The sequence below is a fragment of the Oncorhynchus gorbuscha genome, linkage group LG02 (genome assembly GCF_021184085.1).
Source record: "Oncorhynchus gorbuscha isolate QuinsamMale2020 ecotype Even-year linkage group LG02, OgorEven_v1.0, whole genome shotgun sequence".
Classification (NCBI taxonomy): domain Eukaryota; kingdom Metazoa; phylum Chordata; class Actinopteri; order Salmoniformes; family Salmonidae; genus Oncorhynchus; species Oncorhynchus gorbuscha.
In genome coordinates, this window is record NC_060174.1 from 26341954 (window position 1) to 26486132 (window position 144179).

At 43.4% G+C, this 144179-nt stretch overlaps 2 protein-coding genes across 3 annotated transcripts; both read left to right on the forward strand.

Moving 5' to 3' along the window:
* Nucleotides 1–9919: 9919 nt before the first annotated feature.
* LOC123992313 (beta-1,3-galactosyltransferase 2-like) lies at nucleotides 9920–11918 on the forward strand. The gene is made up of 2 exons (XM_046293472.1): nucleotides 9920–10018; nucleotides 10240–11918. Exons 1-2 carry the CDS (start codon nucleotides 9975–9977, stop codon nucleotides 11288–11290), a joined length of 1095 nt encoding a protein of 364 aa, XP_046149428.1. The 5' UTR covers nucleotides 9920–9974; the 3' UTR covers nucleotides 11291–11918.
* Nucleotides 11919–13429: 1511 nt separating this feature from the next.
* LOC124000130 (zinc finger protein ZFPM1-like) lies at nucleotides 13430–120032 on the forward strand. Of its 2 annotated transcripts, none has more exons than XM_046306298.1 (9): nucleotides 13430–13876; nucleotides 64721–64867; nucleotides 68442–68570; nucleotides 87101–87234; nucleotides 111332–111437; nucleotides 112159–112383; nucleotides 113258–113488; nucleotides 113674–113916; nucleotides 115032–120032. In XM_046306298.1, the coding sequence occupies exons 1-9, from the start codon at nucleotides 13837–13839 to the stop codon at nucleotides 117488–117490; spliced, it is 3714 nt and encodes a 1237-aa protein (XP_046162254.1). In that variant the 5' UTR covers nucleotides 13430–13836; the 3' UTR covers nucleotides 117491–120032. The 2 variants fall into 2 exon arrangements, with proteins under 2 accessions (XP_046162254.1, XP_046162263.1); XM_046306307.1 differs by having other exon boundaries at nucleotides 111335–111437.
* The last annotated feature ends 24147 nt before the right edge of the window (nucleotides 120033–144179 follow it).

Below are 144179 nucleotides of genomic sequence, written 5' to 3' on the forward strand. Positions count from 1 at the left end.
GACCTAGTAATATTTTACATCAATATTAATCGTCATCTTAATTCAGTCTCATCTGAAAGTTGTAAATTATTGGTTATCTTCACAAACCCTGGCTAACAAGTTGAATCAGCAATACAAAATTGGGTTTAATAATTTATTTACTAAATACCTAACTAATCACACAGAATTACACATACACATCATTAATCATAACTTAATTACAAATTACGTAATAAAGGAAAACGCCCTAGCGGGCGGAACAGATATGACAGCTTGTTACACAAAAGAAAAGGGTCTGGGTTTGAGTGAAAGAGCGGGAAGACGGAGTAACAAAGGAAGATGCTGTGCTATCGTAAATACAGTATCTTATGCATTCTAAATTACGGCCCATTTGGAAAAGGAAAATGCAATAAATATTTACTCTGAGCTGTGCTTCAGTAGGTTGGTGGTAGATGGAAGGCCGTGTTGTAACGTCGTTCGTCTGTTGTAAGAAGAGAGTCAGACCGAAATGCAGCGTGTAGGTTACTCATGACTTTAATGAACAGAATCGCGGTATATGAAATAACTGAAATAAATACAAAAACAACAAACGGAACGTGAAACCTATTACAGCCTATCTGGTGAACACTACACAGGGACAGGAACAAACACCCACAAAATACAACGCAAACTCAGGCTACCTAAATACGGTTCCCAATCCGAGACAACGAGAAACACCTGACTCCGAATGAGAATCGCCTCAGGCAGCCAAGCCTAACTAGACACACCCCTAATCATACACAATCCCAATTAATACAAACCCCAATACGAAACACAACATATAAACCCATGTCACACCCTGGCCTACCCAAACATATACCAAAAACACAAAATACAATGACCAAGGCGTGACAGAACCCCCCCCTAAGGTGCGGACTCCCGGACGCACCTCAAGAGCATAGGGAGGGTCCGGGTGGGCGTCTGTCCATGGTGGCGGTTCTGGCTTGGGACGTGGACCCCACTCCATAAATGTCCTAGTTCCTCCCCTTCGCGTCCTGGGATCATCCACCTTCTCCGCCGACCATGGCCTAATAGTCCTCACCCAGATCCCCACATAACTGAGGGGCAGCTCGGGACAGAGGGGCATCTCAGGACAGAGGGGCATCTCAGGACAGAGGGGCATCTCAGGACAGAGGGGCAGCCCGGGACAGAGGGGCAGCCCGGGACTGAGGGGCAGCTCGGGACAGAAGCAGCCTGGTACTGAGGGGAAGCCCGGTACTGAGGGGAAACCCGGTACTGAGGGGAAGCCCTGTACTGAGGGGAAGCCCAGTACTGAGAGGAAGCCCAGTACTGAGAGGAAGCTTAGTACTGAGAGGAAGCTCAGGCAGGTAGTAGGCTCCGGTAAATCCTGGCTGGCTGGTGGAACTGGATGATTCAGGTTGTCTGGCCGATCTAGAAGATCTTGGCAGACTGGCACTTCTGGCGGATCCAGGCAGACTGGCGACGCTGGACCGACTGGCGGCGCTGGGCAGACTGGTGGCACTGGGCAGACTGGCGGCGCTGGCGGCGCTGGGCAGACTGGCGGCGTTGGGCAGACTGGGAGCACTGGGCAGACTGGGAGCACTGGTGGCGCTGGGCAGACTGGGAGCACTGGCCGCGCTGGGCAGACTGGGAGCTCTGGCCGCGCTGGGCCGACTGGGAGCACTGGCCGCGCTGGGCAGACTGGGAGCACTGGCTGCGCTGGGCCGACTGGGAGCACTGGCGACGCTGGGCAGACTGGAGACTCCTGCAGCGCAGGAGAGGAGAAAGGCTCTGGCTGTGCTAAACAGGCGGGAGACTCCAACAGCGCAGGAGAGGAGAAAAGCGCTGGCTGCGCTGAACAGGCGAGGCGCACTGGAGGCCTGGTGCGTGGTGCTGGAACTGGTGGTATTGGATCGAGGACACGCACAGGAAGCCTGGTGCGGGGAGCTGCTACCGGAGGACTGGTGTGTAGAGGTGGCTCTGGATAAACCGGACCGTGCAGGCGCACTGGAGCTCTTGAGCACCGAGCCTGCCCAAGCTTACCTGGCTCGATGCCCAAGCTTACCTGGCTCGATGCCCACTCTAGCCCGGCCAATAGGAAGAGCTGGTATGTGCCGCACCGGGCTATGCTCCCGCACTGAAAACACCGTGCGCTCCATAGCATAACACGGTGCCTGCCCGGTCTCTCTAGCCCAACGGTGAGCACAGGGAGTATGCGCAGGTCTCCTACCTGGCATAACTATTCTCCCTTCTAGCCTCCCCCCCAATATTTTTTTTGGGCTGCTTTTCCGGTTTCCTTGCCAACCGTGTTTCCTCGTATCGTCGGCTCCTATCTCCCGCTGCCTCTGCTCTCCTTAGTGGCTCCACCTGTTCCCATGGGAGGCAATCTCTTCCGGCCAATATCTCCTCCCAAGTGTAACAACCTTTACCATCCAACACGTCTTCCCATGTCCATTCTCCAAATAATTCATCCTCCCTTTGCTGCTCCAGCTGTCACTGCCTGTTTAAACCAGCGCCTCTCCGTTTTTTTCCGGCGTGTCTTTTTCTTTGACTCGATTCGCCTGTAGCCCTCTTCGCACTGCTGAAGCGAATCCCAGGCGGGCTCCTGCACTCGCTCTGGGTCGGCCGCCCACCTGTCGATTTCTTCCCACGTAGTATACTCCATGCTTCTGCTGTCCATAACATCTTCCTTTAGCTCCTGCCAGTTCACACGCTGCTCAGTCTGTGAGTGGTGTTGGGTGTTTCTGTAACGTTGTTCGTCTGTTGTAAGAAGAGAGTCAGACCGAAATGCAGCGTGTAGGTTACTCATGACTTTAATGAACAGAATCGCGGTATATGAAATAACTGAAATAAATACAAAAACAACAAACGGAACGTGAAACCTATTACAGCCTATCTGGTGAACACTACACAGAGACAGGAACAAACACCCACAAAATACAAAGCGAACTCAGGCTACCTAAATACGGTTCCCAATCCGAGACAACGAGAAACACCTGATTCCAATTGAGAATTGCCTCAGGCAGCCAAGCCTAACTAGACACACCCCTAATCATACACAAACCCAATTAATACAAACCCCAATACGAAACACAACATATAAACCCATGTCACACCCTGGCCTACCCAAACATATACCAAAAACACAAAATACAATGACCAAGGCGTGACAGTGTTGCCAAACCGAGTCCTTTGAAGAATGTATCTGGTGGTCAATTGGATACGTTGTAGTAACGTCGTTGTGTGATAGACGGGATACTCTGTCTGTTCCTTCCTAACCCTCATTTGCAGCTTCTGTTGCTCACTCAACGTCTAGGAGGAATCACTTCTATAGTGAATAAGAGTTCAAAGTTCATACCATTCGCAACCAAAGCTCACGCTGATGTTGGCTTCGTTCTGTAGTTATTATCTGAACCATTCTGATATCGGACCGTCGTCCTCACATCCTCGGAACAGGAGGTTACATTGTCGTCAAGGCTTTATATAGGAAGGCGAGAAGGGTGTGTCTGAAAAGTTTTATAACCCATGTCTCTTCACAGGGGCGGGCCACTGATTGAGCAGAGCCCTAACCTTATGAAAACCCAATTCTCACATTTTAGAAGCTAAAATCACATTTAATTTAATCCCATCACAAATAATGTAATATTCAAACATTTAAATTGAACAACAATTCCATGTGAATCCGATAACTCTGATGTGTAGACTTTCCACTGTAGAGTTTATGTCATCTTATCATTGATGAGAATGTCTCAGATGACAACCGAACTGACATATATACATTAAGTACCACTGCATATGTTCAATTGGTCGGATTACCAGAATATAGTTCATTTCCCCCCACCTTCTGATGTTCCCAGAATCTCTATGTTAAACTAAGGGGTTTGCAAATGTAACATCAGTAGGGTAGAGAGAGGAAAAAGGGGGGAAGAGGTATTTATGACTGTCATAAACCTACCCCCAGGCCAACGTCATGACAGACCACATGACCTTCTCCCATTCCTCCTCTGGATCATCCAGATGGTCATTGGCAAACTTCAGACGGGCCTGGACATGCTCTGGCTTGAGCAGGGGGACCTTGCGTGTGCTGCAGGATTTTAATCCATGACGGCGTAGTGTGTTACTAATGGTTTTCTTTGAGACTGTGGTCCCAGCTCTCTTCAGGTCATTGACCAGGTCCTGCCGTGTAGTTCTGGGCTGATCCCTCTCCTTCCTCATGATCATTGATGCCCCACGAGGTGAGATCTTGCATGGAGCCCCAGACCGAGGGTGATTGACCGTCATCTTGAACCTCTTCCATTTTCTAATAATTGCGCCAACAGTTGTTGCCTTCTCACCAAGCTGTTTGCCTATTGTCCTGTAACCCAGCCTTGTGCAGGTCTACAATTTTATCCCTGATGTCCTAACACAGCTCTCTGGTCTTGGTCATTGTGGAGAGGTTGGAGTCTGTTTGATTGAGTGTGTGGACAGGTGTCTTTTATACAGGTAACAAGTTCAAACAGGTGCAGTTAATACATGTAATGAGTGGAGAACAGGAGGGTTCTTAAAGAAAAACTAACAGTTCTGTGAGAACCGGAATTCTTACTGGTTGGTAGGTGATCAAATACTTATGTCATGCAATAAAATGCTAATTAATTACTTAAAAATCATACAATGTGATTTTCTGGATTTTTGTTTTAGATTCCGTCTCTCACAGTTGAAGTGTACCTATGATAAAAATTACAGACCTGTACATGCTTTGTAAGTAGGAAAACCTGCAAAATCGGCAGTGTATCAAATACTTGTTCTCCCCACTGTATATTGAGCAGAAGTGTTTTTAATCAAGAAAAACTGACCTTGCCATTGGGAGGATCCATCCAAACTCATGGTTAGTCATTCCAAGGAGCACAGGAACCTTCTGGACCAGATTCACATCTACAATGCAATCGGCTCAATGGTTGAAAACAGGCCTAACCTGACCTCTTGTGGCTGTTATTGTTATAACTTTACAGTAATATCTAAGGGAGATGCCACTGTATGGTACTTTCGTCTGAGGTCTAACAATTTCAACCATAGGAAATTAATAATTTTAACCATCATAGGAAGAAATGCACATGCAACATATCTTCCGTATGTCTCAACTGGTAATCGCTAGTTGACCTTTTTTATGGCATTCACCAAATCCTCTTCACTTCTCATAAACTTGACAAGCTACTCATTAGTAGTGTAGAAACACTGCCAGGTTAGACATCATAATCATCACCTAGACATCACCTGGCCAGTTGTTCAAACATCACATAGCATTCCAAACTTTTATATAATTGATTGATAAACCAGTTAACAGTTTGAACTGATTCAAATGTGATTTGAATTAATGTTGGATGATTTGTGAGACAGGTACAATACCTTAGCTTGGACCAGAGGCTCTTTTGTAGTGTCACGAACCAGCTCGTAGCCCGTAACAAAGGAGACAACGTGGAGATAATATATTTAATATTTATTAACTAAAGTAAACTATATACAATTAACAATAGTGTCATTAATCAGTAGTGTAAGTGAGTGGTTACATGCATACATGGTCATAATGATGGGTGTTGCAAGGTGCCAAAACAAGGTTGCAAGGTGCCTCTTTTTAACAATATGGAGGCCCTGATGCCTCCTGCAAATTCCCCTGCGATGCTGACTGACTCTGGGTCCCCACCAAAGCTCTCAATGTTCTCCTGGACCCACTTCAGAGTTGCAGTGTTCTAGGAAACCCCAGTTGCCTGGTGCATGCTCATCTCCAGTGCTTTCAACAGATATGGAAAGAAATCCATGAGATACAGTGCATTCGGAAAGTATTCAGACTGCTTCGCTTTTTCCAAATTTTGTTACAGCTTATTCTAAAATTGATTTAAAAAATTTTTTCCCCTCGTCAATCTACACACAATACCCCATAATGAAAAAGCGAAAACAAGTTTATACATTTTTGCAAATGTATAAATAATAAAAAACAGAAATATCACATTTACATAAGTATTCAGACCCTTTACTCAGTACTTTGTTGAAGCATCTTTGGCAGTGATTACAGCCCCGAGTCTTCTTGAGTATGAAGCTACAAGCTTGGCACACCAGTATTTGGGGAGTTTCTCCCATTCTTTGCAAATCCTCTCAAACGCTCAGGTTTGATGAGGAGCGTCACTGCACAGTTATTTTCAGGTCTCTCCAGAGATGTTTGATTGGTTCAAGTCCAGGCTCTGGCTTGGCACGGGCTCGCTCAAGTGCAACTGCAGTTGAAGACAATTTCAAAGTTCTTGACATTTTCTGCATTGACTGACCTTCATGACTTAAAGTAATGATGAACTGTCGTTTCTCTTTGCTTATTTGAGCTGTTCTTGTCATAATACCAAATAGGGCTATCTTCCATATACCACCCCTACCTTGTCACAACTCAACCAATTGGCTCAAACGCATTAAGAAGGAAAGAAATTCCACAAATTAACTTTTAACAAGGCACACCCGTTAATTCAGATGCTTTCCAGGTGACTAATCCCATGAAGCTGGTTGAGAGAATGCCATGCGTGTACAAAGCTGTCATCAAGGCAAAGGGTGGCTACTTTGAAGAATCCCAAATATAAAATATATTTGCTTTTGGTTACTACATTATTCCATATGTGTTCTTTCAGAATATTGATTGTTGAAAGAAATAGTTTGCAAGTTGAAATATAGGTTTGTTAATAATCAAATACATGTATACCAGTTGGCATTAACTCATGTATTTGGTTTCAACAAATGTCCTTTATTTTCTGTATTTAAAGGAGTAAAACATCAGTACAAGATGTTTAACTTTTTAAAATAAAAACATGTAAGTGAAGTATGCTGCAACATATGATGTTCCTGTAGTAGTTTCCCCATTATTATTGTCTAGTTAAATAAAGGTTAAATTAAATAAAGAAATAATCTTGGTAGCTAAAGTAATCAAAATATGCATGTTATGTAATATACCAGTTTTTTGTATTTTTTCTTTAGTACAAATAAAGAAATAAGGATTTCTTACCCATTGTGCCCAGCTAAGCACCTAAAAATACTATAGTATGGTACACGCTAAGAAGTGTTGTTTACATCATGGCTGTGTCTTTTGAAAGCCAGACAGACACTCAGTTTTCATTCAAGCAAATACCACTCCCTACACCAAGTACTTGCCCCTGAATGGGTACACACACACACATTGATTTAACTTCTGTTTCACCAGACCCCGCCCTAACTGTCACATCCTGACCATAGAGAGCCCTTATTTTCTACGTTAGAGTAGGTCAGGGCGTGACTGGGGGGTTTTCTAGTTATTATTTTCTATGCAGGGTTCTAGTTTAGTTTTTCTACGTTGGTGTTTGGTATGATTCCCAATTAGAGGCAGCTGGCTATCGTTGTCTCTAATTGGGGATCATATTTAAGTAGCATTTTTTCGACCTGTGTTTTATGGGATATTGTTTGAGTTAGTGTATGTTACACCTGTTAGTTACGGTTTGTTGTTTGTTTCGTTCTGTCTTTGTTGTTTTGTGAGTTTCTAATAAATAATATGTGGAAACCATATCGCGCTGCAGCTTGGTCCGATAATTATTCCAACGAAAGTGCCAGAATATCCCATCAAACCAGGACCAAGCAGCGTGCCCAAAGAGGGAAGGATTTCTGGACATGGGAAGAAGTGATGGGTAGATGCTAAACCCTTCCTTGGTGACAGACGGAAGGAGATTATGGAGGACAGCAACGATGACAGGGCTCGCGGCTACAGAAAGCCCAAGGACAACCCCAAGTTTTTTGGGGGGCACATGGAGCTGGCGGCTGAGCAGAGGGAAGAGTCAGAGACTGTCAGGGAGGCAATGGCGAAGTTGGGAGAGAGTGAGATGAGAGAGATGTTGTATAAGTGTGTTCTGCTCAACATCCAACCAGAGGATCCGGTTAGCAGTCTGATGCAACCTGTTCCACGCTTCTGGCCTCCAGTGCACCTCTCCAGTCCGGTACGTCAAGTGCCTCTGCTCCTCGCTCTTGCCGTGCGAAGTGTGTTAAAGTTCCGATACAATTGATTCCGGCACAGCCCAGTACGTCCTGTGCCCCTCCTCGCACCCTCCCTCAAGTGCGCCTTCCCAGTCAGGTACGTCCAGTGCCTGCTCCGCGCACTCGCCCTGAAAAGCGTGTCACCAGTCTGGCACCACCTGTGCCGGCTCAACGCACTATGCCTCCAGTGCGCCTTCCCAGTCCAGTGCGTCCTGTGCCTGCTCCTCGCACTCTCCCTGAGGTGCGTGTCACCAGTTCGGTGCCACCTGTGCAGGCCCCACGCATCAGGCCCCAGTGCGCCTCCCCAGTCCCGGGCTTCCGGCGACGGTCCCCGGTCTGGAACCTCCTGCGAGAGTCAACGGTCCTTCCCCTGCGCCGTTGCCCAGTCTAAGCACAACATCCAGTCCAGCTCCAAGGCCAGAGTCTTCTTCTGCGTTGGTGCCCAGTCCAGGCACAGCGTCCAGTCCCGCTCCATGGCGGGAGCCTTCCCCTGCACCGATGCCCAGTCCAGCCACCGCGTCCGGTCCAGCTCCATGGCCGGAGCCTTCTCCTGCGCCGGTGCTCAGTCCAGATACGGCGTCCAGTCCTGCTTCATGGCAGGAGCCTTCCTCTGCACTGATGTCCAGTCCAGATCTGGTGTCCAGTCCCGTTCCATGGCAGGAGCCTTCCTTGATACCAAGGTCCAGTCCAGAGACAGTGTTCAGCCTGGGTCCATGGCTGGATCCACGGGATGAGCGGGTTCTTCGGCCCGCACCAGAGCCGCTCCTGATGCTGGCGGATCCGCAGGATGAGCGTGTACATCGCCCCGCACGAGAGCCGCCACTGACACTCGACACCCCCCTAACCCTCCCTTTTGGTTTCAGGTTTTGCGGCCGGAGTCCGCACCTGTTGGGGGGAGGGGGGGGGGTACTACTGTCACATCCTGACCATAGAGAGACCTTATTTTCTATGTTAGAGTAGGTCAGGGCGTGACCCTGGGGTTTTCTAGTTATTATTTTCTATGTGGGGTTCTAGTTTAGTTTTTCTATGTTTTTATGTTTGTGTTTGATATGATTCCCAATTGGGGATCATATTTAAGTAGCATTTTTTTGACCTGTGTTTTACGGGATATTGTTTTGAGTTAGTGTATGTTACACCTCTTAGTTACGGTTCGTTGTTTGTTTCGTTCTTTTTTTGATGTATTGTGCATTTCTAATAAATAATATGTGGAAATCATATCGCGCTGCAGCTTGGTCCGATAATTATTTCAACGAACGTGACACTAACAGCCTACAGCCCAACTCACAAAACAATGGTCTTTGAACAACACGCTTAGTAAGGCTATTCAGGGATACCTAAGTTGTCAAGGGCTTTAAAAGGGCTTTAAAAGAAGGATGTAAAAACAAATAAGAACATATGTTTGCTGGAGTGAGCTTGGTCAGAGTTGGCAACTGTATTTCAAGGTGATAATGTCCAGTGATACATGAAGGGACACATAAGTTACATTACAGTAGATTGTATTTAATTCTCCTTGACTCTTTTGACAATAATACACCTCTTTCCTTGGGTTTTGTCCTTTAGTGAAGCACTGACCTGTATCTCACTGCAGATTTGCAGTATAAGCCAGCTTTGTCCTTATAACCTTATGTCAGTTTTTTGACCAGCTGGTGTTCATAGCAATGCTCAATATCCTTTGGGGTAGTGTACTAATCCTGAATGACTTTGACTGTCTTTTTCTAGTGTTCTCTGTTGGAAATGTTACGAGACCAGATAGTGCTATTTTTAGTTGTATAGTTTATTGGCACCATGATTTAAGTATAAGGCTCTTAACTATACCCAGCGCCACTTCATGCATGCTGCCGTGCCACTATATATATAACATCACACGTAATGCTGTCTGGATTAGGATTTTGCCAGAGACTGCTGCAACATACTGTATGACCAGTATAAATCACAAGTTTGAAGGGCAGGCCGTGTCTGGCTGACCAGGTCAAAGAAAGCTGTTATCCATGGAACTTCAACACTTGAATATCAGTGGAACAAGTGGTAACAGGTAAATGCATTCTGACTAATATCACTGGCTTTGTGTTCTTAAAAGTCTTCACAAGACTGTCTTACAAGTAATGTATTTATAGTGGACTTAGTGATATATTGAACATGGTCTTCTATTAATATTATTATTTTTTATATGTTGTTCAAATAAATTAAACAAAAGTAAAATAATTTAGCACCTTGACTTGTTCCTCTCTTTTAAAATCTCCCCATTACTTTCAGTAAAAAAACAGAAGACAGTGGAACATGTCAATGCATGAGGTTTCTCCATCGGAGGTGTTTTGTGCTTCTCCTGGCTGTGGGGATCCTGGTGATCTTCTACGTAACCACCCTCTTCACTCTTCATATAAGCCAGACCCCACTCTGGCTGCTAGGAGGCCAAGATCTAACTCCTCTCTCTTATATCAATGGAAATGAGGGGGAGTTTTTTCCACCATACAATGTAGCATACCCACAGAAATATAAGTTTGTCCTGGATGAGCCTCATGAGTGCCAGGACCGCAGCCCCTTCCTGCTTCTGATGGTGCCAGTAGCTCCTGGTAATCTGGTAGCCCGGGAGGATATCCGGAAGACTTGGGGTAAGGAGAGCCTGGTTCTGGGACGGGCTGTGCGTCTGTTCTTCCTTTTGGGCCTGCCCAGTGGAGCGGAGGCAGAGAGGATGCAGGAGGAGGTGCTGCTTGAGAACCAGCAGTACCATGACATGCTGCAGAGTGACTTCCAAGACAGCTACTTCAACCTGACCATCAAGACCATGGTGATGCTGGAGTGGCTGGCCTCTCGCTGCCCCGGCGCCTCCTTCGCCATGAAGATCGACTCTGACATGTTCCTCAATGTGCACAACCTGGTCAACATGCTGATAGACCCAACTACACCAAAACACAACTACATCACTGGGAAGTTCAGCCAAAACACACAAGTGGTGAGAGACCGCACCTCAAAGTGGTACATTCCCAATAAGGTTTACCCCAGTACCAAATTCCCTCCCTACCTTTTGGGAAATGGTTATGTCTTTTCCATAGATCTTCCTGAGAAGATAGTGGAAGCATCCAAACAAGTCCGTGCCATATTTTTAGAGGATGCCTACCTGGGTATGTGTCTGAGCCATTTAGGGATTGCAGCCAGTTACCCACCTAAATCTTCCCTCTTCAAGCTTTCCATGCCCTACACTCATAATCGCTGTTACTACTCTACTGTCATCACTACCGAAATGGACCATGTGAGTGACCTGCTGCGAGTCTGGGAGGACTTACAGAGACCTGGCACGCCCTGCTAAGGACAATGAATACCTCTTAAAGATTTGAATCCTTACCCTGCTAAGGACAATGAATACCTCTTAAAGCTTTGAATCCTAATAAGTATTAAACACACTATGTAAGCACATGCATACAAGTACAAAACAAATAGGTAGGCACACGCACACACACGCACACACACAGGCATCATGGTATCATAGTATAATTCACTCACTCTCAAACAGCTTTTTCATGTCATTCTAAATTAGTAACATGTTATTACATAGTAATTACCACATGATATGACCAGATAATGTTGTTACAATAACAGCATTACTACACAAGTAGAGCTACGTATTGTGTAGTGTTACTGCTCGGTCTTGTAAGTATAATTTCCCATGACTATCTTAAATTCAAATGGCAACGTGGGATCTTGTGTGTATCTATGAAGTAAGTATCAAATGATGTTCTAAGATCTTCAAAGACAAGCATGATCTGTGTGTATCACATTATCCCATGTGACAGTTTAGTCTCAATTTCTGTACAGTGCTGTTCCACACCAGCCTTTTTCTACTGCATAAGATTTTCACTGTCACTAGATGGCAGCAGTGAATTTGACTTAAACATTTGTCTTGCGTTCTATTGTTTTGGTTGCTTGTGATTTGTACACTCAGTTGATGCCTACTTAAGATTGATATTGTTACAAATTCCTGGAATGTTTGTAAAAATGTTAAACTGAATAAAAAGGCTTAAACTATTTTTTAAGTATTGAGAATATACATTGCACACCAACAATCTATCACTTGGTTTCATTTTGGTAGTATAAATAGTGATGTGACTATTTTAAAGCCACACTCCTCAGTTTGTGCATAACTTAAAAGAGTGAGCTAACAACAAAATGCAAACAATGGAGCAAATGCATCCCATAACATTTTCCTATACAAATAGTAGACTACTTGATATATACAGTCGGATACATATGTTCTCAATTAATGATATACCAGGATAGAGCAACATACATTATTTGAAGCTATATTTTCTCATGACAACATAAATCTAATCAAATCAAATTGTATTTGTCACATGTGCTGAATACAACAGGTGTAGTTGTAGACCTTACAGTGAGATGCTTACTTACAAGCCCTTATCCAACAATGCAGTTTTAATAAAAAGAAGTGTTAAGTAAAGAATAGATAAGTAAAAAATCAGAGAGCAGCAGTAAAATAACATCAGTGAGACTATATACAGGGGGTACAGAGTTAATGTGTGTGGGGTACCGGTTAGTCGAGGTAATATGTACATGTAGGTAGAGTTAAAGTGACTATGCATAGATAATAAACAGAGAGTAGCAGCAGGGGGGGGGGGGTCAATGCAAAAGTCTTGGTAGCCATTGGATTAGCTGTTCAGGAGTCTTATGGCTTGGGGGTAGAAGCTGTTAAGAAGTCTTTTGGACCTAGACTTGGCGCTCCGGTACCGCTTGCCGTGCGGTAGCAGAGAGAACAGTCTATGACTAGGGTGGCTGGAGTCTGACCATTTTTAGGGCCATCCTCTGACACCACTTGGAATAGAGGTCCTCGATGGCAGGAAGCTTGAACAATGTTATAGGTTTTCCAGGTAAAACTTTTTATTTCCACTAAGAATTACAGGAAAACAACAGCATGCTTGGCACCCACCAGTGAGACCAATCCAATCACATTTGAATTTGTCTTGAATTGCATTGAATTGCATAAAATGAAAAATGTTGCACATTACCTATGATATTGCATTTACGTGCACCAAAGATTTCCTTATGCAAGATTTCAATGTCTTCATTTTCTCATCAACTTGTCTTTCTAATTATATCATAGCTGCCTGTCATCTTTAAATGTGATGTTTTCAAGAGTCAAGTAAGTGTGGGTTAATTCCAAAAGATGAACTATCAGGCTACCTTATAGTTTGCACATTATACAGATCTAATACAGCATACCAATACTGTATTATGCTGAATTTCGACCATTTTATAAAAGTTTCGAGTCTAAACAAACGTTATCAATTAATACAATTAAAGTAGGTTGATTGTAGAATTTTGGGGCCTACAATTCACAGAAAAACCCCACCCATAACGGACACGTTGGCCCTACGTCAGACGCAGGGGGCGTTAGAGGGGCGTGTCGGCTCTGCATATCAGCTGTAATGTTTAATGTAACGCTCGCGCTCCATTGAAAAGTGCCCGCCAGTACTTGAGTGTTGGGCGGACTAGGGAAAAACAAAGGGAAAACGACAACATTTATAGGCTACATTGACCTCTATAGCGGCAACATTTTATAGAATACTTATAGCGATACAACTGCAGTCACTGGCATCCCGTAGGTGACAGTTAAGACCTCACAAGGAAGAGGAGGAAGGGAAAAGAGAAGACCGCACATCTGGGAAGATATTGAGAAGTAACTAAAGCGTACTTGGCCACAGGTAGCCCTCGTGCGTCAAAGAATATCAAAGTGCAGGTCATGCGGATATCTCCGGCTGGAGATCGATCAGTGTTTCAGTGCTAGTTCTTCCTAGGAAGATAGATCACTTACCTTCAGCGGACCAAGAGCAGGAGAAAGACATGTCCCGAAGAAAGCAGAGCAAACCCCGGCAGATCAAACGTAAGGAAAATAATAAGTTCACATTGATCTTTATTAAAGGTGGTTCATTGCGAACATACTGTATATACTTTGACAGGTGGACTAGGTTTGTGACATTTAGCAGTGACCAAAATAATATTTATATAAATGACATGCCAAACTAATATAAAAATGCGATTAGGCTTTGCGACTACGTTTATAATAATTTTGTGGAAATGTGCATTCTTTTTAGCCTACATTTGATGTAGGGTAGCCAACATTTTCAATTTATAGCATACTGACTCAAATACATTAAAAATATAGGCTAGCCTAATATCGAGCACATGTTATAAATGCTACTGTTTTAAATGCTACTGTTATAAATGCTTAGCAGGCCTACTAGAGCACATGTATTCAAAATAATCTATAATTTTAAATGTGATGTAAAGTACATATCAGTGTAAGTAATGTTTTCGGCGATATCCTGCTCCACTGTCTACAGTGAGTGTGCAATCAAATATTGTTTTGAAGTAACAATGTGGACATCATGTTAGTCATGTTAGTTAGGGCCATGTAGCTTAACTTGCAGTCTCTACCCAACTTTATTTAGTTGCATTATAGGCCCCTAGGCTTAATAAAACGTTGAATGTGCTTGCTCTTTTAAAAACGTTTTGTCCATTGGCAACTGAACTGTAACAGTGGTTTCCTGTTTAATTATGTTGTGGAAACGTCACTGTTCTCTGAAAAAGGCGATGTGAACGCAGATAAACTGCGATCCGATCGCAACCGAGATAAAGATTAAAATTGGATCTTTTTTTATTTGTTTTCTGTCTGAAGCTGCACTGAGGCTGGCGTTGCATTTCCCCCGGCTTTTCAGTTCTCTTTCCAGAGATGGGGCGTCAGATAGCGCGCTTGCTGATCTCGCATTCTGATAGTGGGTTACAATTGGATATTTTTTCATCTATCCTTTTAACTCTTTAATGCATAGGCGTTTATTTAAAAGGTCTCTCTCAAACACACACTCACTCCCTGGCTGCCTACTGCGTTTTGCTCTGGTGCCAGGCCCTCTTTCAGTTCTTCATGCAGAAGAGATGCCTTGGTCCGATAAGCACAGTAGCAATATCTTGGAGGTTGAGTTTGAAAGGGTTGCTAAAAAATAAAGCAGAAAGTAACTCTTAAAACGAAAGAGAAATCACACGATAAGGTTATGCATAAAGTGCCCATAAAGATGCTTCTAGTAAAAGGCACACCATTGGGCGGTCATACTATCTACCCAAATGGACTCTCCAACTTCCCAAATGGACTCTCTGCAACATGCCATCTTCAAAGCAGCCACTTGAAAAGGCTACATGAGAGATATAGGGTTTTAAGTATGGAAAAAGTATTTGACTAGAGCATGGCGCTTGTAAGTCAGGGAGTGGGTTCGATCCCCGGGACCACCCATACGTAGAATGTTTTGTAGGCTAGCGTCTGCTAAATGGCATATATTATTATTATTATTATGTTATTATTATGAAAAATATAAATCCTCTTCACATGTTATGTTATTAATGAAGAGGATGATTGTTCTATTGGCTAGCAGTAAATAATAATATTATAAAAAAGTTATTTCCTTTACTTAATATTTTCCCATAGTGGTCTTCCAATTGATCACCCATCAGTCTCACATGGACTGTGGATATAGTCCAGACACTGGAGAGGATAAATCTAAGCTGTAAGCATATCAGGGGTGTCATGGCCTTTGTCTTTATCAGTGCTTACACCATCATGCTTCCTGGCTTCTTGATGTGACACAGAAGTCCCATGATTCTCTTGTGCCTTGGCAGACATTTTAATGTAGGAGGAGTAGTGATAAGGACTTGGCGTTTGATTACGTCTACCATATTGTTCCATAAGCGTCACAAGCTTGCTTCTCTGTACTAGCCCATATTTGAATTCATTACTGTGTTATGGTTATAGCACAGTTACTGGGCGGTGGTGGCATTTGGAATGCTGGACCAAAAACAGATGTGTCCAGCATTATGGAAGCCTCAACTCAGGGTAGATATTTGTCTACGTCTTTTGTGCGTAATTCTCCCGATGGTGAAGATCTCTCAAACTGATTGTCCATTCCTCCTCGATGGAAAGATATGAATGGGGCACTGGGTCCGGATATCAGGGCTTATATTTTGGCAGTTGAGATGGAGACAGGATAAGCAGGGCGGTGATCGCTCCCCCGATAGTGTGAGACAGATGGAGGCGATTGGGATTGAGCTTGCATTATAATTACATTTGGCTGCTGCATTCTCATCTTTGTCGTGTTTGTGTTGTTGTTTGGGACTAGCTGGGTGTATCTTTTGATAAAAAAAACAACAAAAAAACGGGAGAAGCAGATAAGGCCAGAAATAAGGATAGCAGGCCTGATAAGGCATAGTGGAAAAAATCCAGGAATACAGAAATGATAGATTGTAGGTTTGAAAGCAGACAGCTCGCCCTCTCTGAGATGTGCAGGGCTGATAAGGCTGCCTGCTGATCACTGATAGATAAGCTCAGGCAGATCCACAGATACAGCAGCATTCTCTGCAGCTCTGCCCTCATGACATCACTGATAAAGCTCAGAGGTCACCATGAATAATACATGGGCGCCTATAGAAACCACGAAGTCACGTCTGTAGGTTCAGACATCTCTGAATTAACATTGACCTCATCTCTTTAGACAATGGCAGTTGCTCTGAAACTGTATTTGTGCATCAGTTTGGATGTAACCCTGTTTGGATGTAACCCTGTTCTATTTTGAATGGAGGTCTTACATAAACTTTTACCTCTATAGGTCATATTACATTTTGTTGTACTATTGAAAGATGAATCCAATCTTCCCAGGCCAGTAAAACATTATAATAATACATGGATCACACACACACAGTCTCATACACACACTCGTAAACCCATACGCCCATTTATACACACACAGCGCCTTAGTGGCTTTCTCTTGTGTGTTTTTCCTTCTTTGTTCTGCTTTTAGCTCGATGTGAACTTTTGATAAGCCCTGGGGCCCGATCTCCAGTGCAGATAGAGATTGCCAAGTGCGATTAGAGTTGTTATCAGCACAGAGCAGGCAGGCTAAGACTCCACAGCAATAACAAAGCCACACGGAGGAGCAGCAAGGCCTGGACCCTAGCAATCAGTTCCACCGTTAATGTGATTAATGTTGTATAATTAGATGATAGGTGTGAATGCATTTCTCTCCCTCTTCTTCAACCTCACCCTTTTCCCCGCCCCCTGTTTTTTTTCCCTAACAAGCATTGTAGTTGATTAATTTAATTAAAACTAATACCACGTATTACTCAGTGTAGATTCCATGTAAGATATCATTGAAATGTTGTGTTCGTTGATGATTATCTTGAGTGCTTTTTTGGCAAAAAATGAAGAGCACGTCTATGCTGCTAAAAGGAAAAAAATCCAGCATCAGCATAACGCTAAAAGTTGTTGATTTTACTACGAGATATTAGATGATGACGGATTACGCCAGAATTGTGATGCTTTTAAATAGTCTGTTCAGTTTGCGAACATTTAATGACTACATTTACCTCTATAGGCCATATGACTGTTTTTTTGTGTTTTTTTTTACAATTGAAAGATGAATCCAATCTTCCCAAGTCAGTAATAATAATGAAAATACATGGCTCACGCACACAGAGTCTCAGACAGACACACACTCATAAACCCATACGCCCATATATACACACACAGCGCCTTGGTGGCTTTCTCTTGTGTGTTTTTCTTTCTTTGTTCTACTTTTAGCTTGATGTGAACTTTTGTTAAGCTCTGGGGCCCAATCTCCAGAATGACATCATGGGTCCCTGATCTGTACTACACAGAGATGCATAATTATGGATATATAGCAGAGCACAGTGGAGTACTGTGCAGTACAATACAGCCCAATATTAGATCATATTTTGGGGGATTTGCTCATTTTGTTGGTGGATTCCTGTGTGTATCGGTTTCTTTTGTCGTTAGGTTATAGCCTATAGATATGATGTTGAACAGTGTTAGTGGGTGAATGGGCTGCCTGTGGGGGGAAGTTGGTAGGGTTACAGAATAAACACTGCCTGTTTGGTGTGTGGATGAGTTATTACACCTTCCTGCTATTTACTCTGGGGACTGTAGTGTGAATTATGATGCTCTGCTCCTTGGCCCCCTGGAGCAGTTGTAAATGGTTTCACCTCTGACCTCTGAAGCAAGGGCTTGTTAAAAGGGAATACTTGCCACCTACTTACAGTAGCCTAATATTTGTCAAACTATTTACTTTTGCAGTAATTGATACTGGGCAATTCCACGGTAACATAATTATGCTTTGACTCATTTTTTTCACTTAAAAAAAAATATTCCAAACAAAAACCCTTGATTTCAAAGTTTTTCATCTGCTTATCAAGAAATCAAAGCCTTCACTTATGCCCAGGTTTTAAGATGGAAAATGGTTTCCTTCATTTCCACAAAACATAGACTCTTAGCTTTCATTTGACACCCAAATGGTTCTATGAACTTCACGTTGGTGCTCATTGGTTCTTTTACATGGAAATGCCCTGCTGTGTTTTGTCTTTGGTGTGGGGTTTGCACATACGGTCCTGTACTGTAGGTGGACTTTTACCCCAGCAATGTACATCAAAGAGCCTTTTCCTCAAGTACATAACAGCCGTGTCCCACCTTCCATTCTAATACTGCTGGTGCTGCTTTGTGATGTAGGGACTATGTGACAATGTGCACCTACACTGTAATTACACTGTACCTGCCTATGTAGCAGCCATATACATACAGTGCCTTGCGAAAGTATTCGGCCCCCTTGAACTTTGCGACCTTTGCCACATTTCAGGCTTCAAACATAAAGATATCAAACTGAAAAATTGGGCGTGCAAAATTATTCAGCCCCCTTAAGTTAATAATTTGTAGCGCAACCTTTTGCTGCGATTACAGCTGTAAGTCGCTTGGGGTATGTCTCTATCAGTTTTGCACATCGAGAGACTGAATTTTTTCCCCCATTCCTCCTTGCAAAACAGCTCGAGCTCAGTGAGGTTGGATGGAGAGCATTTGTGAACAGCAGTTTTCAGTTCTTTCCACAGATTCTCGATTGGATTCAGGTCTGGACTTTGTCTTGGCCATTCTAACACCGTGCTCCTTGGGATGTTTAAAGCTTGGGAAATCTTTTTTGTATCCAAATCCTGCTTTAAACTTCTTCACAACAGTATCTCGGACCTGCTTGGTATGTTCCTTGTTCTTCATGATGCTCTCTGCGCTTTTAACGGACCTCTGAGACTATCACAGTGCAGGTGCATTTATACGGAGACTTGATTACACACAGGTGGATTGTATTTATCATCATTAGTCATTTAGGTCAACACTGGATCATTCAGAGATCCTCACTGAACTTCTGGAGAGAGTTTGCTGCACTGAAAGTAAAGGGGCTGAATAATTTTGCACGCCCAATTTTTCAGTTTTTGATTTGTTAAAAAAGTTAGAAATATCCAATAAATGTCGTTCCACTTCATGATTCTGTCCCACTTGTTGTTGATTCTTCACAAAAAAATACAGTTTTATATCTTTATGTTTGAAGCCTGAAATGTGGCAAAAGGTCGCAAAGTTCAAGGGGGCCGAATACTTTCGCAAGGCACTGTATATAGGTATTAATAGGGACACATTGCACAATGCGACCAATGATTCTTTAGTGTCCACTGTGCAGTTGATGATGGATATTTATAGACTGTATAATTTGATTGATGGGCTGAGGTTGTGGGTGTTGTTGCAGTATGTTTACATTGGGGTCTTGATGTAGAGGTTTGTATAGAGCTGGTGTATCGATGTGTGTCCTGGATAGCCATGGGCCACGTGGCAGTGGTCAGGCAGTTGGCAGCCAAGCCGCTGGCCGGGGGACAGTGTGTTATGACAAGCCCCCCCCAGCGCTGCCGATAAGAGAGGCCATTTGCTCCTACTGTGTTCAGCGCTCTGTACTGTTCCGGGGTGTAAAAATGCCTTGGTAAACAATCCAGACGGACCTGGTTTTAAAGCTGGCAGGCGGAGGGAGCGGAGCACCACGGGAATGACTCTGCCCACAACCGTTACTGTGATATTGGACATGGAAGCATGTATTCTTGACCTGTAGAATATGATATCTGTATGTCACATGGAATTATGACTCTGCACCTCCACCTCTTATCCAGAGCGACTTACACTAGTGAGTGAATACATTTTCATACTTTTTTTCCGTACTGGTCCCCCGTGGGAACTTGGCGTTGCAAGCACCATGCTCTGTCAGCTGACACACAGACACACACACTGCTAGACAATGTGCTTTGTCCATAGTGCTTGATTGGGCTACATTAAGGAGCAGCATGAAATCTTTTCAGTGAGCAATGGGCAGGGTGTATGAGGAGCAAAAGTGGCGATAAGAACTACTGGGCATCAGGGACAAAAGCCCAGAAAGAGGAGATGTTAGACTGGCCCTGGGGAGCCACCTTAACAGAGGTTGTCGAGACCAGCGGCCTCTCCACTGTCTGCTGTCATACACTCTGGCCAGTTAGGATACAGTGGGGCAAAAGAGTATTTAGTCAGCCACCAATTGTGCAAGTTCTCCCACTTAAAAAGATGAGAGAGGACTGTAATTTTCATCATAGGTACACTTCAACTTTGACAGACAAAGTCTGTCCAGAAAATCACATTGTAGGATTTTTTATGAATTTATTTGCAAATTATGGTGGTAAATAAGTATTTGGTCACCTACAAACAAGCAAGATTTCTGGCTCTCACAGACCTGTAACTTCTTCTTTAAGAGGCTCCTCTGTCCTCCACTCGTTACCTGTATTAATAGCGTCTGTTTGAACTTGTTATCAATATAAAAGACACCTGTCCACAACCTCAAACAGTCACACTCCAAACTCCAACATGGCCAAGACCAAAGAGCTGTCAAAGGACACCAGAAACAAAATTGTAGACCTGCACCAGGCTGGGAAGACTGAATCTGCAATAGGTAAGCAGCTTGGTTTGAAGAAATCAACTGTGGGAGCAATTATTAGGAAACAGAAGACATACAAGACCACTGATAATCTCCCTCAATCTGGGGCTCCAAGCAAGATCTCACCCCATAGGGTCAAAATGATCACAAGAACGATGAGCAAAAATCCCAGAACCACACGGAGGGACCCAGTGAATGATCTGCAGAGAGCTGGGTCCAAAGTAACAAAGTCTACCATAAGTAACACACTACGCCGCCAGGGACTCAAATCCTGCAGTGCCAGACGTGTCCCCCTGCTTAAGCCAGTACATGTCCAGGCCGGTCTGAAATTTGCTAGAGAGCATTTGGATGATCCAGAAGAAGATTGGGAGAATGTCATATGGTCAGATGAAACCAAAATATAACTTTTTGGTAAAAACTCAACTCGTCGTGTTTGGAGGACAAAGAATGCTGAGTTGCATCCAAAGAACACCATACCTACTGTGAAGCATGGGGGTGGAAACATCATGCTTTGGGGCTGTTTTTCTGCAAAGGGACCAGGACGACTAATCCGTGTAAAGGAAAGAATGAATGGGGCCATGTATCGAGAGATTTTGAGTGAAAACATCCTTCCATCAGCAAGGACATTTACAATTTTTCATTTTACCAGGCAAATCAGTTAAGAACAAATTCTTATTTTCAATGACGGCCTGGGAAAAGTGGGTTAACCGCCTGTTCAGGGGCAAAATGACAGATTTGTACCTTGTCAGCTCGGGGCTTTGAACATGCAACCTTCCGGTTACTAGTCCAACACTCTAACCACTAGTCTACCCTGCCGCCCCATTGAAGATGAAACGTGGCTGGGTCTTTCAGCATGACAATGATCCCAAACACACCGCCCGGGCAATAAAGGAGTGGCTTCGTAAGAAGCATTTCAAGGTCCTGGAGTGGCCTAGCCAGTCTCCAGATCTCAACCCCATAGAACATTTTTGGAGGGAGTTGAAAGTCTGTGTTGCCCAGCAACAGTCCCAAAACATCACTGCTCTAGAGGAGATCTGCATGGAGGAATGGGCCAAAATACCAGCAACAGTGTGTGAAAACCTTGTGAAGACTTACAGAAAACGTTTGACCTCTGTCATTGCCAACAAAGGGTATATAACAAAGTATTGAGTTAAACTTTTGTTATTGACCAAATACTTATTTCCCACCATAATTTGCAAATAAATTCATAAAAAATCCTACAATGTGATTTTCTGGATTTTGTTTTCTAATTTTGTCTGTCATAGTTTAAGTGTACCTATAATGAAAATTACAGGCCTCTCTCATCTTTATAAGTGGGATAACTTGCACAATTGGTGGCTGACTAAATACTTTATTGCCCCACTGTACATCCCAAATGGCACCATGCACTCTTAGAAAAAAAAGGTTCCAAAAGTTGTTTTTGGCTGTCCCCTAGGGTTGCAAAGGGTCGGAAACTTTCCAGTAAATTTCCGGAATTTTTCAGGAAATTTTCAATGGGAAGTTAAGCCCGTGAATTTTGCTTAAATTCATCAAAAAAGTTAGCTTATAACAGTGAACCTTTTTTTGTGGGATACACATAAGGCAATTCTAGGTCTTGTGGCATATTGTGGTTAAACTATCCCCAATTCAATGGAATTGCAACCCTCTGCATGCACAGTGCATTCTTCCATCATTGTTTGAGCCAAGGACTACATGCTTTCTGGTAAGTTTTGATTACAATACTGAGTGGGGTGAATATATTTTATACGACATACATTATTTTTTGTTAACTAGTAAATAGTAGCCTACAGCAAAGTGAGTTTAAATAATTTCTAACTTGTTAACAATTTTTGCTAATTAGTTTTTGCTACCATGTGAGTTTTAGCTTGCGTGAGCCTGCTAACTGAGGTGTGTTAATTCCCCTGTTTCCATACATGTTTCATTTTAAAACATTTATCTTACAAAGGAGTTGTTTAATCTAACTGCTTAACTATTTATCTGTACATGGAATTGTATTAGGGTTTTTTTATTTAAAAAATCTAATATTTACAGGAAAATGCCACGGGCACCATCTGATGTGTGATACATTTCACTGCAGCTAATGTAGAATGAAAAGCTGTGTACATTTTTAAATAATGTGAAGAATGCAACAAAGATGCAGAATCATCTGGCCAAGTGCATAAAGTTCCCTTAGCGCTCACAACAAGCAACTTCTGACAAAAGTCCCTTCTATTTGAGCTGAAAATGAGGAATCAGACACCTTATTGATAGCAACAACTCATGGTCCTCCTGGAATCAATTTTTTGACTAAATAGAGGAACGCAGACAGAGAAATGCTGATGAATATCTTGCTTGAGCTGTACACAGTTGCTGTGTATGCAACTGGTTCACCGCTGATGCTCACAGGCAATGTGTATTGTAAGAGATTTCTGAATGTTCTTCGGCCAGCATACACCCCTCCAACCAGACATGCTTTATCTAGTCATTTGATGATTTGATGGATGCAGAGTTCAACAGAGTTCAAGTGAAGATCAAGCAAATCATAGAGAAAGCAGACTGTATTGCAATCATCAAGGGTTGAAAAATTGGTGGCCATCCGGGCAAATTTGAGGCTTTTTGACCATCCTCAACAAGGTTGGAAAGTGACAGTGAAGATGAGGCCTCAGAGTCTGATGTTCAAGAGGTGGACATTGAGGAGGTCCAGGGAGAAGACATGGAAGCCTGTGAGGAAGACAACCAAATCTTTAGTTTCTAGACTTTTTTCATTTTACAGATGTATGTTGAAAATGTTTTGGGGAGATACGACGGATTATTGGGGATCATTCAATATTCCCTTTCTTTTGTTGTTCAGTGAAATCATCCCATGTGAAGAGTCAACTCATTTAATTAAAGTTAAATTCGTAACTAAATAGTTTTGTTTATTTCTATTGGAAGGATTTCATAATTTGCAATTGTCTACTTATGATAAGGTAAAAGGTTTCTGTTTCAGTCTCCGTATGATATGGTAAATATGTCCAATGCAAAAAAACATCTACATTTAAATCCTATTAATTTTCATATATTTCCATTTATTCCTGTTAATTCCCATATATTCCCATTAATTCCCACGGAAGTTTGCACCTCTGAATATTCTCCAAAATGTGCAACCCTACTGTCCCAATAGGAGAACCCTTTTGGGTTCCAGGTAGAACCCTTTTGGGTTCCCAAAAAGGTTTTGCCTGGAACCCAATAAATTATTTCAAAGGGTTCTCTTATAGGGCCCTTTAATGTTCTAGATAGCATGTTTTTTTCTGATAGTGTATGCCTGATATAGTGCACTACAAAAGTACTGCACTATGTAGGGAATGGAGTGCCATTGTGAATGATCTTTCTCTGGTTTGCATTATGCTTGTGTAAACCATGTGTGTTCTTGCCCTGGGGACCTGTCAGTCAAAGACAGTTGTGTAGGCAGAGGGATTTAGATTAGAGGTCGACCGATCATGATTTTTCAACGGCGATACCGATACCGATTATTGGAGGACCAATGGTTTAAATAATGCAAAAACAAAAGTGCAATATTTGTCATGTAAGAATCGTAACGTTTCAGTTCCTTGCTCAGAACATGAGAACATATGAAAGCTGGTGGTTCCTTTTAACATGAGTCTTCAATATTCCCAGGTAAGATGTTTTAGGTTGTAGTTATTAAAGGAATTATAGGACTATTTCTCTCTATACCATTTGTATTTCATTAACCTTTGACTATTGGATGTTCTTATAGGCACTTTAGTATTGCCAGTGTAACAGTATAGCTTCTGTCCCTCTCCTCGCTCCTACCTGGGCTCGAACCAGGAACACATTGACAACAGCCACCCTTGTTCCCCATGCAGAGCAAGGGGAACAACCACTCCAGAGTCTCAGAGCGAGTGACGTTTGAAATGCTATTAGCTAACTAGCTAGCCATTTCACATCGGTTACACCAGCCTAATCTCGGGAGTTGATAGGCTTGAAGTCATAAACAGCGCAATGCTTGAAGCACAACGAAGAGCTGCTGGCAAAATGCACGAAAGTGCTGTTTGAATGAATGCTAACAAGCCTGCTGGTGCCTACTGCCGCTCAGTCAGACTGCTCTATCAAATCATCGACTTAGTTATAACATAATAACACACAGAAATACGAGTCATTAATATGGTCTATTCCAGAAACTATCATCTCGAAAACAAGACGTTTATTCTTTCAGTGAAATACGGAACCGTTCCGGGTGGCATCCATAAGTCTAAATATTCCTGTTACATTGCACAACCTTCAATGTTATGTCATAATTACGTAAAATTCTGGCAAATTAGGCAGCCCAAACTGTTGCATATACACTGACTCTGCGTGCAATGAACGCAAGAGAAGTGACACAATTTCACCTGGTTAATATTGCCTGCTAACCTGGATTTCTTTTAGCTAAATATGCAGGTTTAAAAATATATACTTCTGTGTATTGATTTTAAGAAAGGCATTGATGTTTATGGTTAGGTACACATTGGAGCAACGACAGTCCTTTTTCACGAATACGCACCGCATCGATTATATGCAACGCAGGACACACTAGATAAACTAGTATTGTCATCAACCAGGTGTAGTTAACTAGTGATTATGATTGATTGATTGATTGTTTTTTATAAGATAAGTTTAATGCTAGTTTACAACTTACCTTGGCTTACTGCATTTGCGTAACAGGCAGGGTCCTCGTGGAATGCAATGTAATCAGGTGGTTAGAGTGTTGGACTACTTCACCGTAAGGTTGCAGGATTGAATCCCCGAGCTGACAAGTTAAAAATCTGTCGTTCTGCCCCTGAACAAGGCAGTTAACCCACCGTTCCTAGGCCGTCATTGAAAATGAGAATGTGTTCTTAACTGACTTGCCTAGTTAAATAAAGATTAAATAAAGGTGAAAAAATCATTTAAAAAATCGGCCAAATCAGTGTCCAGAAATACCGATTTCCGATTGTTATGAGAACTTAAAATCGGCCCTAATTAATCGTCCATTCCGATTAATCGGTCAACCTCTAATTTAGATACTTGTGGTAGGGGCCACAGATGGGACATAACACAATTTTACATATTTAGCAGACGCTCTTATCCAGAGTGACTTACAGTAGTGAATGCATACATTTTCATATTTTTTTCTACTAGTCCCCTGTGGGAATCGAACACAGTGTTGCAAGTGCCATGCTCTACCAGCTGAGCCACACAGGACTAACACATCATAGAAATGTACTTTTCGGTGTTCAGGTTTCTAATATACAGTAAGAAATGGGAACGGTTGAGTGAGCAAAGATAAGAGAAATAAGTAAAAACTTAAAAATGAGAAATAGTGATGATGGGTTAGATGGTGTCTTTGTCCACCCCACTCATTACTAGGCTTCTTCAAGTCCAGTGTCTCATCACTTCTTGTCACCCCTTCTCATTGGGAAATCATTCTGTTGTGAGGAGAGAGATGATGTAGTCCAGACATCATGCTACACACCACTCCCTTTGTTATCTTCCAATAGGCAGACATGACAAACTATCTTATATCTTCCCTCTCTTAGTATCTTATTGATACTGTACGTGCACATAATGAAATACATAATTGTGCCCAGATGAGATGAGGGAACAACATGGCAGATTGAGTCAGACAGTATGACCACAACTGAAACTCCTTTCCTTTAAATAGTGTGTAAATGAAGAACTTTCCTTCTTGACAGTTAATGAACGACAAGAGAGTACAAATGGGGAAGAGGAAGAGAGGGAAGAGCAATCGGGTGGTTTAATGACATCCGTTGGCAATCAGATGTCTGACATCATTGCCATCCTTTTAGGACATGGACTAACCTACAGTGTCTGTTCGCAGCCAGTTCAACCTCTGTAGACTATGAAGCCACCGTGCTTCCATCTTGGCACTCCCCCACCATTGTAAAAAATATTTTAATGCTATAGAAATGCATATATTAATGTCCACATACATTTTTGCCACGTTTATTCTATTGCAGACACCTTAAAGTGGAACGGACAGCATTTTCACTTTTCTGCAGATATGAAACAAACAGACAAATGTATAATATTCCCAGTTTATGCCACAATACCAACTATATATAAGGCTTTAAAAATAGATTATATTTGACTCAATATTCCAACACGTACACTAAGTCATCATTGGCAGAATAGATGGATGCAGTTCAATGCTTGGTAGTCCAACAAATATTGCTATCAGTTTGTAAATCATAGCTTTTGTTTGCTGCCTCCATTCGGGATTCAGTGTTTCAGTTTCAATGACTCAATATTTTGGAAGTAAACGGACAAATGCAACTAAGTCTGGGAATGTCAATACAATCAAACTAGCAAGGGCAATGACCACAAGTCAGTCATAACATGGCTAATAGGCTAGTGTATCTATCTATGTAGCAAGCTAAAAAAAAACACGGAGCCTAAGTCATGTCATGCTACTTTTTCCTCTCATATTGTTTTTCTTTGGCTATACACAGCTAGAGATGCACGTGTCATTTGGTTAGCTAGCAAGAACTTGAACGACTGTTATCCAGTTAGCCAGAGTGAATTTGCGAACTCAAGAGATATGCTATCTACTCCGATTTCAGAGCACTCTCGTCCGAGTGTGCCAGAGCGCAGGATAACAAATTAATTTATGAAAGTGCAACACCCGCTGAATATGACTAATGTCAGCAAACATAGACAAAAAAAGTAGCTAGTCAAGAACGCTCTAGATAACATGTAAACAGCCTAACCAGCTCTGCTATGGTGAGTAAAATGGTCAGAGTGAGGTGTTCTCTCATTTGTTTCTAGAAGTAGCTAGCTAGAAAGCTAGCCAACTTTAGCCAGTTAGCTTGGGTGCTTGACTAACCTGTGCCCCCGCACATTTACTCTGGACCGGTACCCCCTGTATGTAGCCTTGCTACTGTTATTTTACTGCTGCTCCTTAACCTGTTACTCCTACCCCCTACGTTTTTGAACATTCTGTTAAAAATCTCGCAACATTTCAGCGCCCTGCTGCTCATGCCAGGAATATAGTATATGCATATGATTAGTATGTGTGGATAGAAAACACTCAGACGTTTATAAAACTGGTTAAATCACGGCTGTGACTATAACAGAACGTGCGTTTCATCAAAAAGCGCAGGAAAATCTGATCACTGAAAATGGAAATATATATCCATCCGCCACTTCAACCCATTGATAAAGGCGAACCACAATAAATGGGGCTGAGGTTGCAATACCTACAGCTTCCACACGATGTCAACAGTCTTGTCATTTGCCTAGGCTTTGTTTCTTGGTCAAACGAAGAAGAGACAAGCCATTTGTTCAAGCCTCCGACCGGATATTTTGGTTGAGATTTACCCGGACATTATTTCCAGACGGACAGCTAAAGAATATACTTTGCCTCGTGATCAATTTGATCGCTTATTAACGTTTACTAATACCTAAAGTTGCATTACAAAAGTATTTCGAAATGTTTTGTGAAAGTTTATCGTCAACTTTTTTAATAAAAAAAAAATGACGTTACCTATAAGACGCTATTTTTTTTCGTTTATCACACAGTCTTCATAGATCGATATCTAGGCTATATATGGACCGATTTAATCGAAAAAAAAGACCCAATAGTGATTATGGGACATCTAGGAGTGCCAACAAAGAAGATGGTCAAAGGTAATGAATGTTTTATATTTTGTTTGTGCGGTTTGTGTAGCGACGACTATGCTAATTATTTGGTTTACGTCCCCTGCGGGTCTTTTGGGGTGTTACATGCTATCAGATAATAGCTTCTCATGCTTTCGCCGAAAAGCATTTAAAAAATCTGACTTGTTGCCTGGATTCACAACGATTGTAGCTTTAATTCAAAACCCTGCATGTGTATTTTAATGAACGTTTGAGTTTTAACTAGTACTATTACCATTTAGCGTAGCGCATTTGCATTTCCAGATGTCTAGATGGGACACCTGCGTGTCAGGTAGGAGCAAGATGTTAATTATGTGTTATTTTTTACTTCAGTTTCTTTTAGGAAGTACTTAAAAAAAAATTGTCTTAAAACTGCATTGTTTGGGCTCGTATGTAAGCATTTCACTGTAAAGTCTACACCTGTTGTATTCGGCGCATGTGACAAATACAATTTGATTCGATTTTGCTTGGTTGGGACAACTCGATTTTCCAAGCAAAATCAAATCAAATCAAATTGTATATAATTGCGGACAGTCTGTGCACTAATGAAGGGATTATGCGTTCCTGGTGTAACTCGGGCAGTTGTTGTTGCCATCCTGTACCTGTCCCACAGGTGTGATGTTTGGATGTACCGATCCTGTGCAGGTGCTGTTACACATGGTCTGCCACTGCGAGGACAATCAGCTGTCCGTCCTGTCTACCTGTAGCGCTGTCTTAGGCGTCTCACAGTACGGACATTGCAATTTATTGCCCTGGCCACATCTGCAGTCCTCATGCCTCCTTGCAACATGCCTAAGTCATGTTCACGCAGATGAGCAGGGACCCTGGGCATCTTACTTTTACTGTTTTTCAGAGTCAGTAGAAAGGCCTCTTTAGTGTCCTACGTTTTCATAACTGTGACCTTAATTGCCTACCGTCTGTAAGCTGTTATTGTCTTAACGACACATGTATTGGGGTGCACAATTGTAGGTTGATTTAAAAACCAATACCAATCCGTCTGGTCTTGGTCAGTACCTGTGATGCAGTATTCTATATGTTTTGCAGATGACCAATGGCTTTCTTGGGTGGACCAGACAGTAGAGCATTACAGTAGTCAAGCCTGCTTGTAATAAAATCATGAATGTTCCTCAGGTGGTAAAAAGCTATTTTGGTCACGTTCATAATGTATGATTCGAAATTGAGTAGACCCCGCTCCACCTCTGGCTCACCCCACTTTGGTGGCGTTCTGGTGCGGGGACCCTCTGGATAGATGCCCACCCAGACCCTCCCTTATAGGTTCAGGTTTTGCGACCGGAGTCTGCACCTTTGGGGGGGTTCTGTTACGCCCTGACCTTAGAGAACCGTTTTAAGTCTATTTTGTTTGGTCAGGGTGTGATTTGGGTGGGCATTCTATGTTCTGATTTCTATGTTTTGTGTTTCCATGTTTTGGCCGGGACTGGGGACCCTCGTTGCGTGCCCAGGACTGGGGACCCTCGTTGCGGGCCCCGGACTGGGGACACTCGTTGCGGGCCCCGGACTGGGGACACTCGTTGCGGGCCCCGGACTGGGGACCCTCGCTGCGGGCCCCGGACTGGGGACCAAAGCTGGAGGCTCCGGATTGGAGGCCGTCGCTGGAGGCTTCCTGCCATGGATCCTCACTGAAGCCTCCGGGCCCTGGATCATCACTGGAGGCTCCGTGCCATGGATCATCACTGGAGGCTCCATGTCATGGATCGTCACTGGAGGCTTCGATCGATCCATGGAGCAGGCACAGGACTCACCAGGCTGGGGAGACACACCGGAGGCCTGGTCCGTGGAGCAGGCACAGGACTCACCGGGCTGGAGAGACACACTAGGTGCCTGGTGCGTGGAGCAGGTGCAGGATATACTGGGCCGTGGAGCCGCACCGGAGGTCTGGAGCGCAGAGTTGGCACAACCCGTCCTGGCTGGATGCTCACCCTTGCCCGGCACCTGCGGGGTGCTGGCACAGGATGTACTGGGCTGTGGAGACGCACCGGAGACACAGTGCGCAGAGCCGGCGCAGGATATCCGGGGCCGTAGAGACGCACTGGATGCCAGGAGTGCTGAGCCGGCACCATCCGTCCTGGCTGGATGCCCACTCTGGCCCGGCCGATGCGGGGAGCTGGGATATAGCGCACCGGGCTGTGAACGCGCACTGGAGACACCGTGCGCTCCACCGCATAACACGGTGCATGACCAGTACCACGCTGCCGCAATCCCTTCCGGCCAGGATCTCCCACGTCCAGGATCCTTTGCCGTACAGGATGTCCTCCCATGTCCAGTCCTCCTTACCACGCTGCTTGGTCCGTTTGTGGTTGGATGTTTTGTCACGATCATCTGAAGAAGAAGTGGACCAAAGTGCAGCGTGGTAGGCGTACATTACTTTATTTATATCAATGACGCCAACAAAACAAGAAACAAAGAAACGACCGTGAAGTTTACAAGGGCTATAGTGCCACTAACAAAGATAACTTCCCACAATAACAAAAGGGAAAAAGGCTGCCTAAGTATGATTCCCAATCAGAGACAACGATAGACAGCTGTCCCTGATTGAGAACCATACCCGGCCAAAACATAGAAACACAAAACATTGAAATCAGAACATAGAATGCTCACCCAAATCACACCCTGACCAAACAAAATAGAGACATAAAAAGGTTCTCTAAGGTCAGGAAGTGATCAATTACCCTATCAGAAGCTTCTAAAGCCATGACTTAATTTTTGGGAATTTTCCAAGCTGTTTAAAGGCACAGTCAACTTAGTGTACGTAAACCTCTGACCCACCGGAATTGTGATACAGTGAATTATAAGTGAAATAATCTGTCTGTAAACAATTGTTGGAAACATTACTTGTGTCATGCAGAGAGTAGATGTCCTAACCGACTTGCCAAAACTATAGTTTGTTTACAAGAAATTTGTGGAGTGGTTGAAAAGCAAGTTTTAATGACTGCAACCTAAGTGTATGTAAACTTCTTACTTCAACTTTATGTTCACCAACGGTGACAAAAAAACTATCGATCGGTTAAATAGCTCTTAAACCAATTTAGAACTGGGCCGGAAACCCTGCTATGGAGGAATTCTCCTTTTGGGGATTGCCAATATGGCCGACCGGTGTCTTCAAAGCCTTTCAATGGCCAATGCATAGCATCAGCAGTCCAGGGTTTATATACATTGGTTTTTGGTCTCTGTTTTTCAAAATGTCCCTACCCTTTATTCTCCTCATTGCTCTCTTTTCTTCTCGATCCACCAGTTGTTCTTTTTATTCACTCTATCTTTATCCCTCATTCTCTTGCAGCAGCCCCCTTGCTATCACCCCCTTTCTCATTCTATCTCTCCCTCCTTCTCTTTCTCCTTGTCTCTGTCTCTCTCTCTGTCTCCAGTCAGACCTCTAGCCTCACTGAACCAGGTCTTGGCGGTATGATAATGTGGAAAGTTGAACTGGCCCCATTACAGCTTGGCTGATGGTAGTGTTGATAAGGCTGTTGATAATGGGTGCAGATAGCGCTGACACAGCGGTCCAATAGCCAGCCCTCTCTCCCCCATTATCATTCCTGCCCACCGATGGGCTCCCAGAGCGCTATCTGCTCTCCATTTCCACTCCTGCGACAGATAAGAATGGAAATACTGACTTCATAGCTGACTGATTAAAGTGTCTGCCTTTCTTGATAATACACAGATAAATTGTTTTTTTTCTCCCTCTTTCTATCTCTCTCTCGCTCTCTCCCTCTCTCTTTCTCCCTCTATCTTGAAAGGGAGAAAAACCTCTCCTCTTTTAATTTCTCTTTCTATGCTGGACTTTTTGAGAGAGAGCAGGGTAGGAAGCAGAGGAATAATAGGGAGGGATAGAGATAGGGATGGGATATAGAGAATGATGGTAGTATAATTGGGAAAGTTTGAATGTAATGTAGTGTGCAGGCCCATTATACATCTAGGTTGCATATGTACACATAATAGGGTCATGCTGTGTTAGATGTCCGAGCCCTCTATTACCAGCGAGGCCAGAGGAAGCAGTGCAGACCGTGGGCAGCAGCCCTATCTACGACCCAATGAACTCCCATCAAATTTACAGGCTTTTCCAGGTTGAGTTTCTATCACTGCTCCAGTATGATAACAGGATGATCACTGATGATCACTGATGGATTGACTTTCAGCATCCAAATCCTTTAACCCCATTTGCTTTTTGTCCACATTCTCTGTCCCTCCTGATGTCTTTCTCTCTCCCCTTACTTTGTCTGTCTATCATTACTCCTGTCCTCTCTCTTCTCTCCTCTCCTTCCCTCATTATTTGTGTTCCATTAGGAGTGAAATTCTCCCCATGCTTCCTCTTCCTGTATTGTAATATGATGGTGTCCCTCTTCCTGTTTACAGTCTCTCTGTTGTATTTGTATGGTAGCCTGTAACTCACATAGACAAGAGCTAGACAAGAGTTCATAGACTGCACATGGCAACAACTCACTGGCCTTTCCCTCTAGTAAAAAGTCCCACCCCCTCTCTCACAATCACAGTGGAACCTGAACCCACAAGTTTGGGCCTAGTTAGCGCCTCAGAGCAGGAAGTGAGTGGTTGTCTCCTTTAGAGGTGAAGAGAAGAGGTCTTCTCGGGTCCAAAAAGTTTAATGGAACCGAGGGCAATCTGACCTGGACGGACCTGGTCATTTAAAAAAAAAGTGGGACCCAAGAACAATCACTCCCGAACCCAAATGGACCCGACAACAACCAGACCTATACCCGACCTGATAATAAATGAAAAAATGTTAATCAGGCAAGTTGCTCTTCTAGTTAACGAATAGGTATTTTGTATGTTGGCTATAAGTCAATAAATTAACCTTATTAGCATAAAATAAATATGCTATAGGCTATGCAGAGCTGTTGTCGGGTCCATTTGGGTCCACTCGGGTCTATCAGCTGTAGTGTCGTAGAACTGAGAACCGATGACAATCAAACTGGACCCGACCCGGACCCGAGGGGGAGAAAAAGGCTCCTTCCTGACAGACAGACATGGGCTTACCTGTAGCCATTGGGAGAACACCGGCCTAGAACAACGTGCTGTTTGTTCAAGACACAGTAACTGACCTTGATAGATTACAGAGGTTTTTTTTCTATGTGTGTCTGAGAGAAAGAAATGATAAGTTCATGTGAAATAGTTTTTTTCCTTTTCTTTGAAACATGACTTTGGTGAGGATAGGGTGAGACTGTATCTGCTGCCAAGTGTGTACTACTCTCCCACTGGTTCAAAGGAACTGTCTTTGAATTTTTCCCACACTCCCCTGTGACCATTTCACAATAGTTCACCCTGCTGCTGAATTATTCACATTAACAGGGCTGTAAAAAAGTGTGCATAAGGTTAAGTTTATACCAAAACCTGACTTAATTTTTAAGGGCAGTAGTCCTTTTTCAGTTAGGCCACAAAGAACGGGGAGTGGATGCGAAAAAACCCGAAACTGCGATAAAAAGCCTAGATAAGGGAATGACTGTGTTGTGTAGGAGTTGATATCAATGTTATCTATCTCTATTTTTCACTCTCCTAGCCCTTCTGTTGTTTTTTTACCCCTTTATCTCGCTCCACCAAAATGGCAGGAACAAAAAGGAGAAATAAATAAATTACCGCACAGATTATTAATGGGGAGGGTGATAAAATGTTGATGCAAAAATTAAGAAGAATATAGGGAGCTATTTGTTTTTCTTCCCCTCAGTGATTGTAGAATTTTCTTTTTATATATTAAAGGATTAGCATTGTGTGAGAGCTTAGTTGGTGTGGTAGTTGTTGTGTTAGGAGATTGGACCTTGTTTAACCCTTTCCCCCTCTATGTCTTTCTGCTCAGACCAAAGCCCCGCCTCCTTATGATCCACAGAGACATAGAGAGCTGCTTGGCTTAGATAAGGCTGACACTAATAGAGAGGCAGGAACACAGTGGACAGGCCTGTGTTGCCGTAGACGACAGGTTGGCGTTGCCGTAGACGACAGCAGGTCTGGTTATTGTTAGGTTTCTGCTGAGGAGCTACTCTTCCTCTCCCCTCACAACAAAGAGGGGGAGGCCATCCCCCGACACTGCTTTACACCTTAATCACTAATTGCACATTTGACATTTTAGTAATTTACCAGACACTCTTATCCAGAGCTACTTACAGGAGCAATTAGGGTTAAGTGCCTTGCTCAAGGGCACAATGGCAGATTTTTCACCTAATCAGCTCGGGGGTTCGAACCAGGTTACTGGCCCAACGCTCTTAACAACTAGGCTACCTGCCACCCATGTTGTAATACAATAGCTCTAATTCTCAGTACTGTTTCCCTGGTTCTTATTCTCAGTAGTGTTTTCCTGGTATTTAACTAGTCTTCTCTGGTTTCTCTTCCGGTCTCTAAATGGCCTCCGTGTAATCATTCACTCTAATATGATATCAACCTGAATAACCAGGTGATGTGAACTCCAGAAGAGCAAAGAAACAAATAGATGAATTTAAAATTAATTTCAACAGATAAGCAAATGGTAGAGAGCAGTCTCTGTCTTGGTTTAGCTCTGTCTTGATCTCTGTCTTGGTGTAGATTGCTAAAGTAGGTAGACAAGTCTTTGTGTGGAGTCCTTGTGTTTCACACTTGACCCTGTTTTAAACCGTAGGTCACTTGGTGCTCCATCCCCCACCCCTGTGGCAGGGTCAGGTTTCCTCTGCTCTTTGTGCTTCTGGTCTGTGTGTGTGTCTGTGCATCAGTGTGTGTGTGTCTTTGCAGGCAGGTGATGGTGGCCGAGTCCTGGGGCAGACAGGCTCTGTTTCAGGCCAGTTGGGGAGGCAGGAGGTGGGGTGGAGGTGTTTCTCAAATGAAATTAAATTGTATTTGTCACAAGCACAGAATACAACAGGTGTAGTAGTACCTTACCATGAAATACTTACTCACGAGCCCTTAACCAACAATGCAGAGTAAAAAAAAAAGTAAGTAAGAAAAATTTGCTAAATAAACGAAAGGAAAAATGGCAACACAATAAAAATAACAATAATGAGGATATATACAGGGGGTACCAATTCAATGTGCAGGGCTACGCGGTAGTCTAGGTTATTGAGGTAATATGTACAGTTGAAGTCGGAAATTGAGTCATTAAAACTTGTTTTTCAACCTTTCCACAAATTTCTTGTTAACAAACTATAGTTTTGGCAAGTCAGTTAGGACATCTACTTTGTGCATGACGCAATACATTTGACCAACAATTGTTTACAGACAGATTATTTCACTTATAATTCACTGTATCTCAATTCCAGTGGGTCAGAAGTTTACATACACTAAGTTGACTGTGCCTTTAAACAGCTTGGAACATTCCAGAAAATTATGTCATGGCTTTAGAAGCTTCTGATAGGCTAATTGACCTCAGCAAGACATTAGAAAACAAATTGTGGACCTCCACAAGTCTGGTTCAGCCTTGGGAGCAATTTCCAAACGCCGGAAGGGACCACGTTCATCTGTAGAAACAATAGTACGCAAGTATAAACACCATGGGACCACGCAGCCGTCATACCTCTCAGGAAGGAGACGCGTTCTGTCTCCTCGATGAACGTACTTTGGTGTGAAAAGTGCAAATCAATCCCAGAACATCAGCAGAGGACCTTGTGAAGATGCTGGAGGAAACAGGTACAAACGTATCTATATCCACAGTAAAACGAGTCCTATATCGACATAACCTGAAAAGCCGCTCAGCAAGGAAGATGCCACTGCCATAAAAAGCCAGACTACGGTTTGCTACTGCACATGGGAACAAAGATCGTACTTGTTGGTCTGATGAAACAAAAATGGAACTGTTTGGCCATAATGGCCATCGTTATGTTTGGAGGAAAAACAGGGAGGCTTGCAAGCCGAAGAACACCATCCCAACCATGAAGCATGGGGGTGGCAGCATCATGTTGTGGGGGTACTTTGCTGCAAGAGGGACTGGTGCACTTCACAAAAAAAGATGGCATGAGGATGGAAAATTACGTGGATATATTGAAGCAACATCTCTAGACATCAGTCAGGAAGTTAAAGCTTGGTCGCAAATGGGTCGCAAAATGGCTTCAGGACATAATAGTCAACGTATTGTAGTGACCATCACAAAGCTCTGACCTCAATCCTATAGAAAATTTGTGGGCAGAACTGACGAAGCGTGTGCGAGCAAGGAGGCCTACAAACCTGAGGCCTACACTCTCCAAGATGGCGTAGCAGTAAGACCTCTTGTCGTGTCGTGTCCCTTGTATATATCGTTTTTTTCGTTTTTACATATCTTTCTTCGCATATCTTTTAAAACATTTTGCCAGACTTCAACTTGTAAATACTCTCCTGCAACCCGCCTCACCCAATGTAGCTATTTTTCCTATAGTATTTATATTTACTTCGGATCCGGAACCCCTCAACTGAAGATAGCTGGTAGTTAGCTGGCTATCAGTCAGCAAAACATTGCTAGCGGTCTTCAGCTAACCGGTCATCAGCTAACCTTTAGCTCGGAAAGCTCTCGCCAGTTCGAACAACGCAACTCTAACCAGAGCATAACGGACCTATTTTTTTATTTTTTTATCCCTGGATTCCCACCGCAAACGGAACATTTTCAGCTGGATCTTCACAACTGGCTAACCGCAACCCCGGATGATTACTCCTGGCTAGAGTTTCCACCCACTTAGCTTGAAGCTAGCCCGGCCAGAGTTCCTGTGCTACCACCGTAGCATACTCCTGGGCTACAATATCCGGACCCACGACCTGTCTATCGATGTCACCGCATGAAGAGGAATAAACAGACTCACCCCATCGCGACGTCCCCCAAAGGCTAACTCTCTAGCCCTTGCTATCTCCTTGCTTGCTAATTCGGCCTGCTAACTGCTAGCTTGTTTAGCCCCGGTCCGCTAACTGCTACCTTGTTTAGCCCCGGCCTACTAACTGTTAGCTTGTTAGCACAGGCCTGCTAACCGTCTGAATCGCCGTGTCCCAAACACTCACTGGACCCATATTTACTGTCTATCTCTTTTCAATTTTTTATTTGTTTATACCTTCCGGTAACCTGCCTCACCCAATGTGATACGGAATCGCTATTATTTTTAATTTTTAGAACACACTCAAGAACCTCCAGAAGCTAACCAGCTAACGAGCTACAAGCTACAAGCTACAAGCTATTTAGTCATTGTTAGTTTTTTTAACCTGGATAACACTCGCCAGTCCAGCTTCCCTGCCCCATCCACCGCTGCCCCCTGGACACTGATCACTTGGCTACATAGCTGATTTTTTTTTTTTTTAACCTTTTATTTTACTAGGCAAGTCAGTTAAGAACAAATTCTTATTTTCAATGACGGCCTAGGAACAGTGGGTTAACTGCCTGTTCAGGGGCAGAACGACAGATTTGTACCTTGTCAGCTCGGGGATTTGAACTTGTAACCTTCCGATTACTAGTCCAATGCTCTAACCACTAGGCTACCCTGCTGCCCCAATGATGCATGCTGGACTGTCCATTAATCACGGTACTCCATTCTGCTTATTTATGTTTTATCTGTCGGCACCCGGCCGCACTCAGGCTCTGTGTGTAGTTAATCCGAACCTCCCTCTGCCTAGTCAACGCCATTTTAGCTGCTGTTGTTGTGCTAGCTGATTAGCTGTTGTTGTCTCACCTACTGTTTTAGCTAGCTCTCCCAATTCAACACCTGTGATTACTGTATGCCTCGCTGTATGTCTCTCTCAAATGTCAATATGCCTTGTATACTGTTTTAGTTTACAATGGAGCCCCTAGCTCCACTCTTCATACCCCTGATACCTCCTTTGTCCCACCCCCCACACATGCGGTGACCTCACCCATTACAACCAGCATGTCCAGAGATACAACCTCTCTCATCATCACCCAGTGCCTGGGCTTACCTCTGCTGTACCCGCACCCCACCATACCCCTGTCTGCGCATTATGCCCTGAATATATTCTACCATGCCCAGAAACCTGCTCCTCTTATTCTCTGTCCCCAAAGCTCTAGGCGACCAGTTCTGATAGCCTTTAGCCGCACCCTCATATTACTCCTTCTCTGATCCGCGGGTGATGTGGAGGTAAACCCAGGCCCTACATGTCCCCAGGCACCCTCATTTGTTGACTTCTGTGATCGAAAAAGCCTTGGTTTCATGCATGTCAACATCAGAAGCCCCCTCCCTAAGTTTGTTTTACTCACTGCTTTAGCACACTCTGCTAACCCTGATGTCCTTGCCGTGTCTGAATCCTGGCTTAGGAAGGCCACCAAAAATTCAGAAATTTCCATACCAAACTATAACATCTTCCGTCAAGATAGAACTGCCAAAGGGGGCGGAGTTGCAGTCTACTGCAGAGATAGCCTGCAAAGTAATGTCATACTTTCCAGGTCCATACCCAAACAGTTCAAACTACTAATTTTGAAAATTACTCTCTCCAGAAATAAGTCTCTCACTGTTGCCGCCTGCTACCGACCCCCCTCAGTTCCCAGCTGTGCCCTGGACACCATTTGTGAATTGATCGCCCCCCATCTAGCTTCAGAGTTTGTTCTGTTAGGTGACCTAAACTGGGATATGTTTAACACCCCGGCAGTCCTACAATCTAAGCTACATGCCCTCAATCTCACACAAATCATCAAAGAACCCACCAGGTACAACCCTAACTCTGTAAACAAGGGCACCCTCATAGACGTCATCCTGACCAACTGGCCCTCCAAATACACCTCCGCTGTCTTCAACCAGGATCTCAGCGATCACTGCCTCATTGCCTGTATCCGCTACGGAGCCGCTGTCAACGACCACCCCTCATCACTGTCAAACGCTCCCTAAAACACTTCTGTGAGCAGGCCTTTCTAATCGACCCGGCCCGGGTATCCTGGAAGGACATTGATCTCATCCCGTCAGTTGAGGATGCCTGGTCATTCTTTAAAAGTAACTTCCTCACCATTTTAGATAAGCATGCTCCGTTCAAAAAATACAGAACTAAGAACAGATATAGCCCTTGGTTCACTCCAGACCTGACTGCCCTCGACCAGCACAAAAACATCCTGCGGCGGACTGCAATAACATTGAATAGTCCCCGTGATATGCAACTGTTCAGGGAAGTCAGGAACCAATACACGCAGTAAGTCAGGAAAGCTAAGGCCAGCTTCTTCAGGCAGAAGTTTGCATCCTGTAGTTCCAACTCCAAAAAGTTCTGGGACACTGTGAAGTCCATGGAGAACAAGAGCAACTCCTCCCAGCTGCCCACTGCACTGAGGCTAGGTAACACGGTCACCACCGATAAATCCATGATTATCGAAAACTTCAACAAGCATTTCTCAACGGCTGGCCATGCCTTCCGCCTGGCTACTCCAACCTCGGCCAGCAGCTCCGGCCCCCCCCCGCAGCTACTCGCCCAAGCCTCTCCAGGTTCTCCTTTACCCAAATCCAGATAGCAGATGTTCTGAAAGAGCTGCAAAACCTGGACCAGTACAAATCAGCTGGGCTTGACAATCTGGACCCTCTATTTCTGAAACTATCCGCCCCCATTGTCGCAACCCCTATTACCAGCCTGTTCAACCTCTCTTTCATATCGTCTGAGATCCCCAAGGATTGGAAAGCTGCCGCAGTCATCCCCCTCTTCAAAGGGGGAGACACCCTGGACCCAAACTGTTACAGACCTATATCCATCCTGCCCTGCCTATATCCATCCTGCCCTGCCTATCTAAGGTCTTCGAAAGCCAAGTCAACAAACAGGTCACTGACCATCTCGAATCCCACCGTACCTTCTCCGCTGTGCAATCTGGTTTCCGAGCCGGTCACGGGTGCACCTCAGCCACGCTCAAGGTACTAAATGATATCATAACCGCCATCGATAAAAGACAGTACTGTGCAGCCGTCTTCATCAACCTTGCCAAGGCCCTTCGACTCAATCACCATATTCTTATCGGCAGACTCAGTAGCCTCGGTTTTTCGGATGACTGCCTTGCCTGGTTCACCGATTACTTTGCAGACAGAGTTCAGTGTGTCAAATCGGAGGGCATGCTGTCCGGTCCTCTGGCAGTCTCTATGGGGGTGCCACAGGGTTCAATTCTCGGGCCGACTCTTTTCTCTGTATATATCAATGATGTTGCTCTTGCTGCGGGCGATTCCCTGATCCACCTCTACGCAGACGACACCGTTCTATATACTTCCGGCCCGTCCTTGGACACTGTGCTATCTAACCTCCAAACGAGCTTCAATGCCATACAACACTCCTTCCGTGGCCTCCAACTGCTCTTAAACGCTAGTAAAACCAAATGCATGCTTTTCAACCGTTCGCTGCCTGCACCCGCACGCCTGACCAGCATCACCACCCTGGATGGTTCCGACCTTGAATATGTGGACATCTATAAGTATCTAGGTGTCTGGCTAGACTGTAAACTCTCCTTCCAGACTCATGTCAAACATCTCCAATCGAAAATCAAATCAAGAGTCGGCTTTCTATTCCGCAACAAAGCCTCCTTCACTCACGCCGCCAAACTTACCCTAGTAAAACTGACTATCCTACCGATCCTCGACTTCGGCGATGTCATCTACAAAATTGCTTCCAACACTCTACTCAGCAAACTGGATGCAGTTTATCACAGTGCCATCCGTTTTGTCACTAAAGCACCTTATACCACCCACCACTGCGACTTGTATGCTCTAGTCGGCTGGCCCTCGCTACATATTCATCGCCAGACCCACTGGCTCCAGGTCATCTACAAGTCCATGCTGGGTAAAGCTCCACCTTATCTCAGTTCACTGGTCACGATGGCAACACCCATCCGTAGCACGCGCTCCAGCAGGTGTATCTCACTGATCATCCCTAAAGCCAACACCTCATTTGGCCGCCTTTCGTTCCAGTTCTCTGCTGCCTGTGACTGGAACGAATTGCAAAAATCGCTGAAGTTAGAGACTTTTATCTCCCTCACCAACTTCAAACATCTGCTATTTGAGCAGCTAACCGATCGCTGCAGCCGTACATAGTCTATTGGTAAATAGCCCACCTGTAATGCTCCGGGTGTCGTGGGTGTGAAGTCAAATGCAGGAGACGGAGTTCAATTCTGTGCGTCTTTTAATAGCACCAACGCACCACAGGGTGTTCACAAAAGTTGCGTTCCCAAAACACAGCGAATCAAAAAATACAATGAAAAAATACACGACTATGCACTAACACGTACCTTTACAACAGAGCCGAAGGTTACAATGAAATAATCCCGCACAACAACCAGGCGGGCCGGCTGACTAATAAAGACAAACTAATTAACATAAACAGGTGCTACCACTAAACATACAAGGAGGGGGAGGAAAAACAATCAGTGGCAGCTAATAGGCCGGTGACGACGACCGCCGAGCTCCACCCGCCCGGGAAGGGGAAACACCCTCGGTCGAACTCGTGACACCACCCATTGTCACCTACCTCATCCCCATACTGTTTTTATTTACTTACTTTTCTGCTCTTTTGCACACCAATATACCTGTACATGACCATCTGATCATTTATCACTCCTGTGTTAATCTGCAAAATTGTAATTATTCACCTTCTCATGCCTTTTGCACACAATGTATATATATGACTCCCCTTTTTTTCTACTGTGTTATTGACTTGTTAATTGTTTACTCCATGTGTAACTCTGTGTTGTCTGTTCTCACTGCTACGCTTCATCTTGGCCAGGTCGCAGTTGCAAATGAGAACTTGTTCTCAACTAGCCTACCTGGTTAAATAAAGGTGAAAAAAAAAAAAAAAACACCAGCTCTGTCAGGAGGAATGGGCCAAAATTCACCCAATTTATAGTTCGAATCTTGTGGAAGGCTACCTGAAACGTTTGACCCAAGTTAAAGAATTTAAAGGCAATGCCACCAAATACTAATTGAGTGTATGTAAATGTCTGACCCACTGGGAATGTGAGGAAATAAATAAAAGCTGAAATAAATCATTCTCTCTGCTATTATTCTGACATTTCACAGTCTTAAAATAAAGTGGTGGTCCTAACTGACCTCAAACAGGGATTGTTTTACTAGGATTAACTGTCAGGAATTGTGGATAAACTGAGATTAAATGTATTTGGCTAAAGTGTATGTTATCTTCCGACTTCAACTGTACATGTTGGTACTGGTAAAGTGACTATGCATAGATAGTAAACAGAGAGTAGCAGCAACGTGTGTGAAGGAATGTGAATGTGTGTGTGGCGTCAATGTGTGTGTGTGTGTTTTGGAGTGTCAGTGTCGTATGTGTGGATTTGTGGTTAGAGTCCAGTGAGTGTACATCAAGCCTGTGCAAGAGAGTCAGAGCAATAAATAATAATAAAATAAGGGAGTCAATGCAAAAAGTAGGGTATCCATTTTATTAACTATTCAGCAGTGTTATGGCTTGGGGGTAGAAGCTGTTAAGGAGCCTTTTGGTATCAGGCTTGGCGCTCTGGTACCTACAAAAGGAGGATGGCCGGCGGGCCGCCAGTTGCCCATCCCTGTACTAGTTCATGGAATACGATATTTCTGAGTAAGATATACCTCCTTATTCTTTGCCTTTGGTTTGTTTCTCCGTCATCAATACTAAGCCCAGAGAACGTTAACCCCCCACACACACGGACACACCAGTGTTTCCATTAGCCGGTAATAGTTGAAAATTGGTGCCGGTCAATTGTCCCGGAGAAGAAAAAAATCCCATTGATGAAAATACCAGTTGATACAAATACATTTGACCGGTCATTCTTATCGGTCTATGGGGTTAATTTCCATAATTTAGTGGAATTAAATTGTTTGTTGTGTATTTTTGTTAGCCATATGATTCTTATTTATCACACACGCATAGCATACAGAGTCTAGTTTATGTGGAAAATCTGTTGGAAAGTGCAAAAACTGCTGCTATAGCTCCAGTTGCTGCTGGAGTGAAATGTGCTTTTATAAACCCAATCATTGCGCAACAATTTTAAATTAAATTGCATGTTAAAAAACAGTTTTGATGGCTGCAATTAAAAAGATCTCTATTTATTTCCATGGTTGGGTAGGTTACTTTCTAAATGTAATCCATTACAGTTACTAGTTACCTGTCCAAAATTGTAATCCGTAACATACCTTCTGGATTACCCTAACTCAGTAACGTAATCTAATTACATTCAATTACTTTTAGATTACCTTCTCCTTAAGAGACATTAGAAGAAGACAAAAATGTATGTTACCAATTGAACGACATCTATTGCAGGATAATTCATTTTTAAAGTTTACATAGCTGGCCATATATGGATGTTAAATTGTACTTTATGGGTTGGTTATATAGGCTTCTTCTAACCCATCGCGTTCTACTACATATAATAAAAACTATTAAATGATATCTTTACATTAAATATCAAAGTCTGTCAGAATTCCAGTCATTCCAATAAATGTTATACCCCTTGATCTTCAAGAATAGGACTAGGAAATATGGAAGTACAGATTAGCTAAATTGTTTTACCTGAGCATGACCCCAAAAACTAAGGACCTATTAGCCAGCCCTATTCTGTTGTTTATGATTTTGTTGTCAAGGAGGACTGATGGGGTGCATTGATTCAAGTTGAGAAATAAATGCTGCGCTCATGGAATGGCATGCTTTGAGCACTAGTGAAAAGTGCTATTTACATGTGAAAATGAATGCCATATGCTGCATTTGCTATAGGTCTATTGTTTACCTTTTGTTGGTGACATTTTGATATCTTGATAATATGCAGCTGTTTAAAGGGCAAATCAACAGATGAAACAATAACAATAACAAAATGGTCGCCCCGCCTCTCTTGGTAAAAAGCTGAGGGATGGGCCTGGAGAAATGTAACCACTCTCAGATTAATAGACAGAGCTATGGATGCAAGGACTAGCCTTCCATGATATCAACATCATTGTTTTAACCATATTATAAGTCTATACAGTGTTTGTTTACGTTTACAATGTTTACAAACGTTGGATAAAAACAAGTATATGTTTTGGGTTCTCATGGAGTGTGACAGTTGATTAAACTAAGCTCATTTATAAGTTATATTCTGCAAAAATCAATGGATATATATAATTTATAAATCCAAAAATACATGTAGCAACTACAGATTGCCCCTTTAAGTATATCAAAAGTGTGCGAGTTTGGGCATGTGTCCATTAGGCCTATGGATTTATGTATTATTTTAGCATGAATAAGATTGAGCAATAAAAGCCCAACTTTTTTCTCCATAGGCTGGGATCCGCACTGTGCAGTTGTTGCTAGAGCACATTTTTCACTGGCTGTTCACTGGTTTCAAAAACAATTAATGATAGGCAGCTTAAACTTCTTGAATTCAACCATTATTGGGTTCAAATACACATTTAGATTTGTGAACAGCCAATCCCGTAAGGCGCAAATAGCTAACTGAGAGAGCAGCAGTGTGATTCACATCAATGCATTTGTAGATATCAATAATAAGTGATATCCGTATCGCTGTAAACTACACCACTGCTGTCATCCTTACCTCCCAGCGTTTATTCAAGTTTGATCATCTTTGGATGCCAACAGCAGTTGCACCATTGGAAGACATAGCTTGGACTGTAGCCTACAAAAGCCTATTCCTGCTCTTTTCCCACGAACCATCAAACACATTTGGTGTGTCATCATAGTTGTCTCTGACTTGTAGTCAGACTCACTCAGGTGGAACAAACTTAAATTTACACCTTTTTTTCAATGCTGAATGTCATTGAGAAAACAGAGAAGTGTCATATGTTTTTTCTCGCAAACATCCTTTCTAAATTTAAAAGTAATCCATGAAGTAATCTAGTTTTTCAAGTGTCTGTAATCTGATTACAATATTTTTCTGGTAACGTAACGGATTTCTTTTGTAATCCGTTACTCTCTAGCCTTAAATAAAGGTTAAATTAATGAATTAAACTCCCCATCCCGGTTTATTTCTAAACTGGTAATTGAAGCAGGTGCGTAGCCTTATTGCCGTGCGTAGCCTTATTGCCGTGCGTAGCCTTATTGGCGTGCGTAGCCTTATTGCCGTGTGCGTAGCCTTATTGCCGTGCGTAGCCTTATTGCCGTGTGCGCATTGCTGCGCTTATAATGTGAATAAATAATAGTTTATTTAAAATTTTAAGCTAAACGTCCTGATCTGTTGCATCAGCCTCATTGCTTTGGAATAGGCTATTTCTCGCACAGAACGACAAACTGACCAATAGAATAGGTCAACTTTTGTACTATGGGGGAGAATAGATTGACATAGGCTAGTGATTTAGCTGTTTGTTACTCGTCTTGTTGGCTGAGGAAAAGTACATGTGGAGAGTTATTCAACATCTTCAACGTCCGCATCGGAATTCGGTAAGAAGGACGCGTACTGTTGCATCCTCGTTGCATGTTCCGTTAAGATTAATTACCAAAATCTAAATTACCAAAATCTAAATGTTATTCTGAGCACCGTGGGTGAATTCCCTAATCAGGTTACACACCCAATGCATATGGGTCTGGTAAATTTCTCAAATGTCCAGTAAATTTAAAATACTGGCGGTCAAATGTCCACTTTTCCTTATGGAAATCCTGACTCGCACAAACACACACACACGCGCGCACACGCGCGCACGCACACGCACGCACACACACACACACACACACACACACACACACAGGACCACAATGGAAACATGTCTTTTGACATTTTGTGTATACAATCCTCAACAATTTTGGTCAAATGTCCACTTTTCCTTATGGAAATCCTGACACACACACACACACACACACACACACACACACACACACACACACACACACACACACACACACACACACACACACACACACACACACACACACACACACACACACACACACACACACACACACACACACACACACACACATTGGAAACATGTCTTTTGACATTCTGTGTATATAATCGTCAACAATTTTGGTACATTTATTTGTTGCATTGTGTGGTATTTTAAATGGTAAAACAAAATAAAGTCACACACACTTTCCCCTTCTCCAACTCGTCTTGTTTCTTTGCCCTTTCCTCTGTGTCCTCTTGCCCCCCCCTGAAGTATTAGTAGCAGCAGCAGCAGTGTCCCCTGAAGTAAAACAATCTACTGTAATCTATCAGTGTGTTTATCAGGCCTATCTGAGAGCTGAGAAAGCCGGGGCCGGGTCCGTGGCGCCGTGCTCCCGAGCTGATAAAGTTTCAGAGTTCAGCGGTGATGAATGTTAAGAAACTACACCCTAGTTAGAGAGGATGTGGACTTGGTAGAGGGAGTAAGGGACCTGGGTTGGAAAACAAAAAGCCTTGACACTAGCCATGGGTTGTGGGTCAAGCCCTTGTTTTTCCAGAAACACACTCTGTCCTGACCCTTTCCTCACTCCTGTCCTCATTTACAGTTTTTTTCTACACAGGGCTCACGTTCCTATCCCCCCTCTCTCTCTTTAAATCTATCCTTTTCCCTTTTGGCCTATTCCCTAGTTTTCTTATTCAGTTGCATCTGTATCAAAGTTCTCATCTCTTGTGTCTCAGACATGCTTTTGCCCTCAATCCCCTGATCCCTTTGTCCTCTCTGTCCACCTGAGCTCATCAGCAGCTTCTATCTATCACCTGAGCCATCGTGTCATGTCTCAACGTCCCCCGATTACAATGCAATTGATAAGGAGACTGGAGACTCAAAAGTGCACAGTACAAATTGCCGATAAAGCATGAGTTCCTTTACAGATATTAGCTTCTGGGTATTAAAATGGGTCCCATTCTTTAACTTATAATTCCTAGAGCTGTGATATTTGATAAGGATATGTGTAAAACCAGCACAATTCTTAACATATATTGTTCTCTGAGGGTTCGAAGCCATCTTTTTACCTTCATCTGCCTATAACAAGTGGCAAGAAATGGTTGGAGTCGTTAAGAGCATAAAAGGGGGAACCATAATGATTGTAACAAAGTTCATGAGCATATAATAGCAGTTAATGCGATGCAAGGCGCGGGCAGCTTTGTTCGCCAAAGTGTTGAGCGTTTAATAGAATCTGATAGACACGAGTCCTCGGGCCCAGAGGACGAAGGGGGGACTATGTGCTCATCAAGGAACTCTGTGCTCATCAAGGGAGCCGGGTGCGCTCTAAAGGAATGATTTGTCAATAATTGGCCGTGTCAGTCTCGTTAGACGTTTGATAATGCGGCGGTTCTTTGGGGCCGGCCCGTGAATATCTCAAATGAAACCACCAGGCAGCATGTGGCAGCAGATCTGGGCTCTCGATAACACCATTAAGCACTTCAGAAGTATTTTAGCTGAATTTACACAAAGCAAAAATAGATAAATAATGAAAAAGAAAGTGGAACATCAACTGTCAGGGAAGTGATACAGACTTTAAGAAATCATTTGGCAGGGTGAAAGATTTTCTGTCACCTAATTGCCTTCTCAGCCATTACTCTGGTTAATTTGCTTACTCAAGCAATCGTGTGGACATGCCCTGACTTTCTCTGTGTGTGTGTGTGTCCCACAGTCCCTTGGTCTTCTAAGTGTTACTGTAAGTGCTTATCCCAGCACTGTGTTATCCCAAAAATGGTTTCTAAAATAGTGTATGTAGACTGTTCAGTAGGTGTGTTTGTGTCCGATCCTCCCTGTGATCACGTCACTCACCACCATATGCGATCCATTATCTAGTCAACTGAAAGGCCTGGCATGTTTCTAGAGATATTGTGGAATGGTTTATCTCACAAATATCTCAGAATGATTGACGTTTATCTGATTGGCCAGATCCTTCATGATACCTCATTTCACTGACCCCCCCATGCCCAATAGCGGCAAAATGGAGAAGGCAGTTGTAGAGATACATGGAGATCTCCCCTTAGTTTAGGGAAGGAGTCTCTCCCTGTATCAATGCAGCGATCTAACCGATAAACACTGTCAGGGCCGGGGCTTGTTTGCCCTCGTGCTGTACAAAGCCACTGTGACCTTTCAGTCAACTGGTCAGACTTTGCATGTATTCCCGCTATTTCCTTTTCATGCAAATGGGGACAGATGGGTTCCAGGGAGTGGGACTTATGCCCTCACTGGTATAAATAAAGGGAGATTTTGGGGCCCAGGTGCAGTTTATGGGTTGTTGGTCTGCTTGCCGATATTAGTGGATGGGACTGGTTGATAGTTTGAGTTGACCGTGCTGGCTAGAACGTGGATGGGCTTGGGTCATGGTTTGAGTTGACCGTGCTGGCTAGAACGTGGATGGGCTTGGGTCATGGTTTGAGTTGACCGTGCTGGCTAGAACGTGGATGGGCTTGGGTCATGGTTTGAGTTGACCGTGCTGGCTAGAACGTGGATGGGCTTGGGTCATGGTTTGAGTTGACCGTGCTGGCTAGAACGTGGATGGGCTTGGGTCATGGTTTGAGTTGACCGTGCTGGCTAGAACGTGGATGGGCTTGGGTCATGGTTTGTACAGTAAGGTCTTGACATCTTTGGGTTACTTTTACCCCTCAGTCCCATTAGATTAAACTATTCTCTACAATATTGCACATACAGGAAGGTATAGGTTTAGGTATGTGCTGACTCTACATGTCAAAACTCTTGGGGCTGTAACTTGGTTATAGCAGTATGATAGTAGTATAAATGTATACATTTATAAGCGAGCTTCACCAGGGTAAAGTTTCATATTCTGAATTTCCCGCAGCTTCTCAGGTTAAGGTGTTTTTCCCCACTCTAAAACCACACTGTTTAAGTGAGTGTAATACTGGAATCCAGCATGTATTATTAATCAAAAGATAACACTTACAGTGATGAACCTGGAGAGTGGTGAGCAATGGGCTTGGCTGGGAGAAGGAAGGGGGAGGGAACGTTAATATTCCCTTTCCTCTGAGAGCGCTTCTCAAAAAGGAGACATCTATCGCTCTCATCCCCGTGCTTTTATTTCCCGTTCAGTTCATCTTAAATTTCCATTATTCACCACAAAAAGACAAGCCAAGTCTATTCATATGACTCTGTGACACTGACAGCCCCTCCTCCACACACACACACACACACACACACACACACACACACACACACACACACACACACACACACACACACACACACACACACACACACACACACACACACACACACACACACACACACACACACACACACACACACACACACACACACACACACACACAGTATTATTAATCATCCGTATCAGTTTCTCACATCTCCCATTTATTTGCTGTTTAATCACTAAAATAATATGGGGGGTTAGAGGGCCCGTTGTCATGGCGACCAAATGGAAAAGGTCAGGGTGAGTTTATCTTATCAGTGATAGAGAATGGTTACTAATTACAGATAGGTACTACCAGTATTCAGTCCACTGGGCCCTGCCTTAAAACACTATCAGCAATCCACACCGGCCTGATATTAAAATGATCTACAGTCATCCAGACAGACACACCTCGCCCTGGCACTGCACACCACGGCAGACCAGACAAGACAGAACCAGACTTTATCAGCGCTAACTAATACTCCAAACTAATGAAAAAGCCCTGTTTAATGAGCTGAGGTACTCAGCTCAGCCCGTGACTGATGAAACATGCCTTTTTCTAGGTTATGCTCTCAGCTAAGGGTGATGTCTATCCTATTAAAATGTATAAGTATATTTATGACTAATTGCAACAATAGAGGGGGTCATGTGCCCATAATTAATGATGAAACCTAGCTTTCTGAAAGGTCACCAATCATATTGCTATATTAGAGAGGAATTTATATAGCTAAGAGAAAATAAAACACTCATAGTATTTTTGTTTCAGCTGTAAGCTAATAATAACCCGCCTTGTTATTTTTAAATGTGTAGTATTTAGCTTTATTGTATATTGTATTAATAACCACATCTGTACGTAAGAAACATTTGTGTAATTAACATGAGCCTATTATACAGCTAGTTTCTACATTGAGGTTATTTAGTAAATCATATAAAATATATTCAAATGTCATGTGTTTCTGGTTGCGTGTGTGTGTGTACTCTGTATGAATGCTTGTGTTTCTCTGCACTCTTCCATTTATCATCTTTGACATTTGGCTGTACTCCCCCCTATCTTCCCATCATCTGAGAAGAACACATTTTCTCCATCAGAAATCCCGTTGTGACTTTTTGCGTTTGAGGGGTGCTGATACTTCCTTTCACAACGAGGGAAGATGCATAGATGTGAGTCCATCTTCTCTGGGCTGCATTCCCTCTCCCCCTTCCCTCTCTTAACATGGATGTTATCAGAGCAGTGAGAGCTACAGTGATGCCCTGCCTCTTGAAAAGACCCCCTTTCTTTGCTGATGCCAGCCATGCAGTGGGTTGTATTTAACAAGCTAACCCCATGCTATCTCCTCTACATCTCCTCTACATGCTCCACAGAGTTATCACACTCACACTTACAGGATCTCAGTTGATTTTCATTTTATTTTAAGCCATGTGACAGAATTGATAGATAACATTTCAACTGCCATCTGCCCCTCTGCTCCCATTCTTTTACTCTCTCTTTCCATTTCCCCCTCTCTCTCTTACCTTCTTTTTGTTGCCCTTTCAATTTCTTTTTTGTTGATCTCTAAATCGGAAATTGTTGTTAGTCAGATATATACTGACATGGTCCTAGGATCAAGTTACAGTTTGATTTAGGGGTGTGAATACTAGTGTTACTGTATATCCTGGTTATATGCAGCACCACTATTTCCAGGGTTTTCTTCAGTTGTGTAGCTAGCAGTAGTTGCCACTGTGTCCAATGCTTTATGTCCTTTTAGGATGCACAATTAAGTCATAACAATTACAGGAGAGCCATAAATGAGTGTTGTGGATTAACACTCGGGGCTCCTAAGTGGCGCAGCGGTCTAAGGCACTGCATCTCAGTGCTAGGGGTGTCACTACAGACCCTGGTTCGATTCCAGGCTGTGATTGGGAGGGTTGGGATTTGGCCTGGGTAGACCATCATTGTAAATGAGAAATTGTACTTAACTGACTTGCCTAGTTAAATAAAGGTTAAAAAAAATAAAATAAAAGATATATAACAGACATCTCAGAAATACAGAGTTATGACTTCTACATATGGAGTGGGTTATAAAGTAAGGGGATTTCTCAGCAACACTATGCTGTGGTACTATGGTGGTTTTTAAGCAAGTACATTGAGTATACTACATTTAAAATGGTGTTAACTACACAAGCACTGTAGATACAAGCCCGAACCATTTGGATATCCAAGTATAGATAGATCACAGTGATCCAATGGCTTGGGTAAAGTGTTTAGTGGGTATAAGCAGCTAGGCCATGAGTCGAGGCCTCTAATCATCTCCTATCAGGGCTGTATCAGTCTAGTCTAAACCCTATCCCCCACCACGTTCACTGGGGGTCACTTTCGCTCTAGCTTCACAGCAGCCACTGCATTTTTACTTGTTTTGGTGATCCAGATCTGGGCTGTGTTGTCTGTTTTCTCTGAATCGGGGATGTGTTTAGTCTCTTGCGCTAGCAGAAACATCTGTAGAAGTGTTTGTCTATCAGAGCAGTGGCGGTGGTTGTAGGGCCCTCTGGTTGGAGAGTTAAGCCGAGGCCTCAGGGTCAACGCTCGGATAAGACGGCCCGACCGAAGGCCGCAGCACTTCAGACAAAGAGAGAGGAGGAGAGAGAGACTCAGGAGGAGGAGTAGGTGCCTGGATCTCCTGCTGGTTTCTGTCAGCGTTCTGAGAGCCTTGGTGTTGGAAGAGAAAAGGGGGGAGGGGTTGAGGCTTCTCTCCTCTCTTTTCCTCTCTGCATACCATCATAATCACTCCTCCTCCCATCTTCATTCAGTCTTAAGATCAAGGAGGAGAGCAGTGAAGGGATTGTAATCATCCTCCTTTTATCAAATCCTTTTATCACATGCTTAGGGGATGATTCTAACTTGACTCTAGGATTGGGCCATATTTGGGGAGACTTCTTCTACGATATGCTACTCCAAATATCACAATATCCAATAGAATAATTTTGCACCATTAATGACTAAATCATTCCAGACTGTGCCATTTGTGTTTATTTAAAATATTATAGTGGCATTCTCAACCCTACTTGACTCACTCTGATGTATTTCATTGTTTGCACCTCCTAATCAAATCAAATTAAATTGTATTTGTCATATGCACTGCGCTGAATGCAACAGGTGTAGACCTTACTGTGAAATGCTTACTTAAAAGCCCTTAACCAACAATTCAGTTCAAGAAATAGAGTTAATAAAATATTTACTAAATAAACAAAAGAAGAAGAAAAATTCCTAATCAGTCAAAAGTTCCATGCTTGTAGTGGTGTTGCACTGTAAGTCTCACAGAGAAAGACTGGCACCAAGCTAAAAGTTAGGATATGAACCACTCAGACCTGTGTAGATTCACTTAAGCATGTGTGTAATTAGTGTAAAAGGCCATTTTAGGATCCAAGTTAGGAATTTGGTCCTAAAATCGTACATCCCTTTGTGAATAAATTCCCTTTACAACCACTTGACACAAAATTCTATGAAAATGTGTGTAAAAATTCTCATCAGTGCTCAAGGACACTTCCTGTATATCATGTGAGAGTCTGATAAATAATATGCAACAATGTCATGATATTTATCCTTCCAGCCTAGTGTAAGATTGTTGTAATGTGGTTTCGGTTTTGGAAAATAACAGTCAAACTTGAGATCCACTGACCTTGTGTGTGAGTGAGAGGATAGGGACCCCTATACAACCCCCAAGTTATGCCAATAATAATGCCCATTCTGATTCTAATATACACATCTCTTTGCTCACAGCTCAGCAAGCTGTTATCTTGGCTTCAACATACAGATCCTCAGCTAGACGCTATAGACCCCAGAATCACTACCTACCTCACTAACAAGTTGAACCATTTTCTCAAACCTATTGTACTGTAGGTGTGTATGTTGGAAACTCACATTAGATTTATGTCCATAATGTCTATATATCCCATCACATATCTATTGGACACACCTACTCATTCAAGGGTTTTTCTTTATTTTGACTGTTTTCTACATTGTAGAATACTGAAGACATCGAAACTATGAAATAACACATATGGAGTCATGTAGTAATTCTTTATGTGTTGAACAAATCTAAATATATTTTATATTTGAGATTCTTCAGCCACCCTTTGCCTTTGCAGTTTCTCAACAAGCTTCACCTGGAATGCTTTTCCAACAGTCTTGAAGGAGTTCCCACATATGCTGAGCACTTGTTGGCTGCTTTTCCTACAGTCTGCGGTCCAACTCATCCAAAACCATCTCAATTGGGTCGAGGTCGGGTGATTGTGGAGGCCAGGACATCTGATGCAGCACATCATCACTCTCCTTCTTGGTCAAATAGCCCTTACACAGCCTGGAGGTGTGTTGGGACATTGTCCTGTTGAAAAACAAATGATAGTCCCACGAAGCGCAAACTAGATGAGATGGTGTATCACTGCAGAATGTTGTAGTAGCCATGCTGGTTAAGTTTGCCTTGAATTCTAAACAAATCACAGACAGTGTCACCAGCAAAGCACCATCACACCTCCTCCTCCATGCTTCACTGTGGGAACCAAACATGCGGAGATCATCTGTTCACCTACTCTGCATCTCACAAAGACACAGTGATTTTGACCAAAAATCTCAAAGGACAGATTTCCACCTGTCTAATGCACATTGCTTGTGTTTTATGGCTCAAGCAAGTCTCTTCTTATTATTGGTGTCCTTTAGTAGTGGTTTCTTTGCAGCAATTCCTGATTCATGCAGTTTTGTCTGAACAGTTGATGTTGAGATGTGTCTGTTGCATTTATTTGGGATGCAGTTTCTAAGGCTGGTAACTCTAATGAACTTATCCTCTGCATCAGAGGTAACTCTGGGTCTTCCTTTCCCGTGGCGGTCCTCATTGCTTGTTGGTTTTTGCGACTGCACTTGAAGAAACTTTCAAAGTTCTTGAAACGTTCTGCGTTGACTGACCTTCATTTCTTAAAGTAGTGATGCACTATCATTTCTCTTTGCTTATTTGAGCTGTTCTTTCCATAATATGGATTTATTAAATAGGGATATCTTTCGTATACCTCCCCTACCTTGTCACAACACAACTGATTGGCTCAAATGCATTAAGAAGGAAAGAAATTCCACAAATTAATTGAAATGCATTACAGGTGACAACCTCATGAAGCTGGTTGAAGAATCTCAAATATATTTTGATTTGTTTAACACTTTTTTGGGTTACTACATGATTCCATATGTGTTATTGCTTCACTATTATTCTACAATGTAGAAAATAGTAAAAAATAAAGCAAAACCCTTGAATGAGTAGGTGTTCTAAAACTTTTGACTGGTACTGTGTATATACACTGCTCAAAAAAATAAAGTGAACACTAAAATAACACATCCTAGATCTGAATGAATGAAATAATCTTATTAAATACTTTTTTTCTTTACATTGTTGAATGTGCTGACAACAAAATCACACAACAATTATCAATGGAAAGTCAAATTTATCAACCCATGGAGGTCTAGATTTGGAGTCACACTCAAAATTAAAGTGGAAAACTACACTACACTCCTCTTGCAGGAACTGCTGACACACTCCAGCCAAATGACGTCTCCTTTTGTACTGGCCTGTCTCTTGGTAGCGCTTCCATGCTCTGGACACTCCGCTGACAGACACAGCAAACCTTCTTGCCACAACTCGCATTGATGTGCCATCCTGGATGAGCTGCACTACCTGAGCCACTTGTGTGGGTTGTAGACTCCGTCTCATGCTACCACTAGAGTGAAAGCACCGCCAGCATTCAAAAGTGACCAAAACATCAGCCAGGAATCATAGGAACTGAGAAGTGGTCTGTGGTCACCACCTGCAGAACCACTCCTTTATTGTTGGTGTCTTGCTAATTGCCTATAATTTCCACCTGTTGTCTATTCCATTTGCACAACAGCATGTGAAATTTATTGTCAATCAGTGTTGCTTCCTAAGTTGACAGTTTGATTTCACAGAAGTGTGATTGACTTGGAGTTACATTTTGTTGTTTAAGTGCTCGTCCTAGTATTTCTGTAATTTCTATATTTCTTAATTCCATTCCTTTACTTTTTTAGATTTGTGTGTATTGTTGTGTATTGTTAAATACCACTGCACTGTTGGAGCTAGGAACACAAGCATTTCACTATACCCGCAATAACATCTGTTAAACATGTGTATGCGACCAATAACATTGTATATGATTTGATTTGCATACAGAGAATGTTATTGCATAAGGTCCCACTATCCAGTTTCTGTATACACACACTCAATTGTGAAAAATTTGAATTGGAGGGATGTGTGTGTGAGTTTGTCAGGGGGGAAGAGATGGATAGGGAGCGATGCAATATGTAGTTGATTCAACCCACCTCCCCATGGATCTTGGGACGGTTGAAAAGTTAAGATTTGTTGCTATTTTCTATCTTTTATCAGGGTGCCTATCGCCTGGCTCTTGTCTGCCTGCCTGGCTTCAATAGTCCAGGGTCTCGGCTCTAGCCGCCTGGCAACTCAACTCCCCCTGGTTCTCCCGTCGTGTGCTCTGCTCCGGCTGTACTCTCCGCCCAAGAGCAAATACGACCATGAAGAGGAGATAGACTGGCACACAGTTGCAGCTGCCTTTTTTCCTCGTTAGGTGAAATTATTGTCAATGCTGTTAATGGTGGTTGTTTTTATGTCTCCGTTTGTGTGTGTGTGTGTCTATGTATTATTGGGAGAGATGGGTATCCAAAATAGCCCCCCCCCCCACATACAGACAAAATGACGCTAAACCGTCTCTTAAAATGCAATTACATTTTAAACACAAGAAAATAGGCGCACATATTGTACATTGAGGATGTCTCCTTTTGACAACACACACATTCTGACACAATGTACATCTGATAATGAGTGAACAATAGGCTCATAGGCTCAGACGTATAGGGTCCTGCGCATATAACCTTTATGGGATAGTATCACACACACACACACACACACACACACACACACACACACACACACACACACACACACACACACACACACACACACACACACACACACACACACACACACACACACACACACACACACACACACACACACACACACACACACACACACACACACACACACACACACACACACACACACACACACACTCTTCACATACGCTGCTGCTACTCTGTTTATTATCTATACTGATTGCCCAGTCACTTTTACCCCTACCTACATGTACATATTGCCTCAACTATCTTGTACCCCTGCACATTGACTTGGTACCGGTGTTCCTTGTATAAAGCCTCGTTATTGTTTTTTGATTGTGTTACTATTTCCTTTTTAATTGGCACATTTTTACGACTTTTTAACTCTACATTTATTTATCCTTTATTTTACCAGGTAAGTTGACTGAGAACACGTTATCTTTTGCAGCAACGACCTGGGGAATAGTTACAGGGGAGAGGAGGGGGATGAATGAGCCAATTGTAAACTGGGGATTATTAGATGACCATGATGGTTTGAGGTCCAGATTGAGAATTTAGCCAGGACACTGGGGTTAACACCCCTACTCTTACGATAAGTGCCATGGAATCTTTAATGACCTCAGAGAGTCCCAACATTGTTGGGAAAGGGCTCGTATGTAAGCATTTCACAGTGTTGTATTCGGCGCATGTGACAAATACATTTAATTTGATTTGATCATGGTCTTGATAATAATGTCCATCTTTCACCAGGAGAGTGTTTGATGAGGTGCCAAGTAGGAACCGTTGTGATGTGTGTCTAGGAAGGGAAGGGACATTTTTCAACATGTCCTAGAGAAGGAGCATATGCTGCACTGGCAATATAAAAACCTCATTGTGATAATACAATGTCATTTCTAATCCACATTTAAACCTGTTGAACATTACTGTTAGATGTTGCTGTTTTGATGACTGTTAATGTTTGAACAGTTATTGTTATTATAAGTAGATAAACAAGGACAGTCAAAGAAATGAAAACCCTGTATGGTTGAGATTAGAGGTCGACCGATTATGATTTTTCAATACCGATACCGATTATTGGAGGACCATATTATTGGAGGACCATACATTTGTATTTATTTATTTGTAATAATGACAATTATAACAATACTGAATGAACACTTATTTTAACTTAATATAATACATCAATAAAATCAATTTCGCCTCAAGTAAATAATGAAACATGTTCAATTTGGTTTAAATAATGCAAAAACAAAGTGTTGGAGAAGAAAGTAAAAGTGCAATATGTTCCATGTAAAATATGTGCCATGTAAGAAAGCTAATGTTTCAGCTCCTTGCTCAGAACATGAGAACATATGAAAGCTGGTGGTTCCTTTTAACACGAGTCTTCAATATTCCCAGGTAAGACATTTTAGGTTGTAGTTATTATAGGAATTATAGGACTATTTCCCTCTATACCATTTGTATTTCATTAACCTTTGACTATTGGATGTTCTTATAGGCACTTTAGTATTGCCAGTGTAACAGTGTAGCTTCCGTCCCTCTCCTCGCTCCTCCCTGGGCTCGAACCATCAACACAACGGCAATTAGCGCGCGCTAACTAGCTAGCCATTTCTCTTCGGTTACACAAGCCTCATCTCGGGAGTTGATAGGCTCGAAGTCATAAACAGCGCAATGCTTGACGCACCATGAGTGCAACGAGAGAGACGTCGTTATTGCTTTGTACTAGCATGATTGGGTCCCCCGAGCTGACAAGGTGAAAATCTGTCATTCTGCCCCTGAACAAGGCAGTTAACCCACCGTTCCTAGGCCGTCTTTGAAAATAAGAATGTGTTCTTAACTGACTTGACTAGTTAAATAAAGATTAAATAAAGGTGTAAAAAAAAAAATTGGCGCCCAAAAACACAGATTTCCGATTGTTATGAAAACTTGAAATCGGCCCTAATGAATCGGCCATTCCGATTAATCGGTCGACCTCTAGTTGAGATGGCACCAGGTCATTCCTAGGTCACAAAGCTAGATGTTGCTATGTTCTTGAATATGTTACATACCAGGAACCTGTTGAATTGAAGCCGTGTGAAGTTGATTGACAAATGCAAATCCTCTGATAATGATCTGTATTCTACACCCAAACATAGGTGATCAAATCTTATGTAATTTCCTTGCCATCACAGGATATTTTGTCATTGTGCCTTGGTGCACACAATGCCAGTTTGATGCCATTGATGTGGGGGAATATATCTCAAGGTATAAGGGGGTAGTTGGTATAATGAGTGTCTTAAACAACTTGCTTCCCCCCCCGCTGCCCATAAAGTGTCACACGACTCAAAGAATCTTGCTGAAAATTCTGTGTTAGTGTGTAGTGTTGCTCGATGAAAAAGTCAGAATGCCATTGTGAATGTAATGCTGTATAGTGTGTATCAGTGTCTGTGTTAAGTTCATAGACAGTTTGACTCTATCAGGGCTAAAAACACCATGTTCCAACATGGAAAACAAGAGGAAGATATATTTTTGTCCAGCAGAAATATCCTCTTGAGAGGTGGGGTTATCTGATAGATTGGTGTGAAGAGGTTTTGCTGATCTCCCCTTGCAAGGGTAGTTTTTCTCTCATGGGGCTATGAAGGATACACCTGCACTGGACCATCCATCACTATGACGATGCTGGGCAGTGGGTAACTATGGTGCTATCGCTATCTACCATCACACCTGCCCTCTCATGGCCCACAGAGCAATTTCCAGGCAGGGGGAAGCTGATCCCCCCCTCCTCCATGTTATTGACTACTTCCTATTTTCCTTCCCTCTTCCCCTTCTCTTTCTGTGGGTTCATTCTTCTCATCGTGTCCCACCCTGTCATCTCCCCTGGACCATTATCAGGGAGACAGCTCCTGCTCATTAAGGAGTTAATTTTCTCTGTCCTATCTCTGATTTGTATAGTGAACCTAAAGCACTGTGAATTCTTTAAATTTCTTCTGTGTTATCAAAAGGGGAATGGGGGATATTTAATCGTTTAAGTAGTCTTCCTGGGGACTCTTTTTTTTTTGCTCTTCCCAGCAATGTAAAGAAATCCTGCTGAAGCCGCCCAGCTCAGTAATTCAGTTTTTAAAGCATGAAAAAAACCCCAGACTTGATGAAATTCCACTATCAGCTCCGAACCAATATGCAAAATATCTCGCTGGAAATCAAATAGCTATTATGTTTTCATTTCCACGTCGGCGTATTTGCTTAATGAAGAGGAGACAGATCAGACCAGCAGAGAGAGTCTGCAGGAGCCGATAACCGAGAACGGCTCCCAGCTATCCGCACAGAGTGACGCTCCCAGTCACAGCGTTTTTTTTCAGAGCGAGAGGGAAGGGGGGGGTAGAGAGGGAGGAAGGGAGAGGAAGAAAGAGGGAGAGCAAGACTATAAAAGGGAGATGGCAGGGTGAAAAGGGGATAAATAGAGGGATGATGATTATAGGACGAAGAGAGGGATGTAGTAAAGGGACAAGAGAAAGTGGGAGAGAGATTTAGTTTAGGGAGGTGTAAAGGAAAATGGGGGAAGTGTTTGTCAAAGCTTCTGTACCTCATTGCTCTGTCCGGGGATTTGACTGTTTGATGTTTGACGTCCTGCTGTCACGTCCACATTCGGGATCAGGCGGGCCCTGTTTGAAGTGCTCCAATGCCCTGTGCATATAAATATCATTACCACACATTATCATCATATTATAATCACACTCATTATCATAAATATTGTAATCGCTCATTCATATGATTTCACTGATGGTGTTGAGACGTTTTATGCAGATATATTTTTCTATTTAGTTGCAGGCTATAACTCTCATATCTGTCTGCATATATTTTACCACTGTCTGGCTGTTTTTAGTCTGGTTGTATTTAACAGTTGTGTGACAGAGTACTGCTCACAGATATGCTACTGATTTATAAAGTGAGGGAATAAAATGAGGCTCGTCACAACGTCAGACCAATTCTTACATAAATATATTGTGTTGTGATATGTCTTGCCATCCAGGTCTGGTCATATTGTATATCAGTACACTTTTTATATATTTTCTATAATGGCTATGTGCCCTAATCATGGATACCAGAATATCAAGTTGTTTTGAAGTAGGTCATGTGTAATTGTATCTACGACACCACACGTCCTGCGCGTGATGGTCTTGTGGGTGGATATTCTAACAGTTTTCAATGTAATGTTATCTTACTGTTGTCTAGGTTACAACTCGGCCCGATTTGTATATTTAATCCTTGATACCTACATGTACCTCTGATGATTGAATATGCCTTAAGGTGCTTTTGTATAGCCATGTTTTGTATTGTATTCACACCCACTATGCCCACTAGCATATTGAGTGTGTGCGGGCCTTTTTGTTCTTTTCATATTTACTTTATTAGTCTAGCAGCTATGTCTTCTATGACATGAGATTCAGCCACTCAAATGTGGATGACTTATTTTCTGTTCCACAACCCCAACATTCTACATAAAACGTGTGTTTATGAAAGAAAGGTAGGTAGTGTACCAACCATACTTATTTCCCATTTATGCCCATGTACAAGCATTGTAGAGTGTGTGACTGCCCACTGGCCTGTGGATTCTCTCCAGCCTCTATGTGGGCCTGGGTCTTCACTGATGGCTGTTGAGGGAGCCAAGGAGTGGTATGATCATTCTGAACCCAGTTCGAGTGGTGTGCCGGCCCCTATCCATTGCTCTAACTCTCTACACCTGTCTGTCTTCAGCCAGACCACAGTGAGTCCCTGCCACTCATCAGCTGGTAGGGCAGTGAGAGTCCTCAGGCTTATCGGCTATGTCAGGGACTGTGGTGACATCAGTCACGTGGCACCCGTCACTTCACTGCACCCTGGTCTGTCATCTGTCGGTCAGTAGAGTACTTAACCATCATTGCAGGAGATTTGGAGATCTGCAGAGGGATCAATAACGTCACCAGGATTTCACAGGTGTTTAAAAATTGATATGTTTTGCTAGATTTTTGAACATTTTCTGAGAAATCAATGAAGTCATCATTGCCTCGGATCATATACAATTTTTTGTTGTTGTTGCTAGACATCAAATTAGAGAAATCAATCTGGTCGCATGGACTGAATTCTTTGCACAGTATAACAAAAGCTGAATTATGATCATTGAAATGGGCTTTGAACCCTCTAGGGGTTCAAGCTGGGAAGACATTATAGAACAGAAGTTTACATAATGTTTGGTTCGTTATTCCCTTTAATCTGATCAATAAGAGGCTCCTCTTCAGCATGTGACTCAGTCAGGTAGCCCAGTTCCCTCCTCAAGAGTACATACCAAAGGGGCCTCTCTTACTCTAAATATCCTCCTTTAAGGTTTTCTTCTTTCTCACAAATCTCTGATTGTCTGATACAAGTAGCGCTTCTCTTCTAGTTTTACTGTTTTGTAAGATGGTTATTAATGTAAGAGCTGGCAAGGGGTGGCGGCTGTTTAATCAGGCTTGTTGAGCATGCAGGTTTGATGTGTTGTCTCTGTGTTTAATCACCGCTGCTGAGCACACTGGTTTGATGTGGACGGCGAGTTAATAAAGCAGTATCTCCTCTGCCTTCATCAGCTCAACACTTTGTTCTGTGCTGCCTTAGAGTGGCAGATAGAGTTAGAGGCTGCTCTGAGTTCTTCCCCCTTCTCTCTCTCTTTTTCACTCATGTCCTTAAGATTACCAACTTCTGTGTCACAGATGCATGCAGGCTAGTATTTGTGTGTGTCTCTGTGAGAAAGAACACATATGACTGGCTTGAGACTTATTTCAGAATCTGGCTTATGGCATCAGTGCAGGTCATACTACCTGTCTCTCACATGTAGATATTCAGTGGTTCAATACTTTTTGGATTGATATTCCGGACACTTGCTCCTCAAATCATACTAAGCTACAACTCTGTGAACAACTCTGTGAACAACTCTGTGAACAACTCTGTGAACAACTCTGTGTGATACATTCCTGGGTTGTTTTTCAGTTAGGTAATGTACGTAATTAGATTGGTTAGCAAAGTAATTTATTTATCCCATTCTTTGATTTGTTCAGTCAAATTCTGATATCCATTTATTTAACGAGTTTTAAAAGTTATAATTAGTGGTTATAACTTTGAAAAGTGCAAATAAAGTTGGATGGTACAATGCTTATCAAGTAGCCTGTACTATCCTTTCTTCCAACTATCCTGAAGAGAGAAAAATATAATATTTCTTAGTAGATAAAAGAGGCCAAAGTTAAAACTTTTTCCACACCATTTGATGTCTGAAAGCAGTGATGCGGCGATTGATTCATTAAACCAGAACAGTAATGAGGAAAGAAATCATAATTCAAACTTACATTTTAAACACGAAATATAATTGGAATTTTATACAGAGAAGTCTCTTTGTACAATTATGATTAAAGGAAAATTAATTGTATGAAAATGTTCTCACAGATACTGAAAATTATATCAACCAAAGCTCGAGCCACATAATTCAAAAAATATTGTGTTCGAGATCGATCTTTTTCCTTTCCTCTATTTTTTTTTTAAGGTTCAAATCTAACTGTTAATTTTATCTGAAATTACAGTGAACCATTACAGTGAAATTAGCCTAAAGATGTTTCATTTACAAAGACAGAAACACTTTTGTCAGGCAGCAATTGTTTCCAAGCATTATCTCCGCCTCGTTTTAATTGCTTGGAAGTGAAATTAACAGAATTAGAAAAATAGCTTTTTCCTTTTTCTACAAGACTCTTTATTCACGGGTATTGTTGTGTGCTTTGTATAGATTATAGGGCTCTTTGTTCTATGAGTGTAAATATATACGCCCCCGGTCACGGCTTTAGCTTGGAACAATCCCACTTCGCTCATCACAACCTCATGGAAATTAATTTACAAACTATGGGGTAAAATTCCATTTTAATATGCAGCATTAATTTGACTAAAATGTACTTGTTTAAAATGATGCGTTGTGCCCCAATACTTAATTGTTATGCCTTGTGTATGCATTTGTTTGTTTTTTTCTCCCATGGTAATCAGTAGAATGTTAACCATTTACACTGACTTGACAGTTCCTAATCCTCTTTATGGAATAGGTCTGTGGATTAATTTATAATCTGTCTCTCAGTGTTCTCATGGGAATAGGCTGTGAAGTTATGTCTACAGAGAGTTGTTTCATCCAATGTGATTTGAAATACTGGTGGGGTCTCATGGAGAACTATTAAATATTAGAGGGGTCTCATGGAGAACTAGTAAATATTAGAGGGGTCTCATGGAGAACTAGTAAATATTAGAGGGGTCTCATGGAGAACTATTAAATATTAGAGGGGTCTCATGGAGAACTATTAAATATTAGAGGGGTCTCATGGAGAACTATTAAATATTAGAGGGGTCTCATGGAGAACCTTTTCTGTGTGTTTCTCAAACACTAAGGAGAGAGCAGCACCCATTAGAAATAACAATGAGAACGTTTATCTATGTATTTTCCCGACCCGTACCAATGGAACGAGACAATGAAGAGCAGCAACGTGATGAAGGGGACAGGGTCTGAGGTTTTGTGTTTTCATCCTTTGTTTTATTTAGTCTGAATGACAATTAATATAATGCATATGAATTCATTTTAATTATTATAAAACATAATATTCAAAATCTCTATTATCATGCGTTAATTTAGGCTATCCTCACCGGTCTAAAATAGCCCAGCAGTGTAATCGTGAGTAGTCAGCAGGGATTATAGAAATGCAATGTCAGGTGTGATGTGAGTTAATCCTTTTATGACAGTATTAAAACCCCTTTAATGTACAAAATATAAAATGTATTATCAGTGTTGTGTTCAGGGAATGGCAACATTTTCCCCACGCATTCAATCTATTGCGCAGAATTCGATATCCTTAATTTTTCGTGGGCCACACCTAATTCTACGAGACCAATTTTACAAGGGACATGAAATGTAAAATGAAATAACTTCAGAGTTTTCTGTTCAGTAATCTCTACTGGATAGTGACAGCACAATATTCTATTGTAATTTTATTCAATTCAAATTGATAAATCTATCGTCATGAATTTCAGGCTCCCGAGTGGCACAGTGGTCTAAGGCACTGCATCTCAGTGCAAGAGGCATCACTACAGTCCCTGGTTTGAATCCAGGCTATATCACATCCGGCCGTGATTGGGAGTCCCATAGGGCAGCGCACAATTGGCCCAGCATTGGCTGGGGTAGGCCATCATTGTAAATAAGAATTTGTTCTTAACTGACTAGCCTAGTTAAATAAAGATTAAATTAAAAATTAAAAATGAATTAGGGTATGGATTTCCTCACCTGATGTTATTATGCTGTGGGATAGTGGTTTGATGCCTTCACATAAATGAGTAAAAATGTTCAATTTAATTAAATGCTCCCTCTTGTTTCTTCTGGAAGGTTCTACTGGGGAGCTGGAAGGTGACGAGGACAACACACCTGATGACGTCAGCCTATCAGGCGATGAGGGTGGCGCCTCGGACCCAGAGGACTCAGCAGAATGTGACAGCTCCAGTCCACCACCATATACCCCCCTGTACATTGAAGGTGAGCTCTCCCATCTATGTTTACCCCCCTGTACAATTAATATGCGCTCTCTCAGCCTGGGGTAGCACTGAGAAACATACAGTTGTTCTCTTGAAAATCTTTACTCATTTATGTGAAGGCATCAACCACTAACCCACAGCCCAATAACATCAGGTGAAGGAATCCATACCCTAATTCATTTTAATTTTTAAAATGCATTTACCTTTATTTAACTAGGCTAGTCAGTTAAGAACACATTCTTATTTACAACGATGGCCTAACCATGCAACAGAACTCAGGGAGTGCCTGGTGTCATCTTAGCTCAGATCTCTAGGCTGGTAAGCTCAGATGCTGTGAACGTCATGGCTCTGTGCCAGTGTTCCCAAACATATGCCCCTCAAATTCTAGTGCCAGTGCCAGCTCCCTGGTTCCCCTCTTAAATACCGCTTTCCATTCTCCTCCAGGGCATCAATGCTTTTTGGAAAGTGCCCTGTTTCATTCTGTGGAGCTTTCTGTGGTGAGCTCGTCATGTCAGTTGGTTAATACAACAGTTAGACTTCTGTTATGGCACCATGATCTTGGAGATTGATAGCATCGTCTCAGTCTCGTTGTCAGTCATTTTGTACTAGTAATTCATTTGATACTTGTCTTTCTTCACTACTGTAGGTAAGACTGAGGCCTAATTGTTATGTTGACTCAAGGATTATTTCATATTTGGATTGATGATTTCAATGATTCACCCTATTTATAATTTCTTGATTAGTTGTACGTTAAAATATACATTCTGTGGTTCCTGGGTTATAAGTTATAAACTCTCTCAAATCAACTGCCAGTCCTATGTAACCACTAAACTCGTAAATTCATCATATCTCAATATCTCACTACTTGTTCATTGTTAACATAAACTGTACAGAATAGGTACACACCATAAATTAATGTTAAAAAATATCATTTCACATGTCCATATGTCTAAAGCATCGACCAAGGTTTCCTTTTGACCAGATCTTGGCATCACTGCTTGGCCCCACATCTTTTCCTCAGATTTTCCACTTATCCTGTGATAGTGGAGTTTGGAGAAATATTATTTTGAGTTATTCAAGATTTCTGTATTTCTTATTTCAATCTAAAAAAAATCCTGCTCTTGTGAAATTTGGGGCTGGAGTGATACGCGTCTGTTCGTTGGCTTGGTTTGATAAACCCATGTACATTCTGTCAGGTGTTAATCAAGACTACATTAGAGATGACCCATTTGTGTGTATGTGTGTGTGTGTCACCTTCAGCTTGTATACTGCAGGTGAGGATGAGAGAATTAAATGTGATTGTGTTGATTGTTGATTACAAATCAAATGTTGATTACATTTCAGAGGCAAATAGTGTATAATTTTGTGTGTTTCTGTTTTTCTCTCGTCTTTGTCTTCTTCCCCGCAACTGAATGGAGAAAAGCGACACGTCACCTTGTTGATTTAACTCTCTCTCCCTGGGGTTCCTCAGTTGCCCAGTGCTGCCATTATCATCTCTCTGTAAATCAACCGTGTTTGACGAACCTGCTCTTTCAACCTGGGATCAATACCAGGTCTTTATCAGGCCAGCACTGGCTAATAAAGGCAAGGTCCCTTATCCACCATCTGGGAGAGAGAAACAGAGGCGATAACCGCCTGATAACTTTGAGAGAAAAACACATTCTACCAGTAACAGGACCCGTTCTGTGTTCATCTTCTAGCCAGAAAACACATATATTAATTCACACAGTAAAATGAACACACACACACACACACACACACACACCACTCATCTGCTCAATCCATCTCTCTCTGTCATGGTGTGACTTTGCTTCCTTTCAATGTTCCTTTAATCTCTGCGTCTGATGTGGTCTATGGTCTACAGGTGAATGCAGAAACTAACTGAAACAAGAACCCTTGTCTGAGACATTAGGCTTATCAAAATATGGTAGTCAAAAACTGGTGAGTGAGAGAGGCCAACACTACTGCTCCAAATATCTCTCTCTTTTCTTAGGGCCTTTGCGATCAAGTAGCATCCCTGTTTTTGTCTCTAAGGGAACTGGTGGAGTTCAGAGCAGACAACAACGCAGTAGGGAGGGAGATGCAGAATGAATAAGAAGTTGGGGAGGACAAAGAGGAATCTGTGTGTAGAAGTTCAGGTTGTTGGGTGACTTTGCCCTGCAGGTGTGACGGGAAGTTCTGCTTATCAGATTGATGGAGGCTGTCTCGGTTGGGTGGGGGTGGAGGAGAGGAGGAAGGGTGGGGGGCAGAGAAGGGGGGGGGGTAGTGGTAGAGAGTGAGGGAGAGAGGGGGCGGCAGAAAAGTCTCTGTTGACTCCTCCTCGACTCAGATGATATGCGAGATAATATTGATAATATTAAACGCAATAACTGTGGTTCCAGCTCCTCTCCCCCAGCTGAGCGCTGCAGGATAAAATCAATGTGCCATTCAATGTGATTTATAGCTGAAAATAACGGGACTGTTTAGGCAGGGTGGGAGGATTGGTAGTGTGTGTGTGTGTGTGTGTGTGGGGGGGGGGTCTGATGTGCTGGGAAAGGCTGAGTGAGTGTGTGTGTGTATATGGGGTGGAATGGAGAGGTGGACGTGGTGGGTGTTGATGGTTGATTTATTTGACGATGCAGATCTAATCTCCAACTGTTACATTAATAACAGCACCTCGGCGTCACGTGGGCTGACGTTTATGGCTGGTATCGATCGAGAGCTATCGCTGTTTATCTGAGCGGGAATGCAATGGTAAACATGCCCTTTGTGCACACGACTGAGGTGTTATCGGGGTGGGGTGATGGGGAGGGGGCAGGGGCGGGAGGGAGAGTCCCTCTGATTAAGCTGTTGGCTAATAATCAACCCATTTGGCCAGGTAGGAACACTCTGGAAGTAAAGTGTATGATACCAAAGTCAAAGAGGAGGTTGAGTTCTCCATACAGTGATCACTTCGATCAGAGGGAGCGATTCAGTAGTCACCTTCATCAAAGACAGACAGGGATATTGATGGCAGTGATTAGAGTGTATATTGTGTCTGTCTGTGTCTTTGTTGAAGGTGATTTGCCTTTATGAGACAGAGAGAAACAGAGAAAGAGAGGGAGAGATCACTAGACATGGTCTCTAATGAGGTTTTCTCTCTGTGGTCCATCTCCATACTGTGTTACACAGCTATGGAGGCTTTATTCTGAGGGCTTTGATCAACAGACAGGAACCACTACTGACGAGGAAAGTCTGTATGGGGTAGATGCAATGTACACACGCACACACTCACTTGTTTTGAAGTGACATTACACACACACACACACACACACACACACACACACACACACACACACACACACACACACACACACACACACACACACACACACACACACACACACACACACACACACACACACACACACACACACACACACACACACAGAAGAAATAAATGAAGAGGAGGATGTATAAATACTGTCGCCTCTGGATGGACATCTAGCGTCTTATGAATTGTCTTTATTTTTATAATGTCTCTAGTATGATATTATACACCAACCCTGTTGTTTGTGTGGATGTCTCATTATTCTAATGACCTCTTCTTTAAACAGAGCCAAGGACACATGACTGCCTTGGTGCATCTGATGATGAGGATGAGGAACAGAAAGGTCCAACTCACACGGAAGAAGTGGGGGAGGAGATGGAAGAGGAGGAAGACGGGCTACATTGGAGAGGTCCAGGTGAGTCAGTTTGTCTGTCTGTCCGACTGGTCTGAGACTGTGAATCCATGTCTAGTTTTGCTCACTATTCTGTCTTGTTTGTTGTTTAGAGCATGTGTTATGTGTTTTTGTGTCATAATATCGTCTTAACTAAGGGTTAGAGGTGTAACGGTTCACCAACCCGTGGTTCGGTACATATGGCTGTTTTGGGGTTACGGTTGGGTTGGGTTTCTATACAGCGGGAAAATGAAATGCCAGCAGTTACTGTAGTTAATTTTCATTTATAGAGAAAAATATTGGTATTCCTGATTCCAGATATGATCATGAGTCAAAATACCTGATGAAATGCCTTAAATGAAAACACGATTACTCATCAACGACAACAATAAAATAAAGTGCAATATGCGTGTGAAATCAATATGTAAACATGGCTCAGACATTGTATAGGCCTATGCTACGTTTTCTTACAAAGAGAAAAATATGAGCACTTGTGACTCATAAAGGGGGCGTGTCTGTAGCATGGTACTTGTCATTTCCCACTCCAGGGTAATGTGATGGGCTGTCACTGTGAAGTAGCTCTGTAGCCCTGGAGGTTCATCCATCTGTAGTAAGCACAACACAGGGTGCCAATTCTTTGAAAACTTCAGCTTTGCTTATATAGAGCGGGTACTAGCTGTTTGCTGAAATGGGTGTAAGGGGGAAGTTTGTAATGTGTGTCGAGCACTTTCATGAGGTGCTGAAACTCCCTATTCTTCTCAACCACTGAGAATGGGTGCATATCCATGGCTATGAACATACCTATCGCTCTAGTCATTTCTCTGGCCCAGTCAGCTGCAAAGGGCTGCTTGAATGCAGAGGGGAGATGAAGTTGTGTTGTTTCTGTGAGTTTCTGTCTTGCTCCGCAGGTAGGAATACTGGGGTGATGTCGGCGTAAATTCGTCAGCATGTTTGAGGTGTTGGCAGCTGTATAGGCTATTCTCGTTGAGCAGTGGCGACATACTCTCTCTGTCCATCCCCTTTGTAATCTACTGGGAAGACAAAATGTTCCCAAACTGAAGATTTAAATGACGATGGAGAATCTTCCTCCAGGTTTATCGACCCCACCACTCTCCATCGTACAGAGCTAGTTCCCGGATGCGCCTTACAAAAGGACAGTTTGAAATGCGGCAATTAAGATGAGAATTTTGATTACAGCGTGCGCATAGGCTCTAGTTGTTTTAATGGAAGAGCCTGAAAAAAATGTCTGCTCAGATTTACTCAAGAGGCATGCAACGCAGCGAAGGCATAGCCTATATGCCTAGTGCTTTTTATTGGTTTATTTTTTATGTATTCATTCGGGCTCACAGTGCAGACAAAACGCGAGGTCCCCGTACCGAACGGTTCAGTACGAATGCGTGTACCGTTACACCCCCCAACACTTTACTGTTTTGTAAAGTACGTGTGAGTGTGTTTAAGCTGCTGTGTTATTGTGTAGATGGTGTGTTGTGTCCAGGCTGTTGTTTGGGAGAAGCAGCCATTAACGTGACAATGGGATTTTATTCAACTTGTAACAAAAACATGTCTTAGAGCACAAACATGGACCAGAGAAGATAACAAGCAATTGCCATAATTTTATTTTTTTCCTCTCTCTTATCATAGCTGTTTTGTTATTTATTTTTCTTCTCTTGTGTTGCCTACAATGGGTTCAATAATGTAAGGATCCACAGGATCTATCTTTCATATTTCTTTTCAAGCTGTGCATGTGTGCTTGTGTGTGCCCATCGGTGTGCGTGTGTCCATGTTTTAATTCTTCTAGTTGAGGATGTTTTCATTATCGTCATGTCCCAGCCTGTCCCTTTAACAGTAATTGAAGCGATATTAATTGCTGTGTGGTTGCTGGTTGATGGCAGCACAGTGATGTTAGTGTGATAGGCTTTTTCCTCACAAACTAACTGCCGGGAGAGCGAGAGAGGGGGAGCGAGTGAGAGATAGCCCTTCTATCAGTACTGGAGCAGGCGCTGTCTTTATCAGGAGCACGATTGGCAAAAGGGAAACTTTGACCGGTCTGAATTTTTCTCTTATCGTTAAGAACCCCCCCCCCCACCCAACCTCTCTCTTCCATCCACCCCCACCACTGGTTTCTCCATCACCACTAACAACCCCCCCCAACACAGACATGCACTCATTCCCTCTTGTTTTTTTCTCTCCCTCTCTTTTTTTCTGAATGTTAGGAGTGGAGTCATGGTGAACGTGGTCTTGTTCATACATTCGTTTAGGCTCTATCAGCTATTTCCCACAAGCCTCTGGGAGAGGAACATTTTCTTGTATGGAAAAGGCTTTTATCTCCGTCTTCTTTATGAGTCTTAGCATTCCGCTCATTCCTTACTGTCACTTAGTTTATCTCTGTTTTGGTTCAGACTGATATCTGTTTTTGTCCCCTGGCTGTCCATCTGTCTGTCCGTCTGTCTGTCCACCTGTCTGTCCATCTGGGTATGGGGATTTCAGGTGGTTTAGACTAGAGAGCAGGGTCTGGTCAGGTCCTCACCACAGACATCCCAAGCTTCATCACACCCATCTTCCTCTCCTTACTTGCTCTTTCTTCCTCCCTCTCTGCGTCTCTCTCTCTCTCTCTCTCTCTTGCTCCCCCAAGCTGTCCAACTTAACCATTTTCCTCCTCACAAATGCAGACTGTCATGCTCATGTCTGCCAGAGATTGGTGCTTGCCCTCAATTGATCTACTTTCTAGATGTTTATGTCATGGCAGCCACGCCTCATGTGGGAAATTTGATATATTCTGTCTTCAGACCCTCTCTTCTCATCTCTCTCTCTCTCTGTCATAATGAGTCAGTGATGAACACAATCATTCATATTTTTCATACATTTACAGTGTAGAAATATTTTCCATGTAATTTCCAATCCTGGCCAAAATTAGAATGTGAATTAGAATTAGTGTGAATTAGAATTAGAGTGTGAATTAGAATGTATCTGTTTACACATTATTTCAGCAATTCTTTATAGAAATTGTATTTATATTTTCTTAAACCTATTTAGCTGCTTTATATTATATTGCATTGTGTCATTTCTACTGCCCGGACACTACATTTCAGACTAACAGAAGAAAGATTCATTGTATTGGCTGAAAATAAGACAATTCTTCTCATGCCTATGTTTGTCGACCACATTCGTTTCCTGTTATTTGAAAATAGAATTAGACAATTCCCACCAGAATTCAATCAGTATCCAACTTTTTTTCTGGAGCCAGTATATGTTTGGGGACATTGGCCTGTGTAGGGTGCCGTCTTTCGGATGGGACATTGCCCTGTGTAGGGTGCCGTCTTTCGGATGGGACATTGCCCTGTGTAGGGTGCCGTCCTTCGGATGGGACATTGCCCTGTGTAGGGTGCCGTCTTTCGGATGGGACATTGCCCTGTGTAGGGTGCCGTCTTTCGGATGGGACATTGCCCTGTGTAGGGTGCCGTCTTTCGGATGGGACATTGCCCTGTGTTGGGTGCCGTCTTTCGGATGGGACATTGCCCTGTGTAGGGTGCCGTCTTTCGGATGGGACATTGCCCTGTGTAGGGTGCCGTCTTTCGGATGGGACGTTGAACCGGTTTCCTGACTCTGTGGTCATTAAAGATCCCATGGAACTTACAGTGCCTTGCGAAAGTATTCGGCCCCCTTGAACTTTGCGAACTTTTGCCACATTTCAGGCTTCAAACATAAAGATATAAAACTGTATTTTTTTCTGAAGAATCAACAACAAGTGGGACACAATCATGAAGTGGAACGACATTTATTGGATATTTCAAACTTTTTTAACAAATCAAAAACTGAAAAATAGGGCGTGCAAAATTATTCAGCCCCTTTACTTTCAGTGCAGCAAACTCTCACCAGAAGTTCAGTGAGGATCTCTGAATGATCCAATGTTGACCTAAATGACTAATGATGATAAATACAATCCACCTGTGTGTAATAAAGTCTCCGTATGAATGCACCTGCACTGTGATAGTCTCAGAGGTCCGTTAAAAGCGCAGAGAGCATCATGAAGAACAAGGAACACACCAGGCAGGTCCGAGATACTGTCGTGAAGAAGTTTAAAGCCAGATTTGGATACAAAGAGATTTCCCAAGCTTTAATCATCCCAAGGAGCACTGTGCAAGCGATAATATTGAAATGGAAGGAGTATCAGACCACTGCAAATCTACCAAGACCTGGCCGTCCCTCTAAACTTTCAGCTCATACAAGTAGAAGACTGATCAGAGATGCAGCCAAGAGGCCCATGATCACTCTGGATGAACTGCAGAGATCTACAGCTGAGGTGGGAGACTCAAATCTGGCCTTTATGGAAGCGTGGCAAGAAGAAAGCCATTTCTTAAAGATATCCATAAAAAGTGTTGTTTAAAGTTTGCCACAAGCCACCTGGGAGACACACCAAACATGTGGAAGAAGGTGCTCTGGTTAGATGAAACCAAAATTGAACTTTTTGGCAACAATGCAAAATTTTATGTTTGGCGTAAAAGCAACACAGCTCATCACCCTGAACACACCATCCCCACTGTCAAACATGGTGGTGGCAGCATCATGGTTTGGGCCTGCTTTTCTTAAGCAGGGGCAGGGAAGATGGTTAAAATTGATGGGAAGATGGATGGAGCCAAATACAGGACCATTCTGGAAGAGAACCTGATGGAGTCTGCAAAAGATCTGAGACTGGGACGGAGATTTGTCTTCCAACAAGACAATGATCCAAAACATAAAGCAAAATCTACAATGGAATGGTTAAAAAATAAACATATCCAGGTGTTAGAATGGCCAAGTCAAAGTCCAGACCTGAATCCAATCGAGAATCTGTGGAAAGAACTGAAAACTGCTGTTCACAAATGCTCTCCATCCAACCTCACTGAGCTCGAGCTGTTTTGCAAGGGGGAATGGGAAACAATTTCAGTCTCTCGATGTGCAAAACTGATAGAGACATACCCCAAGCGACTTACAGCTGTAATCGCAGCAAAAGGTGGCGCTACAAAGTATTAACTTAAGGGGGCTGAATCATTTTGCACGCCCAATTTTTCAGTTTTTGATTTGTTAAAAAAGTTTGAAATATCCAATAAATGTCGTTCCACTTCATGATTGTGTCCCACTTGTTGATTCTTCACAAAAAAATACAGTTTTATATCTTTATGTTTGAAGCCTGAAATGTGGCAAAAGGTCGCAAAGTTCAAGGGGGGCGAATACTTTCGCAAGGCACTGTATCTTAAGAGTAGGGGTGTTAACCCCGATGTCCTGGCTAAATTCCCAGCCTGGCCCCATTCCATCATGGTCACCTAATATTCCCCAGCTTCCAATTGGCTCGTTCATCCCCTCACCTCTCCCTTGTAACTATTCCCCAGGTCATTGCTGTAAATGAGAATATGTTCTCAGTCAGCTTACCTGGTAAAATATAGTGTGATTAGTGTGTTATTTATCCTGGTATGACCATACGATAAGTGGTTATCGTATGGTTGTAATCTACACTTTCACCCAACTGATTTATATGAGTATAGACAATAGTTATCAAGAAGTGTTTTGAATTTCTTATTTACGTTCACTGTCATCTATCAAAACATCGCCTTTGTGGCATTTATTTATAGTGAAAATCATGAAAATCAAAAAGATGCTTTGATTATAAGCAATATTTAAAAAAGTGCTTTCTAGAACCTTGGGGTTCTTCGGCTGTCCTCATAGGAGAAACATTTGAAGAACTTGGTTGCAGTTAGTACCATTTTGGGTTCCAAGGGGTTCTACATGGAACCCAAAAGGGTTCTTTCTGGAACCAAAAAGGGTTATTCTATGAGGACGGAACCCTTTTGGAACTGAGTGTAGCTCAAATATCTCTTTAATGAATGATATTCTTGCTATATTTTGCCGACCATTGTCTTCATTCTGAAAGGAATCGTGAAGATGAGGTGTGTGTGCGTGCGTGTGTGTGTGTGGGGGGGGGGTTTGATGAGGGTGTGGTGGTGCAGAATAAAAGACAGTGGCTGGGACCCAGTGTCAGGCAGGAATAGTGTGATACGGTAAAGCTGCCTTTTCATCTAGAATATGTCCCGCTGCATGATATGCAAAATAAATGATGAAGATAGAAAATATATATTTTCAATGACCTTGCTGGCTGGAGGGTTTGATATTTTCTTCTCTGCTTCAAATTCTTGATATGCAAATCGCCGTCACAGTAATCCCTTGTGGCTCCCGGACCATCACTCCTGTCTATCCTCTACATACAGAACAGAACAGACCGAGTGTCACTGAGCTGCAGAATCAGACCCGGAGGACCTAGCAGACTGGCAAAATCATTCCTGCCATGCTAGCATTTTACACTATCCTTATCCTCCAGAGTTATTCAAATGACCACCAATAAAACATTATGATTATTAATAATTATCAGACAGGGTGGATTTGTTTTGGTATAATTTTTTATTATAGGGGAACATGGAGAGGCATAGAATATGCATATCATCAATGGCATAAAAATGATGATAATTTATTTGTGGGAGCAGGTGGTGGAAGTGGGGCTCTGATAGGAAGGTGTGTATAGTAGGTTAGGTTCTCTGTCAGCAGAGGGGCTGAATCTGCATGTCCCTCTATAGGAGATCTTTGCAGAGGGAATTAGACAGAAGAGGGATGAGGGATGAGCTGAACTGACCTGGAAAAGGCAGAGGTTGAACTCAGATGGCTCCTGAGAGGTATACCAAAACCAAAGTATTGAATATAGTTTACTCATTTTAATCGTTACTTCATAAAAAATTATGACAATAATTATTATGAAGTCTTGTTTTTTAATCTAGATGTGAATATGTGAATCATAAAGCAAATTCATGTACCTAACAGGAAGGTTTGTAACATGCCTTATGTTTTGGAGGGAAGAGTTTTGGAGACAATATTTTCCTGTGACAGAGCTTTTTCCATCACCATTCAGAAAATTAAAGTCCGTAACGTTATTTGGAAAATTTGCATTGCGTGACTTTTTTTTGTCTGTGGAAAGATATTCATTAAAAGTGGATCTTATTCAAATGAGTTTTGTGTAACAGGTTGCAGTAAATACGTTTTACTGTTGCTTGCAGAAGGCAGTGGTATCAAGTGTAGTGATAAGACATTTGCATAATGTTTTTCAAAAGAATAAAACTAATAGCACTTAACCTTATGGTCTGTGTAACGGTCGTCGTATGAAGGAGAAGAGGAGGACCAATGTGCAGCGTGGTAAGTGTCCATATTGATAATTTATTATCACGAGAACACAAAACAAAATAACAAAAGAGAATGAACGAAACAAAACAGTCCTGTCTGGTGTAGACACAAAACAGAAAACAATCACCCTCTAAACACAATAGAAAACAGGCTCCCTAAATATGGTTCTCAATCAGGGACAACGATTGACAGCTGCCTCTGATTGAGAACCATACCAGGCCAAACACAGAAATAGCAAATCATAGAAAAGCTAACATAGACAACCCACCCAACTCACGCCCTGACCATACTAAAACAAAGACATAACAAAAGAACTAAGGTCAGAACGTGACAGTCTGCTTCATGGACATCAACAAAAATACCAATCACAATATATCAATATATACAATATCGATTATTTTTTAGGACAATAATACTTTGTGTCGGCCTCCCGGGTGGCGCAGTGGTTAAGGGCGCTGTACTGCAGCGCCAGCTGTGCCATCAGAGTCCCTGGGTTCGCGCCCAGGCTCTGTCGTAACCGGCCGCGACTGGGAGGTCCGTGGAGCGACGCACAATTGGCCTAGCGTCGTCCGGGTTAGGGAGGGCTTGGTCGGTAGGGTGGTCCTTGTCTCATCGCGCACCAGCGACTCCTGTGGCAGGCTGGGCGCAGAGAGCACTAGCCAAGGTTGCCAGGTGCACGGTGTACCCTCCGACACATTGGTGCGGCTGGCTTCCGGGTTGGATGCGCGCTGTGTTAAGAAGCAGTACAGCTGGTTGGGTTGTGTATCGGAGGATGCATGACTTTCAACCTTCGTCTATCCCGAGCCCGTACGGGAGTTGTAGCGATGAGACAAGATAGTAGCTACTACAACAATTGGATACCATGAAATTGGGGAGAAAAAAGGGGTCAAATTCAACAAAAATAAAAAACAAAAAAATAAATAATAATACTTTGTCTTTGATCTAGAGGCTGATTCTCAGAACAAGAACACATGTTTGTTTCGGGACCAATCAAAGTGATTATTTCATGGAAGAAGAGTACTGATTGTGGTGCTACAGTTTGAATTTCTGCACATTTCTGCAAAGGTGTGGGTGTATATGAAGAGTTTATTTCCAAAACTGTATATTCACCAATTTTTTACATTTGTGTTTTTTCATCAGAAATGATTGTTTATGGGTACCTTCGTGTGTGTGTGAAATATTACTGTTCTCAGATTGTTACTTCTTGTACAACGGGTGGGTCTAATCCTGGACAATTAAAACTACATTCCTGCCGGTGTCTATTCCACAAGTTACCACCAGCAAAAGCTATGACGTTGAAATGCCTATTTACTCTGTTCCAACTCACTGCATAATCCACTGTCTCATCAGCCCAGCCAGACAATTTATAAACTAGATTTCCACTACAAAAAGCATTATCTACATTATCTACATTATCTCCCATTTCTTTTAAACTAGCAATTGTTTTTCAATAGTGGAGAATTGTATAAACCATGCGGTCTTTCGCTCTGACATTTACAACATGGTTTCAGTATTGAAATTAAATCTCCAGCTGCCTCATAATAATGAATGTGTGGGGTCAGCAGTCGGGATGAGACAGACAGGCAGGCAGCTTTTTTCAGCCAGTCGAAATCCTAAATCAGAATCATTTTTAAGGATATGTACAAAGAAATGTCAATAAAAAAAACAGTTAAAATTAAACAAAAGGCAGCTAGTTTTCAGTCTTTCCAGCTCCAGTTTGAAGTGATTGTGGTAGCTGTGTTGTTGGCCAGCTCCTTGGAACAACAGTGTCCTGACTAGAGAGCACATATGCCAGGCAAAAAATGGATGTATCCAAATAAAGGTCACTAGAAAACTGCTTAAACAAAAGCAAAAGCAGCTACTTGCTGTTATTCTGGCTGCACTGTTTGACGTGACTGTAAGTTAGCCGTAGTTGGCTAGCTAGCAAGCAAAGGATAAGAACATTGCCAGCCAGTATTGCAATGAAATATTTAAAACGAACAAATAGATACAAAATGTTTTTTTTTTGTCAATCATTATTTGAATATGTTTAACCCATTGTATAAAAGTGATAATGCCCTCGAAGCCTGTGTTTGGAGGATATATTGGCACGGTTTGCTGGCCCTCGATTTCGCCTCAGGCCTATCAACACCCGTGCCAATATATCCTCCAAACACCGGCTTCTCGGGCATTCTGACTTAAATACATTTTAGATGTGTATGATATATATATATAAATGCAAAACTTTATATATCCATTGTTTAGCTGGAATGGAATGTTCGTATCCTGTACATTTTAACTCAGTGTGTGGCTGTGATATTTACTTTTTGAAGAAAGAAAATTGGCTTTTTTATTTTCCCTCTGATCTGGTTGGCAGCGACTGTGGTTGTGTACAGGCAGCCTGTTATCTGTGGGGGAGCAGAGGTGCCCAGCATTAGACGGTTAACTCCCGTCTCTACTGCTTGTCTGTACTGGATCTCCAGGGGTAGGGCTTTGGACTAGGCTTGAGGGGATGGGGCGAGGGAGTGTGTTTCACCCTATGGGGTAAGTTCAGGAATGTAGATATGAGGAGAATATTGATCTCTTAATATGTTCTCAAGCATCCACAGTAGAATGATGTACAGAAAGCTAATCACTCCTTGTATTTTGGTTATTGTTTCTTGTAACATTTCTATTGTAGTAGATTATTTTCTCACTCATTATCACTGGCTCACATTCTCATAGGAGTCCCCTTTCTCTATGCCAATTGGACCTGTTGATGCTGTAGAAGTGTACAGTAACTGTGTTGGTTGCCTGGCCTCCTGTAGGCCTGTGTACATATTATAGAGGTTCCACACCTGCTCTGTCTCTACTTTAACCTTGGTTGGTGTGGTGGACCGTGGGACTGCTGTGGTTGAAAAGAAACTGCAACGGCAACCCAATGTGTGTCACATAAACCATTCTAGGCTGCTTGTGTTTGTGTGAGGCTGACTGTCACTCTGCCATCAAAAGCAAATGAGCTCCCTCTTTAATCTGTTCCTGTGAATAAATATGGTAGCCATTACATGTCTCACTGTGGTATAATGAGCTCACTATTTAATGATGGACCTGCTTTAGTTTATTTATCTATAATGAAGGAGCTAGCTAATCCTCAACTCCCCCCTCTATCTATGTTCCCTCTTCTCTCTCTCTCTCTCTCTCTGCCTTGTCTCTGTGTCACTCTGTTCCCCTCGTGATGATTGATAGGCGAGGGGTATAATCTAAAGGAACATTTCTCACTGCTGTCCCGGCCCTATCAGCCCAGCTGCTCCCATCGCCGATGTGTTAGCGCCTGCTGCCCGAGACAGTGCCATGGTGATTACGACCCTATCAGACGCCTGGCTTCTCTGCAGTGCTAGCCCACATCCTGTCCTTCGTACCCTGCGTTTCAGTTTGTTCTTTCCCCCTCCTGTCCTCTATCTCTCCCCTGCCAGACTCACACCAGCTTCCCACTCCAGCTCACTGCTCCATTATGTAGTGTAGGTTTTTAGATCTGATGTATGTGGTGACCCTGTCACATGTACTGTGGTGAGCTTGGAGAGGGTGACTGACTGGCCATCTTGGATTGTGGTGTAGCTATTTCTCATCTCAGTATGTTCTGATATGGATTGTTGGCTTGGTGTGCCCAAATGGAAGTATCTCTGGAATGACTGAATATGTCCATACATAACCTCCTCCACTGTGAGTCGATGAATTAGCACCAGGAAATGGGCATTTCTGACACTTTTTTCATGTTCTCCTCTCACAAAAGCTCAATTTCCTCATACAGTAGGTTTCTCTCACATGGCTGTTAAATACTGTAGGAGCAAAGTAGCCATTTTAGGAAGTGGAACAGGAGAGGACTCAATTGTCTCTCCTCCGTTACTGGTACATCCTTTTGCTTACCCATGATTACTGTATATTACAGGAAGCCACTTATGTTTAAACATTGTTGGCTGTTTTTAGACAGACACAAACCTGCACTATCATTATATAGCACCATAGGCCTTCTAACTTTAGCTAGTGAATCTGAACATGGCCCTGACTGTAAGCTTCATTCTCTAATATCAATGTTTCAGGTTTCTTTCCAAGTCTACATCATGACACAGCTATGATTGAAATGTCCTTCATGAAGCCAGAAGGAGTTGTTGAAGTAGAGTTAATGATTGAATTAATTATCGAAGTCACATACCGTACAATTAATTTTGTGGCTTTGCCCGAGTCTTTTTTTTCCTCCATCTATGCGGAGAGAATGTCGAGAAACATTTTCTAATTAATTTATGTGTGATTATCAGGAGAGTTTCTTGAAGGTCTCCACTTTCAATTTCTGAAAGGGTAGCAGTGGAGTTAGGGGAGGCTGGAAGAGATGGAGGCAAACACACACACACGCACACACATTCTCTCTTTCTCTCTCTCTCTTTAAAGGGGAGTTTTGGTACAGCTCAGGGGTAGCAGTGGAGTCTTGATCAGATCTAACCCTTCTCCCCTGTCTGTGACCCTCCAGTCATACTGCTGCCCTCGGCCCTAACAATGTTGCTCTGTTTCACAGCTCTCTCTGTTGGTACAGTACAGCCTCCTGGAGACAGAGAGGCATGGGTACACTTAGAAATAAAGGGTTTTAAAATACTTATTTGCCTGTCCCCATAGGAGAACCCTTTTTGGTTCCAGGGGGAACCATTTTTGGTTACAGGTAGAACCCATTTGGCTTCCAAGTAGAACCCTTTGTGGAAAGGGTTCTGCAAAGGGTTATCCTATGGGGACAGCTGAATGACCATTTGTTTGGATCTAGATAGCACCTTTTTTTCTAAGAGTAGTAAATTAAACCGAGCCACTATTTATGATGACATGATATTCTTTACATTACCTTGGGCTCCCTGCTGGCTGTGTTTTTAGAGTGATAAAGTAGCCTATACTTAAAGCATAAGCGCTGCATAAGAGAATTCTACAGTACTAGTCGTGTATCTCTATCACAGGCTCTTATCACAAATAAACGTATTCAACCACTGGGCTTCTGAACTCAAAATGAAGTTTTGCATGTGAATGTCAGCATTCTTCACATTTCTGTCTGTATTCTCAGGGGTACATTTTTGTCAACACTGCCTTGCCAACTTTGGGCTTACACATTTTTCCCCATTTTGTTTTAAATGACTTGATCTTATTTAACATATTTGGATTTTGCATGTTCGGCATCTGCTCTTTCCTAGTGTATGTATTTTGCAGATAAAAGTTCAGCAGTGCAGTTAAGAGAAATTAGTTGGGTAAACAGTTGTAAATGTCAATGATAAAGTTCTGTTGAAGCTCATCTGATTAGCTTGGCGTCGCAGGTGTCTTATCTTTGCTGTGCAACAGAGTGTAAAATGGAAATTATTGCGTCCTGAGCATGAGAAATTTGTATTTTTTCAACTGAACCGATGCTGGGTCCAAGGGACTGTGTTAGACCATAACGTTTCTATATCCTGACTGGAGTAGTGGGTTCGCTTTCTTTCTCTCCATCTCTCTCTCACTCTCTCACAGACACTCATATTGTGACTGTTAGCTCTGATGGTCTCTCCAAGCCTGCACCGTAGGGCTCCTGTGTACCGGTAGCGGCCCATCTCTTTTCCTCAGTTGTGAGGTGCAGAGCAAAGAGGGGGAGCCTCCATGCTGAGTGAGTAGGGGAGAAAGCTCAGGGATTTGTCATTCAGCAGAGGTTAAACCCCAGCTATTAGTGCGGGGTCGGAGTGCGGCCCTGATAAAGACTTCCTGTTGTACTGTGTCAAAAAATCAATGGCTTCGCAGCGATGTGCTAATTTGATATCAACAATAGCCTTTTAAAAAATCAATTAGCCCTGATAGAGGAGACGATGATGTTGGGGAATAGGGGAGATCCTGCTACAGAGGGTTGTGTAACTATTTTCTACGCATTGAGATCCAATCAGATGACTGAGTCCTTTTGAGCATGCTCGACTCCCATAGGATGGTGCAGATGATCATGCGTGTTGTTTTGCAAACGTGACGACCAGGACAATGCTATGTTAGGTTGGCCTGTTGTAACGTTGATGTAAGGTTGGTGATGTCATTAATTGCCCAATACCTCAAAGTTCTTGTCCACCTGAACAATTTCATAGACAATGAACTACTGCACAAAGACAGGTGTGTTCAGTAGTCTCATGATATGTTGAGAATGAATAGATAAGTGTAAGCTATGTATTTGACCAGGAAGTGCTACTGTAGCTCTTTCTCATAACATTGTTTGGGTTATCAAGGCTGAGCTCCAGTGCCTCTACAGGACTGTACTGTAAACTACAGTTGTAGGTATTATGTTAACATGGTATAACTAACAACCCCTTTGAATGATCCATGGTGGTGTTGGTTTACTCATAGGGACATGTAAGTGGCAGAATCCCACAGTTCACTGCCATCATGTCAATCTGACAGACTTGTAAAACTACTTTTAGGTGTCTGTTAGCACGTATGTCTTTTACATAGCTTGAATGGGATGTTTATGCTGCAAAAGTTGGAATTTACCACAAAAATCCACTTCAACGGTCCTCAAACTGGTCATTCAAGTGGGAAACTTGCTTATCATCCTGATCTCCCACTTCTCCCACATGCTGACCTCAATAACAGCATTTTCGGCAGTTAAATGCAACAACAAAACATTATTTAGGGTGGCAGGGTAGTCTAGTGATTAGAGTGTTGGACTAGTAATCGGAAGGTTGCAAGTTCAAACCCCCGAGCTGACATGGTACAAATCTGTCGTTCTGCCCCTGAACAGGCAGTTAACCCACTGTTCCTAGGCCGCCATTGAAAATAAGAATTTGTTCTTAACTGACTTGCCTGGTTAAATAAAGATAAAATAAATAAAAATTTATGAAAAAGCAATCTATTAATATGGGTTTTGAACACTATAATTTGTTTACAATCACGATAGCTGTACCTTTACTTTATGGTTTATGCAGCTTCCTGGCCATTAGCCAATTGGCATTTCTCAATGAGGTCAAAGCACGTGAATGCATACAACTTGTATTTACGACTTCACAACTTGTAAATTCCCACCTCTTGCTTGGTTACGAACACAGCATTACCTGAAGGTTTCTTTGTTCCGCTTGAAGGAATCAGAGAGGAAGTGGATTTGCGTGAATCTGTTAAATTGCCCATGTGCCATGAGGTCACAATCCCTCAGGGTCGTAAAGAAAATAACACATCTAAACATGTGAAACAAATAGATTTTTTATACAAATGTATGGCCTCGCTTTTGCAGTATTCTCCCTCCAGTACTCCCTCTTCCTCGTAAACTCCCTCTATCCCCCTCTGTCTACTCATCGGGTAATTGCATTAGTCATTTCATTAACGATAGGGTGATTGTTTTATTGTCTGCTGTTGTAAAACGGACAGGACGCCCCAGTGGCTGGTGAAGCAGCCATATTGATAAGGCTTTGTGTGGACACTGCCAGAGTGGAGCTCTATTGATAAGGCTGGCTGATAGGTCTGTGTGGACTGTGGTGCAGGATCCCTATTGATTAAGCCTGGTCCTGCCTGTGTTTTGTGGGCACTGTCTGTGGTCCGGGCTGTGGATATTCTTGAGGTCTGCTGTGTGGGGGCATAGAGATGGTTTAGAGGCAAGGGGAGGGGCCAGCATATCAAGCGGAGTGGCCAAGCGGCAGGGCAATGAACAGGGCTGTGGGGCTGTAGAGATGGTGTAGAGCCTCTACAGAGGGGCCAGTATCAGGCTGAGAGGCGAGCGCAGGGCATTGAGCAGTATTGATAAGAACCCCAGGTCATTATGGGGGTTTGTGGTGTGCGGTAGTGGTAATTAGCAGGGATTAGAACGGTAGGAGGTCCTGTGTAGCGTAGCACCGTGCTAACCTGTAGGGATTACCCATGTGCAGTGATTAAAATGGGCCTCATGATCACTCCTCAGTGGGAGGATGAAACTGATCTTGATTTTTAAGCCACCTGTTGGATGGTGTGCCCGCGTGGCTGACCGTGCGTCGGCAACTTAGAGCTGGGACCTCCCATCCAGGTTACCTCCCTGTGTTACAGTTGGCAGAGAGCGGGGAATGGGGCTTGGCTGATCATGGAAGGATGATGGAATATTTGTAGGTTCTAAACACCGACACTCAGTGTGGTCTCTGTATTTTTTCACAAAGGTAAAATCCCAGCAGACAATTTCCCAATTAGGTTAATGGTGGTGTTCATGCTGATAAGGCATCATGTGACTGAGGCCAGCCAATATCAGGGCAGCAGACTGGACATTGATGGAGTGTTGAGATTAGTTGGTCAGAGTGTGATCTGACCAGGGGTGCTGGGAGATAGGCCTGGACACTGGACTTCAGCCTCGCTGATGTGGACAGGAGACTTACACAAACACATCAAACGTATGGGAACCACATGTTTGACTCCGTTCCATGAATTCCATTCCCCACATTACAATGAGTCCATCCTCTTATAGCTCCTTCCACCAGCCTCCACTTAGTAACACACTCATAAGCTTGATTTGTTCCAATCTCCTTCTCACTACTGCTCCTTCATTCCTTCCCCTCCATCCCGCTCCTCCACTCCTCCCTCTGTCTCTTTCTCCCCCTCTCCCTCCTCCACCCCTCCCTCTCTCCCTTCCCCCCTCTCCTTTCCTCCCCCTCTCTTTCTCCCACTGTTGGCTGTGGGAAAGCCATTTTTATCAGCATCTGTCTGTTGTTCTCTGGTGGGGATAGATACAGAGAAGATAGATGAGTGTTTTGACATAGAGAGTGTTAGACAAACACTCTTATCAGCCTGGCACTTTAGCCCGACCCCCGAAAGAGAAGCTGAACCATGGAGGAGGAGGGCGGGGGGGGGGGGGGGGGGATGGGACACAGAGGAACAGAATCAACATGGAGGGAGAGGGACAGCTGAACGTGGTGGTAAACAGCAGGTTCCAATGGTACTGCACTGTAGAGCACCATGGCTATGGGGGCTGTATCATAGGATAGCTTACTGTAGGTACTGGACTAAGTGAATTTCAAGATTCCTTTCCTAATCATTCCTTTTTGAGAGATGTGTTTTCGTTTAAGCTTTTGAGATCCTACCTTTGTGATCCTACTTTTGAGATTCTGCTCTGTGGGATTGTAAGGGATATGAGTGTGATAGTGAAGGGCTCTCTCCTCAGTGGCCTGAGGCTCCCTCTGCCCAAGTCTCACAATAATGCCTTGACTCCCATGTCTTTTTCTCAGTTATCTCCTAAGGGGAAGTACAAAAGTTTGCTTGGTTTTGGCCAACTTCTGCTCAATCCACTCTGTGCTCAAGGCAACACCACACCCCCCCTAGTGTTGGAATCAGAGGTCTGGCCATGACATGACATAGATTAGGGACGGGCAACTTTGATGGGACACAAAAAAATCTGTACTCATTATGGGGGGGCCGCAGTACCTCGCAGGTCTGTGTACCCACATCCATCCCCACACATGCAGCCAACTGATTTGTGCAATCAATAAAAATTTTTGCAGTTAAAATACTTTACCCACTGAAAGGTTTTTCCTACAATTGTACACATTTTGCTATAAGGCGTAGAGACATTTCCTGGGCGTTCGTAAACGCGTTGTCACGTGGTCCGTTCATAAATTGAGAGCGTTTCACTCTCGGAGCGTTCAGAGCGCACACTGAACACGCTCTGGCCGAGGAGTAGGATTGATTCGAGCGTTCTGTTCTAACAACAGCAGTCAAGCACCCAAGCTAGTTGGCTAACATTGGCTACAGACACAAATGAGACAACAGTTAACTCTGTCCATTTTACTTGCCCTAGCAGAGCTGGTTAGGCTGTTTTTATGTTATCCAAAACATTGGTGACTGCAACTGTGCTGCTGTCAACAATTTAATTACGCTTTTTTGCCAACATTTACTGACACTGGCCATATTCAATGGGTGTTGAGCGTTTGTAAATTTGTCTGCGCTCTGGCAGACTCAGACGAGAGTGCTCTGAAAATGGAGTAGATAGCCAGAGAGAATTTACCTGCTACGTCTATCGACAGTTGCAGTGACATCATGAACATTCTATTGAAATGGCTACTTGCATAGGGGTGTCTTTTGTTTAGACATGTAACTAGCTAGCTAAACAATGAACCTACATCCAAACTCATAACATTACTAGCCTGCGTAAATCTACAGGTAGCTAACCAACCAGGTTCAATGTTAGCTAGCTAACATTAGGCTATAACTAGCAATGCAAATGGCTCTGAGATATGAATAATATTACTACACATTTTACATACATTTACATTTAAGTCATTTAGCAGATGCTCTTATCCAGAGCGACTTACAAATTACAAAGTTACACAGATCATACATGTAACGTTAGCTAGCAAGCCAGCCAGCTAGCTAACAGTACACTTTAACTTGACAAAATTAGAAACTTGTAATATCTGAAAATGTAGCTAGCTAGACCTCTCTGTCACGGAGGACATGGTTGACCTTAGTTTGAAGATGTAATCCGGAGACAGGTGTTTTATACAACACAGCATTCTGTGTGTTCTCTTTTTGACTATGTCTGCATATTTGCAATCAAATGCCAAAGTTTTCTCCATCTCCTTAGCTGTCATACTCTAATTCCACCGTGCATTCCACTGATTTCAAAACTCTGTCCCCCAGAAAGTGGAGAGTAACACTTATGCAGTTCTACTACGTGATATCTTTCAAAAATGCCTCATTAGAAAGGGTTACCTACACATACTGACCAGCTCATATTATAGACAGATTGCGTGCTACATGGCAGACCAATCCGAACTCATCTCTCGGCATGTCCAGCCCACTCATTATCTCAGCCAATCATGGCTTGTGGGAAGGTTGCTGTCTTTCACGTGGCTAAACCAACTAGGCTCATAATTTAATATTTGTATTTATATTTACAGATAACATACACGTTTGTTATTAAGGCACATGAAAGTTCACATGTTCCAGAAGGCATTTCTGCCAAAAAAACGCATTTTGATTTAAAAAATAAAAGTTTACATTCAAATGGCTCTCCTGTGAAGTAGTGACGCGTGACATACGCCTAGATTTCTGAAACAAGTCACATATGATATCTGAAAGTGACTAACAAAATGAATGGGGGCTCCTTGGAGGTCAGGGTCTCTGGGCACTTGCCCTGCATACTTGGTCAGTATTTGGCCGTGATTACTTAAGTTTAGATAGCTAACTTAACAATTAAAAAATGGTTAGCTGCACATGGCTAATTGAACGACTGTCAGTAACTGATATAACAATAGAAAACTGCTGGTGCACCTTGTCTATTTTACTATTATAACTCTCAACAGTAAATTGAGACACAACTGAGTTGGTTTTGTGTGGCTTTGTATCTTGTTTGCTTGTGGGACCTGGGAGACTTAGTCGCTCTCTCACTCTTTCTTCTCTCATTCTCTCTGTAGATGACCTGGAGCTAAGTGACGGTACTGTTGGCCCCAAGGTTCTGGCCTGCAGAGACCTCACCACTGACACACTATGGGGACCATACACTGGGATTGTCCAATCAGAAGAGGCTGGAGATGACCAGGTGCCAGAGGTGAGGGTTCAAAGTGCATGGAGGTAGAGGTTAAAGGTCAAGGGTCGGGAAGGAGTTTGGTCAATGGATCAGTAAATTAATAAAATGCCTTATCAACCATAGATCGGTCAGTGTGTGTGTGTGTGTGTGTGTGTGTGTGTGTGTGTGTGTGTGTGTGTGTGTGTGTGTGTGTGTGTGTGTGTGTGTGTGTGTGTGTGTGTGTGTGTGTGTGTGTGTGTGTGTGTGTGCATGATTCTATTACCACATTAACAATCACTATGTAGATTTGTGTGCTTCAATGAGCAGTATTTCTGGAGTTTGACTATGGGTATGAAAAGCTAGCATAAAGTTGTTCAACAGCTGAGTCAGTCACTGAAATCATCTTTGACTGTAACAATGTTGTTAACTAACCAGCTACCTACTTAGTGCTGCACACATAATGTTTAATCTTTCAACAAAAGCTAGCAAGCTACTGTAGCTTGTAGTACTAATGCTTAACCTGTTGCGACGAGCAATCCCGTATCCGGGATCCTATTCATAGCCTCAAGCTCATTACCATAACGCAACGTTAACTATTCATGAAAATCCCAAATGAAATTAAATAAATATATTTTCTCTCAAGCTTAGCCTTTTGTTAACAACACTCATCTCAGATTTTCAAAATATGCTTTTGAACCATAGCTAAACAAGCATTTGTGTAAGAGCATTGATAGCCTAGCATAGCATTAAGCCTAGCATTCAGCGTGCAACATTTTCACAAAAACAAGAAAAGCATTCAAATAAAATCATTTACCTTTGAAGAACTTCAGATGTTTTCAATGAGGAGACTCTCAGATAGCAAATGTTCAGTTTTTCCAAAAATATTATTTGTGTAGGACAAATCGCTCCGTTTTGTTCATCACGTTTGGGTAAGAAAAAACCCGAAAATTAAGTCATTACAACGCAAACTTTTTTCCAAATTAACTCCATAATATCGACAGAAACATGGCAAACGTTGTTTAGAATCAATCCTCAAGGTGTTTTTCACATATCTATCGATGATAAATCATTCGTGGCAGTTGACTTTCTCCTCTGAAGAAAATGGAACGCGCATGGAGCTGGAGATTACGCAATAATTTTGACGGAGGACACCGGGCGGACACCTGGTAAATGTAGTCTCTTATGGTCAATCTTCCAATGATATGCCTACAAATACGTCACAATGCTGCAGACACCTTGGGGAAACGACGGAAAGTGCAGGCTCATTCCTGGAGCATTCACAGCCATATAAGGAGACATTGGAACACAGGGCATTCAAAATCTGGACCATTTCCTGTATGAAATTTCATCTTGGTTTCGCCTGTGCCATTAAACCCCTACAACTCATCCAGAACGCCGCAGCCCGTCTGGTGTTCAACCTTCCCAAGTTCTCTCACGTCACGCCGCTCCTCCGCTCTCTCCACTGGCTTCCAGTTGAAGCTCGCATCCGCTACAAGACCATGGTGCTTGCCTACGGAGCTGTGACGGGTACGGCACCTCAGTACCTCCAGGCTCTGATCAGGCCCTACACCCAAACAAGGGCACTGCGTTCATCCACCTCTGGCCTGCTCGCCTCCCTACCACTGAGGAAGTACAGTTCCCGCTCAGCCCAGTCAAAACTGTTCGCTGCTCTGGCCCCCCAATGGTGGATCAAACTCCCTCACGACGCCAGGACAGCGGAGTCAATCACCACCTTCCGGAGACACCTGAAACCCCACCTCTTTAAGGAATACCTAGGATAGGATAAGTAATCCTTCTCACCCCCCCCTTTAAGATTTAGATGCACTATTGTAAAGTGACTGTTCCACTGGATGTCATAAGGTGAATGCACCAATTTGTAAGTCGCTCTGGATAAGAGCGTCTGCTAAATGACTTAAATGACTTAAATGACTTAAATGCCTGTAGCATTAGTTCTGGGGCACTCACAGATAATATCTTTGCAGTTCTGGAAACGTCAGAGTTTTTTCTTTCCAAAGCTGTCAATTACATGCATAGTCGAGCATCTTTTCGTGACAAAATATCTTGTTTAAAACGGGAACGGTTTTTATCCAATAATTAAAAGAGCGCCCCCTATCTCGAAGAAGTTAACTTATTATGAGTTTTCATGAAGCAGCTGTTCTTCTGCCACTGTCACGATCGTTGTATAAATAATCGGGCCAAGGCGCAGCGTGTGTAGAATTCCACATATTAATTAACGAATGTCCAGTACGTAGCGCACATAGGCACTAAACAAAACAATATCCCACCACGCAGGTGGGAAAAGGGACACACTAAGTATGATCCCCAATTAGAGGCAACGATATTCAGCTGCCTCCAATTGGGAATCATACTCACACACCAACATTAGAATTAAAATAACTAGAAAACAAAACCTAGTCACGCTCTGACCTATTACACCATAGAGAACCCTGAGGGCTCTCTATGGTCAGGGCGTGACAGCCACGAGTCATTGCAGTAGCCTGAGTCAGCTGCTGTGTTTAGCTGATCCAACAATTACGATCGTGGAGAAACATGTTGATCAACTGTGTGATTTCTAAAAACAGCCAGTTGCTCTTAATTGTGGGGCTGCATGTCTACAGTTTCAGTGTAATTTAAACAGGCTAAGCAAGCTTTTTATGTCAGTGAAGGAAGGGCTAGCTATAAGGGCTTTAAGCAAGACCCAGATGCAGATGGTTAGAATCCAAGATGTTTATTAAAAATACAAAAATGGTTGTGGACAGGCAAAAGGTCAAAACCAGTTCCAGAGGTACAGAATGGCAGGCAGGCTCGAGGTCAGTGCAGACAGGAATGGAGTCCAGAAAAACAGACAAAAGTCAAGACTGGGAGGACTAGTAAAAGAGAATAGAATAGTAGGCGCTGGTTGACTTGAACATACAAGACGAACTGGCACAGAGAGACAAGAAACACCGGGATAAATACACCAGGGAAAATAAGCAACACCTGGAGGGGGTGAAGACAATCACAAGGACAGGTGAAACAGATCAGGGCGTAACAGTACCCCCACCCTCTCTAGGGATGCCACCTGGCGTCCTACCTGAGTGCATACCTGGCTGACCAGGGTGTCGGCGGTGAAAATCAGCAATGAGGGTCGGGTCCAGGATGACTTTAGCCGGAACCCAGCACCTCTCCTCCGGGCCATAACCCTCCCAGTCAAACAGGTACGGGAAACCCCACCCTGTGGTCGAACCCTCAGGAGGCGTCTCAGCTTTACGCTGCCTGGCCATCATTGACACGGGGGAGGGAGGGGCCTAGAAGCAGAAGACAGAGGGCAGTGAGACAAGGGTTTAATCCTGGAAACATGAAAAGTAAGGGGAACACGGAGGGTACGGGGCTACAACAGACGGACAGCAGTGGGACTAATGCCTCAAGAAATGGGGAAAGGACCAATGAAACGGGGGGGAAAGTTTACGGGAATCTACCCGGAGGGGTAGGTCCCGAATGGACAGCCATACGCTCTGCCCGACAGCGAGGAGCTGGAGTCCGGTGGCAGCCCTCCAGGTATTGTCGACAAGCGGTGGTCTTGAGAAGAGCCGCCCTAGCTCTTTTCCAGGTACGCCGACAGCAGTGGATGAACATCTTGGCTGAAGGTACGTTGACCTCAACTTCTTGCTCTGGGAAGAGCGGGGGCTGATACCCTATGGAGCATTCAAAAGGGGATAGTCCAGTAGGGAGAGTGTTCCTGGCATATTCCAACCAGACCAGTGGGCTGTCTCCAGGTGGTGGGGTTACTGGCAACCAGACACTGGAGTGTCTTGATTGGCTCGCTGCGACTGGCAGTTACAGTGGAGATGAAACCCAGAGGACAGACTGGCTGATGTTTTGCACCCAATAAGAGTGCCTTCCAGAATTGGGATGAGAACCGAGGACCCCGGTCCGAGACAAAGTCAACCGGGAGTCCATAGATATGGAACACATGCTGCACCATAAGCTGGGCCGTCTCCTTCGCTGAAGGTAACTTAGGAAGAGGGATGAAATGGGAGGCCTTGGAGATTCTGTCCACCACCGTCAGAATGGTGGTGTTGCCGTCTGACGGAGGAAGCCCAGTGACGAATTCCAGAGGAATATGGGACCAGGGGTGATGAGGAACAGGAAGTGGCTGTAGGAGGCCAGACGGAGCTTGCCACGGAGTCTTGCTTTGCGCGCATACCATGCATGCGGGGACGAAGGTCGATACTTCAGGGACCATGGTAGGCCAGCAGATAGGTTGACGGAGGAAAGCCAGGGTCCGACGAGTACCAGGATGACAGGTAAGCCTGGAGGAGTGAGCCCATTCTAGGACCTGAGACCAGACCTCATCAGGCACAAGCAGACGGTTAGCCGGGCCCCCCGCAGGGTCCGGTTGGGAACGCTGAACCTTGCGGACCAGAGCCTCAATTCCCCAAACAACAGAAGCCGCCAAGCAAGAGGTAGGGAGGATGGTCTCAGATTCAGAGGGAGTGGCAGTGGAACTGTATAGATGGGAGAGAGCATCCTGCTTCAGGTTTTTGGACACTGGGCGGTAGGAGATGGTGAAATTGAACCCACCGGGCCTGCCTGGAATTAATGCGCTTGGCTGTGCTGAATGCTGTCTTCCACTCATCTCCTTCACGTATCCGAACCAGGTGGTAGGCATTCCAAAGATCCAGCTTGTAAAAAAATAAATGGTGGCTTCCTGGAGAGGTTCAAAAGCCGAGGAGAGGAGTGGTAGGGAGTAACAATTCGTAATCGTAATATCATTAAGACCCCGGTAGTCAATGCACGAACGCAGGGGCTTGTCCTTCTCCACAAAGAAAAACCCTGCGCCGGCAGGAGAAGCAGACGGACGGACAGCCCCAGTAGCCAGAGACTCCTCTATGTACTCCTCCATGGCCTTGGTCTCCGGCCCAGGTAGAGAATATAGCCTACCCCAAGGTGGTGTGGTGCCTGGGGGGAGATCAATGGCACAATCATGAGGACAATGCGGGGGATGAGAAGTAGCCCGTGCCTTGCTGAAAACTTCCAGGAGGTTGTGGTAATCTGTGGGCCGGTAGAGAAATCAGAGTCTTGACATAAGCCATGAGGAGGCTGTCTCGGGGAAGGCTGTGCTGCTTTGAGGCAATGGGAATGGCAAAACAGACTCCAACCCAAGATTGAACATGTGGTCCAATCAATAACGGGGTTGTGTTTTTTTAAGCCGAGAAAATCCCAAAACAACTGGAACATGGGGAGACTCAATGAGAAGCAGCTGTATAGCCTCACTGTGATTTCCTGAAACCCGAAGATTAACAGGAACAGTGCTGTGGGTAACTCTACCAATAGAGTGTCCGTTCAGTGCTCTAGCGTCCATGGAAACAGAGAGAAGTTGAGTGGGAATACCTAATTCAGAAACTAGAGTAGCATCCATAAAACTCTCATCTGCCCCAGAGTCAATGAGCACCCCTAGAGATTTAGTCTGGTCTCCCCACAGCAGTATAACAAAGGAGGGAGTCCGGTTAATGGGATTAAGAAGATTCCCAGTCTGTCTCACCAGAGTACTTGTGCCTACTATAGAGATGGGTCTCTTAACCTTTCTGGCGCAGGCGTTTCGCTAGCGACCCACCTCGACAACATCCGGTGAAATTGCAGAGAGCGAAATTCAAATTACAGAAATATAAATATTTAACATTCATGAAAATACAAGTGTCATACATCAAAATAAAGCTTAACTGGGCAGGTGGCTATATAATGTCGTGCAGCCCCACAGTACAGACAACTGTTGGAACTCAGCCTATGTGAACGTTTCTTAGGTGATAATCTAGCTCTGCCCAGTTGCATAGGTTCTGGAGTATCTGACTCACCCGTCGCTGATGATTCTCGAGGGAGCTCAGGTGGCTTCGGATCTTCTCTGAAAAATAGCCTTCGGGGACTTCCGGATTACTTCGAATATGAGCGAGCCACTGCGGATGAACAAGTGTGACCCAGGTCAGAACTCCTCTCACTCCTGCGTTCCCTTAGCTGCCCATCAATTTTAATGGTGAGGGAATTGAGGTCCACCGGCAATTCCCGAGCAGCTAGCTCATCCTTTATCTCCTCAGATAGTCCATGAAGGAAGGTATCAAAAAGGGACTCCGGATTCCAGGTACTCTCGGTGGCCAGCGTGCGAAAGTCAACAGCGTAGTCTGCCACACTTTGAGAATTTTTACGTAAATCCAGCAGTTTATGGGCCTCGCTCCCAGATACTGGAGAATCAAAAGCCTTTCTCACCTCTACCATAAAATCCTCCAGATGACGACAATTGGCAGATTGTTGCTCCCAAACAGCCGTCGCCCAGGAGAGCTTCCTTCCTGACATTAGCGTAATAATATATGCTATCTTAGATCGGTCCGAAGGAAACGAAGATGGCTGTAGCTCAAAATAAGGGAGCATTGAGAAAGAAAACCCCAGCAGATATCAGGATCCCTAGAGTATCACTCCGGAGGAGGTAAGCCTGGGGAAGGCTGTACAACCTCACCACTCACAGGGAAAACCAGGGAAACGCTTCTGAGTGGTTGGGGGTTCTCAGAGGTGGTAGGCTGCCTATGAGCTAACTCCCTGATTTGCTCCATAACAGCCTTGAACCCCTGGTCGTGGCGTTCTGTCAGGGAACAAAGCCCTTCCAGAAGGTCCTGAAGTAGCACCTCATGCATCGGAATGGTGGCTCCCTGCAGGGAGACAGAGTGGCGGAGCTGGTCCAGATCTGCTGGGTCTGTCAAGGCCAGTTCGTACTATAAGGCCACAAGGCGAGACCCAGATGCAGACACAGGAGACAGATGGTTAGAGTCCAAGATGTTTATTAACAATCCAAAAGGGGGAGGCAAGAGAATGGTCGTGGACAGGCAAAAGGTTAAAACCAGTTCAGAGGTACAGAATGGCAGGCAGGCTTGAGGTCAACGCAGGCAGAATGGTCAGGCAGGCGGGAATGGAGTCCAGAAAAACAAGTGGAGGTAAAAACTGGGAGGACTAGGAAACGAGAATAGAAAATTAGAGGCACAGGAAAACCACGCTGGTTGACTTGAACATACAAGATGAACTGGCACAGGGAGACAGGGATAAATACACCAGGGAAAATAAGTGACACCTGGAGGGGGTGGAGACGATCATAAGGACAGGTGAAACAGATCAGGGCATGAAACTAGCTGCCTTCAGAAAGTATTTATAACCCTTTACTTATTCCACATTTTGTTGTGTTACAGCCTGAATTCAAAATGTATTAAATATATATTTTTCTCACCCATCTACACACAATACCCCATAATGACAAAGTGAATACATGTTTTTAGATTTTGTAGCAAATTTATTCAAAATGAAATACAGAAATATCTCAAATACATGTAAGAATCACCTTTAGCAGCGATTATAGCTGTGAGTTTTTCTGAATATTTCTTGAAGAGCTTTGCACACCTGGATTGTACAATATTTGCACATTATTCAAGTTGGTTGTTGATCATTGCTAGACAGACATTTTCAAGTCTTCACATAGATATTCAAGTAGATTTAAGTCAAAACTGTAACTCAGCCACAAAGGAACATTCACTGTCTACTTGGTAAACAACTCCAGTGTAGCCTTGTGGTTTAGGTTATTGTCCTGCTGAAAGGTGAATTTATCTCCCAGTGTCTGGTGGAAAGCAGACTGAACCAGGTTTTCCTCTAAGATTTTGCATGCGCTTAGCTCCATTCCGTTTCTTATTTTTTCCTGAAAAACTCCCCAGGCCGTAACAATTACAAGCATACCAATAACATGATGCAGCCACCACTATTCTTGAAAATGGAGAGTGGTACTCAGTAATGGCTTATATTGGATTTGCCTCAAACAAAACACGTTGTATTCAGGACAAAATGTTAATTGTTTTGCCACATTTCTTCTGCAGTATTACTTCAGTGCCTTGTTGCAAACAGAATACATGTTTTGGAATATTTGTATTCTGTATTCCTTCTTTTCACTCTTTCAATTAGGTTAGTATTGTGGAGTAACTACAATGTTGTTGATCCATCCCCAGTTTTCACCTGCCTCTGCTCACTGAGTTAGGATGGACGCCTGCATCTTTGTAGTGGCGGGGTATATTGATACACCATCCAAAGTGTAATTAATAACTTCACAATCCTCAAAGGGATATTCAGTGTCTGCTTTTTTTATGTATACCAATCTACCAATGGATGCCCTTCTTTGCGAGGCATTAGAAACACTCCCTAGTCTTTCTGGTTGATTCTGTGTTTGAAATTCACTGCGTGACTGAGTGACCTTACAGATAATTGTATGTGTGGGTACAGAGATGAGGTAGTCATTCAAAAATCATGTTAAACACTATTATTGTCCATGCCACTTATTATGTGACTTGTTAAGCACATTTTGTTATTTATTTTATTGCCATAACAAAGGGGTTGAATACTTATTGACTCAAGACATTTCAGCTTTTCATTTTGTATTAATTCCACTTTGACATTATTGGGTATTGTGTGTAGGCCATGGACAAAAAAAATCAACATTTAATCAACTTTAAATTCAGGCTGTAATACAACAAAATGTGGAAAAGCCATGGGGTGTTAATACATCGCAGAGAAGTAAGAGCATCGCAGAGAAGTGACGTCATCTAACGTGAGACACTGCCAATCACAGCGATTATGCAAATATTAGAACTCTCACTTTTGGTCTCCACAGAACACATTAGTTGTTAAGTAACAGTTTGTTTGTCCAGATGTAACCGGTCTGTCAAAAGTTGCTAGCTCAGTTCTAAATTCTGAAACTAAATACATATTGCAATTTCAACCACAAAATCTTCAATGCTGACCACACAGACCGCGTTGTATGTGTGAGCATTGCAAAATAAATGTACACGTACAGTACCTTTGGAAAGTATACAGATCCCTTGACTTTTTCCACATTTTGTTAGGTTAGGGTTAACCCTAACCCTACAGCCTTATTCTAAAATTAACTTTTTAAAAAATGTCCTCATTAATCTACACACAATACCCCATAATGACAAAGCAAAAACAGTTTTTTAGACATTTTTGCTAATTTATTAAAAATGAAAATGCATGGAATGCTTATGTTACTAGCTCCTAACAATGCAGTAAAATGTCGGACAAGTACACAAATTACCCCCCCTCCCACCCAGAAATGTCAGAATGAAAACAATTAACAACTCAAATAGCACTGTAACAGTAATCCAAATGCCATCTATACTTATATACACCGGAATAATTTAAAGTTCACAAGATATATTAAAAATTATATGTACAGCAGTTTTATTTATTTAACATATACAGTGCATTCAGAAAGTATACAGACCCCTTGACTTTTTCCAAATTTTGTTACAGCCTTATTCTAAAATGTATTCATATTTTTCTCTCATCAATCTACACACAATACCCCATAATGACAAAGCAAAAACAGGTTTTTAGACATTTTTGCTAATTTATTAAAAATGAAAAACGTAAAATATTTCAATAAGTATTCAGACCCTTTACAGTACTTTGATGAAGCACCTTTGGCAGCGATTACAGCTTAGAGTCTTATTGGATATGACGCTATGAGCTTGGCACACCTGTATTTGGGGAGTTTCTCCCATTATTCTCTGCAGATCTTCTCAAGCTCTGTCAGGTTGGATGGGGAACGTTGCTGCAAAGCTATTTTCAGATCTCTCCAGAAATGTTCCATCAAGTTCAAGTTTGTGATCTTGCTGGGCCACTCAAGGACATTCAGAGACTCGTCCCAAAGCCACTCCTGCATTGTCTTGGCAGTGTGTGCCTAGGGTCGTTGTCCTGTTGGAAGGTGAATCTTCACCCCAGTCTGAGGTCCTGAGTGCTCTGGAGCAGGTTTTCATTAAGGTCTTCTCTGTACTTTGCTCTGTTCTGATCTTTTCCTCGATCCTGCCTCGATCCTGTCTCCCAGTCCCTGCTGCTGAAAAACATCCCCACATCATGATGCTGCCACCACCATGCTTCACCGTATGAATGGTGCCAGGTTCCCTCCAGATTTGACGCTTGGCATTCAGGCCAATATTGGTTTCATCAGACCAGAGAATCTTGTTTCTTATGGTCTGAGAGTCTTTAGGTGCCTTTTGGCAGACTCCAAACGGGCTGTCGTGCGTTTACGAAGTAGTGGCTTCCCTATGTCCACTCTACCATAAAGGCCTGATTTGTGGAGTGCTGCAGGGATGGTTGTCCTTCTGAAATGTTCTCCCATCTCCACAGAGGAACTCTGGAGTTCTGTCAGAGTGACTATCGGGTTCTTGGTCATCTCCCTGACCAAGGCCCTTCTCCCCCGATTGCTCAGTTTGGCCGGGCGACCAGCTCTATAGGAAGAGTCTTGGTGGTTCCAAACTTCCATTTAAGTATGATGGAAGCGCTGTGTTCTTTGGGACCTTCAATGCTGTAGAAAATCTGGTACCTTTCTCCAGATCTGTGACTCAACACAATGCTGTCTCGGAGCTCTACGGACAATTCCTTCGAACTCATGCCTTGGTTTTTACTCTAACATGCACTGTCAGCTGTTAGAACTTATATAGACAGGTTTGTGCCTTTCTAAATCATGTCCAATCAATTGAATTTACCACAGGTGGACTTCAATCAAGTTGTAGAAACATCTCAAGGATGATCAATAGAAACAGGATGCACCTGAGATCAATTTCGAGTCACATAGCAAAGGGTCTGAATAGTATTTCTGTTTTTAAATTAGCAAAAATGTATTTTAAAAAACGTTTTGTTTTGTCGTTATGGGGTATCGTGTGTAGATTCCTGAGTATTTCTTTGTATCCATTTTAGAATAAGGCTGTAACGTAACAAAATGTGGGAAAAGTCAAGGGGTCTTTCCGAAGACACTGTACATGTTATTCAGTCATTTCATCCAAACTGCTTGCGCGTCAACGAGAAAATAAAACGGTGTTTCATTTTTTATTGCTTGACGTGCTGCAAGTCCCGCCTCTTCCATCTCCTCATTGGTTTTTAGGAGTATATGCCCACGTGGGTGATTGAAAGATGAACTGAGATCCACATTCCAGTTCAGTTGGTGGTGGTAATGCACCTTAAAGTTGGTTGCCAACCGCCATATAAAGTCCACAGAAGAAGACTGAGAGATTTTGTTATTTATTTTTCCTTTATTTAAGTAGGCAAGAAGGTTAAGAACAAATTATTTTCAATGACAGACTAGGAACAATGGGTTAACTGCCTTGTTCAGAGTCAGAATGACAGATGGTTACCTTGTCAGCTTGGGGATTCGATCTTGCAATTTTTCAGGTTACGCGTCCAACGCTCTAACCACGAGGCTACCTGTCGCCCCAGATTACTAGAAACTAACTAGGTTTCCTCTTTTATCTGTGGATACATTTTCGGAGTAGAGAACACATGATTTTGTGTGACTCAAAAGGGGTCAACATTTTACCAATATCCTGAAGGACCTTGTGCATTTCAGGTAAAATCACAACCCAATAATTATATCCCAGGACAAATTAGCTAGCAACAACAGGCTAGCTAGCTAAATGTCCATGAATGTTGTCACCAAACTAATAGACTGTGGTCGAAGAATAAAATGTTTCTGAGACCAATAGTGTGTATTTTTCTGTGTTTCTGTTTTTCTTTCGTCTTTGTCTTCTCCCCCCCCAACTTATTGGAGATGATTTAACTCTCTCTCCCTGGGGTTCTTCAGTTGGCCAGTGCTGCCATTATCAGCATGTTAATTTAGATTTTATTCCTAAAAATACAACAACTTGCTTAGCAAACAGCTAAATGTTGTGTAAATTTTTATGTTATTTCCAACAACCAATTAGCATCTCCGTTGTAAATCGAGCGCATATTAAATGTTGAGATTGCCGACAGGCCAGTCTCTTTGGTCGTCACTAGTTACCAAAGTGACAAAATCAGAAGGGCTGCTACTCGAGCTATCAGATGAGGGAGTGTCATGACGCGTATGCCAGCTTAGAGTTCGCAGGCAACGACCAATCAGATGTGGGGGAGCGTGATGACCGGCTTGCAGGGGCAGACGAGAGACATTCATTTATTATATCTAGCCTATTGATCCATCAATGATTTGGTTAATTATTAGCTATAATAAAACCAACTGTTCTAAATGCAATGTGATAATCAGATATCTTATTCAAACTCAGCTTTCAAGCTTTTTGATATTTGCACTTACTCATAGTTAGGCTAGTTTGTCTTAACCCAAAATATGTTTACTTCAAAGCTGCATTGTTTTTACAATGGCATGCAGACAAACAAATGGACACATCTAGATTTAAAACGCACAGTTTCACAGAAATATTATTTTTGTTATTTTTTAAATTTGCTGATTTTTGGCCGATTTTAGAAGAATACTTCTGAACACTTCTCTTCTCACTGCATGTCTCACTTCTTTATTTGGCACTTACTATAGTCATTTATTTATTTAACTTAAAATATTGAGATGAGAAAACATTTTAATTGGAATTGGGCTGCCTGAGTAAACACAGCCTTAAACTTTGACCAACAGGAGTAGGTTGATATACGTTTTCATATTTAACTTAAAATCAGGAAAGCAGATAACGTAGGTGATGTTTATTATAGCCTTGCAGTCCACCTTTTTGGTATTTTGTACCAGTTTATATCTCTTTACAAAGGCATGGTTTTCAAATATGGATGATGGCAATCTTTTAAATAATAATAATAATTGAGTGGACTTATATCTAATTTTTCTAGACACTCAAAGCTCTTTACAGTATAAGAGGAAACTCACCACAATAACCCCACTTACATACTCTTACATGCCATGGGATCTTTAGTGACCACAGAGTTGGGACACCTGTTTAAAGTCACATCTTCTTAAATTTTTATTGAATAACATTCCATTGTTAGTTAGTACTTCAACATTATTAAAATTAAATTGTTGCAAAAGTGTATGGTATAAATTACAATGATCTATCTTTGAACTTACTACCTTCTTGTTCATTTCAGCAACACATTTCTACTTGGCATTTGTTTGTCTTTCCCCTGGTGGCATTCATATGTCTTTGTGCCCACAATTTGAAAGGTTTTGAATGAAGGACTTTTGAATGAAGGACTCTCAGCTGAGTTGTTTTTACTGCCAAAGGTTGTGCATCTGTTGAAGGTCAATAATATGATATATTACTATTAGGAGGAAAGGCTTGTAGGGAAACTAACAACGTTGCTCTATCAAATAGAATAACTCCTCTGTGCTTGGAATGGAATTCCTTATGCTAATTTGCTAGCTCAATTTAGATGAGAGTAGCAACAGTTAGCTACTGTACAAGTTACCTAAAAAAGAAAAGACAACTTACACTTTTGCCCCAGACTTTTGTCCTTTCTCAATGTTATGAACTTTAGTGATGTTGCCAATTCTTGTTCCCGGATGCATTTAGTTATTTTTGGTGCTTTCAAGACAACTGGGAACTCCAAAAAACTCGGAAAGTCGGAGCTCTAGAAAGATGCCAGAGTTTCCGACTTGGCATTTCGAGTTTGATGACTGTTCAAAATGATTTTTCCTCGTCGGAGCTTGGTTTTTCCCGATTTTCCAGCTGTCTTGACCGTTCGAAAGTCAGAGATTTCCGAGTTCCCAGTTGTTTTGAACGTGGCATTGGTCATCAAACTTGAACTCGAAATATACGTTAAGACGGCATATGCGTTGACACACCCTCATCTGATTGGTTGGTGTAGGCGGGCTTTCTGAGCCGGCATACGCGTCATCACACTCCCTCATCTGATTAGTCGAGTAGACGGGCCTTCTCACTTTTGTGGCTGTGGTAACTAGTGACAACCAGTCTCTCTGGCACTGACAAGGAGTGGAATGCTAGCTAAAGAGACTGGTACTTAGACATAAACTCAGCAAAAAAAGAAACAGCCCTTTTTCATGACACTCTCTTTCAAAGATAATTCATAAAAATCCAAATAACTTCACAGATCTTAATTGTAAAGGGTTTAAACACTGTTTCCCATGCATGTTCAATGAACCATAAACTATTAATGAACATGCATCTGTGGACACTAATAGCTTACCGACGTTGTGAAAGTTATGAAAACTTAGAACACTAAAGAGGCCTTTCTACTGACTCTGAAAAACAGCAAAAAAAGATGCCCAGGGTCCCTGCTCATCTGCGTCAACGTGCTTTAGGCATGTTGCAAGGAGGCATGAGGACTGCAGATGCAATAAATTGCAATGTCCGTACTGTGAGACGCCTAAGACGGGGAGACAGGACTGACAGCTGATCGTCCTTGCCGTGGCAGAACACGTATAACAGCACCTGCACAGGTTCTGGACAGCCAAACTTCACACCTGCGGGACAGGCACAAGATGGGAACAATAACTGCCCGAGTTACATCAGGAATGCACAATCCCTCCATGAGTGCTCAGACTGTCCACAGTAGGCTAAGGGAGGCTGGACTGAGGGCTTGTAAGCCAATTGTAAGGCAGGTCCACGGGTCTTCACCAGACATCACCGGTAATAACATCGCCTATGGGCACAAACCCACTGTCGCTGGACTAGACAGAACTGGCAAAAAGTGCTCTTCACTGACCAGTTTTGGATTTGTCTCACCAGGGGTGATGGTCGGATTCGCGTTTATCGTCGAAGGAATGAGCTTTACGCCGAGGCCTGTACTCTGGAGTGGGATCGTTTTGGAGGTGGAGGGTCCATCATGGTCTAGGGCAGTGTGTCACAGCATCATTGGACTGAGCTTGTTGTCATTGGAGGCATCCTCCTCCCTCATGTGGTACCTTTCCTGCAGGCTCATCCTGACATGACCCTCCAGCATGACAATGCCACCAGCCATACTGCTTGTTCTGTGCGTGATTTCCTGCAAGACAGGAATGGCAGTGTTCTGCCATGGCCAGCGAAGAGCCCGGATCTCAATCCCATTGATGGCTAGGGCCATTCCCCCCAGAAATGTCTGAGTGTCCGAAATGGAGAGTGCAGTAACATCTCACAGCATGAACTGGCAAATCTGGTGCAGTCCATGAGGAGGAGATGCACTGTAGTACTTAATGCAGCTGTTGGCCACACCAGATACTGACTGTTACTTTTGATTTTGACCCCCCCATTTGTTCAGGGACAACATTATTCCATTTCTGTTAATCACATGTCTGTGGAACTTGTTAAGTTTATGTCTTAGTTGTTGAATCGTGTTATGTTCATACAAATATTTACACATGTTATATGGCAGTCGGGAGGAAGCAAGATCAGGTGGGACCATTCTAGCCAATGAGAGGGCAGTATTGTGTGTGAACAATAGGCACAACTCCGATATAAAGTGTTTTTTTCTCAAAGTTGGCAGGATATCACGTGTCCTACATATCAGTACACTCGGAACAACCAACGCGCTATGAAAATGATAATTGATCAAATAAGCCACACGTAGCAAATAAGCCATTCAGTGTTTTGTTAACCAAATTCGACACTCTCATTGACCTCCATATAAAATCTCCTCTCTTGGTGAGGGGAAAAAACCGCCACCTGCTGTAGAAGACAGTTATCCCTCTTATTTGCCTCTTCCTCTCTGATGTGACGCACACGTTTCAGTTAATTAATATAGCTCCCACCTTGGACCAACCATTGTAATTTTGTAAATGACGGATCTCTATGGCATTCAATCATTCACTCAAGTTTCGTCAAAATCGGGCCAGTGCTGTCTGAGATATCGCTTGTGACTATCATACAAATGGACCGGCGGTTGGAGACCTATCCACAGTCCTGTATCTACTCCTCAAAGGGTTAATAAATATAGGAAGACATTACTATCACTATTGCTATGTTGTTATACCTGAATTACCATTCATGATTCTCTGAGGAACTGCTCCTCTCCTGCCTTGTCTCATCCTCATGTATCCATGAGCCTGACTGACGCATTGGTCCTGCAGCTTCTCCTTTCCTCTCCCAGCTGCAGCCCAGCCAGCCCGCCCCTGTCCTTTCTTCTCCCTAGACGTCCGCTTGTCTTTTATCTCTGCATGGCGCCATCCTCCTGGACAACAAACGCCAATGATTGATTTCTGGTTGATAGGCTCTCATTTCTAAGATTTAGTTTATTATCTGAATTGCTGAGTCCAAACACACCCATCACATATATCTGTCACTTCCTCCCTTGCCCTGCTCATCTCTTTCTCATTTTCTCTATTCTATTATGTTCAAGAAGACTACATCTCAATGGAGTTTTTCGATGATTCTCGGCTTTGACCATCTCTTTTGAGTTCTCACCCTCTGTCTCACCTCCCTCACCCCTGCTATCTGTGAGTTTAAGGAGTGAGGAGACAGACCCTCAGTATCAGGAGGAGATAGTGGGTTTAATCTCACATTCCTCCTGTGTCTCCCACTGTCACTTCACTCTCCTCCTCCCACAGTTCCCCGACAGGCCGCCAACTCAGGATTCAGTAGGGGTGAGGGTTACCCTCAGTACAGTAGATCCACCGCCACGCAGCCTTTCATCTCTATATCTGCTCGTCGACGATTGTTTTCTGCTGAGTTCTCTATATGTGTAGTAGAGGCACAATTAATCTGTCTGTGCCTGATTGTTGCCATCTACTGTGTGAAGATTCAACATTGACAACCTGAACAAAATTCAAAATACCCAATTTACACAGCTAACATTTGGTTTCCTTTGCTGTCATTGAAATAGATGTGTTACCAACCAATCTGCTTGGTTATCCATAGTATGAAACATTGTGTGTAAGGAATTAAACAAAGGGTTACCAATTTCAAAGTGTCACCTCCTCCCTGTCCCCTCCCACCTCAGACCTGTCCCAGTGGTGGTGTCATGCAGCCGGCGGCGGCCATGGTGGTGGCCGTGGTGTCTCTGGAGCCCTGGGGCTCTGCCTCTCATCACATCACAGGGTGATTTGGCACCACCCGCTTGGCCTCGCCTGTCCTTGCAGGCCTTCAGATCCATGCCAAACCTCCCTTCTCTGCTCTGCCTTCTCTGAGTAAATTTGCTTCTTATTTGGTCTGGCCAGATAAGCTATCAGTTTAATACGGGGCATACCCTTTAACACATGGAGACAAGTGTTCACTTTGAACACCAACACACAAAGCAACACTAGCGCACTCTCACACAACAAACATAGATCCTAGCTAATATTAGGCCTGTTCTTTTTTGATCCGATATAGATTTCATGCTTGATGTAGTCTTTTTTTTCATCTCTTGAGAAAGAGGCATAAAACATGCCTGATATGGATGTTTGACTTTTGTACGGTGCATAATAATGTTTACTGACGATTTACGCCCTGTAGCCATGACATCTGTACCTGTGAAATGCTTAGAAAAAATGATTCAAAAAACAATTCTCTCTGGTCTCTCATCCCAATTAGACTCAAACCAGTTCACCTACCGTGCCTCCAGGGGTGTTGATGACGAACATTTAGAAAATAGTCTAGTGGAAATTGTATTCATTGACTTCAGTAGCGCGTTTAACACAATCCAACCCCACCTACAGTTGGATAAGCTGGTGAATTTGGCTGTCAACTCTCTACTGATCCTATTGTTGGATAAGCTGGTGAATTTGGGTGTCAACTCTCTACTGATTGTACCTTTATTTAACTAGGCAAGTCAGTTAAGAATCAGGTGAATAAATAGTTTCCTTGTGAACCGTACTCAACAAGTGAAGTTTAACTCCGCCATCTCTACATCTAGAATGGTGAATACGGGAGCCCCTCAAGGTTGCGTACTTTCACCGATACTGTACACACTGTACACAAACGATTGTCAAGCCTCTGACACAGCCCACAAATTCTTTAAATATGCAGATGACACCGCTGTTGTGGGTTTCCTCCACCCAGACCAAGTCTCTCTTCAAGGTTTTGACAGAGAAACTGCAGAATTTATCCAGTGGTGTGCAGATCATTTTCTTGAAATAAATGTTAAGAAAACAAAAGAGATGGAAATTGATTTCAGAAGGAACAAAACTCCACTACCCCCTATGAAGATCAATGGGGAATCAGTCGATAGAGTGACCACATAAAAGTACCTAGGAATCGAAATAGACAAACTGATATTCAAAGACTGTGCCTTTGCAAAGATAAAGAAATTGCAACAGAGAATGTTTTTTTACGCAAGCTGAACCATTTTAATGTTGAACGCCATATCTTACAAATGTTCTATAAATCTGTCCAGTAGAGTGTGCTGTCCTTTGGAAACATGCGAGTGCAGGACCAAGTCAATCTTCTGCACTTTATCAAGACGGCGGGAAGGAAAATTGGTATAAACCAAGAATCAGCCACCAACTTGTACACAAAACTCATCCTCCTAAAACTTGAAAGCATTTTAGAGGACACTACTCACCCACTTCACTCAAAATTCAGTTACAGCAGCACCCAGACAAGGGGAAAGAGATCTCTTCAAAATAAAATTCAAACAGATTGATATGGGGACTCTTTTATTCCAACAGCCATTAGACTGTATAAAATATAGTCTGTTGATCCCACGAGTATACAGTATATCACACTTTCACTTTAAATGTGTAGCTATAGCACTTTGAATTATTTTGTGTAGTTTCTGTGTTTTCCTTTTTTAAGCACATGACCAAATTAATTTCCCCCAAATGGGATAGTAAAGTTGATCTGAATCTAATCAGGTTGCTTTAGATTCCTGGGAGTTTTTAGTTCAGTGAACATGTCCTCATCTCATGGCAACTGAGGTCAAATGTGTCACCTCCCTCCTGATTGGATCACACACAGATCTGATAATAATAAGTTTCTTATGATTGGATCACAAATCGATCAGATTTGGACGTTTTTTTATTCTGACTGAAGGCAAAAGATACATCATGAGACGCATAACAAGCCCCCCATTATGTAGTGATGATTTGTTGGTAGCAAACAAGTTACAATAACTTCAGAATAACAATGCTTAAACAAGGGAAAGAGTTTAGTTCAACCTCAGTTTGATTGATACTCATTCAAACCAGCTACCGCAAGAGCAACTTAACTTACATATTGCTTTCGTTCCCCTCTCTTCCCCCTCCTGTCTTTCGCGGAAATGAAGCCTAGAGGCAGGATCCTAGAAGGAGTGTAGAGTTCAAAGCGTTATCACGCGTGGAACGTCTTTTCATCATGTTTTAGAAACAAGCGTTCGCACTAATCCCCCAATAATCTCTCCAGGAGAACTCCAGCGATAAGGCGCGCCACCCACGGCTTTCAAACACACTTTTGGGGAGTCTCTATCTCCCCTTCACTGCTCTGTCGTTCCATAGGAAGGACAAGTGAAGGTGACCACCCTCTCAATCTCTCTCTTTCTCTTTCTCTAACAGTGTTTGTTTACCTCTTTGGTAAATCTCTCCAGTTGATCTGAAATGATCAACAGAGGACCATCTACAGCACCCTACTGCACTCCACCCCCTCAAATTAGATCTGAATTAAAACAATCGCTCCAGAAGACCCAAAATCTGTAATGTAGCACTTGTCGCCCTGTTGATCGCTCCTGAATGTCTCTGATAATAAAGTGCACTGAACTATCTTGATTCTTGATGGCAGACTTGTTGAGAGCATTTCCATGTTTGATTGAATTGGCAACAAGTCCCTAAGGTTGTGCTACAGGCCTGAGAGTTCACATAGAGCTCACAGGAGGACCAGGGAAACGTTATACTAAATCCATCATCAGACACTTCCTCACCAATCTAAATGTCTGTTCCTATGTCTTCCTGCCTCTGACATTATCTGAGAAGTTGTGCAATAGTGAGAAGTAGAGACCAGGTGACCAAAGAAGTGGACTGAGTAGAGGCAAATGGAGAGGCAAAGGGGAGAAAGAGAAATGATAGGAATGAGCATTGGAAAAAGCCAGCAAAAGAAAGAAGGCAGTGCCAGAGTGGAAGAGAGAGGGAATGGAAAGAGGTGGGAATGGAGAGATGGAGGTGATGGGGAGGGGTGCTCATTCTCATCACTCAGTCCCTGTGACTGGGATGGTATCTGCATCTCGCTGTCATCTGCGTTGGCTTCTGCGGGGTGGAGAGTAGAGGAGAGAGGGAAAACCTTCCTCTATCTCTCAGGCTTATCTCCGGCAGTTCAGGAGCCCGCTTTCCAAGAGTGCCTCATTTTCAAATCTCTTATCTCGCCCGTTTTAAGTATCGCAAGTTTTATATTTTTACATGTCATTTGCATGCTGCTCATCAACCTTTTCTTAGAGGTGTCTGCAGATATGTGTGGCTGTGTGAGCGGTGTGTTTTTCTATATTGGCTTGTTGTATATGATACATGTTTTTAGTACACTAAGCTCATGTATTAATACACACGTGTATTTGTGTGGAGAAATCTAGTGTGTGTGTGTGTGTGTGTGTGTGTGTGTGTGTGTGTGTGTGTGTGTGTGTGTGTGTGTGTGTGTGTGTGTGTGTGTGTGTGTGTGTGTGTGTGTGTGTGTGTGTGTGTGTGTGTGTGTGTGTGTGTGTGTGTGTGTGTGGTGCGTGTGTGTGTGTTCGTACCCGTGTGTGTGTTTAATTAGTGTGCGTGTGTGTGTTGAGAGAGAGTGTGTGTGAGAGGCGGATGAGAGTAGGTTTCTGATGTTTATCTTTCTTCCTTTTCTTCTCTGTATTTTTGGAGGATTCACAGTGACCTCTTTGTTTGGGACAGTGAGTACCCCCTCCATTCCCCCCTTTTGGGAAAGAAAACATTTCCTGTAAGGGAGAGATTGACAGAGAAGGGCAGACAGAGGGGTAGGAATGAGAAAGAGAGGGATGAGAGAGAGCTTGATTAGCCATACAGTACTGTAGAGAGGGAAGGATGGGAAGATTAAGAGGTAAATGGGAGGAGGGGGTGAAAGAGAGCGAGAGGAAGAAAGAGTATGAATGAAGACCAAGCCAACCGCAATGGTCAAAAGGCCTATGATGGAACTCAGTGGAAGTCAATTGAACAGGCCAGGAAAGAAGAGACACTGTTCTACCTTCCTGTTCTTTTCTTCTCAGTCTGTCCAGCTGTTTCTGGTTCATACAGTACATTCAAAAACCCTTGATGACATCATTATCCAGGATGCACATATTGAAATTGAAGATTGACCAATCAATCCATTGGTTTTCTCAGTTTCTCATGGGTCCTCAGAGAACAGTATTCTAAAGTTGCTTTAATCAACAGGGAATATTAATCAAATTATGGTAGAAATTATGTATGTATGTATGTATGTATGTATGTATGTATGTATGTATGTATGTATGTATGTATGTATGTATGTATGTATGTATGTATGTATGTATGTATGTATGTATGTATGTATGTATGTATGTATGTATGTATGTATGTATGTATGTATGTATGTATGTATGCATGCATGTAAACCGTAAAAATCGACGTAGTACACACACTGTTTAATAGTGGTATGAAGGCTAAATATACTGGAGGATGGGTAGGCATTTTATTATTTCCTCTGCTTTAATTGAACCGTATATAAAGCTGAATTGATCTGAGTCGGGGTTAGACTTGGGGTTAGTGCATGGAAAGGTTTCTCCCTTCATTTCCACCTCCAGAGGAGAGCGTTTGGGGAGAGAGAAAATTATATTTTCATTTTATACTCAGCAATGACCAGGCTACGGAATGAACGAATAGAGAAATGAAATCAGTCGAGCATCATTTGCATTCAAGTTTTATCGGCGTGAGAGGAGGGCGTTTTTGGGAGTGATAAGGAGAGGGCGTCGCAGACTGCGTTGGGGGTGGGGTGCATGTGCACGTAGGCTTTGTGTGTGTATGTGTTGAAGGTGGATATGGGGAGGCTGGAGGGTGTGTGTGGGGGTGGGTTAATATCAGACCAAATAATTAGATTCGCTATCGTCTCGGCGGCAGCAGTGCGGGGATCAGGCAGATTAAAGCCCGGCTGTGCTGATTAATATTCATGAGGGACGAGGGTCCGGACGAGGGGGCTTAGACTGCGCCTCAAAGACTTCCTCACTGAGGGGCTTAAAGCGCTCTTAAAGTGCCTGGGTCCTAGGGAGACCGCCAGGGTGAACACAGGCAGTGCTGAGCAACATTAACTTCTCCTCTTAGTCTTTTAGTTCTCCTCCTAAAACCCCTCCCTCGCTCTCTCCCTGCTCCTTGGGAAATGTGTTTCAATCAGTGGGTCTGGCCACTATGAATTGTGGGATAGTTTACGGCAGTAGTGGTGGAGTGGGCTGCCTAGTAGGTGGATGTGTTGTGTTCAGAGGTAAGAACTTGCCATTTGATGATGTTTAATTTGATACTGTGCTTGTTTAAAATGTCCTCCAGGCCAGAGAAATGTGATACTAGAGGCTTCTCTGCTCCTCTTAACTCAAGCATCTTTAGCGGCCATGGCCTCTGTTGGCTTTGTTAATTACACATCCTAATCAAACTGTAATCTTGCCGCATGCCTTTTAGTTTTCATTATCTGTGTTGGTTCCAGACAGCATTTAAAGTCCCAGTGCAGCCAGGGCCCAAAGCCTGATCAGAGTCAGCTAAATCATCATCTCCACCTCATCTTCGCTCTGGTCGTCTCTGAGAATATCTCAGAGAGAGATAGAGGTAGATAAAGATGCTTGGATAGAGATTATTATTATTATTTTTGTGCATTTCTTCATGCTGTCCAAAGACCCTCTTCAAGTTGTTGTATGGCTCTATTTTTCTGTCTCATACACTTTCCTTCAAAGTCGGACCACACTGGCCTTTTCTTCAGTGAATACCAAAGCATCATGATAGATAGATTTGTGATAAATTAGTCTGAAACAAATTAGCAGCACTTATAGCTCAGACGGCTCCAGCATTGGGTTCCAAATTAAAACAAAAGAAGCCGTATCTCTACATCAGCGCAAGTTCCCCATGAAATACAATACGCAGCGTCTTTAGGCTAGAACAGACTGATTCAGAAATAAACTACACTTTCCTCCCTCGCCTCCCAACTTGCCCCATACAGTATACACTCCTTTACACAAAAACGTTCCACTCATATTCTCTCTAAATGTTCCAGTCAATGTGGTACCATGTTGGAATATGTGTACCCCTGTCGCAAGCAGATTGACTGACTGACTAACTGGCCGTAGTTCTCCTGAAGCAGTCTGTCAGGGCTGCTGCTGATGCATGACTGCTTCCACCTAGTGGAGCCAGAGTGTTCTGTATGTCCTCAGGCCTCCATGCAGTGGTAGCACCTATAGTCCTTGTGCATCTATACGGAAGTTGTGAAGCTCAACCTAATGCTACTGTGTCTTATTCCATACTCTCATAAATGTATTATTGAACCTCACAAAGACTACATTTTACTGGGACTGCTGTAAGTTATTTGGTTATGAATGCACAATGCTTATCTGTGCCATAACACACGGAAGTACGTAGATGCGTGTGGGTAAGTGTCTCATGGGGACACACGATGTCTGTGGGAGTGATTGTCAGGTGGAATGCTCTGTGAACTTCAGCTGAACAAAGACAAGATTGTGCAGAGGATGGCACAGGTGTGTGTTTCTCTCTGGTGTGCCCTACTCTGGCTACAGCCTCACTTACACATGTGCCACCACTGACACACATTCTTTCACACTCATACACACACACACACACACACACACACACACACACACACACACACACACACACACACACACACACACACACACACACACACACACACACACACACACACACACACACACACACACACACACACACACACACACCGCGATATTATGACCTCCCTCTAATCACAATCCTTTTGTCCCATCATGTATTGAGAGAAGTTCCTGAGAGGGCGTCTGGGTGAATAGGAGCACTACGACCTCATCGGTTCTCCTTCCTTACCTTTTCTTCTCCTTTCTCCTGGGGTCTCTCTGTTCCTTCCCTCTTTCTCACTGCTGCTATTTATAGCTCTTTTCTGTGAGTCTTTGTTCAGCCCGTGCCCCTTCCTGTCCCTCTATGCTTCTGATTGCCCGTGTTAAGGGGCTTCCCCTTCCCACTGAAAAAGATGAGTCCTTTTATTGCACGCTATGGTCAATGTGCTTTAAAACAGTAAATTCAGAGGACGTTGTCAGGATTAATTCATTGTTAAACCTCACTGTTCAGTACAGTTGGTCTTTGTCATCAAATGTAAAGAGGAGTATATTTCTATATATAAAATGTTTGTCTGAATAGACTTGGCAATTTATGTGAGAATCAGAAGATATGTGATGTTAGATGATAATTGTCATTTGACCCTGTGTTTCCAGAACAAATCTGACAGCCTCTGTATGTTTATTTGTATGTCAGCAGATCTCCAGGCTGACGTTGGTGTGTGAAGACGATAACGGCTGGCTCAGTAGAGTCCCGCTAACATCCGATGCCACAGCTGCCAACTGTACCATCTACAGTCAAGGTAGTTAACCAACAGACCTGATCCCAGAAATGCCAAACCATCAACACAACCCACATACATATAACACACCATTTACACTGTTACATTCTAGTCATTTAGCAGACACTCTTAAACGAAGCAACTTACAATCAGAGATCTCTTATCAGAGTGACCCCATAAAGACACCATACAGAGATCTTTTTCACCTACTATAGATTAGTATACATTCCATAGATATCATACTGTACGAAACCATGTATGTAGTTCTAGTACAGGCCCCAGGTGTGATGTGTGTAGTTCTTGTACAGGCCCCAGGTGTGATGTGTGTAGTTCTTGTACAGGCCCCAGGTGTGATGTGTGTAGTTCTAGTACAGGCCCCAGGTGTGATGTGTGTAGTTCTTGTACAGGCCCCAGGTGTGATGTGTGTAGTTCTTGTACAGGCCCCAGGTGTGATGTGTGTAGTTCTAGTACAGGCCCCAGGTGTGATGTGTGTAGTTCTTGTACAGGCCCCAGGTGTGATGTGTGTAGTTCTTGTACAGGCCCCAGGTGTGAGTAGTTCTGTGAGGTGTGATGTGTGTAGTTCTTGTACAGGCCCCAGGTGTGATGTGTGTAGTTCTTGTACAGGCCCCAGGTGTGATGTGTGTAGTTCTAGTACAGGCCCCAGGTGTGATGTGTGTAGTTCTTGTACAGGCCCTAGGTTTAATTTGTGTTGTGCGGCCCTCTCGCTCTCTCTTTTCTCCAGGTGAGGAGCTGTATTGTAAGGTGACCCAGGACATCTCCACAGGTGACAGTCTGTTGGCCACACTGTCTCTCTCCTCCGTGAAGCAGCTGTCCTCGTCTCAGACCCAGGATGTGGTGGTGAAGGAGGAGCCTACAGGTGTCTACCCAGCTTCTCTCCACTCTGAGATACAGCTCCTCCCCCAGCAGGCTGGGATGGCAGCCATCTTGGCCACGGCAGTTGTCAACAGTGAGTGTCAGCTTGCCAAGAATAATGTGGGTGTGTATGTGTGTGAATGTGCATGCATGTATTTGTGTTCTTCGTGCCGTTTAGTCATTAGATGCGTAGACAAACCCTACACGTGTACAGTTATACATTTTCCATGTAAACAACAGACACTGAGGGACTCAATGAAGACCAACAGTTCACCATGCCACATTTCCTCATTCACCCAGTACACCAGAAGGTGGCAGTGTAACTCCTCTGCACTGCCTTGTCTCAGAGATAGACTACATGGTAATTACGTTCACGCTCCTTCATTAAGTCCCTTATTGGCAGTGTAGTGTTGTCGGCAGCAGGAGCAGGCATGGACATTCTGTGATGAGTGCATGATTAATCACCATATCAAGCTAAAGGGTAAAACATGATCATCCGTATCCCCGCTTCCTGCTGTAGGAGCACTCTCCTGAGGACTGTTGGTAATTATGGACGTTATCAAAAATAGCCTGTAACACCAGCCCTGACACCAGATCAGTATGATTACCCCGCACGGGTGGGCGCTCGCTCCCACAACCTCTGTGCTCTCGTTGCCTTGGAGACCCCGGAGCAATATCGAGTGCTTGCTCGTTCCGCCACTGAATCGATCATGTGACTGGTGTGAAACAGGTGTGTGTGGTGATGTGTGTATACACATGGATGAACATCATGTGTACATTAAAGTGTATGTACTGAATGTAACATTTTAACGCTTAGCAGTGAAACGTTGAACATGCCATTTTTAAAAAGAATGAACATACGCTGCTCTCTTTCTTGCATTGTTTTTAATTATGTATGACAGATTTGATAAATGATTGGTTGTTGTAGGGATAGAGTTTACAGTTGTGTTTGTGTTTGATTGGTCCAGAGGACATCTTCCCGTGTAAGGACTGTGGGATCTGGTACCGCAGTGAGAGGAACCTCCAGGCCCACCTCATGTACTACTGTGCCAGCCGGCAGAAGCAGCAGGCCTCCTCCTCCCCCCCACTGGACAAAGCCAAGGAGTCCTACCCCAACGAACGTGTCTGTCCCTTCCCACAATGCAACAAGAGCTGCCCGAGCGCCAGCTCCCTGGAGATCCACATGCGGACACACAGTGGTGAGACCTGTCACAATACATTCCTTTAGCTCTTTCTCATAGCAGACCAAGGATCGAGTGAGAATATGCGTGAATATTCCTCTTTTAATAATAGCTTGTAACAGACTTTCTTTCTTCAGCTGTTATTAGGGGAGGACAGTCAATTTAGTTAAAATATTAAAGATATACATGTCCTGTGCCTGTAGGTGAGCGTCCTTTCGTGTGTCTGATCTGCCTGTCAGCCTTCACCACTAAAGCCAACTGTGAGCGTCACCTGAAGGTACACACGGACACGCAGAACGGAGTCTGTCACGGCTGTGGCTTCGTCTCCACCACGAGGGACATTCTCTACAGCCACCTGGTCACAAGTCACATGGTGTGTCAGCCCGGCTCATGCAGTGAAGTGTACTCCCCCGGCCCCGGCCTGCCCAAACTGCCTCTGTCCACAGGTAAACACACAGACAGACTGGATCATGTTGTTTACTATCCCAGTGAGAGGATAATAGCCCTGCCTTTACTTCAGAACAGCAACTACATAGAGGACTACATCAAGCTTGTGACTCTACAAGCTTGTTGGATGCGCTTGCAGGTTGTTTTGGTTGTGTTTCAGATTATTTTGTGCCCAATAGAAATGAATGGTAAATCATGTATTGTGCCCGTTTGGACTCACTTTTATTGTAAATAAAAATAGAATAAGTTTCTGAACATCTGGGTGCCCACTTTGATTGCAGATAATCAAAAATGAATTGTGAATAATCTTGATTGAGAAATTTACAGATGCACAAAGCTCATACCCCCAAATGCTAACCACCCCTGTTATTGGTAACGGTGGGATGTTAGCATGTTTTGGGGTTATGACATTTGTGTATCTGTACATTTCTCATTCATGATTTTCTGTACTCATGGTAGGATCCACATGAATGTATTATATATATATATATATATATATATATATATATATATATATATATATATATATATATATACTGTATGGCTCATTTGGTAGAGCATGGTGATTACACCCCCAGGGTTGTGGGTTTGATTCCCGAGGGCACCCATTTGTAAAATGTATGCACACCTTACTAAGTCGTTTTGGATAAAAGCGTCTGTTAAATGGCATATCTCATTATTATTCTATTACATCCAACACATTTGTAGACACGCTAGATGTTGTCATTGAGTGCTACGAATATGGGACCAAATACTACACTTTTAACCAAATGTAATACGCTATAAGTGAATTTGTCCAAATAGTTCAGATGGGGGGACTAGATACATAAAGTGCATTCATTTCTAAAAGTAAAACAGATATGAAAATACCCTCAAATAAAAGGTGACTGTGTACAGTCACCTTATAAAATATTTGATCTCAAATTCAAAATGCTGGAGTATAGAGCCAAATTAAAAGTTGTAGCTTCACTGTCCAAATAAATACATTTGGGAGTGTATGTATATGAAGATTTGGTCCTATAGGCTATAGTGCATAACCACCAGTGATTTCATGTCATGTTTAATAGTAGAAAACACATTTCTAATAATATGTCTCTGTCACTCTCTGTGGCAGGTCTAAGTCCTGGAGACTCCGGTGTTGTGTTGAAATGTCAGGTATGTGGCCACATCACAGACTCGCCTGCTCAGCTCCAGCAGCACGTTCGCACACACCTGGAGGTGAGAGTCCCGGCCGAGAGGAGCCCCACACCCCGCCAGACCACCCCCTCCTCAGCCGACCACCCTGAGCACCTTGACAGGGAGCCCCCCGCCTGCGTTCCCCACCCTGACTCCTCCAGCCCTGGGGCCAATGGGAGCTCAGCCACCCCGCGAGGCTGCAGCCCACCTGACCAGCTCCCCACAGACATCAGGATTAAAGAGGAGCCGCATTCGGACTCTGAGAATGAGAGGCAGGAGGAGGAGATGGAGGGGGAGCGGGTGGAGAAGAGCCGTGGACACAGAGGTACAGGCTCCTCTCAGACCTCCACCTCCCCTAGGAGTCCCTCTGCTGTGGCTGTGAAGGCAGAGCCAACCAGCCCCACCCCTGGCTCCAGCCCTGCCCACCTGGGAGGAGCTGGCTCAGTGCTCCCTGGAGAAGATGTGTTCCTACCCCAGTACATGTTCAGCCAGGAACCAGCCATCCTACCCCAGGCCTCAGAGATACTGGCTAAGATGTCTGAGATGGTCCACAGCCGGCTGAAGCAGGGCCAGGTCCCCCCTGGGGCAGCGCCAGCCTTCTACCCCGCTGGCACTACAACCACTGTCCAGAAGGGGGCCACCTGCTTCGAATGTGACATTAACTTCAACAACATCAACAACTTCTATGTTCACAAGAGGCTGTACTGCTCCAGCAGGCACCAGCAGGGAGACATGGCTGGCCCAGTGAAGGAGGGGGCGTCGGGGGCCACAGTCCCATCAGTTGGACACGGTTCATCCCCTCAGGCTGGATCAGGTAGTCGGGCAGCCTCAGCCTCCCCCAGTGACTCAGATCCTGTTCCAGGCAGCACCGCCACACAGGGCAAGCTGGTGGATGTGAAGAGTGAGAACCCTGGGGTGAAGGAGGCTGTGTCCTCTTCTTCCTCTGAGGGGGAGGGTGGAGGAGGAGGAGGCCGGGCCAGCGAGTGCAGCCAGAGTCCCAGCGGCTCAGCAGAGGACCAGGATGACGACCCCACCAGAACCTTCTGTCAGGCCTGCAACATCCACTTTAGCCGCCATGAGAACTACACAGTCCACAAACGCTTCTACTGCGCATCGCGCCACGATCCGTCCAACCAGCGGTCAACCGCCGGCAAAGCCACCTTCCTGCCTCAGCCCATCCGAACACGCAAGAGGAAGAAGATGTATGAGATCCACATGGCTCGGACTGAAGCCCTGGCCAACGCTGCTGCTGCCTCTCTCTCTGCCCCTGGCCTGAGCCTGGCTGTGAAGCAGGAGGCTGCTGCCTCAGTGGAGAGGGTCCTGGAGTCCCCAGTCCCAGCCCTAACTCTGGGCCTGCGTCCAGCCACCTCCCGTAGTACCAGCCCTGACAGAGACGGCCCCATTGACCTGAGCAAGAGGCCTCGTCTAAGAGAGGCCCAGCGGGGCAGCAGCATCCCTTCTCTGCCCCTCACTGACTACCACAAGTGTACCGCCTGCAGCATTAGCTTCAACAGCATTGAGAACTACCTGGCCCACAAGGCCTACTACTGCCCAGCCACCACCCTGCAGCCCCACACTCTGGAGACGCTCCACAGGCTGAAGAGACCAGCATCCATCTCCCCCAAGAGCAGGGCCCTGGAGCGATCAGACGTCCACTCTGAGGCCAAAGGGCTGCTCACAGAGAAGGCTCCTCGGGGGGCCTCGCTCAGCCCTCACCTCTCTGCCTTACCTGGCTCTGGCTCTGAGGCTACGTCACCTTACAGTGTCCCTGCAGCCAAAGGCCCAGGTTCTCCCTCTGTGGTCTGCCCCTACTGCCCTCCCAATAGGGCGGTGACCTGTGACCTGGTGGAGCACTTCAGATCCATGCATGGCCTGGTCCTGAGCCTGGAGGGCCAGCCAGCCGTCATCAGCCCCAGCCTGAGCCCTAGGGATGGGACCCCTGCCACCCCGCCCAAGCTGGTCCTCCGGGCCTGCAGGGACAGCATCAATGGCCGGATCAGAAGGGACACTGTCTCCCCATCCTCTCCCCTGGTGAACGGTAGCCCCCTGGGACACCATGCCGGGGGTGGCGGCTCCCCCAAGGCAGCCCCTCCAGCTGTGTCTCCCACCAGGTCCCTCCCCCTGACTGTGTCCCCTGTGCCTGAGGTGCTGAGAGAGGTGGGGGTTCTGAATCACCAGGTTGCTGTCACCCTGCTCCCAGACAAGGCGTCCCTCACACTGGGTCTCCCACTCCCTGTTCCGGCCCCTCCCACACCCAAGACCCTCCTGATCCCCCCTGTGCAGAACGGTAACACCCGCTTCTGCCGGCTGTGCAATATCAAGTTCAGCAGCCTGTCCACGTTCATAGCCCACAAAAAGTACTACTGTTCCTCCCACAGCGCTGAGCACGTCAAGTGAATGGAGCCCCAGTCTGTGTCCCCTCCAAAGCCCAAACCCAGCTATCCATTCTTGTCAGTGCCACCAAGGCATGGCACCATCTCTGGACTGTATGTGTTTGAAAGTGTGACTGTTACTCGCCAGGCACTGGGTCGCTTCTCGCTCCCGGTATTGTTACTATGTTAACATATTTCTCCTTATGGGTCAAAGTTTCTATTACACTAAGAGCTGAGATGCGCTACCTGCACACACAGTTGTGCCCACGTATCCCTTCCCACCCACCTCAATAACTGAAACCCAGCCCTCTTTCTCACCTCCAGGGTCCACAGAATGTTGAAAATGTGACTTTAGAGTCAACATTTAGTCTCCTGAGCAAGTTTAATTGAATTGTTTGTATTACAGTCATCTTTATTTGATTATGATTGTTTGGAGCATTTCTTGCTGATGGTGAAACTCGCTTTTCCTGAGCTGTTGATGCTCTAGATCAGTCAGTGAGTGGGGACAACTATTGTCCCCCAGGGCCCTCTAGTGGAGCTGACTATCTCCACTCTTTTATTTCTACTTACCTGTGCATAGTGTATGATGTTTTAAAATAATTCTTTATGCTTTTGTTTGAACACTGGCTGTTTTGCTAACTAGAAAGCTAAAGCATTTTAGCTGAATTACAGAAATGAGTATCACATGGTTAGCCTACCAATTACAGAGGAAATATTTGCAAATGGATAGATTTGGTTTTCCTAAACCACAATTACATTCTCTTAATGGAAGGAAAACATGTGAACTATTTATCTTGAGTCCTCACTGATTTAATGTCAACAGAAATCTACCTAGCGTCTGAAAATATTTGTATTTTTTATTTGTATATTTTTCATACTGTTCAAAGGAACTGTTTCAATCTCGGCGTGTAAAGGTGTTTTTGTATGTGTAGATATGTAATATCTTTCACAGTAATCACTGGGATGACACTGAACCTTATTTTCCTTATTGTCAGAATTTCATTCTTCTGCTCTTTATTCATCGGGAAAGGTTAAAACTTTTCTGTTTTCCTCCAGTATTTGGTCATTAGGTACAGCCTATTTTGCCAGATAAACTATGTGATGTAAGTTCTAAACTGGTATTATTATTGCGTAGAAGGAAGGTGATTGGACCTGAGTACCAGGATGAAGACACAGCACTTCCTCTTCCTCTATGCCCCCCCCTCCCCCATCAGACCTGACCCTTAACCCACCAACCACCTACTGTATCATTATATCCCTACTCTGCAGCTGCTGCTTTAACACCATCTGACTTATGTAATGCTTGAATTAGACATGGGATCAGTTTAAATCAATGTGGATTTATTGACAGCTCTTAGAGCAGTGGTATTAAAAGTCGGGGGAATTGGCATTTTTTTGGGGGGGGGGGAAAAAATTAAGAGTATTGTATGGGACAATATACAAATATGTTTGAGAACGACAATTTAAAAAATAAAACTGTTGATTAAATGTATTTTATTGGTTTCTTTTCATTTTTATAAGAGATGAAAATGCAATGAAAAAATGCAATTGTTGTTTGTTGATGTAACGATATAATTTTCCAGATTTTAAGGCTGTGTCATTAGATTTGGTGTGGGGTCGCAAGAATTCTGGCAGAAAGATTTGGGACCTTGTTGAAAAAGTCTGAATACCACTGTCTTGTAGTGTGTGCTCATTCTGTTTTGTTTTTCCAGTAATTAATTTTTTTTAAAGTTAAAAAAGGGAGGTGTAAGAGAGAGATAGACAGGGACAGCAGATGTATTTCACAGATTGTTGAGAGACGTACACAGTAGATGGCTCCAAAAACGGTCATGTGTAAAACACAAACACACATGCATCCTTGGTTTACAAAGTGGTGTTGAATAGACCTGCGAAATGCAATCTTTCCTCTGTCAGAACTTGCTATACTGGCACAGCCTTACCGTAGGACTGAGTTTGTTCTGTGCTCCACTATCCTCACCTCTAATGATGATTTGAATGGATCTGTATGTTACTTGTGATGTCCCCTTTCCTTCCCTGTGTTACACAGGCAGATGTTTCTCTGCTCTAAAAACTGGAAAACAAAATGGTGGTGAAATTGAAAGTTGAGTATTTTTGCTCTGTTGTGGTTTTGAACAGTGCTGTTTCAGTCATATCTTACCCAAGAGTGTTTACAATTGCATTGCTTCCTCTTTTCTCAAAAAGATTAGCATTTTCAACAAGTCACAAATTGAGGAAATCAGTGCTGAAAACCATTTTGAATCCCATTTATATTGCACTGTGTTGTTCAAATGTGCTGAATGTTTTCGTTTTAGAGGCTTTTTTGTAAGGTATTTATGTTTTTACAGCACTTTTCCTCTTCTAAACTAATCCCTTGAAGGACTTGCTGATCAATTTCAACCTTTTCACGTGAACTAAAGTTAATTAAAACATTTTGTGAATGATTACAAATGTCAATAATGGAAAGTAATAATGAATGTCAGACTTTTCTTCTTTCTTTTGTCAGTTCCACTACACACTTGTCCAAACTATGCATGGGAAATAAACGTCCTGAGAGACATTAAACAGTTTCAAACTTCTATCTTCTTTCACATTGACCTGGTCCACCCACAATTTACCTCTTCTCCTTTTATCTCTCTTGGCTTTTATAATGCTTTCCACAATAGATTTCAGGTCACACAAATCATTTATCTTTTTATATAAATTCTTGTGTGCATTTCTGTGAATATGTGAGCCTCAGGACTCGATGAATCATCTCCACAGTGCCGACATGCTTTTTCTCACGGAATGATTGAATTATATTTCCTGTTGAAGAACTGTATTATCCCCAAAGTCTCAAGGCTATGCCTATTTAGTACTAACGATGCGTTCAGGCTCTACTATTCTTCTTCTATAACTAACAGAACGTAAGTTGTGGACATACTGAAATCTTTCATTTGAATTCGTCTCTCTACTTATCCATTTCCCACAGTGAGTTTGAAATGTGTTGAAATTGAACATTTTCACCACGACAAATGTTTACTCTAAATTATGGAAAAAGAACATTAACATCCAGAGCAGCATCCATATAATTTTTCAGAAAGCTTGTCGATTCCTGGGGTCAGTATCGACTACAGTCAGTATTGATGGCCAATCAGCAAAAAGCTCCTATAAGCAACAAGATGGGCTATTTGCTAAACATTGTCACATCAGATGGATAGATTGTGCAAGTCAATTGTTAGCAGCAGGAATCACCAATGTTATTAGGTGAGCGGCACTCTTGTGTGAATCTAATTCTGTCTTATTGACCTTTTAAAGCCAAATGCCACACTCAGAGCCTGTATTATCATGTTATTTTTTCTGGGTAAAAACTCTTGTTTGACAGTTCCCAATACCATGGAGTGGAGCAATGACCACTTATCACAGTAGACACACTCTTTAGAGTGATTGCTTCATATTGTTGACTGATTCTAAGCAATCAGACCAAGTCGTTCTGTATCTCTGAATTGGTCTATAATCAAGCTCTTAGACTGTGCTCACTGCTTTGAAAGTTCTTAACACACTGTCATGACTATTCAACCTGGTCTCAGAGCATTAAGTATTATTCTGTACGTAAATCCGAGAAACTCAATTTAGTATGATATGCCACATTTCATTTGGTACGTATTAATTTGTGGATGTCGATCACCCTTTCGTATTATATGTTACGAATTACAATTAGTTTGATATGTAACCGAAAGGTTGCAAGATCGAATCCCTGAGCTGACATGGTAAAAATCTGTCGTTCTGCCCCTGTTCCTAGGCCGTCATTGAAAATAAGAATTTGTTCTTAACGGACTTGGCTAGTTAAATAAAGATAATACTATATATATATATATATATATATATATGAATTTTCAAAACGTACAATATATTACGAATTTGCAAAAATGTACAATATATTACGAATTTGATATGTTACAAATTATAGCTATGTGGTTAACATTAGCTAGGCTACGGGTAAGGGTTAAGATTAGGGTTAAGTTTAGGAGTTAGGTTAAAGCAACATTTCTCAAACTCTCCTCAGGAGCCCAAGTGCTGCACGTTTTGGTTTTTGCCCTAACACTACACAGCTGATTCAAATTTTCAAAGTTTGATGATTAGTTGACTATTTGAATAAGTTTTGTAGTGCTAGGGCAAAAACCAAAACGCCCACCCTGACCAACCACTCTACTTTTGTTCTGTCTTCTGTAACCATACCATATCATCATATCAGTAACATATCATACTAATTTGAGCATTCCAGATTTACATTGACTATGTTACGTCTAGTCTATGAGACCAGGTTGGACTATTGCCATGGTAATTTCTGTATTTGGACTACTTGTTCTATTTTTGTTTGCATGGTTATGATATAAATGACAGTATTCATTATGAAGCACATTCTTTTGTGCGTGCATGCACATGTGTTTCTGTGGACACCGGTCTATGACTCTGTGGGTGCATGTTAGTGTGTTTGTGGAACGTGATTTTGTGTATGTGTCAGTGGCGGTCGGTGCCATTTAAGATTAGGGAGGATGTTCTTTTTTTATGTGCAAGACCTTATTTCTATTACAGCATATTGGATTGCTTTTATTCATATTCCAGTCAGCCAGCTCAATGTAACACTGAGAGGTTTAGTCTACTATATGATACTCAAATTTTCCCTATACCCATCATGAGGTTGCTACAACCTAGCCTACAAATTAACGTTTATAACGTAGGTGCACAGGTCGAGAGACGAATTGGAGTAATCAAGGTGACAGACAGTGATACATTTAATACTGCTTTGCACACTCTTGCCTGCATCTACAGTAGCTGATCTGGGGCACAATCATTAGTCCCAAGTCCCAACTGGTGCAAAATATTCCGTTTTGCATCCGTTTTGCAACTAAAACAAATGCAGGTAGGTCCATTCCCATTTAGTTCTGATTGCTTCTGTTGAAGAAACATTTTGCAACAATTGGCGGAATGAAAACTCCCTTCTTACCTGCACACAGAGTTTACTTTCATAGCAACCGCATACAGCATTGTCACTTTGCTCGTTGTATAATTCCTTCTTGCATCTATGTGCTCTCCTCCTCTCACCTCATAACACAACAGCTGTCTGTGACCAGGCAGAAAATAAATCTCCAAGCCAAACCTTCATACCATAACCGCTAACCACTACATCGTTCGTCGTCACCATATTAGCTAACATCATAGCTAGTCAACATAGCTAACTTCTAGAATTATCGTGTTAGTAAACCCACAATTCAATCCATGTGTACAATCACACAGTAGAGTGCACAGCAAACAGTTTAGCAGTTACACCAGCGGGCCCTGGTGGTCATACATTTATAAAACCGAACCTTCCCAATTGCCGTGTTGGATAGCCTTAGCCAGCTAGCTAACATAAATGTAATTCCTCTCTGTTTGAGTCAGGTTGTTGAGTAGGCTAAATTAGCTAGCTAGCTAAAGTAAGTGAAAGGTAAACTAAGAAGAATAAAAAATATATAGCTGGTTCTATCTCGCTCTCTGCTACTTCTCCTTAATTTCTGAAAAATTAATATGTTAAACGGTTCAACTATTGTCTTTCTCTCTACTCATCACACTTTATGCACTGCAGTGTTAGTTAGTTGTAGCTTATGCTTTCAATACAAGTATCACGTTTTAGGGAAGACCCAGATGCACACGGTGTCAAAGTAACAAATGTTTATTACTAGAATAGGGGGCAGGCAAAATGACAGGTCAAGGGCAGGCAGAGGTCAGTAAAATCCAGATCAGAGTGCAATAGGTACATAACGGCAGGTAGGCTCAGGGCAGGCAGAATGGTCAAAACTGGGAAACCAGGACCTAGAAACCAACAGGAGCATGGGGAAAATTGCTGGTTCTGTAGGCTTGACAAACAAAATGAACTGGCAACAGACAAACCGAGAGCACAGGTATAAATATACTGGGGAAGATAGGTGACACCTGGAGGGGGGTGGAGACAAGCACAAAGACAGGTGAAACAGATCAGGGCGTGACAACTAGATTAATTGTCTGATCCTTTAATTGGATGGACTACATGTCAATTCATGCTGCAAGAGCTCTGATAGGTTGGAGGATGTCCTCCGGAAGTCATTATAATTACTGTTTAAGTCTATAGAAGGGGTGAGAACCATGAATGAGCCTCCTAGATTTTGTATTGAAGTCTGACTTGGGACCAAAGCCAGCCCACGAGGCACACCGGTTGAATCAATGTTGTTTCCAAATAAGTTGAACCTATGTGGAATAGGCATTGAATTGACATCTGGGAGGCCACTGGTATTTTTCAACATAACAAATGGATAACTATGAACTTTAAAATCTTCTCAAGAAGCAGCACTCTTGATGATTGTGGATTCTGCTTGCTCCAAGTCTTTAGTTTCACACTCCTGATGGAAACACAATTACACTAGAGCTAACATTATCATAAAACACTGGTGACCCACTGGTGTCCTTAGTCGAAATGCAGCATCAGTGGAGGAAAGTGACCCACTACTCCTCCCCCTTGGCTTGTCTCATCCTGAGTGAGTGGTTTGGTGGTAGGGTTACTGACCTTTATTTCACAAAGTCCTTTTAACACCCCCACAGTCCACAACTCAGTGCCCCTCAGCCGTGTTTCAGCCTTTTGCTTACAGGTCGCCTCCCCTCCAGCCCTGGCCCACATCCTCACCTCACTTCGCTGTCTGACTAGCTCCACATCAAGACAGGCAGGATAAAAATAAAACTGTTTTTTTTCTTCACAAAACATTGAAAAGAAAGGGTCTGGTATGTGACTCAAATTCTATACTGCCCCCTTCTGGGCACTTGTGATAGAGGACAGATATTAGACAGACCCATTATGGATTTTTCTGTGGATGTAAAGTGATGGAGACGTTAATCTTGTCCCCTCTCTTTGTCAAACCTCTCTCTCTTTGTCTATAAGAGGTAGCCTTGGGACAAAGTTATGTAGACGTCGAAGTGGAATCCAGGGGAAATGATTTAGTCAATATCTGCTTTTGCGTGTTTGATAGACTCTGCAAGCTAAATATGGTGTACATTTCAGTGATGTAGTATTGTGGAGAAATGTTGTTATGACTTGTGAGGAATGTAGCTACCTCTGCTTCTGGCTCAAATCAAAGTTGATTGGTTGTGTACACAGTTTAGTAGGTGTTATAGCGGATGCAGCGAATGCTTATGTTACTAGCTCTTAACAATCCAGTAAAATGTCAAGCAAGTACACAAATGACTCACCCCCCCCCCCAAAAAAAAAACAGAAATGTCAGAATGCAAACAATTAACAACCCAAATAGCACTGTAACAGTAATCCAAATGCCATCTATACTTATACCAACTGGATTAATTTACAGTTCACAAGATATATTTAGAATGATATGTACGGCAGTATATGTTTTATTTATTTATTTAACATGTACAGTGCATTCAGAAAGTATTCAGACACCTTGACTTTTTCCAAATTTTGTTACAGCCTTATTCTAAAATGTATTCATATGTTTTTCTCATCAACCTACACACAATACCCCATAATGATAAAACAAACAAACTGTCATTAGGGGGTATTGTGTGTAGATTGATGAGAAAATAAATTATTTAATCAATTTTAGAATAAGGCTGTAACGTATCAAAATGTGGAGAAAGGGAAGGGGTCTGAATACTTTCCAAACTATGTCAAGAATCCAGAAAATAAATTTTAAAAAATTAAAAATGTATTTTTTTTTGTAGTAGAGCTATTAGAATTAGCTATGTCAAGAATAGAGTGGTGGGAAGTATCTGGGGCTTTGGTGACAAAATGGATGGCACTGTGATAGACTACATCCAGTTTGCTGTGTAGAGTGTTGGGGGCTAATTTGAAAATGACATCGCCAATGTCAAGGATCGGTACGATAGTCAGTTTTATGAGGGTATTTTTGGCAGCATGAGTGAAGGAGGCTTTGTTTGCGAAATAGGAAGCCGATACTAGATTTCATTTTGGATTGGATATGCTTAATGTGAGTCTGGAAGGAGAGTTTACAGTCTAACCAGATACCTAGGTATATGAAGTTGTCCACATATTCTAAGTCAGAACTGTCCAGCGTAGTTATGCTAGTCGGGCAGGAGGGTGCGGGCAGCAATCGGTTGAAGAGCCTGCACTTAGTTTTACTAGCATTTAAAAGCAGTTGAAGGCCATGGAAGGAGTGTTGTATGGCGTTGAAGCTCGTTTGGAGGTTTGTTAGCACAGTGTCCAAAGAAGAGCCAGATGTATACAGAATGGTGTCGTCTGCATAGCAGTGCTGAGATTTGGGCCGGGGGAGGGGTAGCCAGGTGGAAAGCATGGCCAGCCGTTGAAAAATGCTTATTGAGATTATCGATTATTATAGATTTATCGGTGTTGACAGTGTTTCTTATCCTCAGTGCAGTGAGCAGCAGGGAGGAGGTGCTCTTATTCTCAGTGGACTTTACAGTGTCCCAAAACATTTTGTAATTAGTGCTACAGGAAGCAAATTTCTAGCCTTCGCTTTCCTAAATGACTGAGTATATTGGTTTCTGACTTCCCTGAAAAGGTGCATATCGCGGGGGCATGCTTATTTAAGATGGAGAGGAAAGCACTTTTGAAGAGCAACCAGGCATCCTCTACTGACAGGATGTCAATAACCTTCCAGGATACCCGGGCCAGGTCGATTAGAAAGGCCTGCTCGCTGAAGTGTTTTAGGGAGCGTTTGACAGTGATGACGAGTGGTCGTTTGACCGCGGACCCTATATGCACGCAGGCAATAAGGCAGTGATTGCTCAGCAGAGGTATATTTAGAGGGAAAGTTGATCATATTTATATCTAAGAGGGTGCCCATGGTTACGGATTTAGGGTTGTACCATGTAGGTTCCTTGATAGCTTCTACCCCCAATCCATAAGACTGCTGAACAATTAATAAAATCACCACCGGACAATTTACAATGAACCCCCCCCCTCCTTTTGTACACTGCTGCTACTCGCTGTTTGTTATCTATGCATATTCACTTGTAGGCCCTCATGCTGGCCCTCACCTACATGTACAGATTACTTCAACTATCCTGTACCCCTGCACACTGACTCGGTACCGGTGCCCCCTGTATATAGCATCATTATTGTTATTCTTATTGTGTTACTTTTTATTTTAGTCTACTTGGTAAATATTTTCTTAACTATTCTGGAACTACTCTGTTGGTTAAGAGCTTGTAAGTAAGCATTTCGCTAACTGTTTTTTTTATTTTTATTTGAGCTCCCGAGTTGCACAGCAGTCTAAGGCACTGCATCTCAGTGCTTGAGGCGTCACTACAAATCGAGGCTGTATCACAACCGGCCGTGATTGGGAGTCCCATAGGTTTGGCTGGTGTAGGCCGTCATTGTAAATAAGAATTTGTTCCTTATCTGACTTGCCTAGTTAAATAAAAAAATATTTAAAAAATAAACATTTTGTTCAAGCCCTTAAAGAACTGCTAAATCTGTTTTCATCTGCCAATATATTGTCTGTCCAGTATCCAAATGACCTTTATGCAGAACATCCTATAGAGTTAATCGCTTTCCTTAACATGTTGAAGCTGGCAATTAAGGAGAATGAGGCTCAATTGTTGATGTTGTAGAACTATTGTATTTTAAGCACTCCTCCCTTCTGCCCAGTTTCCCTGATGTTGCTACGGCAATCAAGTTGTTTTTACCATCCCTGTAACTATCGCTTCTGTGGAGACATCGTTTTCATAAAGAACTACGTCAGAAGCATTAGGCTCTCGGTCTGATACAACCTTTTGAACACCTGAGTAACCTCCACTCATTGCACTGGCACCATCATAGCCTTGACCACGGCATTTGTTTACCGATATCCCCCTTATACTTTCAATCAGTTTAATTTGTTATTTTTCAAGACTTGAGGCACTTTTTCAGTCACATTCAATAAAACCCAAGAAACAAACACGAGGTTGCCGAGTACTTATGGAAATTTAAAAGTTTCATGAAGGAATTACTTTTTGGTGGGTTACTGTCAACATGATTTATTAAATTTAAAAAAAAAATAGACTGATGATGGACTAATGGCCCCCAGAGCTTGTGGGCCCCCTGCCTTGCAGGGGCTGCGGGGGTGTTCAATGCACCAGTGTCTCTATCATTTCCTAAGGATGTTCCCACTGTGCTTTCAGTCACAGGGAATCTGGGGTGATAGAGGGAGAATCAAAGTCCAATGGAAAGGCAGATCTCCAAAGGTTGACAATGAACCTGTGTCTGATTGAAGGTGTTTCACATTGACTCAATTCAGTACTGCACTGTTACCTATCCTTCATTCTCTCATTGCTATGTTTGGATACTAGCCATCTCCCATGTGACAGAGAGTCGGCAGTGGACACAATGTGCTGTGTATATATCTCAGAAGTCAAGATGTAAAAGAAAACCATTTCCGAGGTCAAGTTGTAAAGGAGGCCATTGAACAACTCATTATAGAACTCTGCCGTCTTGCAATTCAATCTGGGTGAAAGTAAAAGTACCCGCATCTCTGATGCCACCTCTGAACATCATCAGTAATGACCAGACGACAGCATGTTCCTCTCCACTGGCTGGAGGAGGGAAGATGAGCAGAAATGGAGAGACATGAGAGAAGTGGAATGTTACAAAAAAAAGCCATGGATAGATCATTTGATTCACATTCGGAGTCATAAGGGTCACTGAAGAAAGCTCTAATAAGTTCAAATCACACCATGATTCTGCTGTTAGGTGAAGAGGTGCGGATGAAGAGGAAAAAAAGGGTGGGGGCTCAGGGGGTTGAAACGTTAACATTAATCAATATGCCTTCTCCTCGAATTGTTATTTTTAATGATGATGCTCTGGTGCTCCAGTCAGTGCTCCCGCTGAGTGAGATATCTTAAGCTGTCTTAGAGCTGAAGTGAAGAGTAACTGGGGTCATTCAGTTTCCCCAGTCACTGGCGTTAAGCATCTGGCTAAAAGACTACTGTAGCTCTGTTGGCATTGCTTTTGTAGTTAACTTTGACAACTTTTGGAAACAGAAGATGCTCAACAGGAATAATAGTCCATCCAAATCATCCTGGTGCCTGGACCCTGTCCTCGCATTTCAAGGCCGCATTGAGACAATGACTTATCTGTGACCCAAGCCCTGCTCAGATAATCCATACCATTGTGCCACTGAGCTGTTGTAGTGCTGCTGCAAATGTATATTTTCCCAGGGGGGTTGTCAGTCAATGTAAGTAACCCAATTTATGTTCCTCTGTCAATCCGACCGTCACACCATGACCATAGTTTGCTTTATATGTTTCTATGTTTTGTTTGGTCAGAGAGTGATCAGAGTTTGCATTCTATGTTGTGTGTCCAGCTTGTCTGTTTCTGTGTTTGGCCTGATATGGTTCTCAATCAGAGGCAGGTGTGTGGGTGATTGTTCCTGTCTCAGTGTTTGTTCCACACGGGACTGTTTTGGATTTACACGTTTGTTGTTTTTGTAGTTTATTCATGTATAGTTTTCTTATTAAAAACAAACATGAATTTCAACTACGCTGCATTTTGGTCCTCCTCTCCTTTGACGGAAGAATCCCGTTACACCGACAGCTACTGTCAGCGGTAGTCATGTTCCTCTGAACATGAATTATACTGTTAGCGCTGAGACGGTTTGACCTACTAGGAAGCCCACTGAGCAGTTCATCTCTGCACTATCAACTCAAGTATAAATATCACTGTCAAGTCTACCTCTGATAAACCTCCCAATAAAGCAATAAAAACTATTAAGGAACCAAGAAAAGCCCACATTAACATATGTAGTGTAATAAATAGGGTTCAAGAAATCGATGACTTGCTAGAAACAGAAAGCATTCATATACTGACTATCTCTGAAAACCACTTAGATAATTCATTTGATGATACAGTGGTAGGAATACAGTTGAAGTCGGAAGTTTACATAAACCTGAGCCAAATACATTTCAATTCAGTTTTTCACAATTCCTGACATGTAATCCTAGTAAAGATTCCAGAGGATATTTCTCCAAAAAGTCCGATCTTTGTCCCCATGTGCAGTTGCAAACCGTAGTCTGTATTTTTTATGGCGGTCTTGGAGCAGTGGCTTCTTCCTTGCTGAGAGGCCTTTCAGGTTACGTTGATATAGGACTAATTTTACTGTGGATATAGATACTTTTGTACCGGTTTCCTCCAGCATCTTCACAAGGTCCTCTGCTGTTGTTCTAGGATTGATTTGAACTTTTTTCACCAAAGTACGTTAATCTCTAGGAGACAGAAGGTGTCTCCTTCCTGTGCGGTATGACGGCTGAGGGGTCCCATGGTGGTTATACTTGCATACTATTGTTTGTACAGATGAACGTAGTACTTTCAGGCATTTGGAAATTGCACCCAAGGATGAACTAGACCTGTGGAGGTCTACAATTGTTTTCTGAGTGTAACGGCGTTCGTTTGTCGAAAGAGAGTCGGACCAAAATGCGGCGTGGTAGTTACTCATGTTCTTTAATGAAAAAACAACGATACATGAAATAACTGTATATATCCAAAAACAACAAACGGAACGTGAAAACCTATACAGCCTGTCTGGTGAACACTAACACGGAGACAGGAACAATCACCCACGAAATACACAGTGAAACCCCAGCTACCTAAATATGGTTCCCAATCAGAGACAACGAGAATCACCTGACTCTGATTGAGAACCGCCTCAGGCAGCCAAACCTATGCTACACCCCTACTCAGCCGCAATCCCAATAACTACAAAACCCCAATACGAAATACAACAAAATAAACCCATGTCACACCCTGGCCTGACCAAATATATAACGAAAACACAAAATACTATGACCAAGGCGTGACATTGAGGTCTTGATTTGATTGATTTAGATTTTATTTTGATCTCTTTTAGTCCCCATTTGGACTAATCTTCCAAGAGTCCTTAAACATTAAAATACAATTTATAATATGAACACATTTTCACATATAACACTATTACAAACATACATAATATACTAGCATAATGACCCAATAAATACTCAATCTCAAAAAAGATTGATTCTTCATCTACTATAGTCCCACAACATGTCTATGTATTATATTTAAATCGGTTTAAAATAATGTTTACATTTATATATTGAAAGGTTTCTGGTTTGCTCAGTTAATTTATTCAATTTCTTTATTGCTCTAAATCAAAATGTTATTTTGCCTATTTATATTTTCTATCTAGACAACGCATAGATGGTGGACAATCTATTCCTAGTATTTACGGAATGTCTGTCTCTTACCAACTGAATACCGTTGTGAATAGAACTTGGCTGTTTTAAATGATGTATATAATGAAATAAAATAAGCATGTTTTTTCAATTATCTTATCGATTGATGACCAATCAAGAACATTGCGCATGACTGCAACAGAAGAACCATATCTCCACCTTAAAAGAATCCTTGCTGCTTTGTTCTGTGCATTCTGTAGCCTCCTAACTTCACTTGATGATGCATTTCCCCAGACCACAGAACAGTAGTTCACCTGACTCTCAATTAATGCTTGTGTTATTTGCTGAAGAATTTGTCCTGGTAAATATTTAGCTATCCTTCTGGTCTTGGCTGATTTATTTTGATTTTCCCATGATGTCAAGCAAAGAGGCACTAAGTTTGAAAGTAGGCCTTGAAATACATCCACAGGTACACCTCCAATTGTCTCAAATGATGTCAATTAGCCTATCTGAAGCTTCTAAAGCCATGACATTTCTGGAATTTTCCAAGCTGTTTAAAGGCACAGTTAACTTATGGTATGTAAACTTCTGACCCACTGGAATTGTGATACAGTGAAATTACAAGTGAAATAATCTGTCTGTAAACAATTGTTGGAAAAATGACTTGTGTCATGCACAAAGTAGATGTTCTAACCGACTTGCCAAAATTATAGTTTGTTGCTGTGGAGTGGTTGAAAAACTAGTTTTAATGACTCCAACCTAAGTGTATATAAACTTCCGACTTCAACTGTCTATGGTATAACATCTACAGTAGAGACAGGAATGTCATTGGGGAGGTGTTGCTGTTTATAATCATACTCATATTCTTGACTGAAATATTGACTTGCTTTCAGCAGGCTGTCCTCTCAAGAAAACGCTTCAAGTTGTAACCAGTGCCTGCAACCTGGTTCAGGTTATCAAATCAAATTAATTTATATAGCCCTTCTTACATCTGTTATGCAGGTGAATGAGGACCCAAAAGCGACTTGGCGAAAACAGAGTCTTTAATCCAGTAAAGTAAAATACAATCAAAAAACACAACTTCCACTCGTAATGACGAGAACCGACTGGAGACTCGATCTTGAACAGCAGGTTGCCTCGGGAAGGCACTTGAACCTAGCAGACTCAGACACCTGCTCACCACGCAGCATCTGAGGGAAACACGACACGACAGGGCGATACACAAACACAGCACGGTGAACAATAGATAAGGATCCGACAGGGCAGGAACGGAAAACAAGGAGAGAAATAGGGACTCTAATCAGGGAAAAGGATCGGGAACAGGTGTGGGAAGACTAAATGATTGATTAGGGGAATAGGAACAGCTGGGAGCAGGAACGGAACGATAGAGAGAAGAGAGAGGGAGGGGGAGAGAGAGGGATAGAAAAAGGGAACGAACCTAATAAGACCAGCAGGGGGAAACGAACAGAAGGGAAAGCATAATGACAAGACAATATATGACAAAACATGACAACATCAGCTGATATCTCAAAGTGCTGTACAGAAACCCAGCCTAAACCCCAAAACAGCAAGCAATCCATGTGTAAAAGCACGGTGGCTAGGAAAAACTCCCTAGAAAGGCCAAAACATAAGAAGAAAACTAGAGAGAAACCAGGCTATGAGGGGTGGCCAGTCCTCTTCTGGCTGTGCCAGGTGGAGATTATAACAGAGCATGGCCAAGATGTTCAAATGTTTATAAATGACCAGCATGGTCAAACAATAATAATCACAGAAGTTGTCAAGGGTGCAACAAGTAGGCACCTCAGGAGTAAATGTCAATCATTAAGAGGATCTCTACAGCTCCTGCTGTCTCCAGAGAGTTGAAAACAGCAGGTCTGGGACAGGTAGCATGTCCGGTGAACAGGTCAGGGTTCAATAGCCGCAGGCAGAACAGTTGAAACTGGAGTAGCAGCACGGCCAGGTGTACTGGGGACAGCAAGGAGTCATCATGCCAGGTAGTCCTGAGGCATGACCCTAGGGCTCAGGTCCTCCGAGAGAGAGAAAGAAAGAAAGAGAGAATTAGAGAGAGCATACTTAAATTCACACAGGACACAGGATAAGACAGGAGAAGTACTCCAGATATAACAGGCTGACCCTAGCCCCCTGCAGCATAAATACTGCAGCAACTACTGCAGCATAAATACTGGAGGCTGAGACAGGAGGTGTCAGGAGACACTGTGGCACCATCCGATGATACCCCCGGACCAAACAGGTAGGATATAACCTCACACACTTTGCCAAAGCACAGCGCCACACCACTAGAGGGATATCTTTAACCACCAACTTACCATCCTGAGACAAGGCCGAGTATAGCCCACAAAGATCTCCACCACGGCACAACCCAAGGGGTGGCGCCAACCCAGACAGGAAGATCCCGTCAGTGACTCAACCCACTCAGGTGACGCACCCTTCCTAGGGACAGCATGGAAGAGCACCAGTAAACCAGTGACTCAGCCCCTGTAATAGGGGAACCGGCCAGGCAGAGACAGCAAGGGTGGTTTGTTGCTCCAGAGCCTTTCCGTTCATCTTCACACTCCTGGGCCAGACTACATTCAATCATATGACCTACTGAAGAGATGAGTCTTCGGTACAGACTTAAAGGTTGAGACCGAGTCTGCATCTCTCACATGGATAGGCAGACCATTCCATAAAAATGGAGCTCTATAGGAGAAAGCCCTGCCTCCAGCTGTTTGCTTAGAAATTCTAGGGACAGTTAGGAGGCCTGCGTCTTGTGACCATAGCGTAGTGTAGATATGTACGGCAGGACCAAATCAGAAAGATAAGTAGGAGCAAGCCCATGTAATGCTTTATAGGTTAGCAGTAAAACATTGAAATCAGCCCTTGCCTTAACAGGAAGCCAGTGTAGGGAGGCTAGCACTGGAGTAATATGATCAAATTTTTTGGTTCTAGTCATGATTCTAGCAGCCGTATTTAGCACTAATTGAAGTTTATTCATTGCTTCATCCGGATAGCCAGAAAGTAGAGCATTGCAGTAGTCTAACCTTGATGTAACAAAATAATGGATTCAAATTTTTGCATCATTTTTGAACTTTTTGCAAATGTTACGTAGATGGAAAAAAGCTGTCCTTGAAACAGTCTTGATATGTTCGTCAAAAGAGAGATCAGGGTCCAGAGTATTTTATTTTTATTTTTTATTTCACCTTTATTTAACCATGCAGGCTAGTTGAGAACAAGTTCTCATTTACAACTGCGATGTTGCCAATATAAAGCATAGCAGTGTGAACAGACAACACAGAGTTACACATGGAGTAAACAATTAACAAGTCAATAACACAGTAGAAAAAAAGAGAGTCTATATACAATGTGTGCAAAAGGCATGAGGTAGGCAAATAATTACAATTTTGCAGATTAACACTGGAGTGATAAATGATCAGATGGTCATGTACAGGTAGAGATACTGGTGTGCAAAATAGCAGAAAAGTACATAAATATAAACAGTATGGGGATGAGGTAGGTAAAATTGGGTGGGCTATTTACTGATAGACTATGTACAGCTGCAGCGATCGGTTAGCTGCTCAGATAGCAGATGTTTGAAGTTGGTGAGGGCGATAAAAGTCTCCAACTTCAGCGATTTTTGCAATTCGTTCCAGTCACAGGCAGCAGAGAACTGGAATGAAAGGCGGCCAAATGAGGTGTTGGCTTTAGGGATGATCAGTGAGATACACCTGCTGGAGCGTGTGCTACGGGTGGGTGTTGCCATCGTGACCAGTGAACTGAGATAAGGCGGAGCTTTACCTAGCATGGACTTGTAGATGACCTGGAGCCAGTGGGTCTGGTGACGAATATGTAGCGAGGGCCAGCCGACTAGAGCATACAGATCGCAGTGGTGGGTGGTATAAGGTGCTTTAGTAACAAAACGGATGGCACTGTGATAAACTGCATCCAGTTTGCTGAGTACAGTATTGGAAGCTATTTTGTAGATGACATCGCCGAAGTCGAGGATCGGTAGGATAGTCAGTTTTACTAGGGTAAGTTTGGCGGCGTGAGTGAAGGAGGCTTTGTTGCGGAATAGAAAGCCGACTCTAGATTTGATTTTAGATTGGAGATGTTTGATATGAGTCTGGAAGGAGAGTTTACATTCTAGCCAGACACCTAGGTACTTATAGATATCCACATATTCTAGTTCGGAACCATCCAGGGTGGTGATGCTAGTCGGGCGTGCGGGTGCAGGCAGCGAACGGTTGAAAAGCATGCATTTGGTTTTACTAGCATTTAAGAGCAGTTGGAGGCCACGGAAGGAGTGTTGTATGGCATTGCAGCTCGTTTAGAGGTTAGATAGCACAGTGTCCAAGGAAGGGCCGGAAGTATACCGAATGGTGTCGTCTGCGTAGAGGTGGATTAGGGAATCGCCCGCAGCTAGAGCAACATCATTGATATATACAGAGAAAAGAGTCGGCCTGAGAATTGAACCCTGTGGCCGAGGACCTTCACATTTTTACTTGAGATGACTGTACAACCATCAATATTTATTGTCAGATTCAACAGAAGATCTCTTTGTTTCTTGGGATCTAGAACAAGCATCTCTGTTTTGTCCGAGTTTAAAAGTAGAACGTTTGCAGCCATCCACTTCCTTATGTCTTAAACACATGCTTCTAGCGAGGGCAATTTTGGGGCTTCGCCATGTTTCATTGAAATGTACAGCTGTGTGTCATCCACATAGCAGTGAAAGTTAACATTATGTTTTTGAATGACTACCCTAAGAGGTAAAATAAATAGTGAAAACAATAGTGGTCCTAAAACGGAACCTTGAGGAACACCGTCATTTACAGTTGATTTGTCAGAGGACAAACCATCCACAGAGACAAACTGATATCTTTCTGACAGATAAGATTTGGGTTTCCAATCTCTCCAAAAGAATGTGGTAAGCGATGGTATCAAAAGCAGCACTAAGGTCTAGGAGCACGAGGACAGATGCAGAGCCTCGGTCTGACGCCATTTACCACCTTCACATGTGCAGTCTCAGTGCTATGATGGGGTCTAAAACCAGACTGAAGCATTTCATATACATTGTTTGTCTTCAGGAAGGCAGTCAGTTGCTGCGCAACAGCTTTTTCTAAAATGTTTGAGAGGAATGGAAGATTCGATATAGGCCGATATTTTTTTTTCTGGGTCAAGGTTGGCTTTTTCAAGAGAGGCTTTATTACTGCCACTTTTGGTTTGGTACACTTCCGGTGGATAGAGAGACGTTTATTATATTCAACATAGAAGGGCCAAGAAGGGCCAAGCACAGGAAGCAGCTCTTTCAGAAGTTTAGTTAGAATAGGGTCCAGTATGCAGCTTTAAGTTTTAGAGGCCATGTGTCATGTTTTGTCATTTATTATCTTGTCTTGTCCCTGTGCTTCCCATTCTATTCGTTTCCCTCTGCTGGTCTTATTAGGTTCTTTCCCTCTTTCTATCCCTCTCTCTCCCCCTCCCTCTCTCACTCTCTCGCTCTCTCTTCTCTCTATCGTTCCGTTCCTGCTCCCAGCTGTTCCTATTCCCCTAATCAATCATTTAGTCTTCCCACACCTGTTCCCGATCCTTTCCCCTGATTAGAGTCCCTATTTCTTCCTTTGTGTTCCGTTCCTGTCCTGTCGGTTCCTTGTCTAGAATTCACCGTGCTGTGTTTGTGTATCGCCCTGTCGTGTCGTGTTTTCCTCAGATGCTGCGTGGTGAGCAGGTGTCTGAGTCTGTCTGGTTCAAGTGCCTTCCCGAGGCAACCTGCTGTTCACCTGCTGTTCAAGATCGAGTCTCCAGTTTGTCCTCGTCATTTCGAGTGAAAGTTGTGTTTTTTTGTTTGTAATTACTTTACTGGATTAAAGACTCTGTTTTCGCCAAGTCGCTTTTGGGTCCTCTTTCACCTGCATGACAGAAGGAACCGACCAAGGAATGGACCCAGCGACTTCAGACGCTCGTTACACTGCCGTCGAGATCCAAGGAGCCATGCTCGGCAGACACGAGCAGGAATTGTCTGCTGCTCGCCATGCCGTGGAGAACCTGGCCGCTCAGGTTTCCGACCTCTCTGGACAGTTCCAGAGTCTACGTCTCGTGCCACCTGTTACTTCCTGGCCTGCCGAGCCTCCAGAACCTAGGGTTAATAACCCACCTTGCTACTCCGGGCAGCCCACTGAGTGCCGCTCCTTTCTCACGCAGTGTGAGATTGTGTTCTCTCTCCAACCCAACACATACTCTAGAGAGAGAGCTCGGGTTGCTTACGTCATTTCACTCCTTACTGGCCGGGCTCGAGAATGGGGCACAGCTATCTGGGAGGCAAGGGCTGATTGCTCTAACAAGTTCCAGAACTTTAAAGAGGAGATGATTCGGGTTTTTGACCGTTCAGTTTTTGGTAGGGAGGCTTCTAGGGCCCTGGCTTCCTTATGCCAAGGTGAACGGTCCATAACGGGTTATTCTATTGAGTTTCGCACTCTTGCTGCCTCTAGTGAGTGGAACGAGCCGGCGCTGCTCGCTCGTTTTCTGGAGGGACTCCACGCAGTGGTTAAGGATGAGATTCTCTCCCGGGAGGTTCCTTCAGATGTGGACTCTTTGATTGCTCTCGCCATCCGCATAGAACGACGGGTAGATCTTCGTCACCGGGCTCGTGGAAGAGAGCTCGCATCAACGGTGTTTCCCTGCTCCGCATCGCAACCATCTCCCTCCTCTGGCTCAGAGTCTGAGCCCATGCAGCTGGGAGGGATTCGCATCTCGACTAAGGAGAGGGAACGGAGGATCACCAACCGCCTGTGCCTCTATTGCGGAGTTGCTGGACATTTTGTTAATTCATGTCCAGTAAAAGCCAGAGCTCATCTGTAAGCGGAGGGCTACAGGTGAGCGCAACTACTCAAGTCTCTCCATCAAAATCCTGTACTACTTTGTCGGTCCATCTACGCTGGACCGGTTCGGGTGCTACATGTAGTGCCTTGATAGACTCTGGGGCTGAGGGTTGTTTCATGGACGAAGCATGGGTTCGGAAACATGACATTCCTTTCAGAGAGTTAGAGAAGCCTACGCCCATGTTCGCCTTAGATGGTAGTCATCTTCCCAGTATCAGATTTGAGACACTACCTTTAACCCTCACAGTATCTGGTAACCACAGTGAGACTATTTCTTTTTTGATTTTTCGTTCTCCGTTTACACCTGTTGTTTTGGGTCATCCCTGGCTAGTATGTCATAATCCTTCTATTAATTGGTCTAGTAATTCTATCCTATCCTGGAACGTTTCTTGTCATGTGAAGTGTTTAATGTCTGCCATCCCTCCCGTTTCTTCTGTCCCTACTTCTCAGGAGGAACCTGGCGATTTGACAGGAGTGCCGGAGGAATATCATGATCTGCGCACGGTCTTCAGTCGGTCCCGAGCCAACTCCCTTCCTCCTCACCGGTCGTATGATTGTAGTATTGATCTCCTTCCGGGGACCACTCCTCCTCGGGGTAGACTATACTCTCTGTCGGCTCCCGAACGTAAGGCTCTCGAGGATTATTTGTCTGTGTCTCTTGACGCCGGTACCATAGTGCCTTCTTCCTCTCCGGCCGGGGCGGGGTTCTTTTTGTTAAGAAGAAGGATGGTACTCTGCGCCCCTGCGTGGATTATCGAGGGCTGAATGACATAACGGTTAAGAATCGTTATCCGCTTCCCCTTATGTCATCAGCCTTCGAGATTCTGCAGGGAGCCAGGTGCTTTACTAAGTTGGACCTTCGTAACGCTTACCATCTCGTGCGCATCAGAGAGGGGGACGAGTGGAAAACGGCGTTTAACACTCCGTTAGGGCATTTTGAGTACCGGGTTCTGCCGTTTGGTCTCGCCAATGCGCCAGCTGTTTTTCAGGCATTAGTTAATGATGTTCTGAGAGACATGCTGAACATCTTTGTTTTTGTCTATCTTGACGATATCCTGATTTTTTCTCCGTCACTCGAGATTCATGTTCAGCACGTTCGACGTGTTCTACAGCGCCTTTTAGAGAATTGTCTCTACGTAAAGTCTGAGAAGTGCTCTTTTCATGTCTCCTCCGTTACTTTTCTCGGTTCCGTTATTTCCGCTGAAGGCATTCAGATGGATTCCGCTAAGGTCCAAGCTGTCAGTGATTGGCCCGTTCCAAGGTCACGTGTCGAGTTGCAGCGCTTTTTAGGTTTCGCTAATTTCTATCGGCGTTTCATTCGTAATTTCGGTCAAGTTGCTGCCCCTCTCACAGCTCTTACTTCTGTCAAGACGTGTTTTAAGTGGTCCGGTTCCGCCCAGGGAGCTTTTGATCTTCTAAAAGAACGTTTTACGTCCGCTCCTATCCTCGTTACTCCTGACGTCACTAGACAATTCATTGTCGAGGTTGACGCTTCAGAGGTAGGCGTGGGAGCCATTCTATCCCAGCGCTTCCAGTCTGACGATAAGGTTCATCCTTGCGCTTATTTTTCTCATCGCCTGTCGCCATCTGAGCGCAACTATGATGTGGGTAACCGTGAACTGCTCGCCATCCGCTTAGCCCTAGGCGAATGGCGACAGTGGTTGGAGGGGGCGACCGTTCCTTTTGTCGTTTGGACAGACCATAAGAACCTTGAGTACATCCGTTCTGCCAAACGACTTAATGCCCGTCAAGCTCGTTGGGCGTTGTTTTTCGCTCGTTTCGAGTTTGTGATTTCTTACCGTCCGGGTAGCAAGAACACCAAGCCTGATGCCTTATCCCGTCTGTTTAGTTCTTCTGTGGCTTCTACTGATCCCGAGGGGATTCTTCCTTATGGGCGTGTTGTCGGGTTAACAGTCTGGGGAATTGAAAGACAGGTTAAGCAAGCACTCACGCACACTGCGTCGCCGCGCGCTTGTCCTAGTAACCTCCTTTTCGTTCCTGTTTCCACTCGTCTGGCTGTTCTTCAGTGGGCTCACTCTGCCAAGTTAGCTGGTCATCCCGGTGTTCGAGGCACTCTTGCGTCTATTCGCCAGCGCTTTTGGTGGCCGACTCAGGAGCGTGACACGCGCCGTTTCGTGGCTGCTTGTTCGGACTGCGCGCAGACTAAGTCGGGTAACTCTCCTCCTGCCGGTCGTCTCAGACCGCTCCCCATTCCTTCTCGACCATGGTCTCACATCGCCCTAGACTTCATTACCGGTCTGCCTTTGTCTGCGGGGAAGACTGTGATTCTTACGGTTGTCGATAGGTTCTCTAAGGCGGCACATTTCATTCCCCTCGCTAAACTTCCTTCCGCTAAAGAGACGGCACAAATCATTATCGAGAATGTATTCAGAATTCATGGCCTCCCGTTAGACGCCGTTTCAGACAGAGGTCCGCAATTCACGTCACAGTTTTGGAGGGAGTTCTGTCGTTTGATTGGTGCGTCCGTCAGTCTCTCTTCCGGGTTTCATCCCCAGTCTAACGGTCAAGCAGAGAGGGCCAATCAGACGATTGGTCGCATACTACGCAGCCTTTCTTTCAGAAACCCTGCGTCTTGGGCAGAACAGCTCCCCTGGGCAGAATACGCTCACAATTCGCTTCCTTCGTCTGCTACCGGGTTATCTCCGTTTCAGAGTAGTCTGGGTTACCAGCCTCCTCTGTTCTCATCCCAGCTTGCCGAGTCCAGCGTTCCCTCCGCTCAAGCGTTTGTCCAACGTTGTGAGCGCACCTGGAGGAGGGTGAGGTCTGCACTTTGCCGTTACAGGGCACAGACTGTGAGAGCCGCCAATAAACGCAGGATTAAGAGTCCAAGGTATTGTTGCGGCCAGAGAGTGTGGCTTTCCACTCGCAACCTTCCTCTTACGACAGCTTCTCGTAAGTTGACTCCGCGGTTCATTGGTCCGTTCCGTGTCTCCCAGGTCGTCAATCCTGTCGCTGTGCGACTGCTTCTTCCGCGACATCTTCGTCGCGTCCATCCTGTCTTCCATGTCTCCTGTGTCAAGCCCTTTCTTCGCACCCCGTTCGTCTTCCCTCCCCCCTCCCGTCCTTGTCGAGCGCACCTATTTACAAGGTACATAAGATCATGGACATGCGTTCTCGGGGACGGGGTCACCAATACTTAGTGGATTGGGAGGGTTACGGTCCTGAGGAGAGGAGTTGGGTTCCGTCTCGGGACGTGCTGGACCGTTCACTCATTGATGATTTCCTCCGTTGCCGCCAGGATTCCTCCTCGAGTGCGCCAGGAGGCGCTCGGTGAGTGGGGGGTACTGTCATGTTTTGTCATTTATTATCTTGTCTTGTCCCTGTGCTTCCCATTCTATTCGTTTCCCTCTGCTGGTCTTATTAGGTTCTTTCCCTCTTTCTATCCCTCTCTCTCCCCCTCCCTCTCTCACTCTCTCGCTCTCTCTTCTCTCTATCGTTCCGTTCCTGCTCCCAGCTGTTCCTATTCCCCTAATCAATCATTTAGTCTTCCCACACCTGTTCCCGATCCTTTCCCCTGATTAGAGTCCCTATTTCTTCCTTTGTGTTCCGTTCCTGTCCTGTCGGTTCCTTGTCTAGAATTCACCGTGCTGTGTTTGTGTATCGCCCTGTCGTGTCGTGTTTTCCTCAGATGCTGCGTGGTGAGCAGGTGTCTGAGTCTGTCTGGTTCAAGTGCCTTCCCGAGGCAACCTGCTGTTCACCTGCTGTTCAAGATCGAGTCTCCAGTTTGTCCTCGTCATTTCGAGTGAAAGTTGTGTTTTTTTGTTTGTAATTACTTTACTGGATTAAAGACTCTGTTTTCGCCAAGTCGCTTTTGGGTCCTCTTTCACCTGCATGACACCATGATTATTTTCATCATTGATTCAAGATATATAGTACTAAAACACTTGAGTGTCTCTCTTGATCCTAGGTCCTGGCAGAGTTGTGCAGACTCAGGACAACTGAGTTTTGGAGGAATACGCAGATTTAAAGAGGAGTCCGTAATTTGCTTTCTAATGATCATGATCTTTTCCTCAAAGAAGTTCATGAATTTATTACTGCTGAAGTGAAAGCCATCTTCTCTTGGGGAATGCTGCTTTTTAGTTAGCTTTGCGGCAGTATCAAAAATAAATTTAGGATTGTTCTTATTTTCCTCAATTAAGTTGGAAAAATAAGATGATCGAGCAGCAGTGAGGGCTCTTCGATACTACACGGTACTGTCTTTCCAAGCTAGTCGGAAGACTTCCAGTTTGGTGTGGTGCCATTTCCGTTCCAATTTTCTGGAAGCCTGCTTCAGAGCTCGGGTATTTTCTGTATACCAGGGAGCTGGTTTCTTATGACAAATGTTTTTTGTTTTTAGGGGTGCAACTGCATCTAGGGTATTGCGCTAGGTTAAATTGAGTTCCTCAGTTAGGTGGTTAACTGATTTTTGTCCTCTGACGTCCTTGAGTAGGCAGAGGGAGTCTGGAAGAGCATCAAGGAATCTTTGGATTTGTTTATAGCACAACTTTTGATGCTCCTTGGTTGGAGTCTGAGCAGAGTATTTGTTGCGATTGCAAATGTAATAAAATGGTGGTCCGATAGTCCAGGATTATGAGGAAAAACATTAAGATCCACTACATTTATTCCATGGGGCACAACTACTGTAGGTCCAGAGTATGACTGTGACAGTGAGCAGGTCCAGAGACATGTTGAACAAAACCCACTGAGTCGATGATGGCTCTCTTTTGGTCGCAGTGGAGTGGGTCTGTGGACTTTTCCATGTTTATATTAAAATCACCAAAAATTAGAATATTATCTGCTATGACTACAAGGTCCGATAGGAATTCAGGGAACTCCGTGAGGAACGCTCTATATGGCCCAGGAGGCCTGTAAACAGTAGCTATAAAAAGTGATTGAGTAGGCCGCATAGATTTCATTACTAGAAGCTCAAAGGATGAAAACATCATTATTTCTTTTGTAAATTAATTTTTCTGTCGTAAATGTTAGCAAAACCTCCGCCTTTGCGGGATGCACGGGGGATATGGTCACTAGTGTGACCAGGACGTGAGGCCTCATTTAACAGAGTAAATTCATCAGGCTTCAGCCATGTTTCAGTCAGGCCAATCACATCAAGGTTATGATCAGTGATTAGTTCATTGACTATAACTGCCTTTGAAGTGAGGGATCTAACATTAAGTTGCCCTACTTTGAGATGTGAAGTATCACGATCTCTTTCAATAATGGCAGGAATGGAGGAGGTCTTTATTCTAGTAAGATTGCTAAGGCGAACACCGCCATGTTTAGTTTTGCCCAACCTAGGTCGAGGCACAGACACGGTCTCAATGGGGATAGCTGAGCTGACTGCACAGACTGTGCTAGTGGCAAACTCCACTAAACTGGCAGGCTGGCTAACAGCCTGCTGCCTGGCCTGCACCCTATTTCATTGTGAAGCTAGAGGAGTTAGAGCCCTGTCTATGTTGGTAGATAAGATGAGAACACCCCTCCAGCTAGGATGGAGTCCGTCACTCCTCAGCAGGCCAGGCTTGGTCCTGTTTGTGGGTGAGTCCTAGAAAGAGGGCCAATTATCTACAAATTCTATCTTTTGGGAGGGGCAGAAAACAGTTTTCAACCAGGTATTGAGTTGTGAGACTGCTGTAGAGCTCATCACTCCCCCTAACTGGGAGGGGGCCAGAGACAATTACTTGATGCCGACACATCTTTCTAGCTGATTTACACGCTGAAGCTATGTTGCGCTTGGTGACCTCTGATTGTTTCATCCTAACATCGTTTGTGTCGACGTCGATAACAATATCTCCATACTCTCTACACTCGCCAGTTTTAGCTTTAGCCAGCACCATCTTCAGATTAGCCTTAACGTCGGTAGCCCTGCCCCCTGGTAAACAATGTATGATCGCTGGATGAATCGTTTGAAGTCTAATTGTTATGCAGGTGAAGGAGGACCCAAACGCGACTTAACAGAAACAGAGTTTATTAATGCTCAAAACCGAATAACTGAAATCCTCTAGATAGTAGAGGGGAAAACAACTGGAGAAGCGGCCACAGACTGCAGGTTGCTACGGGTAGGCGCAGGCCGGTGAAAGTCAACTGAGACACCTGCTCACACGCAGCGTCTGAAGAAGGCACAAAACACGACAGGACAGGGTGATACACAATCACGGCAAAAACACGACAGGACAGTGGCGAAGACACAATTACAGCATGGAATACAAAACAAGGAACCGATGGAACAGGAACGGATCACAAAGGAATAAATAGGGAGTCTAATCAGGGGAAAGGATCGGGAACAGGTGTGGAAAGACTAAATGATGATTAGGGGAATAGGAACAGCTGGGAGCAGGAACGGAACGACAGAGAGAAGAGAGAGCGAGAGAGTTGAGAGAGGGAGGGGAGAGAGAAGGATAAAAACCAAACAAGACCAGCAGAGGGAAACGAGTTGCATGGGGAGCACAGGGACAAGACATGACAATGAATGACAAACATGACAGTAAACAACTCCGAGCGCCTCCTGGCGCACTCGAGGAGGAATCCTGGCGGCAACGGAGGAAATCATCGATGAGCATGAACGGTCCAGCACGTCCGAGACGGAACCCAACTCCTCTCCTCAGGACCGTAACCCTCCCAATCCACTAGGATCACAATGTGAACCATTTCTGGGAGAACGCATGTCCATAATTTTAT

Bases quoted from the DNA above. Each gene is read 5' to 3' on its own strand.
- LOC124000130 (XM_046306298.1), top strand. From the start codon at position 13,837: ATGTCCCGAAGAAAGCAGAGCAAACCCCGGCAGATCAAAC. The intron at 64,868-68,441 runs GTGAGCTCTCCC...TTCTTTAAACAG, and splicing joins TACCCCCCTGTACATTGAAG to AGCCAAGGACACATGACTGC. The intron at 111,438-112,158 runs GTAGTTAACCAA...TCTTTTCTCCAG, and splicing joins CTGTACCATCTACAGTCAAG to GTGAGGAGCTGTATTGTAAG.
- LOC123992313 (XM_046293472.1), top strand. From the start codon at position 9,975: ATGGAACTTCAACACTTGAATATCAGTGGAACAAGTGGTAACAG. The intron at 10,019-10,239 runs GTAAATGCATTC...CATTACTTTCAG, and splicing joins AGTGGAACAAGTGGTAACAG to TAAAAAAACAGAAGACAGTG.